The sequence below is a fragment of the Emydura macquarii genome, unplaced genomic scaffold, assembly GCF_026122565.2.
Source record: "Emydura macquarii macquarii isolate MOO-44397 ecotype Brisbane River unplaced genomic scaffold, CSIRO-AGI_Emac_v2 contig_1483, whole genome shotgun sequence".
NCBI classification, from domain to species: Eukaryota; Metazoa; Chordata; order Testudines; family Chelidae; genus Emydura; species Emydura macquarii.
In genome coordinates, this window is record NW_027131620.1 from 1,899,759 (window position 1) to 2,025,226 (window position 125,468).

The following is a 125,468-nucleotide window of genomic DNA, read 5'->3' on the forward strand; positions in this document are numbered from 1 at the left end:
TGGAAGCACTGTCATTCGTGGCCTTTTCCACGGATGGGCACAAAACACAAGCACAGTTAACACAGATAGAAAATCCTGCATTGTCTAGATCGGGATGTGTGCTAACGGGAATTTATCTCTGCTTTTAACGTTTCTGTGAAAGCGAGTCTACTCCGGCCATCAACTCTGGTCTCCTGTCACACCACTCCTTCTCTTCCACCAGCATCTCCCTCCCTCTGTGTTCTCTGCTTTGGGCATTCTTCCAAATCCCTCCCTCAAAATAAATTGCTACCATGCAACCTACCTGGGCTAATCCGCCACCCAGAGCTGTCATATTTACCCCAGGCCCATCGTCACAATATCCAAACACCTCACAGTGATGTTTCTCAGTCATATACAAAAGAAACGCTCCGCAATGGATTTATTGCTTTTTGTTCATTTTATTAGCCTACGAAGATTCTCCTGGCAGAGGTGCTGTGGACAGCACAATCTCTGTAGCACTGAGTGCAGAGTCTGAACTCAACTAATTATAATGATAGTAGGAGCCCAGCAGTTTTTCAGAAATCAGATGAACTAGGAAAAATGAGAAGAAAACTACTTCTGATTTCTGAGATCCCTCCCCACTCCCACAAATGGAATTACTTAGAGCAAAGGTACAGAAAGAGCAGCTTGGAAGGCTAAATGTGGCCTGCAGAGTCCCGAATCTAGCCCCCCGTCACTCTCCCCTTGTAAGAGAAGGATGAAAACAAAACTGATCACCAGTGGAATTTTAATACCAGTGACTTCAAACACGCAGCAATTGCTGGTGATCTTCCAAACGTTAGGATATGAGCATGTGAATGTAGTTCTCATTTTAAAACGTCTGCAGATTTCAATACACATCCTGTATGATGTTCTCAAGCTCCTGGCAAGTTACAAGTGTGTCCATAGGTGCAATCTGACTTGCTAAATTTGTTGCCACTAACTCACTGACTGTCTGCAGCCAGGCAGGTTTTGCCATGAATGAAGCCCGGTTCCTATCCCAGGGCAGATCACTGAATCTTTCATTAATGCAGGTTCTGTATTATTGGAAGGCACTGCCTTGTTTCACAGATAGCTCTCCTTCCCCTAGGGAACTGTCAGGAGCGGATAACGGACGGAGCTCTGAAAGAGCAGCCGAGCTGCAGTGAATGAAATTTGATCTCATGGACTGGGCTCTTCTAATGCTGTCTTTATTACGCATTGTTAAAAAAATAAAAACCAGCCCAGCCTCTGCTATTAATGAGCCCATCTGCCTGACACGAGTGCATTGTTAGAAAGCAGCAAGAATAAGCAAACCCCAGTGCGCACTGCTCAGGAGGTGGGGAGAAAGGGGGATTATTTATGACAAAGCATAAATTATTTACAGATGCAGAGACATGTGGAGAAGCAATCAGCTTTCATCTAAAAAGTTACGCTGGGTGTGTGAGCACAAGCACAAACTGGGGCCTGATGTGTGGGGAAGCAGGGGCAACTCATGATCATGGATCAGTCCCTCCTCTTCATGTCCGCGTGCATCAGTCATAAATGACCAGTGACTGCTGTGTGTAGCCACTGATAATGGCTCTGTGGCAGAGGTGATGGTGCAACAGATCGGTCCAGCTCTGGACAGAATATTCTGTCCTTCTGCTCAACTGTAAGCTCCTAGTCTTGGCTGTGCATGTTTGCACAGTGAATCTGAAAGCTGTGGGAGCAAGGTCTTCTTTCTAAGGTCCCAGTGAGAGCTTCACCGTGTTCAAAATGATGGATCAAATTTACACCCACCCATGAGGTAGGTGGAGGTGCCCGGGTATACATGAGGGCAGGTTTCTGCCGATACTACAGAGGATTTCACTGAGACGATTGTTCTGCCACACAAAGCTATGTTTCCATAGGATGCTAGAACGTCCGTCTTAGCGTGTGCTCTTGTCTCGAGGAAGCAAGCTGCACCCATCATTTTTTTGTTCTAAATACACAAGTTGTTCTTGCTGATAAATATTTCCATCCATTGACTAGTCACAGACATTCCATCTCACTAACTTCAGTGGTGTACTCCTTCCTAGATTACAGTCCCCTGCCCTTGGCTTCCCCTCTCTTACTCAAATAGTTTGTCCCACCATCCTGTCTCATTATTTCAGATCTGTAGCCTCCATTGGGGGGGGGGGGGGGTCTTATTCCCAAAAATAAAGAGCAAAATTCAGTTTTGATGTAAACATGCACAAGCCCATTGACTTCGGTTGCGTTAGATTCACTTACCCAGCTCTGGTTTTGGAAAGTCTGAAGCGACACTGTACGGGCCACTAGCTCTGCCCCAAGACAAGGGTCTGAATCTGCAAATCCTGTTTTACAGGACTAGGCCTTACCCACGTGAGCAGCGGCATTGCCTTCAATAGGATTACTTACCTGAGTAGTTGCTTGCAGGACTGGGCTCTTACACTGGCTGCTCATTCTGCCCTCAATGTCTCTGATTCCCGTTTAATTTCAGCATCGGCACAGCTGCACCCTGCATTCTGGATGGGAACATGAACAAGCCCGAAATGCTCCCTCCTCACCCTGCTCTGTGAACTCTGCCATCAAGGATTCATTTCCTTCACCTTTTACCCTAAAACATTGTCTGAACGAGGCAGCTTTCCTTCCTTCATCATCATCTCTTTTGCTACCATGGATTTACTCTTACTTTTGCTCTGAAGTCTCTCCCAACCTCCTCCTCCACCTGTTGTTTTAGACCTTGAGGGAACTTCTCTCTTGCTTTTGATTACTTTCTGTACTTCCTTGTTCATTCCCTTTGGCCTTTTTCTGCTCCTGGTGTATGTATTGAGCTGCGTGGTGCATGGAGAACACTTGGGGATACAGTAATTTACCTTCAGACTCTTTCCATTTCCTCTTTCTGTCCTTTTCCTCCATTGCTTTTTCTTCTCAATTTTGCCCAAATCTTCCTGGAGTCTCTCAGAATTTCTCCTACTGAAACTAAAACACAGTTACTCGCCTGTCTTTGGCATTCATTTCATACTTCACTGCCAGTCTAGCTAGGTTCTTGTCTTTCTGAGACAGATTATGCTCCGTTACAATGGTGCTGATCTGAACTAAATGCACTGACTTCTGTCAAGTTACTCCGCATTTACCCCAGCGTGACCAACAGCAGAATCTGGCCAGTGAGTGCTACTCTATACAGCAGATGCTCTCCCACTTGTACATGTCCAATCATTTCAGCTCTGTTACTGAGAGCCCAGTCAAAAATTGCTTCCTCTAGGGTTCCCTCCTCTCCAAAATGTGCATGGAAGCCATTCTCTTGCAAGAGATGTGAGACTCCGTTCATTCATTCTGTTTAGCCAGACTCAGTCTGTGATGGATTTGTTGAAATCCTCCAAGGAAATTAGTTTAGTCTTTCCACAACTGTCACTAGGTGTAACTCACTGTCACTTCTTGCTGCAAGGAGTTCTGTAGGTTGATTGCACAATGAGTTAAGAAGAAAAATCCCCTTCATTTTAGATTCACTGCCTTTCAACTTTGAGCACCATCGTGTTTTCACAGCCCGTGTTCAGTGTGAAAATGAGTGTCTGAAACCAGAAGGATACCAATAGACCCTTTGCTATGTCGTACATCTCAATTACGTTCTCCCTTTATCTGAATTAAAGAGAGGGAGAAATGAGTAAATGTCATGTGCCACCGTGATGCCCAAACGCCAATTTTACTCCTTTTGAAGAGTCTCACGATGCTTGATAATTGTTAATAATCTACGTAAGTTTCAGTCATCAGAAAATATCACTTCACATTTCCCACCTTCCACCAAATCCTTCATACACAGTAAGGCTAATTCCAGCAGTGATCACTATAGTTTAAGCATTTTCCCTCTATGAAATGCAGCCGTTAATTATGACACTATTTCCTATCACTTAGCGACTTTTTAAATCCCTTCAGGATTTTGCCCCCTTATTTATTTCTTTAACTGCATCTTGTGAAAGATCTTGGCAAATGCTTTTGAAAATCCAAGTACATTATATCTGCCCAATTCCCCTTCCTCCACTATTTTAATAGTTCTACCAAAGATTTCTAGCAGCGCAGAGCAGCAATATTTACCCTTGCAAAACCTGTGCTGGTTTGACCATATTCATTTACGTTTTTCTACATGGTGCCTTATTTGGAATTACACCTAGTGAGTTTTCCCAGAGCCAACATGAGGCTTGTTGGTCTGTAATTCTCACTGTCGCCCATGGCTGCTTTGGAAGAAGGTAACCACACTGCTGAATTTCCATTCTTCAGAGTCATTAGCATGGTTAGGGATCTGTCACAGATCCTTGTCCATAGTATGGCAGCCTCACGATTGAGTCCCCTGAGAACTCTTGTATGAATGCCATCTGGTCCTACGAACTCCCTGCACTCAAGTTACTTGTGTTGTTCCGTAATCTCTTCCTCAGAGACTTCTTGCTCTCTTCATGTCATCCTATGATTTCCTGTAAGGAATGCCCTTGAGACAGGAATTTCCTCCTCATCTGCTTTAGTGAAGGCTGCTGCAAGGAATTCATTTACCTTCTCTTCAACTGCTTCATCCCCTTTAATTATCCTACCAACTCCTTGGTGTGCTAGAGGGCTCATAGACACACAGGTACCACGGTTTATCGGCTTTGTGTCCTTTCACCACCCTCACAGACACTTGTCACTACAAGAGTGGATCTTAATATTGTCAGTGATTTCTAAGCACAGCAAAAAAACTCTTTTTATGCAAATCGATCATTAATATTAGTTTACATCTAAATTCTGTCAGGTTTCCTTCTGCATTTCCTTGGCAAAACCTTTTCAATTATGCAATCCAGAACCGGGCTCCCAATTTCCATGAAGCTGCATTATTCCAAGGACTTCAGCTGCAGCTGAAGTGGTTCTTCATGCCAAGAAGAGCGCCTTCAATATCTTAATGACAGCTGCTCAGTGATTTGGCAAGGACCCGTCTTGGAGAAGCCCTGATCCCTCACTTTTACTGCGTTTGTGCATTAAACAGACGCTTCTCATGAATTGAGTGCCCCTGTTTAATTACATTAATGTAATTTACTCCATCACACGGCAGAGTTGCTGCTTCATCAAAAGCCGTGCTGACTCATTTCCACAGAAACATCCCCTGAGTTGCTAAATATTCAACTGTCATTTCTGCAGCAAAGACGTCCATTATAGGGCATTCTGGCAACAAAGGGGCTGTCCAGGCAATGACCAAGCAGAAGAGGCATGGAGGGGGATGCTGCCAAGTTCCTACCCAAGTATTTGACAGCGAGCTTTGCTCTGACACCTTTTCCCTTTTGCACATTTATTTCAAACTCAGAGGCTGTTTATCTAACCCACCCTCTCTTACATGTTCGAGAATTCCCAGCCTGTCTGTTCAATCTCAAGGGATTCTTGCCATATGACGACCGCTTCCCCTCGAGCGAAGATTTTTCCTCTCTCGCTCCCAGGCACAAACACCCTCTACAAACGTAGAGTGTCTCCATTCCGCACCAGACACACTCGGGTCTTGTAACAAGGACAAAATGCAAAGAAGTCAGTCCACTCTCTCAGCCGAAAGCTGAAGTTACCCCTGATTCTGCTGCATTCAGAATTAGAGGAGGAAAGAATTATGCAACTGCCTAGCACCAATCCTCTACATAGCCATGGTGTCTGTTTAACGGGGTGCACCACCGGGATGTCGGAGTGTGACTGAGGGAGCAGGAAATCAGTAGCCAGAGCTGACTTGGGGATCATCAGCAATGTCATGGCATGGTTCAGTTTTGCCCGGTTAACCCCCATGTCCCGGAGAAGTTACAATGGGGGTAACTCTATTGCACCCACCTGGACTGGCGGGGCAGGCCCGACATGCCACAGGGTTGGTGGCCAGTGCCTGCCCTCAGCTGTTGTGCAGGGTGACTGGCCGCTCTGACACACCGGCCACGCCCCACCCCAGAGGCAGCTGCATTGCAGCGCGGGGCGAAGGGGTCCGGCTGGCTCGGGGTGTGTGGGGCGATGGGATGAAGGGCGGGGAGGAGGAGGAGGAGGAGGAAGATCTCCCCGCAGCAGCAGAGGCCGGGGACGCTCAGGACAGGGCCAGGCGGCGCGGGGCGCGGCGGGTTCGAGGCCCGGCCCAGCCCCGGGGCCCGGCGCGCTCCAGCGGGGCCATGGCGCGGCTCTAGCCCGGCCCCTTAGCGGCGGGGCGGCGGTTCCCGGCCGGCCGGGTTTGCGGGCGGACAGGCCGGGCCGCCATGGCGCGGGAGCCCGAGTTCGTGCTGCGCTACCTGGCCGAGGTGGAGGAGCTGGCGGAGGAGGTGCTGGCGGGCCGGCAGCAGGTACCGCCCGGCGGCGGGCGGGGGCAGGCCGCGGGCGGAGCCGGGGAGGCCCGGGTGACTCCCAGCGAGCCAGGCTCGGCGGCCCCGGGGCCCGCCCCTTGCGGAGCCGAGCTAGGCCGGCGTCGGGGCCCAGCGGAAAGAGGAGCGATGGGGCCGGGCCGGGGGTTACAGCCGGGCCTGGAGCCGGGCCGGCCCCGCGCAGGGGGAACCAGCCGCGGCTGCCCCAGCCTCTAGCCCCGGCCCGGCCCCCAGAGCTCGCCCCGCTCGTCGCCGGGGTGACTTCAGCCGTGTGAAGACATGGTCACCCGCAGCTGTGAGACATGGGGGCGGAGGGCGGGTAACAGGCGCCTGTGTAAGAACAAGCCCCACTTACCAGGACTGCCCCCGTAACACGGGGACATCTGGTCACCCTGGAGTTCACCCTAGGCTGGAGCGATCTGAAGGTCGGCGTTTCTTTTCCAGATGGTGGATTTGGATCTGAAGCGGAATCAGAACCGGGAGGCTCTCAGGGCTTTGCAGAAGGACCTGGACCCTTCTGGTGAGGGATCCCTCATTCTCCAGTGCTAACGCTGCTCTTCGCCTCTGAGACATTTTCAGCTTCTCTGACACGAAGTTGCGGTGTTGTCTTTCTGATTGACACACCTGCCCGCAAAGGGGCTGAGGTCCACATTTCCAAAACCGGCAGGTACAGATTAAGCACACAGGTGCACCTGCATTTCTGTGGATGTGACTCTGTAACTTTGTGCCCCAGAGTCTGAGTGGAAGCAGAATTGGTGAAAGGTCAATTATGGTGCTTAACCTAATAGACAATTACAGCTCGTTTATACTGTGAAAAGTGAATGTACAAAAATTGTACCTTTATTTCTCAGCTGATCTGCACCTCCTCGGTACTCAGTCATGTTTGCCTACTTTGTGGATTGACGTACATTTTAGTTAGAATAAACATTATAATTTATAAATTGAGCAGATTGGATTAGGAAATTACAGTCAATAAACATGGAACAATGAATGCCATGTTTAAAGTCACTTCTCAGAGTAGAACTGCATTTTAAAACAGCTATCTTTACCTGATCTCTGTAGTAAGTATTGTATTGTTTCAGAGTGTTGAAACTAAATAAGGGTGTTTGGAAATCAAATGTGTATCTTTCTACTCTGAACTGAATGGGTAGAATGTTTGTGGTGACTAACTCATTCTTGCACAGGTCCCATGAGACTGAATCCCACTTAATTGCTCTTAGACACATACCTAAATGATTCTGCAGACTGTTGTGTAGCACAGAGGGGTCCAGAAAAGCTAGCCTGCTGGTTAGATTTTGCATTTATTTTACCCAGCAGGATGCAGAGGAGCAGATTTCACTATGAAAATTATCTACACAGGCTGTCTTTCTGTTTTCAGATAAAACAATGGTTTGCTTTGGAAACATGTTTATTCAGCTTCCAAAATCAAAGACTAAGGAAATGATTCAAAAAGGTAAGACAGAAACCAGATTTCTAAAACCTACTTGTAAACTCTCTTGCACCCTTCGGTATTGGACAAGTTTTTTGCAAACTCTTGGACACACACACAGGTGTATTGTGTCAGAAGTATGGTACTTGCACTGAGCCAGTCTGTCTTTACTGACTTAGTGCTTTTACATACAGAACTTTTATTCTTGCCACTGTCTGGAGTTTTAGTTCCTAGATAGCACTTCTCATCCCTAGGCCTCAGAGTGCTTTACAGAGAAGGTTAAGTACCAGTACCCATGTTTTACAGATGGGGAAACTGAGGCACAGAGAAGGGGAGAAGATCGCCACACACAAGTCAGTGGCAGAGCAAGGAGTAGAATTCAAATTTACTGACACCCAGGTCAGTGCTTTAACCCCTGGACCAATCTGCTTTGTGAGCCATGTACCCGCCTTTACTTTTCAAAGTGCAGCACAGCTTTTCTTCAGTGCAATTCAGTAGAAGAGGCACTTTAACGGGGCTGTGAAGTGAGGTGGCCTCTGTCCAGGTTGTGCACATAACTGAGACTTCAGTATTTTCTGACCTGAGTGTTTAACAGTGCAACATTTACACTCTTTTCTAAGGAATTAGGAGATTAAATGCAAAAAGCTACATTAATATTTGACTACCTGGGTATAAACTGTACAGGAACAAATTAGGTGAAAGAGTTGGGAGAGCAGTGCTGGTGAGGAACTTCAGAGGGACCCAGCCACCCTAGTAAATGGGCAGTACAATGGCAGATTGAATTCAACAGTGACAAATGCACATTAGAGGGAATAATTTAAACCCATCATACATTTTACTGGGATGTACATTACATGTCACTGCTGAGGAAGAAGACCTGGACATCACTGGGTACTGGTCTACAAATCCTTTGCAGCGTGCGCAGCAGATGTGAGAGAGACAAACAATGTTGGGATGGATAAAGGAACGGGCTGGGGAACAAGACAGAAAAATCTGAATGCTATTCTCTATCAATGGGGCACCCTCCCTTGGATACTGTCTGCAATATTGGCCACCCCATCTCAAAGAGGATACAGCAGAATTAGAGAGGCTTCAGAGATGAGTGACAAGGAAATCTCTGCTATGAAAGGAGGTTGGGTTAGTTCCCCGCATTGGTAAAGAGGGGATGACAGAAGTATACAAAAATAGAAGGGTGAATGAAGGTAGATTGGGAACTTGTATTCAACTTGTCTCTAGAACATGAGGAACAAAGGGGCATTTAATGATTGAAAGGGGGCATGTTTTAAAACTGGACTCGATACAGGAGTAACTGGATGAAATTCTCTGATCTGCACTATGCAGGTCAGTCTGGGAAATCATGATGGTCCCTTAAAATCTGTGAAAGAGGGTGGGTTTAGAAGTATGAACTGTTTGTATCATCGTAGTGTCCAGAGGCCCTGATCATTAGTTACTGTGCACTCCCCTGCACCTCTCCCCTCGCCCCCCCAAGACAGTACCTGCCCTAGACAGCTTACTGTTACTTTTAAGAATCACCTGTCGGCTCCCAGTACCGACATGGCATATCTGTTAGCAGGTTGTAATGCAGTTACGGGTGAGCCTGTTTGGACTCCACAACCTTGTTTCTCTTATCTTTCAATTCATTATAATTAGCTGGAAGGGAACATCTGGCAGGAGCGTATTCTGTAGAAAGAGAACTGTCTACCTAGGTTTTTTTCTATATGACAAAACAAATGCAGCAAGTTTAATGGGAGCAAGAATCCAAGGAATAGGCAGCAAGGAAGAGTTCCCCTTCACTCGTGGTTAAAATCTGAACACAACATAAGGAGTAGCTGAGAGCTGGCTGTTTGTGTTGGATGTTGCCTTAACTCGCTGCGCTCTAGGATGTTTCATTACCACCATCCTCACTGTCTTCTCAGATCAGGAGCACTTGGATGAGGAAATAAACCAACTTCGGAAAGAGCTGAAAGTGAAGGTCAACCGTCTCTTTGAAGCTCAAGGTACTTGTGAAAGGTTCAGGAAACGAACAAGGGGAGGGGAAGAAGAAAGGGGTCCAGAAATCCATGACATATATTCCGAGAACCACTCCTCTCCATTCTCTTTACAGCAAAAGCCCCACATTGTCCAGTTTTGTGGGCATGTGCCTGGGACTGTTCTGTCACAGACCCCTCTGCCCACCCCTGATAACTTGTCAGTTGTTTCCAGTGGAGGGTAGTTCAGTCAGTGATGACCATGGGAACAGTTCTGTGAGTTGATACAGCCATGTCTTCTCCAGACTAGTTGAAAGAGTTCTCTAAATAACTGCCGGTACAACAGGCGCCAGTTAGCATGCTTTTCACCACTATCTTTATTTCTGGCTTGTTCTCCCCTCAGGCAAACCTGAGCTGAAAGGATTTAACCTGAGCCCCTTGACCCCTGAGGAAATGAGAGTAATCAATCAGATACTGGAAGGACGAAACTAGAGCTTCATCATGAGAACTTCAACGTTGCTGATAAAGGTGCATTCAGACTGTCACACCCAGTGCAAAATCTGTGGACAATCTCCAGGTTTCGTGGGAGGATATATTTACTCCTGGAATCTCTCTCGAGTGGTATATTTCCTCAGCAGTGTGAAGCATTTGACTTCTGAAATCTTTCCACGGTTGGAATCATTAGGGTCTAGTGTTGACCATGGATTGGACACTGCAGTTTTGTAGAGACAAGCGCTAGAACACTGGCCCTTTTAGTTATTTGACAGCCTGCCATCATTGGGGTAGGAGTGGGATTATAATAATCAGAGGAACAGGACATTCCTAGCTGCATCTTTTTTATGTAAGAACGTCTGTAATTTAGCTCCGTAGCTAGCTCATTCTATTGGCAGGAAAGGGAGTAGGAGGAAAAGAACTCTGAATCCATAGTGTCTTCAAAGAATAAATAAAGAAGCTTTGAGTTGTATAAGCCTGTGGTGGTGGGAGAATTGTTCAACTAAATTAAACTGTACACTTAGGAAAATTCCTGCATTTTTTTTTAAGTGTTCTTCTGAAGGGGCATACTCATGAGTTAGGAACCTGGGCCTACATTTGTAAGACGAGATTTGGGAAAAGCGGAGTTGTTTACGTTCGGGAAGGGGACATAAGTATATAAACCAATGAATGGTCGAGAGAAGAAAGATTAGGTATCTCTACTTATGCTGTCTTGATACAAGAAGAAGGGGCTAGTCAATGAAATTGGTAAGTGCTTAATTCAAAACTGAAACAAGGAGGAAATATTTTCTTCACACAATTAGCCCATGGAACTCATTGGTACAACATACCCTTGAGGTTAACAGCAGAATTCAAAAAAGGATTAAACATGGTAGATAACCAGGCTCACCAGAGCTACAGTAAGTTGTATTTGAAAAATTACACCCTCGTGCTTCAGGGTTTCAGACAAATTCTAACTATTTGGAGTGGAGATGGAGGAGTGTGTATATCACCTGGGGGGAAGATTATCCCATAACTGCCTACAGCAGGTTTTCTTGAACCTTCCTCTGAAGCAGATGGAAGCAGCTGCGGCTGGCAACAGGATGCCGGACTAGATAAATCCCATGTCTGGTAATTCCTGTGATCCTAACTGCTCTAATGAAATGGTAAATATGACTGCTTATGTTTGCGCAGGCATGGGGGAGAGGAATGTACAGTGACAAGAAAAGTCTGCTGTCCTCTCGCTCTAGAAATGAGGGTTTTCTTCCCCACACTATCTCAGGCAACGTTTAGTAAATATTAAGCATTATAAATATTAATATTCTCTTCAAAATACACATCTTTTCAGTTAATGCAAAAATGAAAGGAAAAGAATTAAGGTGTTTCCACCATGAGCAGCACTCCTTCATATTTCATCTCTTCAGTATTGGATAGTGTAGATAATGGTTTGTCTGTTATGTCATCTTATTGCTATTTGATTTGGAAAAAGTCAGAGATAAGGTTGAAACTTGATTTCCTCTGTATACAGCAAAGGGAGTTTGTGGCCTAGCAGAATCACTTTCACTCTTTTTTATCTTCAGTGTTTGCATTGCTTGAAAGTATGCACTAAATTAGTGAAATGGTTTTAGGTGGGGAATTTTAGTTTAAACATTGGCTTAAATTTGAGGGTTGGGGAGTGGGCATAGCCAGCAAGCCAGTGAAACAACTGCATCTGCTTTTGTAGCCTTTTGTACACTCAGCACAGAGTACTGTAGCTGATCCTTCATCTTTGCCTAGCACTCAACTTCCTGCTGGATTGGGTGAACAGCTTTGAGCACTAGCCGCTTACACTTTAAAAAGAACAACTGTAACCGTTAGCTCCTCAGCCAGTCTCCCCCGCCACTTCGAAATGCTAGGCAGGCATATACACCACCCTCTACTGCCCTGTCCAGTTTTGCACAAGTGTAAAATGTAAGGAAGGGCAGGAGCAGTGGGTTTGCATCAGAATAGGCCTCTTCCACTCTCCTTAAGCCAGCGATTGTTTCGATAGCTCAATCAGCTTTCCTTGATTGCTTTTTTAAAAGTTAGCTGCATTTAATTAGCTAATGCAAAAGCTTGTTCAGAGCTATGACCACCAACTTCCAACTGCTAAAAGAAGAACTGTCCACATAGGCTTACATTCCAGATTTAGACGTTAAAAATAATTCTCACTAGTGAACAGCCTTACCTGTCGCTTTATAGAAAATGACCTCTCTTCTGCAAGAAAAGTGGTAACATGTTACTTTTCCTGTCTCAAAAGGTACTAAATCCCTTTGTTATAACTGCCCTCTTAACAGAACCAGAATAGTGGAGTCACTCTCACTGCCTTCCTAATATATAAGGGTAAGGATATTGTTACAGTATCATGGTAACAGGTCTTATGATCTGACCTGTTTCTGTAGGAGTAGGAGGCTCAAATATCCACCTTTCTTAAAAGGTTCCATTTTACTGAGCAGAGTCAGTATAGCTCCTTTTATAGCTTGCACTTTAAAGGAAAACTAGTCATGTCAATAACCTCAGCTTGAGCACCAGTGAAGCAGCACTTCTTCTGGATTTCTAACAGCACTGAGGCAGTAAATATTTTATTCATACCCATTGCAATGTATACAGAGTCAAAGTGATGGATAGGAGTGCATTTTGTCTGCAATGTGGAGTGTACAGCTGATCTATAGCCCTATTTAGTAGCCAGAAAATGATGTTCCCTTCATGCTAGCCTGCCAGTTGACAGCCTGCACAGTGGAACAAAACAGATTAATTCTTTACTGAAAAACTGGTCGATCACAACAGAACATAAGCAAAATACCTGACTACATCATGTCAAAGTTAAGCCAACCCACTCCTATTGTTGCTCTGGCTTATGAACAGAATTAATTTGCTGTTTAATCAAGATTCCCAGGCAGGGGAAACTAAGGAACTAAGAAATGGCCAGCAGACCTCTGCTGAGGCAGCAAAACTGTCCAGAGACAAATGAGAACTGCAGCTCTCCAATATGAGGAAGAGGGAGTGAAAGAGCTCGATCTTCAGTGACTTCTCTTGCCTGATGCTCTGGATCAGATTAAACTTTCTGCTGTGTATGAAGAGGTTTGAAAAGCTGCTTCAGCTGCTTTTTCCTGTCATTGTTGTAGCCTGAAATGAAAGCATTAACAAAGCCACATATGACTTAGTCCCTCCAAAGGGTGATGAGCAGAGACAAAGCCATGCTTCCATTAGTTAGCATGAAGCTACATACTGAAGGCATATTTAACTCCTTAGTGCTATGTGAAAACCTGCAAAAGGTGCTTTCTGCCTGATTGAATTGGGGGTTTAAGAGTCTCATTACTATTTGCTATCAAACAAGAATATGCAACCAACATTAGAAATTTGCATAATACAGTTGTTACCATTTTTATGGACTTTTGGGAACGGTTTTTAAAAGGAACTGACAGGTATGGAATGCCTTTGTGGCTCAAATGAGGTAAGAAGTATTTGCAAAAATCTAACTACTGTCTCCGCCTCAGCTTTTGTCAAAACTCCTATTGTTTGATCACTTACATTTGGAAAATGTTCACCCCCTCACATGGTTACTACATCCTTCTAGCACTACCGCCTGTGTTATAATTCACACCTGGTCCATTTGCTCTTGAGGGAAAAGTGTGTGTTGCACACTTGCTGATATATAAACAGTTAAAGGCTTTGAGTGAGATGCCCTACCATCTGCGTATGAGTGAAGTACCTAAACATGTGTTTGCCGTGAAGCTTCCATTTACTGGTGTATCCACATTTCCCTCTGCTCTAATGACCGGACCATCATTCCACATCAGGTCAAAGCCCCCGACACGCTTCTCCTTCCCTGTCAGCCTGCAATATCAAATACAAGGTGTTAGAGTACATGAGTAATGGTGACAGGTAGCTGACTGATTCACTGTCTGCACATTGACTGGAAACCTGTGCATATAAGGGAAAAAACCAAACAGCTGAGAGCTGCAGTGGACAGATATTTACTATTAATATCTTGGTTTAGCACCATTGCACGTTCAATTTGTACAATGATGCAAAGCAAGCTTCTTGGGACAGAAGCCTGATTACGTAAGGCATGATAGGAAGGAAAGTTAAAGGACAGAAATGTGGTCTGAGCAATAGATTGGGAGCCAGGAATTCCAGTTCAAGACCCAGCTCTGACACGAGTTTCATCTGTGGCCCTGAGAAAAGGCCACTGGCAGCGCGTTCTCAGTGGTTCGATTTCCTGATATGTAAAACTGAAATTTTATTAGCCTGTTTTGCAAACGGTGGGTCCTGACCCACCAGTGGATCACAGGAAGGTCTACATAAGTCACATGGCCTTATTAGCCATGGGTGAGAGTCAGATGAATGCCACTATGACAAGCCTACAGCCCTAATTATGATCTTTTGCCTACAGAGGACCAGAGCAGATACATTTCACACACTTTGGTAAGACTCCTGCAGAGCAGTAACTTTGCTTTTTCACTCACCTGCCCTCCATGTCCACAATATGCAATGTGTCTTTGAGAAGGCGACATTTGAGCTCATAGTCCTCCTGACTACTGGCAGTGAGTGAGGGGGACGCGTTAACCTCAAGAAGCCAGCTGTAGAGAGAAGAGCAATGAATGAGAGGGAAGCAGACAGCTAACCGATCTGTCCACCTAACAGAAATATCTATCTATGGAAACCTCCCTCCACTGCTGGCGGGCAGGAAGGGTAGAGTGAAGTGATAGGAAATTGAGCCCCAACCCTCATTCCCGTACATAGAGCCAAAGACCGTTCGTAGCTCAATTGTAATAAAGAGAAAACCCCTCGAGCAGCCTAAAAAGTATATGAGTAAAACTAAAGGTTAGATGAAACAACTTCCTTCTCCCACACCCAGGTAAATCACAGGATACATTTTAACCCTTTCTTCAGTGCAGGGATGTGGATGTATCTTGGCAGTAGTTTCCTAACAAACTGCCCAATATGACTGCGTGGATCTGTAAGTACCCACATAAGCTGCTCAGATGACAGCAGCAAACTGCAGTATTATAGTTACACCACCGTGATTCATTCCAGTTCACCTCAACTCAGTTTGTTTCTTGATCAATGGAAGCTACACAAGCTCTTTCTGTGCAGACTGTCACTGCAGAAGCAGTAGTTTGGTTTGAGGCTATGACTGCAGCGGACTAGATTGTACAAATTTGGGTTACCCGAGGCCACAGCTGAGCAGCGTTTATTAGCTCACTTTAAATAAAGCTATCCCTAGAGGCACTGCAGAGACGTCAGACTGATGCTGACAAGCCATTGAGGGTTGTAACTGGAACACCGGCTACTACACATTGGGAGAGGAAGGAAGGAGAGGACGCTTAAAGGGGTACTGTCAACTTAAACCATGTTACACAGATTTCCTTATCAGTGTTACTAATAGCACTTTGTGATGAAAACTGAAAATCATAATCTAATCTTGTTGCTTTTGCTGCTCTTTGTTTACTTTTGCAGTGAAAGCCTTTTCCACTTTCACATTCCCACTGTTGCAATATTTGGGTTTATATGTTTAAAAGCACATTTTAATAGATGTATATTTTAAAAACTATTTAAATGTTTCTAGTCAGTTGTGTGAAAGTTTGTTTTTATAAAAATCTAAGTTGAACCAAATTTGAATATAAAATTTCTTGTTACACTCTCTTAGATTCCTGGGGAGGCTGTTTCCCATAGTCATCAACAGGAGAAGTAGCCCACGTAGGTCTAAAACTCTGTAATGCAGGGCTGCCTCTTAGCTAACCCTTCACATAATTACTCTTGAGGTCATGGCAAGTGTACTAAATATCGAGTCCTATCAGTCTAATAGTGGTGCTTGGATGAATCTCAGTGTTCATGGGAGTGCTACTGTAATACAGAGTTACTGGAGTTGTTAGTAGCAAGAGGGTTCCGGTGAGCCTCCTTTCACTGGCCATTGCTAAGCTGTTTAGGCAGCCTTCCTGTCCACAGGTAAAGCAGCCTTCCATGCACTCTATGCCACCTGCATGCTCCCTAACATCCTTACGGCTTGAGATCCTGGTCAATCAGGATATCGTATCCATACAATTCAAAGCAGTGCTTGTCGCTGATGATCACTTTCTGAACACTCTGTAAGCTCTTGATGAAAATGTTGTCCATTTCTGCAAAGAGAGTCTCCACCACTTCTGCCCCATGCTTGGCAGTCAGGTACTGTCGGAACCGCTGAATCATCCACTTGCAGCCCTAACAACACAAAGACAACTGTAACGAGCTGTTCCTACATACGTGGCTATGCATTTCCTTGCCTACCTGAAACAAATCACTCAATATTCTCTACAGCCAAAAGAAGATTCTGGATAGAAGCCAAACATCCAGAAGGAGATGTTACTCTCCTCTCAGTGCATCTTGGAAAGGAATAATTGAACCTTAGCCTAGAGAGAGACTGCAGTCCCTGCTTGGAAAGTGGTGTGAAACCAACGATTAGTCTCAGAATTGGGAGTGGTATTTTAATAGTGATCACCATCCCACCTTCTCTTTCCATCAGAGTTGCACAGGAGATACATCTAGGAATTCCCTTTCCAAAGGACCAAGAAATATTAGGCTAGAGACTTAGAGGAGGAAAAGCATATGAAATGGGAAGTTCAATGCAAACCTTCATGTCTATAAAATTTTAACCGTATCAGATTCACAAAGAATGTTTAAATCTGAGATCTCATTTGTTTAAGAGTTTTTCTTTGTTCCAACTGCAGGTGCCCCAGAAAATAGTGGTTAGCAGTGACAGATGACCACTAAATATGCTATGCTAATCTTATAACTGTGGTCATAGCAGTGAATGCTAAGCAGCTATCGGTCTGGGTCTCTGACAAGCACTGTCCAAAAATGAATTATTTGTTGAGTCAGAATGCTAAACACCACAGAGTAGTGCACAGTTGTAATGGGACAGTTAGAGCAGAGCTTTCACTCACTGGGTCTCCTGAAACATCCATCAATGACACATTCATCAGGTATCCTAGGACAGTCAAGGCAGAGCATCCATACAGCACATCCTCAGGGAATATCAACTACCATACCAACTGCACAGTAGCTGGAACAACCAGGCCAGAGCAGGTGCTTGCTTGCACTCCCCTGAACTACCCAGCATAGTGTGTGCATCTGGACACAGGCTGGGTCAACTGAAATAGCAAAATGAGTTTACACTCACCTTCTCTGGATCGTAGTCAGGCGCAGTCTTCTGCACTGCTACATTGGTGAGGTGCACATCTGGCATGAGGTGGAGGTAAGGATCACAGAGACTGAAAATGACACTCTAAACAATTAGAAATTGAATTTTGGTCCTAAACCAGCCTCCTTTGCCCCCTGCTGCCAATGAATCTATCCTCCCTCCTCTAATCGTGGTGCTTCAGCCACCTGGCCTTTTCCCCACCGCCGCAGGAAGACCTCTTGGTGACAAATTAAGAGAAAATAAAGATAAAAATGGAAATTATAAACAACTAAGTAACAAAGCCCAGAGCACGTATTAGCCCTCATGGACTCTTGTGATGGACTCACATGGAAGCACTTCTCCTGGAAATGCTATCTAACCTCTGTGCAGAGCACCAGTGCCCAAGAATCTTGGATGTAGGTCTGCTCTGGGTTGCCTCGTTAAAGCAACCCATCTTTTGATCACACTGAGAAAGAATGAGCAAGTTATTAAACTTTTTACCAAGGAAAGTGGTGGATTCTCTCTCTTGAGGTCTTCAAGTCAAGACTGGGTGCCTTTCTGAAAGAATACGCTTTAGCCAAACACAAATATGCTTAAGTTAAACATAAGTTATTGGGCTTAATAGCGGGATAAATGGGAGAAATTTAATGGCCAGTGATATACAGAAGGCCAGACTAGATGATCCCTTCTGGCCTTAAACTCCATGAATCCATAAAAAAAAGCAGGCTACAGTAAGTGCACCTGTAATAATAAAGTGGGACTGATCTCCCAGGGCCCTAGCTGACTGACGTCTCTGGAGATCCACTGACACCGGTATGCCAATGACAGAGGGGGAGAGCGAAACAAGGTAACAGCAGAACAGCCAGTGAGAAACAATAGCGGAGGATGAGAATTCTGTAAGTATCCAGAAGTCAGGAGACAAGAGACAAAGGTACTTGTTCTTTTGGATCCCTTTCCCTCCCCCGCCCCCAGAAATACTAAAATGGTACATTCCGTTCCTTAGCAGCTGTCCTGTAACACACAAGGACAGGTCAGGATACAATGATCATCTATGCTACTCAGAGTGAAGCGTGTGTTGGAGAAGCGAGCAAAGCCGTCTCGGTATAACCAGGCCTTCAGTGGGATGTACTGAGAGAAGGGAGAGAGAGAAACTGAGGGTGAATAGCAAGAAAATCCAACCTAGTCACTGCAATAAAAATACAATGGACTTCTGCACTTACAGACATCACTAGAACATAAACTCTCAAGTCAAACTTTCGACCTGTGAATATAAGAGAAATATATAGCAATATAACATAGAGAAGTTTGTGCTATTCATACCTAGCATTACAAACACCCAAATTAGAATTTGTCTACACAAAGCCATGCACCAAAATAACTAAATGGGTCTTAAGTCACACCTTTTGCTATTTTGGTACAAACCTGTGTGAGACATGAATTTTGGATTAAGAGTGTCCTGCTGACAATTTAAATCAGTAGGATGCTCTTGAGCCAAAATAAGTGGCCACACACAGACTTGCACCAAAATAACAAAAGTTTTGCACTAAAACCCATTCAGTTATTTTGGTGCCTGGCTGTATGAAGACAACTCTTAGAGAGGAAGCTGCTACCATATGAGAGTGGGCCTGGACTTATCTTTAAATATGTTGGCATGTGTGAGATCTAATTTTTGTTCATAGGATTACCTCGGTATTCTCAAAATCCTTTTTGAGTAGGACCACTAAACTACCACACCAGCAGCACTGATCCAGTGCAGCATTCTAAGCCTCACAATTAAATCTATCAGCAAGAACTGACCATATCAAGTCTTAACCTTCGTTAGACAGAACTATCTGGGGGAATCTCCCTGCCTATGTGACAGGAATATCATACGTGGAGTGTCTCTCTCCATATGTCAGGCAGATACAGCCTGAAACAAGCATCTTACCTCCTATTAAATATGGGTTTTCAATATAGCACTGAGCTACATAATTCTCTACTTGAGTTTCATCTTTCTGATCATCTGTGCGGACCCCGTCCTGTAAAATAAAACAAGTTATTTCTTCTCCATGGACAAGATTGAATGAGGAGAAAAATAAAATCACAAGTGCACACAGGATTCTCCAGTCAGTCCGCCCCAGTTTTAGATTTCAGATCAAAGACAAAACATCCCAGCTTTTGGTTTCTTGGACAGTGAGAAAATCGGTTGTAACCCTGGTGGATGGTGATGCGTGTTACATGTGAGAGCTGCAGATGGGGACAGTGAGCGACTAGCAAAGGTACTAAGATAAAATTACAGTTGGAAGACCAAAGCTTTAGGTGGACCTTCCCCCAAAAAATCTGGTGGTGCGAGAAGAGAAAGTACGTATCTCACCTTCCTCCACTCAATGACATCTTTGAGTTTTCGGAACAGAAAAATGCCTCTCCCTTGTGACCTGGCAACCTGCAGCACAAAGGAGACAGGACGTGTTACTTGCGTTGTTCTTCACTCACCTCCAGCTGGGAACAAGTGGTTACTGAAAGAAATCTTAATTCTGTAGCACTATGGCAGCTAATTGAAGATTCAGGTTCCTGCCCATTTTACAATTGTTGGCAACTCTCAAACACAGCAATCAGCATTCCCTTCAGGAACATATGCTGTTCTCTAAAAGGTGATTATGGAAGCATCCATTGCACACCCTGATTCATCACCCATTTGGCATTCGGGATGCTGTTCAAAAAGTTAAAACAGGAGACTCGGCAGGAGGCATTGGTCAGTAACACCATACTGCGGCACTGGTACAGCATTTACTATTAGTTATTTGTATTACCTTAGCACCTAGGAGCCCTAGTCCTGGACCTATTTGAGGGGCTGTCTTGTGGGTAAGAGACAAAACCCAGGTGCTGGCCATTTAGCATCATTTAAAATCTGTTATCATAAGAGTGTCAACCCCAGTCCTTGCCAAATTCCTCCTCAGGTAATTACATTCTGCTTCCCTAAGTTCTCCCTGCAGTTTCACACTGGTTACTATATTCTATTTCACTTGCTGTCCTGAACTGTTGTGTTGTGCTGCTTGGTCCTCATCCTGAGAGATGCTGAGCACTTAACTCCTCGTGAGGTCAAGGATATCAGAATCAGGACTTTCAGGGCTGCCATTTCAGAGGTGGGTGAACTGGTCCATATATTTATGCAGCAGATTGTGAGGCTTACAGTTTTGTAAAGCACTTTGAGCTCCTTGGATGAAAGGCGCTATCATATTAATATTAATTATATAAAAAGTCAGCCCAAAACCCACACAATTCCAGTACAGAAGATTATGTCAGTGCTTTCCCCTGCTGTGTTTGAAAAGACTGAAGATGCTATAGCATGTAGAGCTATAAAAGCAAGTACTTGATGGTGTGTGGTGATATAAGGTTTTATTGGGATGGTGACATACTCAGGAGTGGGGGTGCCACGAGTGAGTTATACAAGTCATTCCAAAGAAGAGGCAATAAAACCTTTACATCACCACACACCATCCTGGGTTTTGGTTATTCCACATTTTAGATAATGGTTACCTTAGATTTTGTAAGTAGTTTAAAAAGATTTTATTGGGACTGTTTTTCACATCCTTCTTTGTGTAAAGCCAAGTTGCCTTACTTACTACCTACAGGCCTTGGAGTGACAGTAAAGCTAAATTTTAAAAACCTCTAAAAATGAAGCTATTTTCAATAAATCCACTGGGACATGATTTTAAGATCCAATCCTTCATGACCACAGGAAGATAGGGCAAGAATAGAAACAAGCCACTTTACACCACTGGAAATCTTGGAATCCCAGTTCTCCAATGTGATAAAACAAGTGTTTCTAGCTTTAAACTGCCACTGAGCTAGGACAGTATATCATCTCTCTACGTTTAAGTTCCCATTTTTCCTGCTGTACATTTGTGGAAAAAGAAGCAAAGTGGCAATCTTTTCCCCATCTTTTCTTTTCATAGTGGCTGGCGGAAAGTAGCTCACATGTATAGACATAGGCCTGGTCTACACTTACCTGGCGATTCAGTGGCAGGCGACAGGAGTTATGCAAGTTACGCAGAGTAGCTTGCGTAACTCTCGTCGACTGCTGTGCTTCCCTTCTGCGTGTCGTCTTCACTGCGCTGCGCTGACGGGAACCATGTTCCCGTTGACGCAGCGCTACACCACTTGAGGGGGTGGATTAACAGTGTCGACTTCTGGATCAATTGAGCAGGTCTTCACCGACCTCTCAATTGATCCAGATAGGTCGATCTGATGGCAACAGCTTTGCCGCCATCAGAATAGACATACCCATAGTCCACATCCATGGCTTAGTGGGCAGAATGCAGTGAGGCTGTCCCATGGGACCAAATAAGAGAAGTAAATCACATGGTTGCAGAAATAAAGTAATACAACATATGTTTGTGATTAAGCGATATTTGGGCTCTGGAGGTGTCACAGTGGCATTTAAGCAGAAAGGAGATAAAGCAACAGTCGGTCAGGAGAGGTGCTAGAGAACTACAATAAGCAGCAGGAGAGAGAATGAGCTTGAAGACTACCGCATTTGCATTGGACATTAAAAGTGGTCAGATGCTGGCTCTGATGGACCACCCGAGGAAGGAAATTCCATGGACCACCCACTGAGAAAGTTCTACTATCGGCCTCAGATGAGCTCAATCCTAGGGACCAGAATTGCATACACACCTTTCAAACACAATTACCGGTACCACACACACAGAGGCTATCTGAAATGGCAAGATCTAGGGCCATTCAAAAGCACAGAGCGGCATAAGGAGTAACACGAAGTTTATTTTTGCTTGCAAGTTTTGAGCTCAGCCACAAACTATTGCATTCCAGTTGTTGGTATAATTTCTGTGATCGCAATCTTTGAATATATTCTCATTTATTGTATTCTGGTTATTTCCAATGATAATTGAGGTTGTGGGCACAAAATGTAAGCTTAATATAAGGTTCCTTGTTGCTGATTAACCCAAATTAACATTTGTAGACTTGGATAATCACTAGCTGTTATCCTCATGGCTGTAATTCAATTGTTAGTTTGCATAATTGCCTCTCTTTCACTACTCAAAAACCCACTTTTACTGATAGGCCTGATCTGCAGAGTGAAACAAACTATCTTGTCCCCTCCTGCCAGACCTGCTGTGTAGAGCAAAGTGACTGTCTTGTTAAGAACACAAGAGTGGCCATACTGGGTCAGACCAATGGTCCATCTAGCCCAATATTCTGTCTTCAACAGTGGCCAATGCCAGATGCTTCAAAGAATGATCAGAACAGGGCAATTTATTGAGTGATCCATCTCCTGTCATCCAGTCCCAGCTTCTGGCAGTGAGAGGTTTAGGGACACCGGGAGCACGGGTGGCATCCCTGACCATCTAGGTCAGGGATGCCATTGATGGACCTATCCTCCATGAACATATCTAATTCTTTTTAACCCAGTTATACTTTTGGCTTTCACAACATCCCCTGGCAACGAGTTCCACAGGTTGACTGTGTTATGTGAAGAAGTACTACTTTATGTTTGTTTTTAAATCTGCTGCCTATTAATTACATTGGATGACCTCTGGTTCTTGTGTTATGTGACAGGGTAAATAACACTTCTTTATTCACTGTCTCCACACCATGCATGATTTTATAGACCTCGATTATATCCCTCCTTAGTTGCCTCTTTTCTAAAATGAATAGTCCCAGTCTTTTTAATCTCTCTTTGTATGGAAGCTGTTCCATACCCCTGATCATTTTTTTTTTGTCCTTCTCTGTACTTTTTCCAATTCTAATACATCTTATTTTTGAGACAGGGTGACTGGATCTGCACGCAGTATTCAAGGTGTGGATGTACCATAGATTTATAGAGTGGCATTATGACAGTTTCTGTCTTACTATCTATCCCTTTCCTCATGGCTCCTAACATTCTGTTAGCTTTTTTGACTCCTGCTGCATGAGTGGATATTTTCAGAGAACTATCCACAGTGACACCACGATCTCTTTCTTGAGTGGTAACAGCTAACTTAGACCCCATCAGTTTATATGTATAGTTGGGATTATGTTTTCCAATGAGCATTACTTTGCATTTATCAACACTGAATTTCATTTGCCATTTTTTTGCCCAGTCATAGAATCATAGAAATGTAGGGATGGAAGGGACCTCAATAGGTCATCTATTCTAGTCCCCTGCACTGAGGCAGGACTAAGTATTATCTAGACTATCCCTGACAGATGTTTGTCTAACTTGCTCTTAAAAACCTTCAATGATGGAGATTCCACAACCTCCCTAGGTAATTTGTTCCAGTGCTTAACTATCCTTACAGTAAGGAAGTTTTTCCGAATGTCTAACCTAAACCTCTCTTGCTGCAATTCTAGCCCATTATTTCTTGTCCTATCCTCAGTGGTTAAGGAGAACAATTTATCACCTTCCTCTTTATAACAACATTTTATGTACTTGAAAACTTTTATCATGTGCTCCCTCAGTCTTCTCTCCCCAAACCAAACAAACCTAATTTTTCCAACCTTTAATCATTTTTGTTGCTCTCCTCTGGACTTTCTCCAATTTGTCCACATCTTTCCCAAAGTGTGGTGCACAGCACTGGATGCACTACTTCAGTTGAGGCCTTATCAGTGCTGAGTAGAGAAGAAGAATTACTTCTCATGTCTTGCTCACAACACTTCTGCTAATACATCCCAGAATGATGTTCACTTTTTTTGCAACTGTATTACATTGTTGACTCATTTAGTTTGTGATCCATTATAACCCCCGTTTCTTTTCTGCAGTACTCCATCCTAGGCAGTCGTTTCCCATTTTGTATTTGTGCAATGAATTATTCTTTCCTAAGTGTAGTACTTAGTATTTGTTCTTACTGAATTTCATCCTATTTAATTAAGATCATTTATCTGGTTTGTCATTTTGAATTCTAATCCTGTTCTCCAAAGCCCTTGCAACCCCTCCCAGCTTGGTATCGTCTGCAAACTTTAAGTGTACTATGTATGCCATTATCCAAATCATTTATGAAGATATTGAATAAAAGCAGACTCAGGACAGATCCCTGCGTGACCCCACAAGATATGCCCTTCCAGCTTGACTGTGAATCATTGATAACTATTCTCTGAGTATGGTTTTTCAACCAGTTGTGCACCCGCTTTCTGAAAGTCCAAGTACACTAAATCCACTGGATCACTCTTGTCCACCTGTTTGTTGACATCCTCAAGAATGTTGATAGTGGGGTCACTGGACAATCAAGGCGCTAAAGGACCACTCATGGACCAGATCTTGTGCACCACTTAGGACTAAATCAAGAATTGCCTCTCCCCTTGGGGGATCCAGCACTAGCTGCTCCAAGAAGCAGTTTTTAATGGTGTCTAGCAATTTTATCTCTGCATCCCATCCTGAGGCGACATGTACCCAGTCAACATGGGATAGTTGAAATGTCCCATTTTTATTGGGTTTTCTACTTTTGTAGCCTCTCTATTTTCCCTGAACATGTGTGTTATCAACCTGGTTAGGTGGTCAGTAGTACATTCTTAAGCTATACTCCTATTAGTCAAGCATGGAATTTCTATCCATACAGATTCTATGATACTGTTTGATTCATTTAAGATTTTTTTATATGTCCCTTTATGCTTTCTTTCACATGGAGTGCCACTCCCCCATCAGCCCAACCAGATCTGTCATTCCTATATATTTTGCACCCTGATATTACCATGTCCCATTAATTATCATTGTTCCACCAAATTTCTGTCGTGCCTATTATATCAATATCCATGTTGTGAGTCTCACAGATGGGTGTAGATTTAATTATGCACTATGGTGAAATATTCATGATGTTAAATGTCTTGAATCATCTAGCAGCAGGATAGTATTTTTAGGTTCCATTCACTCTCTTGGCAATTTCTAAAAGAAGCACATTTTTTCTTGGTCCTAAGGATATGCATCCAGGTGGAATTTACTGCATACTGCACAACTCCATTTATCTATAGGTCTCAGGGGACAAATGGGGTTTCAGAAGGCAGGAGGAGCCAGCCGCTGGATTCAGAAAAGGCTCTTGCTCCTCAACCCTAAAGCGCAATGAGGAAGAAATGCCAGCCAGATTCAGACCAGCTGGCTTCACTAAGGAGTGAACAGGATGCTCTCTAGGTCTCTCATCCCACAATGCAGTGAGAAGAATGCAAATCAGCTTTTTAGGCTGACTGGATTTAAAAGGGTTACATCAGGTGCAGTGTATCTCTTGTAAAGCTGCTGGCATTCCCCTCCAGTATTACCTCAGGGATCACAATAGACTTGGTTAACACAAAGGCCCTCTCTTTCCCCCCCAATGCACAGACAAGGTATAACTGACTGATTTCAGAGGAGTTCCTCTAGGGATGAATTTGGCCATACTCTGCCCAATGAGAGCCCCTGGGGAGTTCCCCATTGCTTCAGCAAATCAGCATAATCTGAATCTCAACATAGCAACTTCTTACTTCCACAGAATCTCCCCACCAAAATCCTCAGACTACGTTTCCACAGCTGAGTTACTTTGGCTCTGTGAATAAATGGGGTTATTTTTCAGTTTTTGAAATAAGTTATTACAAAAGAAGAAACATCAACCAGAGGATTGGACAAAAGTGCTCCCTCTTCTATGCCCACCTGGCTCAGAGCAATGCCTGCTGTGGATCTGTGTGCATACTCTTCTCTCCCCACAGAGCACCCAAGTGAACAACATCTCTTCTGTATTGCCCCTTGGACAGGACCATACTTACTGGTTTCATAATCCAGGTGATGCCAGGATTCTTACGAAATTCTTCCACAAACAAGTGGTACTCTGAGGGCATCTCAAAGGTTTTGGGGAAAAAGTCACATTTTGTTGCCTCCAGCTTTCCTGCTTCCCTCTCTATCTGCTTCCGAAACCTCTTCAGGTTCTTCACTATGTAGTTCTTCCGAGTCAGCTGAGTGGAAAGAGGAACACAAGTGCAGGCTCAGCAAATGCTAACACAAATTAATCATCACTCTTCTCTCACTTGAATTGCCCAGAAGATGAGATGTTTCTGGGGACATTTGGTAATGGATCTCAGCAGTGATGTCACAGGAGGTTAACTAACACAGAAAAACAATGGGTAAAGTTAGAGATTCTTTCCTTCTTTCTGGAGGAGTCTGCATGATTGGTGTATGGATGGTTTTTGCTGGGTTTTTTGTTTTTTGGTTTTTTTTACATTCTCAGGAGCAAGGGAAAGCTGTAGCAATCCACCATGCATTATTTCTGGTCTAAAGCCTTTAGGTATAGCCACTGTGCTGATTTCCAGGGCAGACAAGTATTACGGCCTGTCTATACTGAAAATACAACCATCTCAGATGACCTGGTTGCAATGTTATTGTCCTCAGATACATTTAAAACATAGTTCCATTTTGTAGTGCACATGAGATCTTAAGTGTGTTTCTGCTTCTACTAAAGTCTTGGACATGCTTAAGGTCCTGCCTGCACTACATTCTGGAACGGTGCTATAACTGTACCAAGGAAGAACTGAGCTACCACACAACTGTCCTTGTAGTGTATAGGGGTCCTGGACTCCTGAGACAGTCCAGCTCAGTCTTCATGAGATTTCTCAGATGTGGACTACTATAAACGTAGTGTAACATTGCTGGACAAAGCCACTCTTCTGTTTCCTGGAATGGCAGAGGTCGATAGATACTGAAGAGGGGTTAGCACAGCAGTCAGGAGGGGATTCGTTTTCACGACATAAAACATTACAAGGTGTTTTCATCCACAGGCTTTCCCCACGGAAGTTTACTGACAATTTAAAACTGTTTCCCCAAACAATCCTGACCCGTATATTTCACCCCACCTCATTGTGGTTTCTTACCTCGTAGTGGTTGCGAAAGTGGCAGATGCGAACATGTTCATCCATGTAGGTATGGTCAAAATTCTCCCGAAGCCAGCTGACATCACACCAGTAAAAATCCCACTCACTCTCCCTATAAAGAGAGGCAGAGACACAGCCTGTAAGGCAAACGCCAGGTTCTAAATCATCACTACACCGACCCATCGTGACAGCCACCAACTGTCATCATCACCACTGCTTCCTTCTGTCCTGGCAGTTTTTACAGACTAATAAAAAGTTTTGGCACACAGGATCAATCAATGTTTTGTTTGTTTATTTTGTTTTTTAAAAGTTTAGGTTGTTAATTTTAATTGTTCCCATTGTAGCCAGGTCTGTTTTGGTCTGAATATAGCAATGTATTAGGTATGCACGAAATAGTCATCATATTGATTTTTGCCTACCAGAAGTTCAGCTGAAACCATCCAATTAGTTAGACGAGCAGAAGCTGAACTCGGAATGGAGTCACAAAGATCTGAGTCTCCTTCGTAGTTCCAATGTCCAAAGATTGTTATTCTTGGAAACAGATCCCCAAGGATCTACATTTGAAATTCGGATACTGATTACATCTCCTTCCGAGTTGTGTTTGCACGTTACATGCCAAATTCTGCTCTCATCTACAACCACTGAAGTTAGTTCCCTCAAATTCAATGTATGGCCGTCTTCCCCTGAGCCAGTACTACATTGTTTAATTGTATTTATAAAATCTTGCTTAAGGGATGACAGATCAATAGCAACAGAACTAAAACTGAAAACCTGCAGTTAGCAGCCCCTAGTTTTCAAACACAACAAATCAGTGAAAAAAAGAAAACGCTAGAGACAGGATAAATTACTGCAATATTAAATTAGAGCAGGAATGAGAGAGACTGGCAGAGAAAAGTGTGCTGTAATTTTCAGCCACATTTAATAATAGTGTCAAACTTGGCTTCTTCTTCCCCCACTGAAGCAGCATTGAGATCAATTGTTCTGTTGATGTGGACAGTGCCAGTCATCTTCAACAAACCAGTCAACCAGCCTTCATTCTAAAAAGGGTTGACCACACCTGGTCTACAGCAGCGATACAACAGAGTTCAGCACAAACTGACAAGGAGTCATGTTGGACACACATTTGCAAACATGGTTGAAAATTCTGGTGTAGACACAGTTGACCATGGCAAAAGAATAGGGAAGACAAAACCAGCTGCAAAGAGAAAGAATCTGGAGCTTACTCTTTTACTTCAACCCATCCTGGCCTCTGACGGAGGATGTCTAAAATGGTGTTTGTCAGCGCACATTTGAATCGGATGCAAGCTCTTGGTTCTCTGAGGGAAAAAATAAATAAATAAATAAAAGACACCATACACTGAAGTCCAAGAGCACACCTGCCACAAATGCAGATCGGATTCTGTGCCTAGTTCTGCCAGACTCCCTGTATGACTTTAGGACACTCACTTAATAATCCCTTGTGCCTCAGGCTCCTAATCTGTATAACAATGATAATAATACTTCCCTATCTCATAGAAGCGTTGTGAGGATAAATTCACTAATATAGACAAGGCATTTATATACTATGGTGAGAAGCAAGGATCCTAGAAATCAGTTTGGCACAGAAAAATGCAGAATTGGTGTTTTCACAGAGAATCTTTAGTTTTTACTTTTTGTGAAAAAATAAAGACATATACAGTAGAACCCTGTTTATCCGAGACTCCATTACCCAGCTCTCCATATTAACCAAAGCCGAGCCACCTGGGGCTCAGGCTGCCAACCTTAGTTCGGTTAATAGGGAAAGCCGGATAATGGAGGCTTGGATAAACGAGGTCCCACTATATATTAATAAAGCATTGTGTTCAACTAATACCTATATATATTGTGGCTACGGAAACTAAAGTTCAGCCATTCATTTTAATCTCGGAAAATCGCAGATGTTTGGGTTTTTTAATCGGAGAATTTTGGGGGGGTTTTACCATGGAAAACTAGGATCCTTGGTGATAAGCATAATAGAAAAGCCTGTAAAGAAAACAAATTTTAAAATGAACTGTGCTGAGACAACCCAAATCATTTTCATGTATGCCTTAACTAGTACATGTAAATACAATGTAATCTCCTGAAGTGCAAAGCATCTCACTCCTCTTTTTACTCTCATAGTTCAGGCCTTCTAGTTATTCTCTAATCAATAAGGTAACCTACAGAACAAATAAAATTACTTTTCAGCCATGCCACCTTGTACTGTGATCACATCCAACCCTGCAAATAAAGCCAAAGGTTGGTCAGTGCAGGCAGTACAGGGATGTGAGCTTCCAAAAAACACCTTTGTGCTGCCAGAAGTGGTTCTACTGACTCTTTCCTCCAAGTCTGTAAGTAACCAGTGCCTCTAATTGTGTTATGAAGTGCTGTGATGCTGGAGGTACTATTTTTCAGATAAGATATAAAATCAAGGTACTGACCACTTGTGGTCATTAAAAACACCATGAAACTGTTTGAGTTAATTCCAGTGTCCTGATCAAGTTCCATCTCAAGGAATTATTTTGCCTATCTAGAATTCCCCTTGCTGATTCAGCTGGATACAGTCTATTTCTTGTGCTAAATTGTTATGCAGTGTTGCCAAGCACTGTTAACCATTTGCTGCACTTCACCCCAGAAGTGGCTGCATTTTAGTGACATGTGAAGTGATTCCCTACACATAGTCTGAATATCAGTTTATTAAATTTGGGATTCTTTGGGATAAAAAAACCAGTATATAATTGTAAGATCATTGTTAGTGGTGGGCAGAGAAACCATTTCATGGGGAATTTTGAAATTTATTTCATTCCAATTTAGAACAAAACGCCAACATTTTGAAATTTTTGAGCCTTGGCTCCAGGACAGTCTGCTTGGAATGGCACACCCTGGAACCCCGAAGTCTCTGACTCTGCAGTAATCCTTTTATAGGGCTATCCCAGAGCCATGGACTCTGGAAACCCATCCTCCCCTAGAGCCTGCCAAGGAGCTGGGCAGGCAAGCTGACAAGAAACCAGGCAAGATTCTGATGGAAACATTTTGCGACCTGCCTCGCTGCCAAAGGAACTTTGTCAAAATCACACTGCTTCCACAAAACGTTTAAATTCCAACCAAAAACATAATTAATCGGCATTTTCCCAACCAAGTTGAATCATTATCACAAAGATATCTTAGTAAGGAATATGCAAGCCCAGGGATCTATGGCTGAAGCATCAATACCAATTCACATTTGAAAAGAAGCGTGAGCATCAAAGGCAGGCAAAACCCAGTCTATGAAAATACAGTAGTTGTGGAGGGAGTAGTGATTGCACAAAGGGCCGCTGACCAATTCTCTCAATGAGAAACCAATGGGAAGTGATATGCAGTGTATATACATACCTATATATATACCCACCCTCCTCACGTCCATGTGCAAACGTTTCATTTCAATCTACTTTCAGGAAAAGAATCACTCACCGTTCTTTCAGCTTCTGGTAGCCGTAGGGCCCTTTATGGCCTGCGTTCTGCAGCGAGACAAGTCGAGAAATAATTGATGACGGTTAAAGGGGGAGAATAAGCCTGGTGCAGAGTAAGTTGTGGGCAGCCCATTGGAGGGCACTGTGCCCTGTGCCGTTTCGCTGGTCTCTTGACCGGTTTCTCGAGGACGCCGGCATACCCAGCCCCAGCCAGGCAGCGCCGAAGGGGACCCAAATGTTTCAGGGCCTGGTCTGTTTTCATGCCATGGCCCGTGTGGTGCCGGGCGCAGCACAGCTGGCGTTTAAATAACAGTAACAGCAGCGCCGAGCACATTATAAATCAGCCCCTCCCCCCAAAAAACCACCCAACCTCAGGAGATTAACCAGGATACAAGTGGGGTCCCTGGGATGGGCTCCCCCTTGTCAGGCGGGTAGAGACCGTCTTTAATGCCCTGCCTCCAGGAGCGGGGGCTTCCAGCTCCCCCCCCCCCCCCGCTAGGGCCGGAGCAGGCGACCCGGCCACCGGGGGCCCTTCGCTGGGGGCTCGCCAGGCTGGGGTCTGCCGAGCCCTGCCCGTGACGGGGGCCCAGCCCGCTTCCCCAGCCCGCGCCGAGCAGCGCCCGGCCGCAGGGGGGGGGAGAAGCAGAGGCGGGCCGGGGACCGGCCATAGGGCCCGCGGACCGCGCTGCCCCCACCTTATTCTTCGCCATGGCGCCGCCTGCCGGCCGGGGGGTCACCCCAGCGCCGCCGCCATCTTGCGCGTCCCGTCCCCATGGTAACCAACCCCTCCCCCCGCCTGCCGCGCTGGGGGCGGGGCCGGGGGCGGGGCCTCCCTGCCCGTGGGCAACGGGGGTGTCAGCAGAGCCCTCCGTGCCCCCCAATACAGGACAGGCACCAGCTCTGAGCATGCCCCCCCTGACTAGGGCACCCCTGCCCCTCACACTCCTGCATGGGCCGTGCTGCTCTCCCGGGGAAACTGAGGCACAGAGCTAGTCGAACCAGCACAGCCTCCGACCCCGGCCAGCGCCCAGCCAGACCCAAGCTCCTGTCCAGCTCCGGGGCGGTTGGCCAGGCCTGGCCGGCGTGCCGCTCAGTGCTGACCCAGCCCTCGTGGGTGCTGCTGGCTTGCCCGGGGGCGTGGGGCGGCTGGGGGACACAGGCGTAGACTGGGAGCGTGCTCACCCAGACCGTATGTGTGCATGGTCTCAGGCACCACATCCATGGAGGGTTCCTGGTCCCCACTTTCTCTCTGTGCTCCCGGGACCTCGCGCACCACTCTGCGGAGGCTGCAGGGTCGCACCCGGCAGCACGAGGCAAGCTGGTACGCTGGGGAAGGGAAGTCGCGCCTGTGTGAGAGTGATACCAAGAGCTGGAGTTGATGCCAGGCTGCGAGATTCTCTTGAGAGGCAGGAGTCCTGGTCCCAGGGGGCACAGGCAGGAGTGGGCATCCCTTTGAGCATCCAGCTGGGTGGCTTAACAAGCCTTCTTTGGAAGCCAGCAAGGGGGACAAAGGGTTTTGTTATTTCTCCAACACTGAGGCTTTGTCCAGGTTTGCTTGGAAAGCAGCCGCACTAAGTCAGCAGACGGCATGGCCTTAGCACGCCCACATGAGTGCTGATGGGTGGGGTTTCTCCTCCGTTGTCTCTGCCCTGGCCAAGAGAACAACTGGTACAAGGCACATTAGAAGCAGCTCTGCCATGGGGGAGGGAGGCGGGTCCCCAGAGAAGGGCTTCTGAAGGGGCAGGCCGTGGAAATCTGTGAAAGCTTATTCTGTTCCCTGAGATGTACAACCGCTGCAAGGAGATCAGTCTTGGTGCTTATGAAGAGAAAAAACAAGCAAGCCGCCGCCACCTCTACTACAAAAATAAACAAACCCCCACAAAAGCCCGTGACTGGATGTGTACATCTCTTTGTGACCAAAACTGACATCCTATCACTGAACATTTCGGAGAGGCAGCTAAGATTTCAACTGGGGAAACAGAGTGCCACACACCATCAGGAGACACCTGCTCCCCCTTGCCTTCCACGGTAATTGCTTTGGACCATGGGAAATGGCATGAACAAGGTAAAGATAAACACTCTGAGACACTAGTTTTGTGGATCTCTGTTCTCTCTCTCTCTCTGATAGGCTTTTCATAGGTTTTAGGGGGTGAGGTCTCTTTATTGGACTCCGTTCACTTGCAAAGCAAGAGACACATGCCACTTCATGTAGGTTTCAGGGCACCCATGTGTATGCTTAATTTTATAGAGTGAAATCTACTTTAAGGGACCAGCAAAAACCAGATCCTCCACTAGAAGTGATTCTTTAACTATAGGTTGAGCAAAGTTGGACAGGAACCCACATGGGGATTTTTTAGAGGTCATGCAAGACAGGGGGCCGAGATCCTTAGTACAGGTTGGGAGTGCCAGTCAGGGCTCTAATTAGCTGCACTATTACCCTAGGACGATAGCAATAAGTAGATATCAAAGATGATTAATGGTGACCCTTGGATTCCTCCCCAGGAGATTAGAGTACTGTACCAGTGAGGCCAGGAAGTCAGTGCATGACCCAGGACATTATCCCGTGAAGATGAAAGGAAAGTTTTACACCATGTTAGAGGACTAGAAGAGAGAAGCACATGATGACATGAGATCTGAGGTGTGGATTTTGTCCTGCCCCCTCTTAGCTACTCAACATTCCCAGTAGCAGCTGCTCTAACACCACAAGCTTTCCTGTATAGGATATCCAGGACATAGTTTAATGGAGAGGGCAGTCACTACTTCCCCTTCAACGAACTTCTCAGGTTACAAGGAAAGTGACTTCATTTGCCCATGTAAGAGCCTCCACTCTTACCCCTTAAGCTTTCTCCCTCTCTCTGCTACCCCTGCACAGCAAAGAGTTTTGTGATATTTTGGATGAAGGATGCCAAATATCAAAGCCATTGCATTTCACTGAGGGGTAGAACTGGATGAGACGTTATTCTGTCATAAGGGCCTGCTTAGATACATAGCTACTGCAGTTTCCCCTTTAGACATGTCCTTGCAGTACAGCAATCCCACAGCATCTAAGTACGAACTATTGTTAAATGATTCATGATTATTCAAAAAGCCACAGTTTGCCAGAGTCACTCTCTTTCCAAGCTCTGACAGTCTCAAAGGAGCCTCCAACTTGTTGTCTAAGCCTAAGCTGCATTTACTTCCATGTTGTGATTCTAAATGGGATTCCATTGGACAGGAGTCACTAGGCTTGCACAGATTTAAGTGAGGGCAAAGTTTATCCAATAGTATCTTTGGGGCCAGTAAGCAGGCAAGGAGGAGGGGGGAGTTGTCGTTTTTTAAGTGACAAGTTAGAGATCTAAGACAGACTATAGGGAACAGAGATTTTTCTCCCTGCTATTTCCAGGGCTTGTTGACATGATGCCTTGTTCTTATTGGAGCTAGTCCTGCCAGGCGTTGAGGAGCCCATTCTCTGGGAGTCACGTTATGGCATTCTTTAGTTGTGAGGTATGCATAGGCACACACCCTGCTCCAACCGCAAGGACGGTATGGGCTGCGTGCTAGTCCTCCTCACACAGGAGACCCATCTCACTGGAGTACATGGATGCAGCCAGTGTCAAGGCAGGACCGTCCCAGTATTTGAGTCACCAAGTGAACTCATCACAGGAAGAGCCTTAGCAACTTAGCGGCAGAGGAGTTGGCAGTGGTCCAGTAAGTGGGGGGGCTGATGGTGCGGAGTGGTGGTTTCCTACGTCTGTTTTGGTTCTTCTTGGCTTCTTCTGAGAGGCAAGCATGCTATATGCTTCCACTCTGTCTGCATGCTGGCTCCGGGGACGGGGGATGCAACACAACAGGAGTCGCTGCTCTGGGGCTGAATCTTCTCTTTTGTGTCCTGCAGGTTCTCCCTGGACTTTACCTTGGAAGCATCACAGGTAAGCAGCACTGCTGAGAGTAGCTGGAGAACTGCATGAGCTGGGAAGTTACAGACAGACTGTAGTCCTCTGCTCCACTGTCCCCAGTTAGGAGGGAACCTCATTCTTGCCAGGCCCTGACAATGCTAGGTGTGCTTATTTACACCAGAAATACTGATATTAGAGTGTTTAGTGTCTGAGAGTGACGTCCGCAGGAGCTGGGGATGCTCCACTACACAACTTGACCCACAGAAGTCGGGGGTGTTCAGGGATGGTTCCATGCTGCATGGACGGGAGAGAGAGAGATTTCTCCCTGCTTTCTTCATGATTAAAAAGCGTGGTCATGTCTCATTAAGCTCTCTCTCTACTCCTGTGTCACTCTGTCATAGTCATTGTCACCATCATGGCAGTCAGAGAGGTGTCAGCACTCCCTGCAGGAACCCCTTCCTCTGACTCCCCGCATTTAACTCAAGCGCCACATCCTCACCTCACCTGCAGGGCCCTGCCTGCTCTCTCCTACCTACCTCTCTGCTCTCCTTTCCCCTATTCCCAGCTTTGCTACGTCTGTCACCCTGTCCCTTGGTGCCTAGGAGATGCTCTCCCCCGTCCATCCGTTCAAGGTCCTCTCTGGTCACACTGGGGAATAAAGCAAGTGAGGCGTTTTCTCAGCCTGGTGCTGGGGTGGGATAGGAAATTGTGGTGCCCAGAGGGGAGTAAAAAGCTAGACTGGTAGGAGGGACTCCCATTCAATTCTGGGGATGTGAACTACAGCTGTGAGGAAGACACAGCTAATGATGATTTTTGGGGAGCAAAGCGACCTAGTCAAGACAAGCAAGGTAAGGGTTAAAGAACGCCATACCGGCTCAGGGCATCATGAAGTAATGTCACCCATGTGTGACTCCCAGCACAACGACTCTGCCTCTCCCACTCTGATACCAGATATAAACATCCCAGCACTGGGATGCTCTGTCACGGGGTGGCAATTCTTCTGCCCAACGGACAACTAGCAGTAGACAGGGAAACCTGTTAGCTCACGCAGTGTACCAACGGTCACCTGCTTCCCCTCTGGCGAAACCCAGCTGGCCACTTGCTGCAAAACGTCACTTGTGTGTGGTTGGCAGGCATTGGGTTTCTCTATGACGAGAATGGCACATGAGCAGCAGAGTCTAACCATTTCCACGACCTCAAAGCGGAAGAGTTGGGAAGAGAAAACAAGACAGTTCTGCCTCTTGTTCCCCTTTAATGGCCTCAGTAACCCATAGGATCTCAGGATTTACAGGTGGAAGAGGCCTATTCAATGAGTGAGGCCATGCCCCTGCCAGGAGAGGATACAGTCCCTTCAAAAGAGGATGCATCTGAGAGAACACACAGTTGTCTCAAGAAGGCCAGTGACTTTGTTTCTGTGCATTAAGGCAGACAGTTTGTTGGCTGAAAAGCCTTCTCTGTCGCCTTTGTCCAAAGCACAGGGGATCAGAGAGTAGTTTGGACCAAAACTCCAAAAGGCAGTGAGAACATAGATTCCTGGCCATGGGGGGGTTGCAATTGGAAAGCACAGATTCATAGATTTTAAGATGAGAAAGGGACCATTATGATTATCTAGTCTGACCTCCCATTTATCACAGGCTAGAGAATTTCACCCAGTTCCCTTGTCCTGAGCCCAATATCTACAGCAGACGGCATTCAGAATATTCAGACTCCAGGTTAACCAGAAAGATGAGAGTAAGTCCAAGGCCTGCTCCATTCAGTCTTGGACTGGTGCCGCAAAAGCACTACTCACCCAAGAGATTGTGTGGGTCATGATATAGATTTAAGGTTCAGTAGCTCGTGAACTGCCAGAGCTAGAGACGTGCTTTCCAGCTGAAAGCATCCTCGATCCCTGGTAGGTCATAAAACACTGGACATTAAAATCATGTCAGTCTGAGTACCATCATTCCGATTGCCAGCAGACACCCACACCAAGGTGATACACACAGCAGTGATTCTCAACCTATTTACCATTGTGGGCTGCATATGCAGTTTGCTATGTGTTATGTGGGCCGCATCCACACAACACACACACACACAACCTGTATGGCCTTGAGGTTGTCACATAGGCTGCAGCTGTGTGCTGACTGGGCTGCAAGCAGTCTGTGGACCGCAGGTTGAGAACCACTGAGATAAAGGGATAGGTAGATCTCGCTCTTCACGCTACAGCCCTTCAATTCTGACCTGGAGCTGCTCTCTCAGACTCTCTATTTTATTAAATATGTATACAGTGCCATTAGCACACCGTGCTTTAGAACTACAGGCCAATGCTTTATACGCTTGAACATTTAGAATCTCAAAGCCTCGAGATGGGAAAAAGCAGTGTCTAACTCTAGCAGCTTGCAGGCTAACAGTTGCTAAAATCATAAGAGGAAAATCTGCTGTCAAGATGCTTAGTTGGCCAGCCCAGCATAGCCACCTTCCAGAAGAGTAACCCTAAGTCCTGGACCAGTGACTACAACCACAAAATATTGAGACCTGTTAGAGAAGCGAGGTCACTGTTCTTTAGGAAAGGGGAGGACATCTAGGGATCCTCATTCAGGTAGGTACAATTCAAAAGATGACAAATGCAACAAAGTTAGTTGAGCACATGTCAGAGAGAAGAACTGGGGCACAATCGTCCGCTGAGGAAAGTTCAAACATTAAAGAGCTCAGGCAGTATAGACATGTTGTGCTGCAGTTAATGGCTGGGGTACATTGCACAGGCAGCAATACGAGCAGCTAGTATTTATGATATGTTTGCATGTGGGGGAAGAGTCTGTTCCTTCATGTGGGAGCATTTGGATGTGTGTATGTTGCAAGCAGGTATGTGACTATCTGCATGAGTGTTTGCACACATTTTCCCAAGCATGTGTTCATTATGCTTTGGCATGTTGTGTGTGTGTATTTATTCAGATGTGAGCAGGCGAAGTATGTGTTCATTTAGGGAGGTGTCCATTGGTGTAGGTGTGCACGCACACACAGTTGTAGGTTGTGCTTTCTCCTGTGGCAGTATTTTCTCACCTGCAGTATGTATGGACACCTGAGTGTGTGTGTGTGTGTGTGTGTGTGTGTGTGTGTATAATGCAGCTTTGTGTTTGTATACAGCAAGATGTGTGCATGCTTATTTGTCTGCAGGGGTGTGGCAGGCATGCTCCTGGGACCTTTAAGAACTAAGCACATACTGGAATCTCATTGTATTTTCCCTTCTTTCAGATGCAAAAGATTTGGAGCAACTGAGCGGGAATAAGATCACCCACATCATTTCAGTCCATGAATTTCCCCAGCCATTACTGCAGGTAAGTACCTAAGCCCCTAACATCACCCCTCTGCCTTCTGCTCATCCACTAGCCCTTAACATCCTCCTTCTTCTTCAAGGATAAAAGCCACAGTGATAGCTACCTCTCTTCAACAGTCTCAGAGGAACTGGATTGCTCCTTCAGCCTGAAAAATGGGCCTTCCTGTGAATAGAGCCCCTGAATCCAAGAGTCCCAAAGATATGCCCAGAAGGCAAAATGATCAGGGACTGTCTACCCTTTGGCATTAGTTAGAGATCACTGTGTCCATCTCATAGCTCGCTGAAGTCACCGATTTCCTTCATTCCTTGCTCTGCATTCCCAGGTGGCTAGTGGACGTTTCTCCTTGGACTCTGGAAGCGTTTTCAGGAGCAGAGGGAGGTGGTACTGCTTTACTGTAGCAGGAAAGCTGGGGTTGGGGGAGGGAAGGAGTAACGAAAACACTAAGGGGAGGTGTCTTTGTAGAGTTGAGACAGGCCTTTGGGAAAGTCAGACCTCACATCTTTCCAGTGTCCTAACTTTCTCCTGTACATTTTGTGCATTTCAGGAAATTACTTATCTTTGCATTCCTCTGCCAGATACACCCGAGGCCAACATGTAAGTGCCGCGCTGAGGCTGCTCCAGAATCAGAGTCAGAGGGAACCCTGGCGCTTGCAGGACAGATTGGGGGATAGGCACTGACTGCCCGGCTGAGACCTCAAACCAGCTGTCTGAAGTGGGCACTCAGGATGGCACCTTGCAAGAGACGTCCTGTAGGATGAAGCAATCATACCATACTGCTGGGCGGTGCTTCGGGACGTTGTGGAATTTGTACGCTGTGTCATAGTCACCATGCAACCTCCAGTCTCAGCTTAGTTTGTCACAAGCTAGTTACAGGCTCCCTAAAATCAGGATGGGCGGCAGCCTGGTTATGGCACCACTAGAGAACCCAGTGGCCACATACCGCTGGGGGGGGAGGTAACATGCTTAGCTGAATAAGAGGGGAGGTGGGGGAAGAGGGTCACACTTTGGAGGCATGAAGAATAGAGCAGGCTGTCTGGTTATGTGTAATGCACCCAGCACTCTGGTATGTGAGCACTAACAGAGGCCTCAAGTCGACCAGCTGCCTGAGGCCAGAGATTGGCTCATTTTTATTAACTGAGGTCACTCCTAGAAAGTGCTCCTCGGTCCCCGGCTGTGCCTACAGAGCCATCAGGACAGCAGAGGTGCCCTCCTGAGGCTTGGCAGCTCTGCTTTGGAGTCCTCTGCTGCAGGGTGAGCCGAGTAGCCTGAAGCATCAGCCCCCTGGCATGGCTACTTCCAATGCCTCATGCTGTGAAATCAGCAGCTGTGAACGGGGCCCAGGAAAGAAGCAGCGATCACTGTTTTACTGTGCTCGCCTTCCCCTGCGCACCATGGAGACACCTGCGGCCCGTGTTAAAATCCGATTTCACAGCCTGGAGTCTTCATTCTATTTATTTTTCCTGCTAGCAAGAAGCACTTTAAAGAATGCATCAGTTTTATCCACTGCTGTCGCCTGCATGGAGGGAACTGCCTCATTCACTGGTAATGCTCTCTTCCAATGACCTAGGACACCCTTCTCCCAAGTGGGAAACGGGGCTGGGCAGCAGAGTCCCCAGAAGGCCCAGGCCTTGCAGAAAAAAGACCCCACACGCTGGGCGGCAGCTTGCTAACCAAAGCAAGTGTGTGCCGACCGGCTCTGCTTGTGGGTGAACCTGGCTCGGCACTGGGATGGTGCCTGGAGTCAGGAATAATGCGAGGGTCTCCCCAGCCCAGCTTGAGTTAAGGATGCCTTTGGGTGCTGCTAGGGGACTGTTTGTCCAGCAGCTAGGGCAGTGCTAGCTTCCGTTGTAATGGGGGGAAAGAGGAACTGATTTGGGGGCAGGGCTCCAGGAAGTGGCTCGTGTTTTCACTTCTTCTAGGGGCTATAATGTATTTATAGATCTGACTGAGGTGATGGCAGAAGTGCCTGGTCTCCAGGAGAAGACGACATTATCTAAGGAGGAACTGAAATACCCATGAAGAAAGGAGGAGTGCAGGGGTTGGGGGAGGGACACCCAGGCTCCAAGGAGGATGTCTGTGAGCGGGGGGAGGTCGGGGGGAAGTCAAGGAAGAAGACAGCAGGAAGGAGGGCCTCATCTTTCTCCCTTCTGACTCCAGCCTTGCGGGGATTTCCCGGAGCACCACCATTGTCATCGCCTACGTCATGGCAGTGACAGAGCTGAGCTGGCAAGAGATACTGCAGGCGCTAAGAGCAGTGCGACCGATTGCCAATCCCAACCCTGGCTTCAAGCAGCAGCTGGAGGAGTTTGGCCACGGTGCTGCATGGAAGGTGAGAGCAGAAGGCTGCGTCCAGCCGTGGGAAGTGCTATATAGGGACTGAGCACACTCACCAGGTACTGCACGTGCAGAAAAGAGCCATGAGAATGATTCAAGGATTAGAAAACATGCCTTAGAGTGATAGACTCAAGGAGCTCACTTTATTTAGCTTAAGAAAGAGAAGGTTAAGGGGTGGCTTGACTACAGTCTACAAGTACCTACCTGGGGAACAAATCTCAGTGGCGTACTGAGGGAGGGGACGGGGGGCCATGCCCCGGGCACTGGCCTGGCAGGGGGTGCTGGCCAGGCCCTCCTCAGAGCAGCTGCCCCCTGCTGTCACAGGCGGCCAGAGGCCCCCGGGCTTTAACATCCCTGGCAGCCGTGCCAACCCCAGTTCAGGCCGGCTGCTAGCAGAGGACTTCCGCTGTAGGGGAGCAAACATCCTCCCAGCCACTCTGCCTTCCTGCTGGGAACAAGGAGGAAGCCACAGGGACTTGGGCCATGCAGGGGCCAGGAGCCAAAGGCGGGACTCCAGGGCAAAGCCTGTCAAGCCCCCTCCCCTCTTGCCACCAGGTAGGCCAGGGGCATCTGCCACTGTCACTCACACTCCCCGCCCCCCACAGCAGGGGGGGGAGTGAGAGAGTGGGAAATGGGCCCACAACCCCCCCCAACCCCTGCGGGGCACTGCTGCCGCTACCACTGCCACCGACCAGGGGTTGGGCACTAGAGACTCATGGTACTCCACTGACAAACATTTGCCAATGCTCTCTACAGCATGGCAAAGAAAAGTCTGACATGATCCAATGGCTGGAAGTGGAAGCTAGACAAATTCAGACTGGAAATAAGGTGTAAATTGGACAGTGAGGATAATTAACTATTGGAACAATTTACCAAGGGTCGTGGTGGATTCTCCATCTCTGACCATTATAAAATCACAATTGGATGTTTTTCGAAAAGATCTGCTCTAGGAATTATTTTGGGGATTTTTTTATGCAGGAGATCAGATAGCTGATCAAAATGGGCCCTTCTAGCCTTACAATCTGTGAACCTACGAACATCGGGGCGCTCCCCTGAGCGGCATGCAGCTCCCTGCTCTCTGTGGAAGGCAGGAAGATCAGGAAGCTCCAATACTTGGACTGACTCAGGCAGAGGTGGGGCCAGCAGGGACATGTGGTGCTCCCACATCACCGGCATCTTGGAGAGGGTCAGTTTCAGAGAGGGCAAGTAATCAGCTCCCCCCCTCCTCCAATACCTGCCAAATCGCCTCCCAGCCGCCTTTGTGTCAAATTTCACAGGATCACCAGTGCCCAGGACCTTGGATTTCTGTCCATTTGAATTGTGGCATCTGCAGCAGCCCTGCGCTGGGTTATTGGTTTGCTCCTGACTCCAAAGGAAGAGCACCACCTACCGAGCCATCAACACCTGTTATCCCTCAGTACATCTTGTAGGTCTCCCATCAAAGTCCTGAGCCAACTCATTTCCATTGATTGGGGCCAGTTCCTCAGGTGGTGCAAATCAGTTTCACTATTGACTTCCATTGAGCTACCCAGATTTATACCAGATGAGGCTCTGGCCCCTCATATGTAGCTCAGGGCAAGAGAGAGACAGGAGAGGGGTCTAGGCGCCCCAGCCGGAGAATAGGCCATAATATATTACCGCACATGTTCAGCCTCAGGAGTTCTGCACCTTGTGACACAGCCAAACAGGGTCATCACAGACCTCTCCTTGCACCCCGCAGATTCACAGGCACCTGGAGCAGAGATATGGAGCCAACCCTTTCAACGACGAGGAGGAGATAAGAATCCTGCTTCCAGCAGAGAGCGAAGGCACATCCCGGCCAGAGGGAGCCCTGCAGGGAATGGTATCAAGGAGCAGAGACATCAAGAATGCAGTCCCCTTTCTGCTGCGGGTGAAGCAGATGTTCTCCTGCATCCCCACCTGTTCAAAGTGAGTCCAGTTGAGGTGAAGTATTCTGGGAAAGTGCATAGCCTAACATATCAGACTGGCAAACGCCATGGCCTGGAAAGGGACGTCCCTGCTACTGTATGTCAGGGGAGAGGTACAATCCAGTGGAGCAAGCACTGGCCTGGAAGCCAGGAACTCCTGGGTTCTCACCCAAGCTCTGTTAGCTTTCTCTGTGGTCTTGGGTCACCTAAGTTCTGCCTCAGTTTCCCCATCTAAAATGGGGGGATTAATTCTTGTGTCTCTATCTCTCCGGCTGCTGCGAGGTTGGTTAGTACATGTACATAGGGCACTGGGAGAGTTAGCTGTGCTGATTGTCATAATGAGTGAACAGAAGGACCTGAGCACAGAGCAGTGTGTCTCAGCTTACTGAGTGCTACAAATCAGAACAGCAGTGCTGGAGGGGACTTTCCTGCTGCTAAGAGGCTGTGTTGGAAAGTATCAGCTGCAGATGGACTTTGGCAGCAAATTGTCACTTCAATAAATGCTGCACCAAACCCATACAAAAAATCAAAGAAAGCACGGGGGGAATGTCTCTTTATAGAAGAGACTTTTTCATCAGCAAGTGGTTTCGACCGTCCGGGAGGATTGTATAAGAAGGGTGTGTGGGTTTTCCATTAAACCCAGTACACCAGCCAGGAGACAGCTCTCATGTAGGCAAAGGTCCAACTGTAGACAACAGGCTGAGAGCAGAAATCAAGAGTGAGTGGTGGTGTGTTAACAGGGTCACACTACATTTCCTCTGAGCCTGGTGTGATCCCATAGGTGGCAAATAATATTTAACACAGGGCCAGATATTTCTAGAGCTGACTACTAAGCCATTTTCTTCAATGACTTTTTACTACCTTATTTCTTAATAAACTTCCTTTCAGTGCAGATCTTGGGGGGCAGGTTTTACGTACATTTCAGCACAGGGCACCCTTAGATCTGAGAAGGGGGGGGGATGTTCTGAATGCTGGGCGCAAACAAAGCTTGATAGAGCTGAAAAGACAGCCTTTGGGAATATGTAATGTTCCGGCCCCAGACGCTCCCTACTGTTTGGCTGCAGCAGAGTGGACTAGGACGTTAATTATTCATGCTTATTGCTAATTGATGTATACAGGGCCTAATGTGCACCAGGTGCTTTAGAGGCGAGAGCTCTGCCCTGAAGAGCTTAGAACCCAAGGCCCCAGTCCTGCGGGGAGCTTCAGCCAGGAGAACCTCTGCACCACGGACATGGTGCAGCCACGGAGACCTGTCTGCACAGAGCTCATGTTTGGGATCAGGGCCAGACCTCGTTCTAACTGCTCTGGACATTAAAGTTAATAAATTAGTGTAAAATCAACTCCGTTTAGGAATGTCACCCTTCACGCTCTGTCCTGACCGCTAGCACTGCTGCCGTGGGAGGTGCAATGTCCCACCCTCTCAGTCCTAGCTGACCAGAACCTTGGATAGTCACTTTTTAAAATCAATACCTGCCCCTCACAGGGGTGTAGCAAGGCTTCGTTTCTGTTTGGAGGGCCCTTGGAGACCCGTGTGTGTGAAAGTGCAATTATATTAGAAGAATGGAATAAAGAATTCTTATGGTCGTGTCCCTGGGCGAGTGCAAACTGCCACAGCAATTGGATATACCTAGCAAGCGCCCCAGGAGTCTTGGTAATAAAGGGACGTGGACGTAACCCCTGCCACGCTGGAGATAAATACCAAACAAACCTGCACCTTTTGGCCCCATAGTCCTGCTCTGAACGACCAATAAAATCAGCTGAGAGAACATCATCATAATGGCTGCCGCTGGACACGCGAGAGATTCCCTCTGCAAATAGTTCTTGGGAAGTTGCCAGCGGCTGCGTCCACACTGTGAACTAGGAGTGAGACTCCCCTGCTTGCGTACACATGCTAGTGCGAGGCAGTGTAGCCACAGTAGCAGCAGCAGAGGCATGGCTGAGCAGACCAAGTACAAGCCACCTGAAACCCGTGGAGAGGTATTTACTGCCGCCCCGTGTGACTGTGTCTACACGGCTCTAAGAGAGCCAGGCCAAGTGTGTGCGCACGAGCAGGGGAACTCACAAGCCGAGCTCAGACTGCAGGCACAGCCACAGTTTGAGGCGCTGGCTTGGCCGCACTGCGCCTGTGGTCAGAGCTAGGCAGAGGCCGCAGAGCTGCTCAGAGCCTGCCGGAGGTGGTGTTACAGTCTGAAAACCAGACGTGCCTGTCACTCAGCCTCCCTTTGTTGGACAGTCCCCAAGCTACAGTGTTCAGGTGCCACTGCAGTGGGCTCGTCTGCTTGTGTGTCCCTTGATCTGCGTAGGCTGCAGCATTCAGTGTCCCTGGCCTCAAACTGTTCCCCCTTCACAGAGAGGAGACCCCACAGCCCAGCTGTTCCAGGTCCTGTGCTGACCCTCCAGTCATTTAAGCCCTGCCCATCCTCTCCCAGGGCTTCAGCCATGTGGACAGGCTGGGTTTAGCATTCACCTCTTTTGGGACATGCTCTGGTGAAAGCAAAATAGTAACTGCACCCCCCCCCCAACACACCCCCCCACACCCCTCCTCCCGCACACAGCACCTTCGCCAAGTCACTGAGTCGCTCTTCCCCTCCTGTGTGCAGTTTCCTTCTTCCGTAGCAGATTGTGCAGCTAAGCAGGACCCCTCTGCTTCAACATGCCCCTCTGTTCCTCTGCCCTACCCACTAACCGAAGCTTCCTGTGTCTCTACAGGTTCCTCTGAGTTCCCCTCTTCAACTCCTCAGCCTTTGGGTTTTTAAATGGTTGGGCCAACACCTGGTTTTTTGGTTCCCTTTCTGGAGAAATTCCACCACTTTAAACTCCAGCCCTGCAGACAAATGTGGTGCGACTGGTTTCTCCGATGTCAGCCATCCCACTGTCCTGAAGCGCTCCCTCTGGAATGGGAGCTGTCCAGGTTTAACGATCTTCCGTTGTCCCTAGATTGGGCGATAGTGCGGTGCAGCCCTGGCAGCACATGGAGGATTCCACGTGCATAGATGCATCCACTGTTACATCCATTTCATAGCATCGACCAGAATTCATAACTTGTACAGAGAGATTCCTCCATGCCTGGGGTTGTGTGCTCCTCCTGCCAGGGTCCCACCTTCTCTCCTCCCATGCAAGCAACTTGCATGTTCCCCAGCCAGAAAGAAAAGAAATAGTAATGGGAGATCAGTCATTCAGGGTGTTGACATGCTAAACCCTGTCGGGATGATGGGCAGAGCTGCAATTCATAACGTATAAGGCCAGAAGGGATCACTCTAATCATCCAGTCTAACCTGCTGTATAACACAGGCCATAGGACTTCCCTGAATTAACTTCTGTTTGGACGACAGTATAACGAGAGCCGGTGGGCCTCGTGCTGGAGGGTATGAATGCTGCCGTCTCTGATCTGTAGTCCATTACAAACCGTTGGGTGCGCTAACCTGATGCAATGGGTGCAGCGTGTCCACCATTTTCACTAAAAGCAGTAGGATTCTGCCCACGGATGCCTAGGACAGTCCCTGGAATGTCGGACTGGATTGGATGCAGCGTTCAGAAGTTCTCACGTTATAGAGGCAGACGTGCTGCTGAGGTGGGCGTAGAACTTGCTTCATTTGGCCAGGTGCAGAGTTTTGGGCCCTGGTTTTCAGCCAGCGAAGGCACAGAGTTGCATATGCAAGTCCACACCTAACTTGTGCCTAATGCAACTTCACATCGGTATCTGCACACAGGAATCAGGTAACATAACCAAGCAGATGTATTTGCATCTGAAATGTCCCAGTTTGCATGCACAAGTGTCACATGCAGTCGCCAGTTAGGCACACATTTTGTGCAGGCGGGATTCCCTTAAACTCTTAAAATCAGCCCTTGAAGGCAAAGCAGAAATGTATTTATATTTGTGGATGTGGTTTTGTGTATTTGAAATGCAGCTGAGGGCAGGGTTAATTGTGGGTTAATAGCGAACTGCATTTTTGCAGCACTAGCCCATCAGCATATGAAGTATAAGTGTTATTAAGCCACTTCACTTTTCTTGTGCAATGAATAGGGTAATGTTATGAACGCTGCCTCAGAATCCAGACCTGCTTCTGTTGGGGTAATTAGATCTCTCCTGCTCAGTACGTCACTGTCTCAGCTATTAGAAGAACACATGAAATCCCTGGCTGATAAGTACAGTATGAAACTCTCCCCAATTTATATGTGGACGGATGACAAGTTAATGGGCTCAGATTATCCCCTGGACTCTGGATTTGATGTATGGAGGCTACTGGAATGAGGTATTAAATGCCTTCCTGGGGACTTCACAGGACATTTCACCAGGAGGGGAGGAGACAGAAATGCTTCTTCAGGGAAATAGACATGCTGAATTCACTGACTCCCTTTTGATGGAATGAAGTAGTCTGAATTGCCCTTGTCAAGGCGATAGTGTGTCACGCCAGTTTCCTGGGTAAAATGTTACCGTGCCGGGGAGTCTAAAGCCACGCTTGCCCACCGCCCATGCAGATCGCCATCGCTTTCCTCTTAGCCGATCTGCACAAGGGTGACAGATCTCCTGCCTATTCTTTCTTTCTTGGAAATGGGCCAGGACGCTGGCTACCAGCCTGAGTCAAACTGAGATTTCTTGGCGTCAGAGAGATCAGCCCGATGGAATTCCCCTGCACAGCGAGCACAGTAGCAAGAGTGATTTCCTGTGCTGCTCGAGTTCCCCCTCCCAACTGCCTAGAAACCAGTTCATGCAAGCGAAAGCTTCACGGTGCTCCGTCTGACACAGAGCGAGAGTGAATGCAGGATGCAAGCTCAGCCCGCGAACATTTTCTCTCCCTGACAGTCGATTGATCCCAACCCTTATTGGTGCCTTTATTCTTTCACTCGCCGTTGTTCAGAGTCTGTGCAGCGGCACAGGCGTGCTAGGCATGTCACGGCATCCAGCCAAGACCCTGCCCCAAGCAGCTTGCAATCTACATACACAACCACCGAGATGCCAGACCAAGGAGGGAGGGATTCCACATTAGTAGCTTTTCCTGTTGCCCTATTTCTGTGAATTATAAGAGTTTTGACCCATTCTGGCCTGGGCTATTTGCAGCGCAGCTGCCTTGTGGCTGGGCAAACCCTTCAGTAAATCCTTCAGGCTCAGTTCTGCCCCCAGGTTCACCGGCAGTCTTGAGCCTGCTCCCATTCCCATTGAAACCAACGGCAAAGCTCCCCGGGCACTGCTGAACGGGGTGCCGGAGCCGGCGCTGGCAGGGAGGCTGCAGCCAGCTCTCGGTGGGATTGACTCAGGCTCAGCTGTGTCCCTTGTACAATGCAGAGCGGAAACACTCCAGCTCGTCAGACAGGTTGCAAGCGCTCCAGAAGAACATCCCGTGTGTCCTAGGGCACGCCTGCGTCGTCGTGCAGGCGCCCCCTGCCTCGGTATTCCCCTCCAAGGTGGCTCCCTTTAGCCCTGCCCACGCAGGCTGGATTTGGTGCCATCCAGCCTTGTCACTAACTAAAACTTAACCCCTTCCACGTAACGAAGAGTCCAAAGCAACACCAAGTTCTTCCCCCTGCAAGGGCCGGCTCCCATCCCGGCTCCCGGGAAGTCTCTGTTCTGGCACAGGGCACTGCCTCCCAGCTGCCATCCCTCTCACAGGAGAGAAACTTGCTCTCTTGGGGTCCCGCCCCCACCACACTGAGTTCTTATCAGGCTGTCACATGACCCTGGAGAAGGCTCCCTCCCTTAGGCTGGGAGGCAGCTAACCATGGCCCAGGCAGGGCGAGCCCTTGGCCCCTTGGCACTTAAAGGGGCAAGCCGGCCTGTTACAGAGTTACAGCTGTTTCAAAGAGGCACCAAAGCCCTGATCCGAAGCCCACTGAAGTCAGGGGCGGGTCTCGCTTTGTGCACAGTCCTTGTCCCTTCACACTGCAGGGGGGCAGGCTCAGTCCTGCCCCTATAACAAATGGTTTGCTGACCCAGTCAACCAGCGTGGGAGGCCCATTGCTAACCCAAGCCCAATTAGCACATGTAGCTATGTAAAGGGGTCCCCAGAGAGCAGGCCGGGCAGGTCTCAGTGTCTCCAGAACCCCACGGTCTCTATCACACCCCCAGAGCAAGGCAAAGAGAGCCCTAGAGGCTGTGTCACATGGGGACAGATGGGGAACACAAGAGTCAGTCAGCCTGGGTGTGCCAGGGCTTATTCATTTCAGTGATTTCCATTGCAACGAGCTGGCTGGTTTCAGGAGACCCACACCTTCCCTCAGCCTACTTTCTCTTACTCAAAGCTAAAACCAGCCGAGCTAGGCACAGGCAGAGATGAGTGATGGCATTTCCCCACTGGGCGATAATGGGATAACAAGGGAACCTTTGCCTCTCGGCTGCTGGTGGTGCCCGAAACGTGCCAGGCCGGGGGCTGGAGCAGGGCTCCCTGGAGCAGCAGCAACTGGCTCCCCACTAAGGACAGAACGAAAACCCCAAGGAAAAGGACAACCCCGGGCCCTGAGTCAGTGCAACCGGCCACCCCAGCAGGCTCCTTCCAGCCTCTCTGACAAACAGAACCCGAGACCGAGCCGCTTACCTGCAGCCTCTCCAGGGGGAGTCCAGTCCTTGGGCAGTCTGGGTCCCCAGCTTTGTTCCTCCCTAGGCTGGGAGCAGGGGGAGGAAGAAGCCAGTCCCTTCCCCACTAAGCAAACGCTTCCCCCACTTCCAGCCTCTTCCTGGTTAAATGCTCACCTCCCCGGGGCCCAGCTGAAAGCTCTCTCACCCAACAGCGGGAACAGGTTCCAGGCCAGGCCCTGCTGGAATTAAGCCCTTGTTTCCCTGCTGCAGCATGGGGCTGGTACACCCTATCCCTGGCTGTGCCCAATGCCCGGGGTGGGCTCAGACAAATGTCTGTGGGACCGTGTCCACCGCATGCAAAGCACCGGGGGCACCAGCACGGAGTGGCAGTGGCGCTGCTCGAGGACTGAATGGGCCATAGCGTCTCAAGGAGAAGGCTGAAGGTTGTGAAGCGCTGGGACGGACAGACAGACAGACAGACATCCCTGGACCAGAACTTGGGCTGCTCTGTCCTAAGGATCAGGGGTTTTTACCCCTGCCCTGCTCCCACCCGCACAGGCAGGACCAGTCTGAGGCGGTGGGACGCTGTACCACAGGCCCTGACCCGCGGGTTTTGCTTGTCCCAGCCCCATGCTGACGGGGGTAGAACAAGGGAGGGCGGTCCCTGTTCCATGGCCCCGGCAAAGCCGGGCGCTGGAGGCCCGGGGGCGGCCCGGTTCCCTGGGCAGTGGGGCTGGCGCCCGGCCCTTTCTCCCTTTTCCGCAAAACTGAAACCAGCCGCCGCGGCAGAGGGAAAGTGAAAACGCCGCGGCGGCCGCTCTTTCGCTTTCCTTTCTCCCGGCCCTGCCCCAGCACGGTCCGGGGCGCAGGTGCTGCCCGCGCCTCGGGGACGCTGCACCCCGCGCCCGGCCGGCTCCGCTCCTCGCTGCGCGCCCGCAGAGGGCTTGAGCCAGCGGGCAGGGCCGGACCGGGCCGGGCCGGGCCGAGCCGAGCGACCCAGGGGGGTCCGGCTGGCGGGGAGATCCGGGGAGGCTCGAAGGTGAAGTTCCCAGGCCGGGGGCTTTAGGGAGCCGCGCGGGGCGCAGCGGGCGCGCAGCGGGGCGCAGGGGCCCGGGCCAGGCGCGCTCGGGACACCGCGAGTCCAGGGGGAGGCGCTGGGGCGTCCCGGGGCAGCGCACATGGCCGAGCCGGGGGCCCACATGCGGCTGAAGGAATGGATCATCGCCCAGATCGACAGCGGCCGGTACCCGGGGCTGCGCTGGGAGAACCGCGAGAAAACCCTCTTCCGCATCCCCTGGAAACACGCCGCCAAGCAGGACTACCGGCAGCAGGAGGACGCGGCGCTCTTCAAGGTACTGAGCGCACCGGGGGGGGCCCGCGGGGCAGGACCCAGCCAAGCGGAGCCGGACTCTGCCCTGGGCCCGGGGGCTCGCTGCGGATCCAGCCCTTCGAACTCCTCCCGCTGGGGAGAGACCGGAGCCCGGCGAGCCCCCAGCTCCTGGGGCTGGGCCGGGCTCAATCTCAGCCTGAGACATTTCTGCAGCCAGCTCCCGTTCTCCTTCCCGTCCCGACCCGTCCCTTCCAGCACACCCACCCTGCTCCCCTCTGCCCCTTCCTCCCGGCCGCCGCTGCCCTCCGCCCTCACCCCTGTCTCTGGCCAGCCGCACCTTGATCTACAGCATCACCAGCAGCCGCCCAGGCCTGAGCCATACCAGGTGCGGGTGCCCGTCTCTCTAAGCCTGTGTCTGCCTGCCAGTAGCCACCTGGGCTAAACTAGGCACGTGCTGAGCTGTGGCCTGCTGGCCATTGTCCTTCCCAGAGGACTCTCGAGAGAGCTTTCCCTGGGGCAGCGCCGCATGTGTCCAGGGGCCAAGTGCTGGGCAGCTGTTGCCTGTTTCCTTGCTGTTGCAGGCCTGGGCTGTCTACAAAGGGAAGTACCAGGAAGGAACGGACAAGGCAGACCCCTCCACCTGGAAAACACGCCTCCGGTGCGCCTTAAACAAAAGCACCGACTTCCAGGAGGTCCCTGAAAGAAGCCAGCTGGACATCTCAGAGCCTTACAAAGTGTACCAGATCGTGTCGGAGGGAGCCAGAGACCACGGTATGGAGTGCCTGGCACTTCCGCAGGGAGTTCTGTAGGTGGAGCCTCAGTTGGTTGTTCCTTTACGGGAAGCGTTTCCCAATCCTCCTATTTCACAAACATCGCCCAGCCTAGAGCCGCTCTTCCCTGTGCTGGTGCTTGCCAAATCACCCTCCTCGGTCGGCCCAGCCTGCCCTAGGGGAATTCGTAAGTACAGTCTGACCAGGACTGGACTCTGTGACCTGCTTTGCAGAGAGCTCCCAAGTCTGGGTCGGAGGGAGAGGAAGTGTTAAACTCCAAATGCCGTTATCCCAGCACCACACAGGAGTTAGGCAGGGCCCCCGCATGCCAGGCTGGGGCAGGGCCATGTTTGAAGGAAACAACCTCCGGCAGCAAACGCTCCCCATCACCGTGTGGGTGGGTGGGTGAGGTTGGCAGAGGAAACGTGTCCCGATTATAAAGCCCGGCTCTTCCCGGAGCTCCGCAGCGCTGAAGCTGGCTTTGGGAAGACGGAGCGGGTCAAGGCTAGAAGGGAAAGCACACCCAGCAATGCCAAGCCCTTAGCAGACAAAGTATGTTCACACTGAAGGCAGCTTCCTCTCTCAGCTTTTTGGGGCTCAGTGGAGGTGGATTGGAATGGGGGAAGGGCTGGGCTTAATTTCCTTCCCAAACAGTGGTGCTGCAATTTTCTGGGCAAAGATCCAGCGAGAGCGGCTATTCTCACAGCAGCTGGAGGGGCTGGATCTGCTCTGTTGCTCTCCGGAGAGTAACAGGTTTTTACCTTGTCCCTGCAGAGAAGGAAGGCAGCCTGGAGTCCTCTGTCCCTGAAGAACAGCAGTTGAGCCAGCTCCAAGCCCCCGTGCCCACGGAGATGGGCCCCGTTAACTGCAAGCCAGACAAGGTGGGAGTGGATTGAGGTTATCATGGGCATGGACCTTCCAGTCCTCTTTCCTCCTCCTGACTGGCCTGCCCCAGTTGTGTGCGCGCCTCCTTGGCCTTTGTTACTGGTTTTGGTCCTGTTCACTGGTCAGCCCCATCTTCTCCCTCTTTATCCAGTCCTGTTCTGTTCAGTCTTGTCTCATCTGCTTCTGTCCTGATTCCCCTGATCTTATGCTGCCTGATTCTATCCCAGTTCAATCCGATCCAATTCTAGTCTATGCTATTCATTCCTATCCTACTGGGACCCGTTTCACCCATCCATGTCTCCGCTAGCGTTATCCTAGCGTCCACAGGAACAAAGGACTGGGTAGAAGTTCCAGGTGCATGGCTCCTATTGTACCTGGCGAGACGCACGTCAGCGATTAATGCTTCTCAGACTCAGAGCATCCCCTCAAGAACGGTTCGGCTCAGGTTTTCCAGCAGTCTTTCTTCAGTATTGTCCACGTGCCCCAGGGATCTTGGGTTGCAGGTTTGATAACAAGACTTGCCATTTTGCAGGTGTCCCACTCAGGTCTCTGGCTACTTTTGTTCCATGATACGTTGTACCTTCCTAGTGCCCTTTATCCAAGGATCTCAAAGAGCTTTACAAACACCCAGCTGCCTCAGCCCTGCAGCACCGCTCTGAGCTAGGCAAGGACTGTACTGATTTTATGCATGGGAAACTGAGGCACAGAGAGCAGGGAAGTGATTTGTCCAGAGAGCAAGTCAGTGTCCGAGCTGGAAATGGAATTCAGGTGACTTGGTTCCCAGGTCTTTGCTCTGCTCCTCCCTTCTTCCTCTTCTCATGGCTTCTGTTCTCTTCCTCCCAGGCCAGCGTGTCCTCGGGTTTGGAAGAGGATGGGAAGAAGGAGCTGATGGAGACCTGCCAGACTGCTCCAGTCCCTCTGGTCTCCCACTTGCCAAGCCATCCGGCAGAGCGGGGTAAGGAGGGGCCCGTCCATGCCCAGCCTCTGAGCTCCTTACCGTTACCCAAAAGAGCAGCTGCTCAAGACCTCATTTTTCATTTCTTTACGATTAGTTTCACCCGTTTCGTGTTCAGCCCCTCGTTGCTTCCGATCACTGATGGGTCCTGAGCCTCAAAGCAGGGGCTGGACCCAAACTCCCCCAGGCTTTGGGGTGGCTGTTCTGATGCCATCACGATGATCACAGGAATCCCCTGCTCTTTCTCTGCGTTCCCTTTAATTGCGTGAGTCCCGTAACCAGCCCCTGAGATCCAAATACCCTGAACTTTGGATCCGGGTCTGAAACCGCTGTCGCTCTGCCCATCGCTGGTAACTAGATTGCAGCCAGGACTCAGGCTACGCTGACAAATGATGCCCCAGCTCCGCGCTAACTCGGCTCACTTTACTCAATACCTCCTGTCAGCAGCCTGGGAAAGAATCATGCACTCCTTCCCTGCACTGACGGGTGATTAGTTACGGCCCATTCTGGGGAATGCTTTGCCAAAGCCCGGGCCCCGGGCTGCGCTGCATGATTTAGGCGGTGTATGCAGGGCATAGCTCACTGCCATAAGCTGGCCTAGGACCAGGCTGCTCTGCAGTGGATAGCCGCAGAATCACGATGCATTAAGCAGCATCTTTGTCAGACCCTGGAAACCTGCTTCTGATCATTTTACTTCCCAGGGTTTTAAAGAGTTTGCTGAGCAGCTGGCAAAGGTCTGTCCGCCTGGCTGGGTCTAGGGCTGCCTTTCAGGACACTGCTGGGGGAGTGTAGCGTTCAATAGCACCAACCGGACCCCTGGGTTCTTTTCCCCACCTCTGCCACTAACTCACTGTTTGACTGTGGCCAAGTTACTTAGCCTCTTGGTGCCTCATTCCGCTCCTCCCTATGATGAGTGCAACGATACATACCAACGGGGCACTTGGGGCCCTGATCCGTCCCTGTTTGGCACGTGCTTTGAGCTCCCGGGATGAAGGGCACAACATTTTCTATTGTTATTCTCCTTCAGCTGCCTGTGGGAGCCATCATTATCCTCTCCACTGCAGGCAGATGTTCCAGGTGTATCCAGACAGACCCTCCCTGATGCACGTTACGCTGTGTAGATCTCAGGGGAACATACGTAGCTGAAGAAAGTGCAGAAGGGGTGGAAGAAATGTGCCATGAGTCTATGGAAACATGGGCCATTCTGACCACTGGCTTCTGTGCCGCTTCCCAGACGGCTGTTCCTATAGGGCACCCACACTGCCAGAGGGGAGCTCTCCCGCTCACTCTGCCCCCGTCCCTGGGGAAAGGTTAGCCTGGGCAGCTAGACACATGAGAAAATCCCCATCTCTCGCGAGCTGAAGGAGGCACTTGGACGGTGAGCGCCCGGACGTGTTTCTGACAGTGGGTAACTCCGGATGACTTTGCAAGCTCTCGTTCTGCTTTGTTCCCAGGGTATCAGGTGAAAGGGGTTTTCTGTGGCTGGAGCTCAACACCAACTCGCTTTCTTCAGAGCCCGCCGCCGCGGGACCCCAGCCCCAGTGACGTCCACACTGAGGAATACAACTCAGGTAGAGGAATGGAAGGCGTACCCCCCCTCAGGGGGGAGCAGCCCAGGATTGCCCCCTCGCCCACCCAGGGCACTGGCAGCTCTCTTGCACGGCGGCAGAGAGACCAGGCCCCTATTGGCGTCATTGGGATTTTTGACATCGACTTCAGTGAGGCCGGAATGTCACCTGCCGGGGGGGTTTTGGTGCCAGGGTCTCCAGGCCGCCGGTGCCTGAAGGTCCCTCCTGCAGTTTGGGGGCTGAGGTTCTGCTGGGATCTGCCAGTGTGACCCCGGGACTGGCTGCGGAGATGCGCAGCACCTCCCAGGGCTCCGGCATGGACATGAGACCAAGGGCTGACCCCTGGCGTCCTCTCCCTTCCGAGGGAATTAGGGGTTTGCCCTTCGTTTTCACCCCCCACACACACACACAACCACTGAGCACCAGTGGCGCTGCTCTACCTTACAAAATGGCCCCCCCCAGCAGGCCAGAATCTGCCGGAAGGGGGCGTAAATCCTACGCTGCCTGCCTTTGCCTTCAGTGTGGCACCTCACTGGGGCGTTCTGATCCGGGACGAGCTGGGCCTGGCCTGGTTTCCTGCCAAGGGACTTCCCCCTCACAATGCCAGGTGCTCGCCGTTCCAGCTACTGGTGCCCGAGCTCCCGGGCCTGGCCCACGTCTGGGAAGGGCTGGCCCCGGCGCTGACATCCCTCCTCCTCACCACGCCACACGGCCTCACGCTAGGGAGCTGGCCGGCGCTTCCCAGGCTCAACCCTCCACTGCCGCAAACTGCCCTCCAGGAGCGACACCCAGCTCAGATGAGCGCCTGGCCCCGGCTCTTCATAACATGAACTGCCTCTCCTCGTGGGGGCTCCAGGCCGAGCTGCTCCAGGATGCCACCATTTCAGGTGGCCAGAAACTTTCTCTCTGCATCCGTCCTGACATGTACCCCGTCGACATGGGGATAGTTGAAATCCTTTAATTTGCTTAGCCTCTCTCATGTCCCTGAGCATTTCACAGTCACTCTCACCAGCCTGGGCAGGTGGGCGGGAGTAAATCCCTCCCCTCCTGCTATATCCGTATTAGTCAAGCATGAGTTTCTGTCCAGAGAGATTCTATGGCACAGTTTGATTCTTGTAAGACTTTTCCTTCGTTTGACTCTACGCTTCCTTTCACGTATAGGGCCACTCCCCCAGCAGTACAACCTATGCTGTCCTTCCGATAGATTTTGTACCCTGGTATTACTGCGTCCCATTGATTAGCCTCACTCCATCAAGTGTCTGTGATGCCTGTTATATCGATATCTTCATTTAATACGAGGCACTCACGTTGACCCATCTTAGTATTTAGACGTCTAGCGTTTGTATAGAAGCACTTTAAAAAATGGTCACTTTTTAGCTGGCTGCCGTTATGTGACGTAATTGACTGGGAGTCGTTTGCATTTGACTGTTTCTCGTCAGATCCTGCCCATCCTCTCCTCACTAGGATATAGAGAAACTCCATGAATAGATCCTCCCCTAAGAGTGACTCTGTCCGAACCACGTGCTCCTGTCGGCTTTCCCCCAGCTCTTCGTTTACAAACTGCTCTACAAACTTTTTAATGTTACGTGCCAGCAATCCGGTTCCATTTGAGAGCCCATCCTTCCTGTACAGGCTCCCCCTTTCCCAAAAGGTTCCCCAGTTCCTCATCAGTCTAAATCCCTTCTCCCTGAACCATTGTCTCAGCCACACATTGAGCCCCTGCAGTTCTGCCTGTCTAACTGGCCCTGTGCGTGGAACCGGAAGCATTTCAGAGAATGCTACCATGGAGGTCCAGGACTTCAATCTCTTACCTAGCACCCTAACTTAGGACCTCTCTCCTACCTTCCCTATGTCATTGGTACCTACATATACCACAATCACTGGCTCCTCCCCAGCATTACACATAAGTCTGTCTAGATATCTTAAGAGATCTGCAACCTTTGCACCCGGCAGGCAAGTCACCATGTGGCTCTCCCGGTCATCACAAACCCAGCTATCTCTGTTTCTAATGATCGAGTCCCCCGTTACTGTTACCTGTCTCTTCCGAATAACTGGAGTTCCCTCCCCTGGCGAGATATTCTCAGTGGGAGAGGAGACCAGGACATCACCTGGAAGGAGGGTTCCAACTAGGGGGTTCAAAAAAGGGTTAAAAAAAGAACTAGGTAAGTTCATGGAGGATATTAGCCAGGATGGGCAGCGATGCAAAACCATGCTCTGAAGTGTGCCTAGCCTCTGTTTGCCAGAAGCTGGGAATGGGCCGGGGGATGGCTCACTTGATGATGACCTGTTCTGTTCATCCTCTCCGAAGCACTTGGCATTGGCCACTGTCAGCAGACAGGACGCTGGGCTAGGTGGACCATTGGTCTGACCCAGCCTGGCCGTTCTTAAGTTCTTCACACAACACGCTGGGCTGGTGAAGTTCATTCCTGCAGGCGGCACTGGAGCAGGGGGATAACTAGCCGCTAGAGCCCGACAGCGCTGGGCCGCCTTCCAGCTGCATCCAGGTGGTTCCCTAGGAGAGCTGGGGGGAGGTGGCTGGGCTCTGTCTGGCCGTGATTGAGCATCTGTGACCCACCAACCCCCAGATTTCATCCATTGTCCCTGACTCAATTTCCCAGCGAGCTGGGAGCTTCTCCACTTCCTGACCCCTCTTCCCTCTCCTGCCCAGACTGCTGGCTGCACGTCCGCCTCTACTACTGCGACGTGCTGGTGAAGGAGTTCACCACCCACACCGCCGAGGGCTGCCGCATCACCTACCGCCTGGTGCCAGCTGACAACGAGCGGCTCTACGGCCCGTCCTCCATGGAGCAGATCCAGTTCCCCTCCCCGCGCGCGCTGACCGGCGACAGCAGGGTGACGGACGTCTTGGAACGGCTTCTCCCCCACCTGGACCGGGGCGTCCTCCTCTGGGTGGCCCCCGAAGGGGTCTTCATGAAGCGCCAGTGCCAGGGCAGGGTGTACTGGAACGGGCCCATGGCGCCTCACAACGACCGGCCCAACAAGCTGGAGAGGGAGAAAACCTACAAGCTCCTGGACACCCAGGAGTTTCTGCAGCGTAAGTGCCCGTTCAGCCTGCCCCAGGGGCCAGCTCGGTGTCGGTGGAGGCTTGGGGCGGCCGGGACACGGGGCAAAGGGAGGAGAGCAGCACACAGCCAGCGTCCTGCCTTAGCCCCTGGGCACATGCTCTTTGCCCCAGCGACCAGGGCCGCGGAGTCCCTCGTGCCCGAGTGCGTTACTGAGCAAAGAAGACTATGGGAATGAACCGGCTGGAGTGTCTGTGCCCTGCTCCCCTCAATCAGAACCGCTCAGCTGTGCGCTATAGGCCCTGTACTGCTAGCGGCTAGCGGAGATTCTCCTGGGGCTCCAGCGCTAAGAGCCTGTGTTTTAGGAGCAGGCGTGCGCTCTCTGTGCTGGGCCCGTGGCGTGCTGCGTGGCCTTACCACGCACTGTAGTGACAGCCACGTCACCCTGGGAGGTCAAACCAGTATGAACCAGTAAGACCCATGGGCTTCTTTCAGCCGAGACCCCCACTTGGGAGCTGTAAGGAGACCCCTGGCTCCACTGCCCAGGGGGAGGCATGGCACGAGTGCCACCCACACTGCTCTCTTCCTCCCTCCAAGAGATTCAGACCCTCCCCGCACGGACTGTGCACGGCCCAGTGAAATCTCGCTGCGCCCCAGGATCCCCGTGGCCCTGCAGGGTCCTCCCCGGTGGAGACCCTTTAGATTGTCGTGTCTCCAGCAGCCCTCTGGGCAGGGTCTGTCCAGCCCCGGCTGTGTGTGTCAGTCTCTTGAGAGCGCTCCCAGTCACGGCTGGCCATGCTCGTGGGTTTCAGAACTCCGGAGCTACCTGAGCCGTGGGGAGCCCGCGCCCCAGTACCAGATCCGCCTGTGCTTCGGAGAGGAGTATCCCCCCACCCCAGCCCAGAACTTTCAGAAGCTCATCATGGCCCACGTGAGTATCCGGGGGCAGGCAGAGGGGGCTCTGCTGGACCTGGCCAGCTGTTAGTCCAGGGTCTGTCACGCGGCCCCTGTGAACTCAGGGCTGGGGAGGAACATGGGCTGCCAGTTCGCCTTTCCTTCCGGCTCCCTCTCTCTTCCCTCTTTTCGGTTCATTACTGACAAAGTCTCCCTGGCTGTCTCCCAAGCGGCCTGTGCCGAGCGGGTTGTAAACCGTGCTGCTGAGCCCCGGAACAAAGCAGGGCCTGGCAGCAGGCGCACGGCAGCGCTGACGGGGGCTGCCGCAGGCGTGTTGGCCCGTCGGAGAGGAAGGCTGAGCCCCAGCCGCTCCGCGGTTTCCTAGACCCTGGCACACCTTCTGCTGCGCACCCAGGAGCTGATGGAGGGTGCTAGAGAGAGACAGGCCCGGGCAGTGCCGGGGCGTGAGAGAGGTGACCCAGGATGCTCTGTTGCATTGCAGGTTGAGCCAGTGTTCGCGCGGGAGCTCTTCCTCCATGCCCAGCGCATGGGGCCGCAGTCGCAGCGCAGCTCCTCGCAGCCGTACGCCGCTGATGCTTCCTGCCACATCACCCAGATCCTGAAACAGCTGTGCCAGCCCTGAGCGCCCCGGAGAGCAAGCCGGAGCCAGCGAGCTGCCTTGAACCCACTCCCATGTGAGCGTGTCTAGCATGGAAAAGAATGTGCCCACCCTGAACACACACAGCTAGCGTCTTCTGAGTTAGCCCTGCCTCTAATGGAATCCCTGTAACCCTGGAGTATGCGTGCGTAACACACCGTGGAGGGACCCAGCCAGCCACTGCACGTAAGGAACAGAGCTTGGGATGGATCTGCAGGGATAATCCCGGAATCGGCTCTGTAGAACTCGTTGAATCAGCCACTCTGTAGAGGGCAGCGTGATCTTTATACGGAGATGAAGGCCTGGGGATGTCATCCCAGACTGACAGGTGGCAGGAGAGATGTGACGTTGCTGTACTGGACTATGACCCGGGATTTGGGGCAGGGGTGGGTACATTTATACAGGAGACGGGGTTAAAAAACGTTGATTGTTTTCCACCCTGGCAGCTGTGGTTTTATTTCTCTGGCTGCAGCAGGGTGACGGTTGTTTCTGGGAGCCGAGAAACCTGCCCTTCAGAACCGGGCCCGTGGCAGTAGCACAGAGCTCAGCGCGTGACAGTGGGTTCAGAGCAGTGGCGGATATTAAAGACGTATCGGTAACGGGGGCAGTGAAACGTCTCTCCCTTCCCCCTCGCCTGCGCCCGGCTGTTGGTGCGGAGGGGAAGGTGAGTTCAGCCCAGAGCGGCTGTGGAGCACCGGGGAGTTGGCGCTGGCCGCTCGGCTGGCCTCTAGAAATGTGGGTTCCCTGCGCCGCAGCTGCCATCTAGCGGAGAGCAGGCAGGTGTGGCTGTGGAGAGGGTAAAGCAAAGGATCAGTCCCCTGGGGATTCACAGGTCTGGCTCTCCCGGCTGGGAGCTGAGCCCGCTCTCTGTCCTGCCTCTGCCAGGCTCCTGGGATAAAGGCCGGGGCGGCCCAGGGCTCTGCTTGGGGACACGCCTGAAGAAATTAGCTGAGCTGTCTGGTGCCCGGTTGGGTGCTCTGCAGTGCCCAGCTCCTCTGATGGCCCCGTCCTCCGTGGCGAGAGGCTGGCAGGAGGTGGCGTGGGCTATGGATTGCGCCTGGGAGCATGAATTCCTGAGATCTAACCCCAGTTCTGGCAGTGACTGCCTCAGTTTCTCCATCTGTAACGTGGGGCAGGAATGCCTCCCCAGTCACCGGGCTGATGGGACACGGTTTGCAGCGTGCTTTGAAAATGGGAGCAGTCTCGTTCCCGGGCCGAGCCAGCTGCACCGACTCCTCTGCCCAGGAAAGGGCAGGCCCTGCAGAGAGCAGGGAGCGTCTCCGAGGCGCTGCTGCAGTCCCCAGACATGCCAGCGGCGCTGCCTCCCCCCAGCGTATTTCAGCTTTGTTCTTGGCCTGGCCGAGAGGGGCGCAGAGGGGGGCCCAGAGCTCCAGGCCGGGAGCGCATCTCTGGCCCGTGTGCAGCGTGGGAGGCATGCTTGGCTTCGCCTCAGCAGATGCCTGTGGCTTGCGGCGGCCAGCGTGTGAATCGGAGAGCGGAGGGTCACGGAGAAGGGGCCGCCCTCCTCCTCCCTGCCGAGGGCCTTGAGAAACTTTCTGGTGGGGGGGGAGGAGCGGCCCCCCCTCCTGTCCCAGCTCTGTCCTGCCCTCCTCCTGTCCAGAGTGAGCCGCGCTCCGTGGGAGGGTCTGCGGGCGCCTGGCTCTGGCTGGGAGTGCTCGTGCCCTTCAGGGGAGCTGCGACTCGCCCGGGTTAGCGAAGGCGCCTTTGCCCCGGCCCTGCCGCACGATCCGGACGCAGGGCAGTGGCTCGCCGGGCTCGCTGCGTTCCAGGCCAAGTCTCAACACGCCGCCTCGTCCCCGGCCTGCAAACCGGGGCCACCCACTGCCTCCCGGCGCCCGTTGGCCTTCCCTTCGGCTCACCTGCTCTCCCACGCCCGGGGCTGCCACGGCACCTGCCCGCACCCTCGCCGTTCTCCCACCCCCACCTTCTCCAGCCGACCCACGAGCGCGGCCCCGTCCCTTCTCCCCTGGCTGCCCCGGCCCCGGCCTCCGAGCTGGGTGATGAGCTGGGGCCGGGAGCTGGGGAGGCAGGGCTGACTGCAGGGAAATGCTGGAAAAGGCCAGAGTCCGTGGCCACCAGAGCGAGCCCTGAGATCCGCTCCCTGGCAGAGGCGGGGGGCGAGGCTGTCGCTGACTCCTGCCACGGCAGTGCCCGGGGCTGGGCCCCGCTGGGCCTGCCGGGCTGAGACTGTCGGAGGGGTGCTGACTGCTGAGAGGCAGAGGAGGGTGGGGAGGCAGGGGGCTGGGAGGCAGAGTGGCTCAGTGGGTCTAGCACAGGCTGGGGACTCAGGCGACTGCGGGTCTGGTCCTGGCTTTGCCGCTGGCTGCCTGCGGGCAAGTCACTGCACCACCTGGTGCCTCAGTTTCCCCACCCCATCTGTAAACTGGGGGTGATGCTGCTGCTCTGGTAATAATCCTTCGTCAAGCCGGGGACGTGCCCGGTGTTCGTATTATCTTCCTAAGTCTCCGCTAGAGGGAGCCAGGAGCCTAAAGGAATTTATCCTGCCAGGACAAAGTGGCTCCTTAGGGTACCAGCCGTCCCAGCAGCCCTGTGCATGGTGACACGCTGCCTACCCCACACCCGCAGCCTCCCCCTCCCCTGCCCTGCCTTGCCTCTAGGGATGCCACCCCGAGGCACCGAAAACCAGGCCATCGCCCTCAGCCTGACCTTCCGCCCCCACTCACGTGCTTCTCCAGACGCCTGCCCTGGGCTTCCCCCACCCACCGCCACTGGAAGCCCAGCCCTGGGCAATGGGTCTGCCCCCCCCAAGACACTGTGGCCCCAGCGAGGGGCTGGCGTCGTGCAGAGCTGGACCTGGGGGTGCCCCCACCGCGATGCACATGGCGCCCGCCACATGGCCTGTGTGTGCAGTAAAAAGCCAGGCACACCACGTCCCCCTGCAAGGGCTCAGAAAGACCGGCCAGGTGACTGCCAGCTCTGCATCCCCGCCCACCTCCCCCTAGGGGACACCCTGAAAAGGCCCACAGTCTCCCCCCACCTTCCTCTTCCCTCCCCCAGGCTCCCTCGCTGGGGGGAGAGTTACTGACCCTTAAACATGTTCAAACAAAGCCCGTGCGCAGAGCTGGGGAGGGCACACAGGTGAGCAGACCCCCGGGAGAGTTGGGGGGAAAAGACATGAGACCCCCCCCAGAAAAGATGGGGCGAGGGGAGTGAAAGAGCCTTAAAATCCCACGAAAGAGGGAGCGTGAACTGGGATGCCAGAGAGCCCGTGGGCGCACAACCCGGCCGCCGTGCCCCGGGCCTCCCCAGAGGACAGAAATCCTGGCACCGAGCTCCCACCCCGCCCGTGCGTCCGGGACCAGCAGTGCTGAGTGCGCTGGCTCGGCCAGCCTGCTGGAGCTCCCTCCCCAGATGCCTGGGTCCTGCCCCGGGGGCTCAGGAACCTCTGCGAGGGAGCAGGAGATGGATGATCTGCTCCTGCTGCCCTTGGCTCCGCCCTAGGCGGCCCCCTCGCTGCTCTGGGCAAGAGGAGGGACTTTTCCGCCCCCTTTTGCCTTTTGCAGAGGCGGGAGGCTGGGCTGCAGCCGAGTTTTAACGGAGTTGGGAGACGCTTTCCAGAGGAGTCGGAGCCGGGCGTTTGCAGGGGCCGGGACAGGAGGGATCCCCGTCCGGGCAGGATGCAATTGGAGTATGCCATGTCTGCCTCCGCTCTGCGCATCCTGCCTCCCGCCTGCGACCAGGGAGGCTGCGACAGCCTGGGGCCCTCGTACTCCAGCTCCGAGCCGCCCCAGGGCAGCGGTGCCGCCTCCCAGCTGGGCGAGGCCACCAAGCCCCCCTACAGTTACATCGCCCTGATCACTATGGCCATCCAGAGCAGCCCGGAGAAGAGGCTCACCCTGAACGGGATCTACCGCTACATCATGGGCCGCTTCGCCTTCTACCGGGACAACAAGCAGGGCTGGCAGAACAGCATCCGCCACAACCTCTCGCTCAACGAGTGCTTCGTCAAGGTGCCGCGGGACGACAAGAAGCCCGGCAAGGGCAACTACTGGACCCTGGACCCCGACTGCTACAACATGTTCGAGAACGGCAGCTTCCTGCGCCGCCGGCGCCGCTTCACCAGGAAGCGGGGCCTGCGGGAGGCGCCGGAGGGCGAGGCGGAGGGGGCCCGGAAGAAGCCGCCCAGGCAGCGGGCCCGGCAGAACCCCCGGCCCGTGGCCCTCTTGTCCGAGGAGATCAAGACGGAGAGCGGCCATCCCTCGCCCGCGCCCGCCGGCCAGCGGCTCAGCTCAGGTGGGGGGCAGGCGGGAGCTGGGCAGGCTCTGAGCTTGGAGGGTACCAAGGAGTGCGCCCCGGGCAGCAAGGAGCCCCTCCTCCATTGCCCGGAGCAGCCCGGCCAGGCCAGCCTGCTTAACCCCCGGAAGTATCTGCAGAAGCCCCGGCAGGCGTGTCTGTACCCCCAGGAGATGCTGGAGCCCAGAATGCAGCTCTTCGAGAAGCAGCCCTGCTACGCTGTCCTCGAGGGGCGCCTGCTGGAGTCCCAGGGCCAGGAGATCCCCCAGCTGAAGGAGACCGTCTTTGGGGGGCATCAGCCCCCCATTCAGATACCTCGGCCCCAGTACACGGCCCCGGGGGAGCGAGTGACCCAGCCGCATCCCCAGCTGAGCAGGGACATCAAGGAACCGCTTCAAGACACGCCAGCACCTGCCGTGTCTCCGGACAGCGTGCTGGAGGGGAAGGAGTCTGCGCCGCCCGCCATGGGGCTGGGTCAGCCCTTCAGCCAGGCGAGCGGGGCCCCAGTCTTCCCAGCCCTGCTGGGGCCCAGCAAGCCCTCGCTGGCCTGCGGCAGGCAGCCCTCGCCAGCCTGCTTCCCTGCCTTCGAGGGCGAAGGCTACATCAAGCCGACCCTGCCCGTCTTCAGCTCCTTCGGCTGCTCAGGCTCGGACACCTTGAGCGGGAACTACCAGTGCCGGGTGCAAGCGCTGAGCTTCTGCATGAACGAGCGGGCGTGCAACTCGGCCCTGGAGCACATCCTGACCTCGTCGCAGACGGCAGCTCCCGTGACCCCCATCCAGCCTCCCCCCTTCAGACCCGCCGTCCAGCTGCAGGGGGAGCAGAAGGAGTCTTGGGCCGGGAGCCCGTTCTCCCTGCAAGGAGGGAACAGTTACCAGCTGGGGCTCCCCCACTGTCTCTACAGGACACCAGGCATGTTCTTCTTTGAGTGAGAGGCCCTGCCCAGGACAGACTCGCTGGCCCCAGAGCTCCCCCGGCCCATGGCTCAGCCATTCCCCCTGCCCTTCAGAGAGCTGACTCCGAGGAAGGAACGCCCCCTGTAAGTTATTCCCTCCTGCTGCTTCCTGCCCACTGGTGACGGAGCCAAAAGGGACCAGGGTCCCAGGAGAAATCGCCTTGGGAACCACCCACTGCCAGGGCTTTTAGCCCACGAGACTAGCACTAATGCGTGGGAGACAGGGTCTGAACAGAGCGGTGTCCTGGCTAGTGGAATAAAACGCATCCCCCACTGCTTCCTGCCTCCGTGTCTCTGCCTCAGGGTCCCGGGAGCATCGTGCCCAGGGCCAGGGGGGACCGGAGAGGCAGGGGGAGGAGGTACTGCTGGGCCCTGATTCTCCCATGCCCTGCACCTTGCCTGGTCACTTACCCCTGTGCCAGCGTTCTCCGCTCTGCACTGGTGCCAGGGGCCGGTGCAGGCAGCCCCTTGGTCTCTGATATCCTCCCTAAATCGAAATATCAGCGGGCCCCCCCCGGTTTGTACTGTAAGCAGGTTTGTGCACTTCGCTGCCAACCCGGGGCAGACGCCCCCACCGTCACCCTGGGCTCCTCAGAAGGGTTTTCCTAAGGAGCGAGAGTCGAACAGGCAGGGCGCTCCCGGGGGTGAAGTCTGAGGCCACGAGCTGCTGGATTCAAATCCCAGCTCACCAGGGGCTTGCTCTGGGCAAGTCACTACGGCGCGTGGCCAAGATTTTCTGGCGTGACGAGGTGACATCGGGTGCCGACCCTGAGCTGCCACACAGAGGCCGAGTTTTCAGAGCGTGGAGGGCGCTCGGCTGCTCCTGGAACCCAGGCTCCTACAAGGTGGCTCAAGTTGGGCACCCGAAATCATTAGTCACTTGGAAAAATCTTGGCCAACATTTCCAGAAGTGGCCACTGAATTTGGGTGCCTCAGGTTTCGGCTGCCCGGCGTGGCGCTCCAGGGACCTGGCTTTCAGAGGGCCGAGGGCCTACTTGTCTCAAGCTGGGCACCCAAAGATTAAGGAATGCAAAATCCCTGGGCTCCTGCCCATCAGTGCACGGCTGAGAGACGCCCCCCCCTGGAAAACAGCAACCCGGACGCTTGTGTCCCAGGTGCCGGCAAGGCCCAGCCCGCGCTTTGCTGTCCCCTCCCAGAGACCGGCAGAGCAGGCTGGTCTTTGTGACGTGCTCACCAGGCCCAGGAATTCAGTCACCTGCCGGGGGAAGCACCTGCACCTGCTGCTCGCCAGTCCCAGGGCTTCACCGCTTCATGCAGTAGGAAGGTGCCCATCTCGCAGGGCAGCGCCAGGGAGTGCAGGGGGCGGGGGAGGAAGAGAAACGCTAACCAGGATTTGGGATCAAACAGTGAACTCAGCCATGAAGGGCTGATCTCTGCAGCCACTCACCTGGCCGTGCCCCTGAGGCACCAGTGCTTCTGGGGCAGCACGCTGCTTCCTCTGCACCTGCAGCGGGTCCTGCTTCCTGGAGCTGCTTCCACTTTTCAGCTGGCAGGAGCCACGTCGGCCTGCTGCCCCTGCTTCCCAGGCAGGAGCGCCGGCTGGGGTAGGAAGGGCCCCGCCCACCTCTGCCACCTGTCCCGAAACTGCCTCTCCCTTGCAAACTTGCATCCCGAGCTGAGCTCCAGTTGTCAGGACAACGGGGTGGGGCGGCAGGAGAGAGACTGCGCCCCAGTTCCCAGATGCATTTCCAGCAGCCTCCTGCGCTGAGCCAGCTGGAGGAAGCCTGGCCCACAGGATAGGCTGCTCGGCTGGGACTTGGGAGATTCTGCTGCAGCTTCCCTGGCCTTTAGTCTCATGGTGTGTCCGTGCCCCGGAGAACAGCCCTGCCTGCCCCACAGGGGTGGGATTGTGCAGTGGGGGGGCCAGAGGAGCACCTTAGGCAGGACACGGCTGGACCTCATCTTCCGCCGTGGGAGCAGCGGGAGGTTTAATCGTCTCCCTGCCTCAGGGCCGGGCTCCAAGTCCGTGTTCCGATTTGTTCAGTCCCTTTGATGCAAGCAGGATCCGCTGCGTGTTCCCAGCAGCTGTGTCAGCCTGCCGGGAACACGGGCACGTCCGTCCCACCAACGGAGCCCCAGAGCAACAGCCAGCGCTTAGTGTGGGGAACGTGGGTGCCAGAACGCAGGGCTCCTGGGACTCCAGCAGGCAGAGTTGTTCCCAGGAGGTGGGGGTGGGGGTTGCATCGTGTTTGTGGGGCCCCCCCCAGGCAGGGAGAGACCACCTCAGATATCTAGTGTGCTGGGCTAGGCCCTGCGCATCCATCTCGAAAAGGCCTAGATCTCACCCACAGCGCTTCCAGGCGCGGAGTTAGCGAGGATGCCAGGAGGCACGGCAGCGAAGCAGCCCCTGGCCTGGCTCAGCCGCATGAGCAGGGGAAAGTGATTGTGGCTTTGCGGGATTCTTCCAGCTTTACTCATCCAGGATGTTACTGGTGAGGATACACAGATCTGAGTCACGGCTCAGCGGCACGGCTTTGGCACGGCGTGACTCCACCGGAGATGATGTACGCTGCCCAGCAGGATTTGGGCAGGGCTTTTCAGCGGGTGTCCCACATAGCAGGGCAGGAGCTGGGCAGGGATACAGCATCTGAGGGGTTCTGGGGGGGTGGCTGAGGCCTAATACCAGAGTTGCCAGCTGAGTCAGGGAAAAAGGAAGTTGTTCCAGCCTCAGCTAAAACCTGGGGCTTCTGGGGGACAAGGGAGCCCCCAGTCCTCCAGGGGCTGGAGAATTGTTTGCTGGGGGCTAATCCCCCTGCATCTCATTTCCTCCCCCCCCCCTCCACTGCTCCCCAGACTGGGCCTTTCTGGGGCTGCTGCTGAGACAGGGATCCCGGCTGGTGGTGCGAGCAGCTCAGAGCTGATCCTGCTTCCTGGCCATGCCTAGCTGGGCTGATGTCTCGACAGCGCCGCTACACCCCAGGGCGGCGGCACAGCACCGCGCGCTTTCCCAGCCTCTGCCCGGCTTTTCTTTGCAGCTCTGTCCTGAGGCCCCAGGTCAGACGGGCCCCGTGCAGCTGCCAGCCACGCATGGAGGGCGAGGGCCTGGGGACACGGGCCTGCACTGAGGGAGAGTCCATGCCAAGGCTGAGCCGTCATCCTACCCCCCCACTCGCTAACGCCAGTGCTGCCCCGCGCAAGCCGAGCGGGGATGAGACGCCTCAGTGGAGCAGCCCCCCCGGCTCAAGGATTTCCGGGTGGGATGAGGTGGGCAAGAGAGACGTTGAACAGCTCGGGCCCTAGGGACTGGCGCGCAGGGCGTGAGGTTATCCAGGGCACCCCCCGCGTGGACGCCAGGCGGGAACCTCTGCTCCCCAGGGCTGAGACTGGTCCCTCGCCTCCCAAGCAGGGAAATGCTGACACTGCTGCGAACCAGGCAGGGGAGCTGGCATCAGCCCAGTGGCCAGGGGAGTGGGGTCTCCGAGCCAACCCCGCCCCGCAGGCAGTGGCTGGGAAAGAGCAGCCCGAGTGCCTTTCCGGGGCAGGAGGGGACGAGCCTCTAACACTCCTGGGCCTGAATGCAAACGGGGCTAAGCGTTCAGACCTCTCCCTTGCGGGGACACCACACCACAGAGCACGGGCTGAGCCCCCCACCTGCAGGGCAGGGGCAGATGGTGGGACAATTCCTTTGTCCTTCACTGCTACTGTGCCAACCGCCCCGGGAGAGCCGCCCAGCCTGGTGCCACAGCCCCACCGGACATGCCAGGCGAACGCAGCACCGCTTGCAAAGATGCATGTGCTGAAAGGGCCACCCACTCCGCTGGCTTATGTAGTCTGGGGCCAGGCAAAGCCCCAGACAGGGGCCAGGCTACCGCGAGCAGGTGGTCTCCTATTCAGCTGGAGTGCCGTATCCTCATACCCCCCAGGCGCTCATAAGCCAGGAGCCAGGCCCAACAGAAGCAGAGGTTCACTGAAAACTCAAGAGATTTTATACAATAGCAATAGACAATACAATACAGCTGGGGGGGGGGTCTTTGCCTTCTAGGGGTTGAGTCTTTAGGGTGTACATTTTCTCCAGAAGCACGAGGGCTAGAAATTTACTCTTTTAAAACGAAAGCTGAGAGACTCTTGTAATAACCTGACTCCAGGAGCTGGGGCGTTGAGAAAAACCACAGCACATTGCACGACTGTCAATAAAATTATGAACATTGGCACCACTGGCTAGTGTCTCCTGTCTTACTAAATAGCCCCTGTGCACGTGTTTGAATCAGAGCCTCGCCAAACACAAGGTGTCTCCAGCCGGCAAGTTACTGCGTGGCCAGCAAGGGCGGGAATCTGCAGCAAACTAGCTTGCCTCACCGGACTACCATGTGTGGCCAGTGTGACAATGCGGTAAAGTCCCAGAGGGCAGCTTTTTAAGCAGAGTCCACTCAGGATGTTACTGCGTGGCAAGCTGGTGTGCTCTACATTCACACCCTGCTTTGCCGCCCAGTAACTTGCCATGCAGTCATCTACAAAGCCATGGTAGGCCCACATCTTGAATCCTGCGTGCAGATCTGGTCACCCCATCGCAAAAAAAGAGCGATTGCAATTGGAAAAAGTACAGAAAAGGGCAACAAAAATGATCAGGGGGTCTGGAAAAGCTTTCATATGAGGAGAGCTTAATACGACTGGGCCTTTTCAGCTTGGAACAGAGCCAACGAAGTGGGGATATAGCGGTCAATAAAATCATGACTGGTGTGGAGAAAGTAAATAAGGACGTGTTATTTACACCTGCTCATAACCCAAGATCTACGGGTCACCCAATGAACTTAACAGGCAGCAGGTTTAAAACAAACAAAAGGGAAATGTGTTGTCACACCACGCACAGTCAATCTGTGGAACTCCTTGCCAGAGGATGTTGTGAAGGCCAAGACTATAACAGGGTTCAGAAAAGAACTAGCTAAGTTCCTGGAGGATAGGTCCATCAATGGCTATTAGCCAGGACGGGCAGGGTTGCAAAACCGTGCTCTGAAGTGTCCCCAGCCTCCGTTTGCGAGAAGCTGGGAGCGGTGGATCACTTGATGATGACCTGGTCTGTTCATTCCCTCTGAAGCACCTGGAGTAGCTGGCAGTGAAGTTACCAGGAGTGTGGAGCAGCTGCTTGGAAACCCTGCATCAAAATGTACCTGCCCAGGCAAAACCAATGATTCCCTTTCCCATGACCGTGGGAGACAATGAAATCGTTCATTAGCGTGTCCTCACCCAGAATCGTCACCAGCTGCTTCACACGCCTGTCCGAGCGACACAGCCAGGACCTTTCCAGCTAGCCGGGCAGGCTGGGGACTGTCCCCACATCCAGCGTCTGCTCTGACACTAGCTTCTGGCAGCAGGTGCCCCAGATGAGATGCTGAACACAGCATCAGTTCCCCTGACCTGGCTATGTCTGTGGAGGCAAGCAGGACAGACAGACACAGGGGGATGGGAAGCCCAAGAAGCCTTATTTTCTAAGCCGCACAGACGTGCAGAGGAGAGAAAGGCTGGTTCCCCCTATTGTCCTAACTCCAGCCATGTCAGGGCCCGGGACCTCCCTAAACGCCCCATAAGCCATTCACGGGGGCAGGGCAGAAATGCCTGGGGAGACGAGGAGAGAGCGTCACTGGCCAGGGGAGAAAGGAAGCGTAAGAAGAGACGGGGGCAGAGAGGCAGCATGGGGAGTGAGTGGGGGAGTGAGGGGTGACAGATGATGGGCCGGGGGGGGGGGGGGCTGAGGCACACACAGAGAACCAGCGTGGGGGGATTGGGGGGAGTCTAGGAGACCCAACGCTGAGTGAGTCCAGTGGCAGCCCCAGGCCAGGGCTGCTGGCAGTGTCAGAGCTTCAGGAAAAGCAGAGGAGGAGGCCAGGGAGCCAAACGTCCCGCGTCCATACAGGCCGCGCTGGGTCCTGTGTCCCAGCGATGCCCATGGCTGGCTCTGCCAGGCTGGGACTCGGCGCTGGCCGGCACGTTGACCCATGTGTCAAACGCTAGGAAGTGGGTGTGTTTGGGGCAGGGTGCGGGGCTCCCTCTTAACCCGCTTCACCCTCGCCTTGGCCCCAGCTCCCCGCCCTGCGGCTCCTTGCTCGTGCGGTAAAGGAAACGGAACCAGGGGAAACAAGCCAAGCGCCGTGGGCCCGTTGGGCCGCCTCGGAGAATAAATAGTGAGGAACCGAGCGAGGTTTCTCTGCGTTTGGCCCCGGCCCCTCTGGTCCTCAGATTCTCACCAAGACGAGCCGAAATCGGCGCGAACGTGCGCTCGGCCCCGTGGGGACGGGACAGGGCTGGCGTCACTCAGAGACCAGATGCATGCTGAGCTGCGTCACCCTTTGTTAACAAGTCCAGCCACCACCACCCAGCCTGTGACTGCGCCCAGGGGCACAGGCAGCGAGGGGCGCGATTCGCCAGCAGCCGAGCGGGACGGGACTCGGGTCCAGGTTTTATTTTCTCCCTTGTAGTTTTTTGGGTTTGGTTTTTTTTTTTTGGTTTTTTTTTTCCCAGTGAAAAACAATATTTTAGGCCATAGATCACGTTGGCGTCTGAGAAGCTGCCTGTGAAGGGAACGTCTGACCTCAGCTCCCTCCTTCTCACAGTCCCCGGGGGCCCGGGAGGAAGCAAGCCCTGCTGAGTCGTGCCCAGGGGCCGTCTGGTTCCCACAGACCCAGGCCAGGCCTTTCCCCCCAGCCGAGGGGTTCCAGCTCCGCGGCTGGGAACGTGCAGCTGCCGTGCTCGCCCACCCTCCGCCCCAGCAGCTTTCCTCCCTAGGCCCAAATCTCGCGCAGCGCAAGATAAGCGAGGCCCCAGCGCGGCTGGGGCTGCAGGTCTGTGGGGGCGGAAGAGCGAGTTTGCAGAGGAACCCCCAAAAGCTGAGGCGGACCGGCCGGGCCCTGGGCTTTGTCTGCCTGTGTGTGGTACGGGCTGGGTGTGCTGCTTATCTGATTGGTACGGATCCCATGGTGGGCCGGGGCTTTGCGCATCAGCTTGGAGCTGTTCCCTGTGTGTGTCTCATTCCTGCCGGGGAACTTCTGACCTCCAGTTCCTGTAATATCACACAGCTGAGGAGAACCGCCGCGAAACCCAAGCAGCGCAGCCAGCAGGGCTGGGGCAGAGACAGGCTGCCAACCTCCTGCGGGCAGGCCGGGCCGGAGCAAAGCCTGCGTCTCCTGTGGGCGCTCCCAGCGTCCCCCAGAGAATAGGGGCAGAGATGGTGCCCGCTCCCCCGCGGGCGAGCCAGGCTGGGGCAGAGATTCAGAGCGAGCGTTGCCCTGGGCGTTGGAACGCACTTGACTGAGCACAGGAACCTGGCCTGCGATGTCAGGGTTCGCCCCAGACCTTGCCCTCCTCTCCCTGCAGTCCGGCACCAGCGTCTCCGGTGCTTTGAGGGGGATCACCCTTCTTCACCCGGGCGTGGGAGCAGCACCAGCCCTTTGCCTTCCTCAAGCCCCCCAGCCGGGAGGAGGCAGCCGGGCTTGCTCTGCCTGAATGACAGCACGTCTCAGAGGATCTGTTATGTCTCTGTAGCCAAGGACGTCATCAGCCCTCACCCCCGTTCTCCTGTGGCCAGCCACCTCCTCCCCTTCCAGCCAGAGATCTCCTCCTCCTTCTTTGGGCAACAGTTTCTGCTCAGGCCCCTCTCCATGCAGCCCGTGGTCTTTCTCCTGACTCCCCTCGCCTCAGGATTCAGCTGCTGCCTGGCTCCGTCTCTCTGCTGAGGGACGAGTCTCAGTGCCCGGCGGGTAAAGCCAAGGGCTGCTCCAGGCTTGGGGGTTCTTGGCATTGGGAGCAGCCCCCCACCTGCATTTTGCAAGCTTCCGTGCCCGTGACGGGACAGGAGGAGCCAGCAATGGCAGGGTCTAACGGAGGGGCTGGTCGCCCCGTTTGTCTCTGAGGCGGGGCGGGGGAGCGGTAGGAAGGGAAGGTGGCTGGCAGGAGACGCTTGCAGGACCAGGCTTAGTCCCAGGTTCAGTGCTTGGAAGCTACTGGCGCAGCCCTAGTGTGCTATTCGCTGGTGCGCTGGCCAATCTGGTTTGAAAGCGAGAGTGGGGACGCAGACGCTGGGGTGCCCCTGCCACTTGCTACTGGCTTCAAACCCTTGAAAGATCCATCAAGGCCGAGCGGGAAGGAAAACATCCTGCCAGATCCTCCAGCGCCTCCGCGGGCAGGGCCACTTCCCATGCAGCTCAAACACGGGGGAGCCGGCTCGTCATCTGGGTGGACCCTACTTACCTCACCCAGACAGAATGTCCTCTCTTGGGTTGGGTTTCTGGGCATGTGTGTTCTCCTCCTGGTATTACAGCAAAACTCGGGGGATCCTGCCCGCCTGGACAGAGCTGTGTTATCGCTAGGCCTCCGTCGCGTTGCAGTAGGGGCCCAGAAACCTGCACCAGGCCAGCACACCTGCCACCTCTGTCCACTAACAGCAGGGCACCAACACCCCTTGGTCCTCGGCCAGCAGCATGGCTGCGGCACTGCCCCAGAGCATCCACGCCGGGCCACGCCCGCACTGCTGCTGCCTTACCGCCCGGCTGCGAGTGGCGTAACGCCAGGGCCTCCCTAGAACGGCGTGAGGGTTGTCCTTCAACCACCCTAGGGAGACCCTCCGGCCCCGAGCCAGCAAAGGTGCACAATGGCGGGTTGTTTAACAGCAGCCTGGGGACTAGATACAGACCTTGTCCCGTAAGGAGAACAGGGCAGCAGGAAGCGGCTTCTGGTGCTCCTCTGCCAGCGCATGCTGCCGAAGCTCTGGGCACCAGCTCACACCTGGCCTGGGGCGGCCAGTCTCTCTCTGCTCTGCTCTCTCTCGGCTTTGCCGGCTTTGAGCTGGGGGGGGCTGCTCCCTGCTGGGGGGAGAGGACATTCATTTTCCACGTTCGCTCATGCCTAGGGTCCCCACAGGGTGTGAGCCACCACGGGGGGTGCAGCACGGCGTTTCCTGTCCTCTTCCGAGCAGCCGCGCTCCCAGGAGCGGAGGGCTGGGAGTTGAATGCTTGGAGCCCAGCTGTTGCTGGCGGAGTTCCGGGTTCAAACACCTGCCGCTTGTGCCAGGCTCTCTCTTCTCCCGGACCAGCCAGCGCTCAGCCCCGAGCTGCTCCTCCTCCCACCCGTGCCATGCTACTTCCGGCTGAGGCAAGAACCATCCTGGGAGCTGGGGCTGCACCGGAGAAGGCAGGCGTCCGTCCAGCCCACCCACCGAGAGCCGCACAGCAGGCGAGGAGGAGGAAGAGAAGGAAGGAGTGGGAGGGCGCGGCGCGGCAGGCAGCATGTTGGAGAGATGCTAGGCGCTGCTGGGTTTGCTGGGCTTGGAGAGGGGCTGGCGTGACTCAGCGTGAACGGGCGTGTGATGGAGTCACGGTCCAGCGCGAAGGGCAGGTCCTGGGAGCCCCGGCTGAGCCCTCGCCCGACTTGGCCCTGGCTCGAACCTCTCCTGCCTTTCTGGGTGGGCAAAGCTCCGGGCCAGAGCTCGGGCTGGTGTAAGGTGGCGTAGCCCCATTGGAGTCGCGGGAGGGTCAGCGCAGGATCCTGCTCCCCTCTCCTGGGGAGGATCAACTCTCCAGGGAAGCACACCTGCCGCCCCGCCCGTTCTCGCTCAGGGCCCAGGATGGGAGGGGCCGGCCCCATCCCTGCGGCGCGGGCCTGCTCTCGGCTCCCCCTCGGGCATCCCCAGGAGGCTGCGGCAGAGGCACCCTGCTCCTCGGCCCCCGACGCTGCTGCTGAGCGGAGGCCAAGGCCACACTTAAACCTGCTCGCACAAGCTTCACGCCCCTCGGTACCACGGCTGGGACGACCTGGCCTAGGACAGCCCGGAGCTGAGCCACGACACGTGGGCTCTGGTCCCCTCCCCGCAGCGCTGGCCGGGCCAGGCAGATGCTGGGAAAAGCCCATCGCTGAGGAGCGGGGTGGGGGCGAGGGAGGAGAGCCCCCGCTCAGCTCTCTGGCCGAAGACTGGTTACCCCCAGCTCCCAGGCCCTGAGCGAAGAGCCATGGGGATGTTTTCACCCCAGGGAGCGGGTGCCCCAAGGGGTACGGGGGGCAGCTGCGGAAGTGAGCGAGCGAGCAGCAACCAGAGGCCGGGCAGGAGCTACACGGGCCGGCTGCTTCGGGAGCTCCTCGGACGCCAGCGGACAAGCCCTACCTGCTGCCCCACGCTCACTGCGCCTGCCTTACCCGTCCTCTCCTCTTCCTCCCACGCCTCCTGCAAGGCCCCAGCCAGCCATTTCCTGCCCCCCAGGCTAGGCACTGGAGGATTATTTGCACAAATTCCTCGCATTGCTGTGCTCCTCCCCGTGGAGATGGCAGACCCTGCCGCCCGCGGGGGCCCTGTCACCTTGTGAGCTGTGGGCAGAGGGGGACGGCAAGCCGCTGGGGTAGAGGTGAGGAATGGAGACGTCCAGCCCAGGCGCCGGATCTGGCATTGTCAGCCGGAGGCTGCAGCCCTGCCCCTGCTAAGCCAGTTCTAGACCCTGCTGGGAGCTGGATAAATTCCTGGGAGCGTGGACTGTCCTCCAGGGTTCGCAGAGTCCCTAGCACCCAGTGCCCGACGCTGCAGGGACAACGCGGGCAGTGGTGACAGGAACGCTGGCGGGAGGGAGCCAGAGCCCACCTCCCCCTCGCCCGCTGCAGGGTTTCAGCGGGGGGCTCGAATCCACAGGGAAAGAGGCCGCGTAGCGATTCTGATAGTGCAGTACAGGAGTGGCCCGGGGGAGGCGAAGGGGGGCGTTAGCTCAACCTGCTTTGACACAAGCGCTCCTCGGCCTTGTTTACACTCTCAGCTTAACGTGGACTAAGGCCGGGTGTGAATTTAACGTGAAACAGGTGTCCCGGCTTGTCCACACCTGGCCCACCTGGGTGAAGCTAATCAGGAGCCCGGCTCTCTTCTTCCAGAAGCTGGCCCCAGCTGCCATTAATCAGGCCCAGCTCCGTGTTTAGACAAGCCCTCCGTGCCGCATAAGAGCACCCAGGTGAGGGCTCCGCCCAGCAGCCATGGCGCTTGGCGCTCGCACCCGGCCTTCTCTGGCACAAGCCGCCCCAGGGAGACCAGCCCTGATAGTCGCTTGTGGCGCCAGGGGAGAGAAGAGGGGCCAGCGCGTTTGCTTTGCTCGTGGGGCCCTGCTGCTGCCTGAGTCGGGGTGAGCGCTGGATTCAGGAGGCCGGGGGGAGACGAGATGGGTGTGCTAAGCTGGTGTCTAGGGGTCCCTGCCACACACTGGCAGGGTTAGCGTGAGTCTCCCGTGAGCGGCACCGTCTTACCCCCCGGCCCCTAGACAGGCCGGGGCTGCTCTGGGGCTAGAGCCGGCTCGAGCTGCCAGCACCTCTCAGCAGTGCTAAATCAACCGAAGTCCAAACACAGCCAAAGCCCCCGTGCCGCGCCCCGGCTGAGAGCACCAGCCCCGGAACCACGGCCCACTGCGTCCACGGTGCGGCCCAGGGGCGTTGAGCCCATGCCGCTGTGGCATGCTGCTCCTCACAGGCTCAGCTGGGCAGGACCCGCCCAGGCCCCTCACCCCACGCCCCTCAACTCTCAGCCTCCACGGCCCAGCCTCGGGCCGGCAGCGTGAAAACCAATCCCAGGCGAGAGGGAGTGCTGGGAGCACAGGAGACTCCACGCACCCCCCTGCCCCGCTGAACTTCACTGCTGGGTCCTCTCGGGTTAAGCCCAGCCCCAGCCCCACACTGCCCTGACTGCAGGGAAGTTCGGACTCCGGCCCAGACTGCACCACTCGGGTACCCAGCCCGTGCGTGCTCCCGGCTCCGGGCTCCCCCCTTCCTCTCTGGGCCTAGAGAGCGAGTCCCCGCCAAGGCGAGGGCTGGGCTCAGCCCCTCTGTGCGTCTCGGCCTGGCTCGGGGACCCGTCTGGTTTAGTCTGGAGCCGAGCAGGGGGTGCGGCTGGGGTTACTCCACATCAGAGGCGGGGAATCAATACCCAAAAGCCACTTGCTGGCCTGGGAACGTCCCCCGGGGAAGCTGGGGCCTGAAAGGCTCAGGAAAGCAGCCCCACACTGTGCTCCGGCTGCAGCGCTGCTGGAAAATAACGAACACAGGCTCGTCTGTCTGGCTGTCTGGGTATCCAGCCATCTGGCTGCCGGCGTCCCTGCCCTATTGTGTTTGTGGCAGTTTGTCCATCTGTCCGGGTCGCAGGCTGCCAGGGTAAAGCTTTATCATCCTTCCCCCTCCCCCCCCAGCCCCAAGGTGGCCGATAGAATCCCAGGCAGGAAAGAGACGTCACCAGCCCCGAGTAACTCAAACCAGATGGGGCCGCTCTGTGTTCCAGGACCACAGGGTGGTCACCGACAGGAACTGGTCAAAGGCGGTCAGCAGGAAATGGTCTGGGAGGAAACTCCCTGGGCCGGAGGGGAGCTGGAATTAGTTCACGGGCAGCGTTAACCACTTCAGTGCCGCTCGTGCGTACCCCACTGCTAGACCCGGCTCCGGGCAGCCCCCCCACTCAGGGGCCATCTCCATCCTGCCCTCCCCTCCCCGGTAGTCGGCTCCCGCCCCGTGGGAGGAAGGGGTGTGGAAACGAAGCGGGACAGGCGGCCTAGACGGTTTTGGCCGCGCACGCGGGAGCTTTGGCGGGTGGGTGCAGCCAGCCTTGCACCCGGGGCAGGTAGAAGGTGGGATGTGGTTCGGCCCAATCCTGGCTCAGGCGAGCCCGGAGATCCCCCCACCTGAGACGCATCAGCCCCCCGCGGGAAGCTCACAGCTGTGGCGTGCACAGCCTAGTCCCGCTGGCTCCACCGACTCCGAGCCAGGCCCCTCTGCAGCTCGCTGTCAGTGGGGCTGCAGGGAGCTGCAGGCTGAGAAGGGGAGGAGAGCCGCGCCGGAAGGGCTGGCTGCCGGCTGGCCTCACAGGGGCCTGGGCGATGGTGGGGAATGAGGGAGGGACCCAGGACTGGAGCAGTGGGACACAGAGCTTCAGGGGAAGGAGGATCGCGCGCTCAGGGCCATGCGATAAGAATAAAATGCCAGGGTCAGTCTCTAGGGACACAGTGACGGTGGCAGATTCGTCGCCATCAGATCGAGCGAGGGGTCAGTAAACAGGCGTTCAGTGGATCCGGAAATCGATGCACTAAAACCACCCCCGCAGGCGGCATAGCGCTGTGGGGCCAGGACCGCATTTCCCGGGGGCGCAGCGCAGCACAGACACCACGCACAACACACATTGTCGGGAGTTGTGCAGGCTACGGTGCGGTGCTTGCGTAACTCCTGTCAACTGCTGCCGAATTCTCAGGTATTTTGAATTCTCTGGCCTTTGATATAATTCAACACCCGGCTTCTCTCCCCCACCGCCCGGACCCCCTGCGGCCAGCAGCCAGAGCGACTGAATCCCAACCTCGCCCATCCTCGGCCTTTACAGAGAGCCGGGGTTCAAGCCCCAGTTCTCCTGGCAGCAGCACGGAAAGGTCCAGGACCCAGGCCGGGACAGCAGCTGTCTGGTAGCCGGGAAGTAGTTTTCAATCGAAGGCAGCCCAGGAGATAGGTCAGATCCACCCCCCCACGCCGGGGGCCGGCAGATGTAGTGCAGAAGTGTTAGTTGAAGGCCCAGCTCGGCTGAGAATCGTCTGCTCCGTTCACGGCGGCAGGAAGGAAATGCTGAGGGAGATTAGGGAGGGGAGAACATTTAACCCCCTCCCTGATGCCAGGGCAGGGGCTGCTCCTGCAGGGGATTTGGACAAGCCAGCCCCTCCCGCCTCGCACAAGACAGCCCCCGACAAGAGCGTGGCATCAGACTGTACATTTATTTACATTAAGCCGAGAGCAGGGGCACCTCTCCCGAGTTCTGCACTACGCGGGGCAGCCGCTAGGGACGGGCACACGCACATGGGGGCTGGAGAGCTGGAGTCCTCCGTCACTGGGTGGGGGCTCTGCTTAGGGGACAAAAGTCCCGCGGCCACAGGGCAGAGGGAGAAGGGTTTCACCGAAGATACAGACCGCAGCCACTGCACCCTGCGCAGATCCGGAGGTACCCCGCTGAGCGTGGGGCTCAGGTCACACGCTCTATGGCTGGCGCCCTTGTCTGTGCCCAGCAGATACGGGCTGCCCCGTAACTAACACACTGGCTTGGTCGTAACAAAATCGCCCGGGGTAACACACAGGCCGGGAAGGGGCATGGCCGCACACCCCCTCCAAAGAGAGGGTCATAAGCCCCCAGGCTTCATGGAGGATCCCCCCAGCCCGATCCCTAGCTCAGACCTCAGTGCAGCAGGCCACACAGGAACTCTTCCATCACCCCTCAATCACTGGGGGGGGAGGGGGGCAACCGCCACCACCGCGCCCCACCCTAGCGGGGCCTAGATCCCCCCGTGCTGCTCGGCCAGCAGCGGCAGGGCCCCAGCCAGCGGGAGAGGCAGGGGGCTGCAGTCAGACAAAGCCCTGCCAGTCGTGGAGTACGAGGGGGCAGGCTCAGGAGCGAACCCAGAAGAAGCTGCAGAACCCGACCGAGCTCCCAAACTCTCCTCCCATCGGGGGGGGCCCTGGGCTCCGCCATGAACTCCAGCGAGCGCCCGGCAGTTCCTGTGTGTTGGTGGTCAGCGCTGAAGCAATGCGCGAGGGGGAGAGGCGAGCCCAGCTGGACTGCATTAGGATGCTCTTGCCTTTATCTTCTGGGGGACGTGTGAAGGGAAGGTCGTGTTTTTCCTCCCCCCTGGCAGCTCAGAAGGGCAGTGAGGTTAGGAACTAGCACAAAGCCTCGTTCTTTCTTCCCTGGCCTCCATCTGGGGACGCGCCTGGAATCTGGGCTCTGCACTTCCTCCTTTCCTGTGCGCGGAGCCCTCCCGGCCCTAACAGGAACTCGGCCCTGCACGCTGCCTTGTAGGATCCCGGACCATGGGGAGAGGCGGTTTTCTGCTCAAGCAGCAGCCTTGCATGCTAGTCCAGCGGTGCACGGATCCAGAAGCTGGCAGCAGCCATCCTGCCTGCGGGCCGGGGTGTACATTCTGCACTCAGAGGGCTCGGGTGCAAATCCTGACACTAGCCCCCAGTTATGTTACTCCTACTGCACGCAGACGCCAGGAGCCCAGATTCAGACAGCAGCACCCAGATCTCATTGCCTGCAGAGGCTGGGACCGGCACTCCTGGTAACACAGCCTGGATGCACAGGGTCCAGGACAGGAGCAGCAGAGCGAGGAGGGGACCCCGAGTAGCAATCCAGCAGCACCATGGGATGCAGAAGAGACCTGGGCTGGTCACTGCACAGTTGGTTACAGTCAGGATGCTAGGGGATGCACATGGCAGTTGGCTCAGAGGGATACAGGGTGTGAAGATGGCAATAGCACACGTCTGTGAGTGCCAGACCAGTCACCTCGGCACGACGGGATCGAAGGCGGAGGATGTCCTAGTGGTGCAGGGTCCGGGAACCTTGTAACAGATGTCGCAGCCAACAAGAATTCCCGGGTGGGGGTTTTGCACCAGTAGGAGACCCACAAAAGCAGTTCTGCAGCAGTGTGGAGCCCAGAGCAGGAGCCTCGCACAGGTCACAGGACCAAGAGGCGTCGTCTCACAGCGGCTCAGGATCCAGAGCCGCATTCTCCGGGTGGCCCGGATCCTAGGGCAGTCACAGCACAGCAGTGGGGGATGGAATCCAGAGCGGGACCCTCACAGCAGGAAGGGCAGGAATTTCACGTATGGACAGGATTGGGATATCTCAATTCATTTCTGCAGTGGTGAACGCCTGGTGTTTGGGAAGCGGATCGATGCCGAACCAGAGGGGGGATCTTACTGCCATCCAGGAGCAGGTACTACATGCCGCTGTCCTGTCCAGGCCCCAGGGGACCCGGTTTGCCAATGCACAGTTCCTATTTCAGGGTATTGCCCATTGGCTGGACTCACATGTCACTCAATTTCCACCCAGTTCAGGCCCGCGCTCAGACACCCAGCGCCGTCAGGGATCCCGAGCTGCTGATCTTCTTGAATCGGTTGGCAGCACACACACCAATGAAGTTTTTCTGTTAGGGGAACAAGAAGAAAGTTATTCCCCATTTTCAGGCTGGACAACTGCCATTAAAGAGGCCTTTCTTAAGGCAGCTGCTGCCGGGGTTGTGAGTTCAGATGCTCCTGTCCCAAACTCTCCCAGCAGGGGACACCGCAGGGAATGGTGCAGGCACGTTCGGAAGTGGAAGACAGCAATGATTCTCAAACCAAAGGATCACCGGGGATCCACAGATCTCTTCCCACCAGGCCAAGGAGCTGCTTCTCCTGACCATCTGCCAGTCTTCGAGCCGTGACTCTGCCAGCTCCCCGCCTCCCACACTCAGACGCCTGGAAGGTTCTCACAAACGTCTTAGACCAAATAAATTGGACCAGAGACAGAAGCAAAGTGCCCTAAAGAGATAAAGCCCAGGCCCCCGAGAGAGGAAGCCAACAGCACAGATCTAGGCTAGGGGGGAGGCCAAAGGCAGAGGGAGTGGCCCCTGCAGCTGCTCCCAGTGCAGGCGGTCTGTCCTGACATCCATCCCTCCTGTGGCCAAGCCCTGCAGCTGCCAGAGTGGGGGGCAGGGTCAGAATCGGGGAGCAGAGACCATAGAGGATTGCATGCTTAAGGAGCATTCCCTGCTGCGGGGACCTGCACCCCGGTCCCGTGCGATCACAGGGGGATGGAAATCAGGGAAGAACCACATGAGGATTAAAGGACATTTTAGGGAAACACGGTTCCCCTTCGCGTAGCATGGGTTCCCCTCTGCAGGGAACGTTTCCACGGCCCTCAGCTATGCCGTGCCAGCATCATGCGCGTCAATTTCAGGATTAAAAAAGGGTCCCTGTCCTCATTTTAAAATCAGGGACCGGTGGGGGGGAGGCAGCAGCTCCCCCGGCCTCAGATGCTCTCAGGCTCCCTCTCCGCGCTGCCCCATACTGTTGCCCTGCCCCATCTTCCTCTCCCTCAGGAGTCCGACCCTGGCCCTGCTTCCTGCTCCGTGCACTCAAGTAGGGGGCAGGGCGCTTGCTTGGGGCGCACGCGCATCCCCCATTCCCTCCCGGGAGCCAGCGCCCCCGCCAGCTCTTCCCCCACACTTCCATGGCCTGACCCCGCGTGGTGACCCCCTCCCAACACAGGGAGCTCACCCCCCCCATGGACCCTCCCTATGGCTCCCAGCCATCGAGGGAGGAGCCTTCTTCGTACCTTCCAGCGCCTCCGCATGACGTACTTCCGGAGCAGCAGCTGGGATTTCAGGCGCCGGTTGCAGCGCTTGGCCTTCTCGGCCAGGCCGTTCAGCCAGGGGTGCTGGAGGCACTTGGCCGCGCTCAGCCGGCCGCTGTGTGGGGAGAGGAATGCAGAGGACTCCTGTCTCCTAAAGGGGTTTTGTGAGACCCAAGGAGACCCCCCCACCTTGCTCCTGCTTTCTCACAGCCCCAGGGATGCTGCCCCCTGCCTCCTAGCTAGGCCCCGGTCTGGCTTATGAACCCCCAGATGACACTGGGGGCTGTGCAGGCAGAGAACCCAGGTGCCTGCACGTTCCCGCACAGGCCCCGAGGCTGCCACCACCTCCTCCGAGCCCAGTCTGGGCCTTCGAATGCCCTCCCTCTGACCCGGAGACCCCTCCAGAGGCAGGGGCCAGGCCCCAGAGCCTGTCCTCTCCTCCTCAGAAAGGACTCCGCTCCCCTCCCTCCTTCCAAGAGCCCTGGTTCCGAGAATCCTCCCAAGGGCCACGAAGCTGCTGAGCAGCCGACGCTGCCCGGACGCTGCCGTTACCCTGGGGTGCGGGCCGGGGATTGGCTGGCCGGGGTGTTCATCAGCGCTGGGGCCGCCTGAACCTGCACCCCAGCCAGTTTGGCAAGGCAAGGCCATCGCACCAGGCCAGGCTGGGAGCACGGGGAAGGGGCAGCGCTCCCACTGGCAAGAGCCACGTTGGTTCGCCCCGAGGGCTGGAGGGGACTTGGCTGCACGGCGGGCGTCTTGCTAGCGCAGGCGGGGTCCTGCCAGCACAGCTGGCCTCAAACGCTCTGGGCCGCCCTCGGCGAGACTCAAACCTTTTCTGCTTGATAATCAGATTCGAGACAAAGTCCTTGGCTTCCTCCGAGATGCCCTCAAAGGCCTCCTCGTCGAAGTACCAGCTCGCCGCCAGGACGTTGTTCAGGGTTTCAGTGTCAGTGTCTCCCAAGAAAGGAGAAAGGCCACTCAGCCTGGGCAGAGAGAGGAGGGAGGCGGGGAGGGAGCCGTTGCTGGTCGCAAGCTGTGCTCTGAGCTCCTTGCAGGAAGGGACCAGATGCAGCCCCGTTTCCTCAGCAAGTTCCCAATTCCTTCTGGACAAAACAACTCGCTCGCACCCCCTCCCTCCGCCCGGGAGCCAGCGCTCCTCAGAAAGGAACCAGTGTGTTCCCAGCTGGCATCGTGCTGCGTTCCCATCCTGTCTCGCAGCAGGGAGAGGTGAGCCATTTCCTGGCCATGCAGACAGCCCCCGGCCCAGCCCTCCCAGCTCCTTCCAGCCACCCAGCTCCGAGCGCTGGCAAGAAATGCCGACTGGCAGGTCAGCCCCGAAGGCTGGTGCCCTCTATCCACAGAGCCTCGGGTCCCTCGAGGAAGGCAGGCCCGGCCTCATTTTACAGCTGGAGAAACTGAGGCACAGGAGGTTCGGAGACCGGCCCAAGGTCACCAGAGCTGGGAATGGAACCAAGGAGCTCTCTCGCCAACCCTCACGCTCCTCTCCTGCGTCCACACAGCTGCGCTGCCAGCCCAGCCCATGGTTACAGCCCCGGGGGTTCTCCCCCTACCCCAGCCCGTGCCCGCGCTTACAACATGTAGGTGATGACGCCCAGACTCCACATGTCCGTCGAATAGGAGACTTGGTCGTAGTTCACCACCTCCGGGGCCAGGAACTCGGGGGTTCCAAAGTTCACTTTCAGCTTCTCCCGGGGGTTGTATCTGCGGGCGGGAGGAGCCAGGCCACTGAGCTACTGGCGCTGGCCCCACTCGTCCACATTCACCACCTCGGCCCACGCGTCTACCCTGCTCCCATCCAGAGAAGAAACATCCTGACGTGACCCCAGAGCCCAGCCGGTGATTAGAACGGCCCCAAACCGCTCTCCTGGGGAGGCACAGCTGACTCGGCAGAGCCGTCGCCAACCCAGCCCCAGACTGCAGACTCCAGCACTCCCCACCCCACCGGGGTTCCTCCCTCCTGCTTTCCCCAGGGCCCGCTCGTCACCAGGGTCAGGCGTAAGGCAGAGCCTGGGACACAGGAGTGCAGCCTCTGCCCGGCTCCCGGGGATGTGGGCAGGGAGACGGAGCAAGCCAGGCCTGGCGGGAGGGGAGTTACCTTCGCGCCAGCCCAAAGTCGATGATCTTCACCATGTGCCCCGTGGAGGTGACACACAGGATGTTCTCGGGCTGCAGGGAGGAATTTCCTGCCGGTTAGAATCCAGCTCCCGGCCACGTGCCTGCCCACCCCAGCCCGCAGGGCGTTACAGCCCGCCCGCAAAGGAGTGTGAGAGGCTGGCCCGCCGGCAGGCTAGCGCAGGTGTTCCCTCTGCCCCTCGGACGTGTCAGGGACGGGGAGCCCACAGGGTTCTCGGATGACGCGCATCACAAGCTCTTGCGCCTCAGCGGGAGGGGCAGAGCAGGGGGCATCGGGTCTGTAACCAAGACATCCTTCCCCCAACCGGCCTTTGGAGTTAAACAGAGGTTTAGAGCCCTGCCCTTCTCCAAGGCTCTCCTGCCCAGGCCACTGCTTTCCTAGCCCTCACTGCCAGCAGCTCCCAGGGCCACTCTGTGAGGGGAGGGTGTCGGCGAGAGCTCTCTCTCTCCTGGCCCTCTCTGGGCAGATCCTGCCAGCCCGACAGCAGAGTGCAAGAGCGGACGCATGGATTGCGGTTTGTGCGCCCACGGTCACCCGTCCGCACCCTGCTCCTGCAGCCAGCCAGCCCCAGCAATTCATTCACTCAGGGCTTTCCCCGGCCCCCAGAACCAGCCCGGCTCCCGGCCCGCACACGAGATCTGCCGTCTGAATAGCCCGGAGCCCGGTTCCGAATGGAGCCCCAGCTTCTACCTTCCTACAGCTGCTTCTGCCCAGCTTCAGCTCTCTGGGAACGTTTCCCCTCTGGCCCCACGACCCCTCAGCTACCACAGCCCCTCCGGCCCAGGCACCGTAGCCTTCTGTCCCCCCCTCCTCCACGCCGCGGGCGGCAGTCGCACGGTACCTTGAGGTCCAAGTGCAGGACGCGCATCTGATGCATGAAGGTGATGCCGTCACAGATCTGCCGCACGAACACCATGCAGTCCACTTCCGTCAGGTGGTAATCCTCGTCGATGATGCGCTCAAAGAGCTCCCCGCCCTCCACGCTGCGCACAGACCGAGCACAGCTTCACCGGACTGTGCGGAGCAGACCCCAGGCCGGGCCAATTACAGCAGAGCCTCCCTGCCCAGCGGACAGGCAGAGGGGGGGCCTGCGTAGAGACAGTCCCCTACAGCAGGTCCCGGGGCACGGTTCCCTGGTCCACCCCCTGGCCTGGGCACAGGCAGAGCGGGGAGCTGGTTACGAGGCACGGGGATACATAGAGGGGGTCAGGGAGGGTAGGTGAGTGAAGAGACTCTCCTAGCCAAGGCACGGGCAGAGTGACGGGAAGGTTAGCGAGATTGCCTTGATTCCAGGGCTGGGGGCAAGACCGGCCCTTCCAGACCAAGTAGCCAGGGACTGGGCTGCAGGCAGAGCCGGGCACTAGCTGGGCAGCGAATCCCCTAGGCAGGGGACAGGCGACGGGGGGGAGGAGGAGGCGCCGGTGCTGGGGCGGATCACTGCACTAGAACTCATGACGGGGGACGCAGTGTCTCAGGAGCTGCTCTCCGGGCGAGACTGGCCGGAGGGAAGGAGGCCGTGCCAAGCTGCCAAGGACGCTGCCCAGCCCCCCCCGGGCCAGGCCGGCCCAGCCCGCGGGCATGACTCACAACTCCACGAAGAGGACGATTTCCCGCGGCGTCTCGATGGCGTCGTAGAGCTGGATCAGGTTCTGGTGGTTCAGCTCGTTCATCACCTCGATTTCAACCAGGGCCATCTCCTGCGGGACACGCGCCGGGTCAGAGCGCAGAGGGCGGCAGGGCCCGGGCGTGGCCGCCCCAGCCCTCGGCGCCAACACACCGCAGGCACGGGTCAGCCGGCACTCCCGCCAACACAGCCACAGGTAGGTTCACAAACACACGGAGCGACAGACGGATACACAAACTGGGGCGCACAGAGGGAAGCGCGTCTCCATCCAGGCGGAGGCACGTGCACGGGCAGACTCAGGAGAACACTCAGGACGCACCTTGTCCTTCAAGCTCTGTTTCTTAATGATTTTGGCTGCCAGTTTGAGCCCCGTCCCTTTCTCCGTGCACGTGCGAACTTCACCGAACTTCCCCCTAGGGCAAAAGAAAAGCAGATCGCAGAGGCCGCAATTTTCCTTCCCAAGGCATGATCTGGTCACAGGCCGTGATGTTTGGGACAGAGGCAAGAGTGCAGGCTCAGACACTAGCGGTAAAGGGGCCAAAATCAGCAGGGGCATGAATGGTTACAACGCCCGCTCACTGGTCTCACCAGCCAAAGCAGCGGGCAGTTCCTGGGTTACCAGCGCTCAGCGTGACTGCCCAGTCACACGCACGGACGCGCCGTCACTGGATTCTTTCAGGCACGGAGCAGGGGCGTTTCCTAAAGTGCCTCCCACCTTCAAAGCTCAGTTTTAGCCCCAGAAGGTCCTGGGCAAAGCTCCCTTTGGAGCCGTTCAGGGCGGTTCCTTCCTCAAAGAGGGCCTTGACGCCCAAGCAGCAGCACTTTCATTCCTGGGAGCACGGGGCACGAGTCCGCAGAACCAAGCCAGCTCTCAGACAGGGCCGGGCAGGGCGCTAGACAGTGGGCTAATGAGCTTGTTCTCCTTCTGTGCTCAGGATGAAAGGGGCATCCTGGCAGCACACGGATCGGCACTGATGGGGAGCAGAGAGGGGAGACGACCGTGCTGAACTAGGACGAAGCTTCAGCCGAACACCTGGTGTCTCCAGGCTGCCAGGTGAGGGGCACCTTGTCCTGTGCGGTGCCAAAGGAAGAACATCTGCCCCCTTAGTGCCTTCTGCTGGCAGGTTTACCAGGCAGCCAGAGCACCAGTCTGCCTCGTGGACGGAGCCAGCAACACTGCTACCACACAGGGCAGGATCATCTCCGCTCTGGGGCCACGCACGGAGGGTGGGGAGAAGTGACCGCACCAGCCCGTGCAGAACGGGGTAGTGCCACCCTGTTCTCCTGCACCACGAGGGGACCCCTGGGGGCACCACGCCCATCGCATTGCATGCTTGGCACTCGCTGCTGAGCTTCTCTGACTTTCTCACCCTTGTTTGGCCCAGACTTTCACCTTGCGCACAGGGCATTTGCACCCCGAGCAGCATTTGTGATCCCCCTGGGGCAGAGGTGGAGAGGGGGAGCAGCGGCAAGCCAGCAGCAGAGCCAGGGCCAGCCCGGGAGCGGCGCGGGCGGAAATGTTCCCGGGAGATGGTGGGACCAGGCCAGGGTGTTCGGAAAGACCCAGCACTCGGGACAAAGTTGGGAATTTTATGAAAAGGAAAAACACCAACGGCTGGAAAGCGTCTAAGTGGCCCGGCGACGTTTCGAGCTTGTTTCGAAATGGCGTTTTGAAATGGGAAAAAAACCCATGTTTTTGGAAGGTTCCCAAAAGGACGTCAGAGCAGAACAATGGCCTTCACCTGTCGCAATCGGCCCCCGGGTGCTCCGGGGAGTTTTATGCTGCAGGAAGTGTCACAGCCTGGGGCTTCCCCTCCCTGCTCCCAAACGGAGCAATTTTCAAAATCACCAAGTTTCCTGCAGACCCGAGAACACAGCACGGGCCCAGCTGCATGGGCCCAGCCCGTCCCCCAGCCCCGGGGGCCTCCCTGCAGGGCTTGTTCTTACCCCCCCAGCGTCTCCTTGGCGTTGATGCAGAACGTGCTGCTGATGTTGCCGGATCTCAGGGAGACGATGCGATGGGTGAAGGGGGCTGGCGGCGGCGGGGTGTCATCTGCGGAGACAAGACACATCGGCCCACCCAGCTGCTTCCATCTTTCCCAGCCACGCTCCACTGCGGCCCAGCCTAAGGGGCCGGGGAGATCCCCGGGAAGCAGCCCCCCTCTCCCTCCTGGCAGATGGAGCCAAGAGTTTCTCCAGCTTACGGGCAGAGGCCGGCACCTAGTGGCAAAGCGCTGGTACAGCCTGCAGCCAGCACCTCCTCGCCTCCCACTCCTGTCCCTTCCCTGCGAGTCACAGCCCGTGGCCCCCTCTTTATACATCGCGAGGGACGCCGCAGACCCCCGGGAGCCTGACAATACAGCACGAGGTTACTGAGTCCATCAGCAGCTCCAGTTTAGTGCCATGACCCTGGTAGACCCATTTGGGGTCTATCTCCTCGACAGCCCTTGACAGGTCCCTCTCAGCCCCCTCCACATTCAGACCCCCGATTCCATGCCGACAGCCACAGTCTGCGTTCTCCTGGCCCTCTGCACGCCCCACATTTCCAGCCCTGCAGTGCCCCCTCCCTCCCTCTCTGCAGATCCTGGGCCCCCAGGCCAGCCCCAGTGCATTTCCATGCTGTGCTCCCCATGCTAGCCCTCTGCTCCGTGCCCTCCGCACCCCACGGTCTGATCCTGCATTCCCCACCACACGGAGCCAGCGCCCCAACCTGCCTTCCCTGGACACCACTGGGCCGCCTGCTCTCTCAGTCCACAGCGCTCCGGGACACGCTGTCCCAGGCGGCACAGACGGGGCAGAGCTCTGAGCAACACGGAGCTCTCGGACGCCTGCCCTGCTCTTCAGCTATCACAGGGAGAGGCTCTCGCTGGGCCTCGCTCTGCGTGTCAAACGGGAGCACCGAGAACCTGCGCTGGACGCCGAGCGGGCGCAAGGCCGGGTCCTGGCTTGGGGACGGGTCAGCCCTGTGTCCAGGGAACCAGTAGCAGGAGAGACACTGGTGGGCACCCCCTGCTCTGCCTGGATGGAGGCCGGCCAGCCAAGAGACAGCCCCGCCTTACCCAGGATCTGGAAAGGATCCTCCTTCCCGAAGTCAGGCGTTAGGTAGGGGCTGGGCGGAGGCTCCAGCTCCTCCTCCGGGGAAGGCGGCTGTTCTTCATCCAGAGGGCCCGTTTCCTCGGCAGTTCCAGTGCTGTCCAGGGTGGGGTGAGGCTGCTCCGCCGAGCTGGGGGGCTCGTCGGGGGTCGCGTCTGAAGCCGGGTGGAGTAGCCCCACTGAGCTGGGGAGCTCCGGCAATGTCCTGTCCCCACCGCTGCTCTCCGGGCAGGGCCGCTCGCTCGGGGCGGGTGTCTCTGAACAGCTCTGGTCTCCAGTGGCTTCTGCAGCCAGGTCAGGCACCTCCGCTAGGCTGGGCTCTCCTGGCACCGCGCTGACTCCTGCCTTCGCTGCCCAGGGCTTCTCCTCTGCCCTGGAAGTGAGACGTGGCAGCACCAGCCTGGCACGCCCGACCCCACCCGATCCGCCATGGAGGGAGCCGGGCCGCCTGCCCCAGCCTGCCCCAGCCTGCCCCTCGCCGCGGGTGAGGAAACACCCCCCCACGCCCATGCCGGCAAGGTCTGGTGCACCTGGGGCAGAGGGAAGGCCCCCCCCCAGAAGGCCGAGCCCGTGAGTGGAGGGGGATCCCATCTTGGGTCACGTCCGGGGAGTTCCGCGGGCAGGAGGAAGCTGCCGGGTGGGGCCCAAGGAAAGATGCTCCTGGGATCTCAGGAGAGAATCCAACGCCGGCGCACAGGCCGCGCCTCCCCGTGCGGAGGGGTCTCTGCCCCGCCAGGTGACATCCCTTCGGCCTGGGGCTCTCCAGGGAGCCCATCCGGGCGCAAACATGGCAAACCAAGCCCATGTGGCAGAGCGGGCCGGGGGGGGGGGGGGGCAGCATGGGGAGGAAGGTCCCTGAGAGAGGGGGGGACCCCAGAATTAGGAGACCAGCTCCTGGCTCCCCGCTGCACCTGGCCGGCAGGGCCAGACGCCCGAGCTGCCTGCGGCAGCAGAGTCCTAGCAAGAGAAGCGGGAGGTTACCTCTGGCTGGTGGCTGGGCAGCTCTGGCTCCGCTGGGGAGCCGGGCGCGCCTGCTGGGAGCCCGTAGGCTGGCTCTGGCTTTCCGCTTCCGTCTCACTGGCCTTCGTCTCCACCCCAGCCACGGGGGCTCCCTTCTCTCCAGGCTCTGCCGTCTCTCCTGTCCCTGTTGGCTGCGAGGTTGCTGGGGCAGACTGGGCGTCATTGCTCTCTGCTCCGCCAGGGCCTGGGCCCTCCCCCGGGCCGGCCTCATGAGCGCTGCACGGCCTGGCGTCCTGGTCCAGCGGTGCCCCCTCCGGAGCAGCTGTGGCTGGCTGCTCTGCAGTGCCCTCCGCACCCTGGGGCATCGCTGCCGGCTTTGGCAAGGCTTCTGCGCAAGAGACGATGAAGTCAGTAGCTCCCAGCTCCGGCTGATACCCCGGAGAGACCGGATCCAGCCCCAGTGCAGAGACCCACAGACCCAGATCCCAACTCTCCTTCGTTACGAAGGCAGGTTCCTCAATTCAGACCCTAAATGTGCCTCCAGCCTCGACGGCCAGAGTCCCTCCTGCTTTCCTTCCAACTCCCCGGGCGCCCACGCCTGTCCCCGGGCTCTGAACAGTCTCACGTGGCTTCCTCATGCCCTTAGGATGGGTTTGTCCTGCAACGAGGGATTGATGGCACCTTGGCAGGGCGAGAGGGACCCCCCCCGGTCGCTCACATGGGGTGGGGCCCTTGGTGCTCGTAGCTAGGCAGAGCCCGGGATGCTGGCTGAAGGCCAGAGCCGCTGCCTCCCAGGCAGCCGGAGGTAAGATCCACACAGCTCTGTAGGAGGTGGGCTGTGTCTCCAGGGTTCCTCTCCCGACCCGAAGCTCAGCCTCCAGTGGAGAACTGGCCCTGGAAAGCCTCAAGCCTGAGACTGCTGGGCATGTGGGGTGACCCCTCCCTCCCCCAGTAAATTCAGAGGGGGCTCGAAGGCCATCGCCTGGGCTACTCTCTGCTCACCAGCGCTAGCGCCGGCCCCAGGGGTTTGGCTCTCAAGCCTCCTGCTGACCAGAAGCGGGGCAGCCCTGGCTGCTCACAGATGGTCCCCGGAGTGGGAACCCTGCATTTCCTAGGGCGCAGGGGGCGTTCCCAGCACAAGTGCACAGACCCGAAAACAGCCAGCCATGGGGCACAACTGCCCTCACTGCAGAGGGGTGGGGAGGGGAAGCAAATGAAGCTGAACAGCTGCTGAGATCTCCAGTGGGGCAGTTTCCGAGGCCCCCAGGCTGCTGGTGGTGTCGGAGGTCGGCCAGAGGCTCCAGCGCCAGCAGGGGCCCAGGCAGGACTGAGCGCTCGTGTGGAGCAAACAGGAGCAAGTGCTGCACCAAGCTGCACAGTGAGATTCCCCCTGCCTCTGCAGCGCCCTGCCAAGGAAACGCAGCAGCGCAGGCAACACCTGCTGTGACAGATCTCCGGGGAGAGAACTAGCCACCCTCCCGTCCCGGCCCAGCCCGCGGGGCGCCCGTACCTGCTTCCGTGCTCTGCAGAGCGTGCTCAGGGCTCCCTTCTGCCGCAGCCATCAGGAACGCGAGTCCTAGTGCTCCCCCTCCATGCCCTAGAGAGAGGGGCAGGAATGGCACCTGCCCAATGCCACCAGGGTGCCCCTGAAACACCCCCCACGCAGCCCAGCCCCGGAACCCAGACACCCGCCTTTGCTTTCCGCAGCCTTGCTGGGGTGACGGAGCTCATGGCTGAGAGCAGGTCCTGCAATCCAGCCAGGGAGAGGGTCTGCCCAGGACCGCATTAGCGCCGAGAGGCAGAGCAAGCCAGCACGGGCAATGCCTTTCCCCAGGCCAGCAGCTGCAGCCAGCCTTTCCTTGCAGAGAGCAAACCCTTCCCTCCTGGGTCTGGGTTCCCATGGGACAAATCATGCATTGCCATCCGGAGAGGAGTGGACAACGGCAGGCACAGCCGGACCGGGTCAACCCCAAAGCAAAGCCCCTTTGGGAGGGGAGGGGATGGGAGAGGGCCCGCTTACCTGGGGTCCCCGCTGCAGCGGGCGGTCAGACCTGGGGTTCCAGCAGCATCCGAGCTGTGCCAATGCTGGGACGGAGCCGTCCCCTTCTATACTCAGTGGAACGGAGCCGGATTAGTGTGGGGAGAGACGTATCCTTTACCCCAGAGCGAGCGTGCTGCGCGTCGCCTTTCAGGCCACCTGTCGCTGCTGGAGCGCGTTCAAAGGACACTCCATTCTTCTCACTGTCTCCCCTGCTCGGAGGAGCCGGGAATTCAAACAAACAGAGCAGATGACAGAGCTTCCCCTCCCGCGCCCTGGGCCCCCCAGCCCCAGCCCGGCCTGAGGGGTCCCCAGACAACCCCCCAACGTCAGGAAATGATCGTTTACCGAGCCGGGGTGAGGTGCTGAAGGGCAGGAGACCCCCCAGCACCGCCCTGAGTGGGAGCGCTGGGGGTACACGTGTGGGGGGCGGGGGGACCACTTCAGGCTGTGCTTCTTGCCCTACAGCTCACACGGGACAGTGCACGACTAGCGAGGTGCTTCAGAGGCAACCGAGGAGCCCATCTTCGTGAACCAGGCCCTGGCCACCGAGAGGAAGCCCTGGCCTGCATGGACCCGCTGCCCGAGCTGCTCCAGCAATGCTCTCACCCAATGCTAAGGGAGAGCGGGCCCCAGGCAGCCTGACGAAACGGCAGCACGGCAGAGTATTCTCAGCTCAGCTCCTGCCCGCCCTTTGCAGACCTGGCTCCCCTGAACCATTCTGAGCCACCCCCAGTGCCGGGGAGCACCGACATAAAGCAGCAGGCACCGTGCAAGAGCCACCATAACCCCCCAGGGGAGGTTCCAGCCTCCACCCAGCACTCCCATCAAACCGGGAGTGAAACCAGTTTCACCTGGGAACCCACAGCAGGAGACACGGCCCAGCCCAGCAAGCCTTAAAAAATTCAGAGCTGGGAGCGACTAACCCCCCCTGCTGGGTTTTACCTGTGGGGAGGCAGCCCCCCCGCCCACACCATCCCCTTCCAGGATGGAAGGCAAAGGGAAGAGAAACGCTCTCCAGGGCGCATCAGGCGGGCAGTGGGCTGTAGTGGTCACAGACTGCCAGGCGAGTCACGCCGTGCCTCAGTTTTCCTACCTGTAAAATGGAGGGGACACCATTCACTCACGCGCCTTGCTGGGGGCATGGAGAGGTTCCCCCAGTGCGTGGAGACAGTCACTGGCAGGGGCAGCTGTCGGGATTAGGACAGTGGCTGTGGTGGGGGGGGAGCACTCTCTGTGGGGACACTCAGACAAGTGGCCAGAGGCCCCCAGGCCGGAAGCGCGGTTACTCACTTCACTGGAATTGCACCTTCCTAGTCGGCTGTTTCAGGGCTGGCGAGGTTCCCAGGGGAGGCTGGACGTCAGAGCTGTGGGATCGCCTCAGGCTTCCCCACCCCGTGGCCTTTGCCCGTGCCCAGCCGCCGTCTCCCTCTGATGGGTCTCCATCCTCCTGCTGCTTGGCGTTCATAAGCTTTGAGTCATCGCTGCTAACGCTCCCCAGCCCATTGCCTGCCCTCCCCGCCCCACAAAGCGCTGGAGACTCACGACATCGGTGCTGCGCAGCACAGCGCCTGCTTCCGCGCCGCCGGCACGACGGACTCCCGGCCGTGTAGCACCTCGTCCCCTCGTGCACGCAACTTCTCTTCCAGCACTAAGGCGGCAGCCACTTCTGGGGTGGAACTTACCGGTTAAGTAGCACACACCGCTGAGGGCAGGAAGAGGTGGATTCCGTATCCAGCAGAAGCTGCAGCAGGTGGCGTAGGCAGGGCCCCTACATGGGGGGAAGGGTACACTTTACTAGGGTCCGGAAGCCCTGGGGGGGTCCAGCCCAGGCTGCAACCCCTATTATCATAAGGAAAAAACGTTTCACGGCTCATGAGATTGTACATGCCTGGGATGAGGGACTGGGGTGTGTGTGTGGGGCAGGGGGCCCGTGGTACAAGTTTGTACTGGGCCCGCAATCATCATGCTTGGGCCCTGGGCGTAGGTTGTTCTCCCAGCTCTAGCAGGATCAAGTTGAAACAGCCTCCCCCCTCCCTCCATGCCACTCCTTCCTTAGAGCACCTTTGCCACAGCCCCTTTGGTCGTCCCCTCCCCAGAGCCAGCCCCCAGAATGGGGCATGCACCGGGCTGGACTGGAGACCCAGAGGTAGGCGTTGTCCGCTCCTAGATTGGAAGCGTGGCAGGACAGCGCCTTCCTTTCTGTTTCAAGGGTAGTAAGCCCCCCCCCTGCCCATCAGCACTGCCACAATGCTCTGGGCCTCTAGTGCCCTCCAGCAACCTGCCGACGGCTGGACCCCATGGGATCGGTCGTGGGCCTTTGGAGGTGTTCGGATCTTAAGTGGGGCCCCTTAGGACCCTGCCGCGCCCCGCTGCAGCCTTCTCTAGGGTTGTTCCCGGAGGAAGAGAGTGAAGATGGTCCAGTAGTTAGGGGCTGGCCTCGACTAGGAGACCTGGATTCTGTTCCCTGCTCAGCCATCTAGTCCCACTGGGATCTAGGGTGAGTCATGTGGGGGAACTGAGGCCCAGGCTATATACCCCAGGTATTATCACACTGCCCTGCCTGCCAGGGAGGGGGCGTGAGATGTACAAACAGCACCTGGGGCTGCAGGAAGCATCAGATCACAGCTCTGAGCCGCCAGCGCCAGCCACGCACCCGGCAGCAGACGAGCAGTTAAAGGCTGCTCGGGAAGACGCCCATTTGCAGTGTCACTCCTGCTGCTGGCATGAAGCTCAGCTGCCAGAACGGGCCTGGAAACAAACCCAGCCAGGAGAGGTGGCCACGCCAAGCGGGGCCTTTAAAAGGAACTGCTTGGGAGAGGTGCAGCCCGGGGTCACCCTCTTCCCTGATCAGCTGCACTGGAAAACCGGAGGCCGTGGTGCAATGACCTTTTCGGTTCCAAGGCAACCAGCCCCCCCCCCAGTGCCTAATATAGGAGAGGCCGGGTTTGCAGCCAGGCCCTACGCACGGCCAGTAAACATGGGCCCTCACAAGAGCGTTTCTCTCTCCCACGGGGGTCCAACCCAGCCGAGAGCATCGTCGCTCCCGTTGCCCGGGCTAGCATTTGGTGCCAGGCTCCCTGCACCCCCACAGCCAACAACTGAGGGCCCGAGACCTGGTAGCAGAGCCCCAGTGACCCCGCCGTGAGCTCGAGGCTGCTAACCAGGCAGCAGGTCCCCACCGTCTTCTGCTGGGAGTCAGCTTTCACCCCCTGATTGAGCCAGGCTGCAGGTATAACTGCAGCGAGCTGAGAGCACTGCTTAGCGGCATCCGTCTCCATTTCTGTGCCAGCCTTCCCTTGCAGGCTAGGGCTCCAGCAGATCTAGGGGGTCTCTCTGCGATGCCTCATCTTTAGGATGGGGGGTGGGGGAACCGCAGTAGAGAAGGAGGGTCTATAACCGGAGTGCGACGTCTCTGGCGGCTTGTGCAAGGAAAGCCTCCCTGGCTCTGGCTAACGTATCCAACAGACTGCTGCCGTCGCCCTGGCTGCTAGCCAGAGACAGCACTAGCAGAGGGCTGGCCGAGCCACAAGGCAAGTTAAAATCAGCCCTGCTTCATTTAAAAAGCTGGGCTGGAAGGAAGCCAGTTCTGGGGTTGCTGGCAGCAGATTCTGCAGAGGCTTCCTCTGCTGAACAGGGCGTACGCCACTCGGGGGCCTTTCCCCGCAAGGCGCCTGGGCAAGCAGTCACAGGCCCCAGGCCTGAGTGGGGCTACACCCAGACAACCCTAGTTTAGCTAAACCACATTAGTTAGGCCTTAGCCAGGGGAGCGACAGGACACGTGTTTCACACTGAACAGGGAGCCAGTGCCTTTGCTCACGTCAACCCATTTGGACGGTTTTGATTCTAAAACCACAGCCTTGACGCCAGCTCTTTTGGTGTCGGGCTGCAACTTCAGTTCACAGCCCGAGTTATTTCGGTGCAAGTCTGCGTGGAAACCAGCCCCGTGCTTCTACCCAAACCTTAAGGCAAGTCAAGAAATACCCCCACTTGCGTCTCTCCCCCCCTCATTTCTGTTGCTTTTCCTACTCTTCGGCTCCTGCCCAGAACAACTGGGTTCCCATGGGGAGAGCTGCTGGGACCAGAATGTCTTTGACCGCAGTTTATCATCTTTGTAACCTTTAGGTGAATAAAACATCAGTTTTTAGAAGGAAAAGGCAACAAACGCCACCAGCAGCAGCTTGGTACAGGACCCTCCCCACAACCACTTCAGTGTTCGGTTTAGCTTTGTTCAAACCACTTCACCCAACCCTAATTCGGGTAGAGGGGATCCCTCATTTATGGGGCTGAGGCAGCCAGAGCCCCTCCTGTAGAGCACCTGCCCCTGGAGACTCCTGCAGCTGTCACTTTCAGGGGCCCACCCAGCCCAAGCCGCCTGCTTGCCTTTCCCCTCTCTACAGTTAGGGAGAGGCTAAGCTCACGGACAGCCTGCAGTGAGTGCGTCAAGGTCCCACTCTCACAGCAGGGGGAATTTACCCCCTTGGTTTCAAAGTCCCTTTCCACAACTGAAGTTTTGGCTGCCGTGGCACACGTAGCACCAAGGTCACAGCAAGGTGTCCCACGCAGAGCCCCCGTCCTGCCACCGCTGGTCTGTGCATGGGACTCCACGGGGGGCTGAAGCCAGCCCTAGGGATACTGCTAAAAAGGGAAACAAATTCCAGTAACTGGGGATGGAGGCATGCACACATCTAGAATGGAAATGAGATGAGCGAGCACTCAAAGAAGAACAGAAATTATAGGAGACAGTCAAAGCTGTTCCCACTTACTGAGCAGCTTGGTTTAAAGCTCCTGAATGGACAGCACTTGCCAGTTGTAGGTTACTGGGCGTGGTAATTCAATTATGCATTAGGCAGAAGCTTAGTTTTCATCAATGGATTCCACTGCAAGACATGGACTGTGGAGTTACATTTGTATTAGACTAGGAAGGGTTGTTTGCTGTCAAATGACCAGAAGTCCAGTTCAGTCATAGCCCACAGTACACAACAGAGGCCAGTAGAGAGAGGCATGACTTTACTGGCTTCAGACAAGCCAGCAGGAAAACTTGCTAAGGGGACGGGCTAGCTATGGTGGACATCTAAGCCAGCTATAGCCTCTTACCAATATGCAGTTAGAAATTCTCTCCTTGCCTTGGTGCAGCAGCCAGAATAGCTAGACGCAACCTCCCAACTCATTCCAGCCACATACCGCTGCATCTTCTTCCAATTTTCTGCTCTCCCCCTGCACCAAACCCCCGTTAGAGTAGTGAGGTCATTTGCTTTTTATGGCGCAGCACCACCCAGCCCAGCCTATTCTGTTCAACTCTTCATCCCCATTTGAGCTATTTCTATTTAACAGCTAATGACAGACTTGTGAGATGGTCTAACTAGATTCAGGGAAAACAAACACTGGGAGAGCCAGGAATACAGGCAACAGGCTGTGCACTTGTAGCTTTCATCTTTCAGTGCCAGTCGCAAAGACGTACAGGGAGGCAGGATTAGCGTTAGCGGATGGAGCCTTTGAACGGGGCTAGAAAGTAAAGCCGTGGGGAAGGGCAAGTCGTCTTTACTGCTACCAACGGCTGGATGGTTCTCTAGATCACTTACCTGGAGTGAGAAGTGAAAGGGGTTCTCTTTAGGGTGGCCCAGACTTTTGGGAGTTAAAGGAACTCCTTCCCCCCCTGCACCTTGCCCCCACTTAATATATTTTAACAAAAAAAAGTTTTACTGCAGGGGAGGAGTAAGACAAAGTCAGGGCCAAGTGTTTTATTCCCCCTACCCCAGCCCTGACTCCGCTCACGAGCGAGTGTGGCGATATTACAAGGGGGAAATGCTTGCTGGATTCTGTTCTGGAAACAGATTCCTCAGGCTCCTGGGCCTGTTGTCACTGAGAGAGAGTCCAAGCCGAAGAATGAAAAGCCACATCTCAAATGACTTTATAACCATGCTCCAGGTCGCTCTTGAGAGCAGGAAGCAAAACAAGAAAGTGCCAAGTGTTTTTCCACTCAGGAACCCGAGCCAGCATCCACATTGGCTCGGGTTGGAAAACAGAGTGTCCTGGGATCCTTGGCACAGCGTCAAGCATGCCAGTTCCCTAGCTACACAGGCGTCACAGCTCTGAGCACCACACACTTTAACCTTTATGCTCTTGCAATAGGCTTGAGAAACTCCACACAGCCAGACCTTGTCTGTTCTCCAGGAAACTTTATACCTGGTCTAAATTGAGTGTGGCAGCAGGCTGCAAGGCAGATGGTGTCAAGATTCAGAATGAGAACAGCGTCCCTACCTGAATCCTAGCCCCTGCACTGTAACTTAAGATAGCCTGCCTGACTTGGCTGAGAAAAACCCAGCCATAGAGTCAACAGCCTCTTAACTGCTTCTATCAGCACTAAGGATTTCCCCAGACAAGCTATGAACATATTGTGACAGATACTGTTAAGGGAATGGGGAAAGGAGAGAGGAAAAAGTCCAGGCATTGTGGAAATATGATCACCCAGAGCTGTGCAATGCTACTAGGCAATAGCGAGTGTTGATCTGAAGTTATTAGGAAGGTAGAATTATGAGGAAGGTGTCCTAAGTGCTCTCAACATTCAATAGCCAAGATTTAACTGACTGCCAGTAAGAGAGAGGTAGCAAGACTTCTCCCAGAGTGACTCCTGTCTGACTTCAGCCCACGTTAGTTCCACAGCACGAGCTAGTCAATGTGTGCAGAACTAGGAGAGTCTGGAGGGATGCAAACAGACACTGGACAGCCTGATTAGCAGCAGGCTGACACTAGCTCTTTTAGCAACAGAAAAGACGGGTACTCACCTTGTAACTGTTGCTCTTCGAGATGTGTTGCTCATGTCCGTTCCATTCTAGGTGTGTGCGCGCCTCCGTGCACAGTTACCAGATTTTCCCCCCCTTCAGCAGTACCTGTAGGGCCAACCCCGGTGCCCCGTGGAGTCCCGCACACTTGCTGTGGTATGAGGCTTCCCGCCGGCCCTACGCCCTCAGTTCCTTCTTGCAGTCAACTCCAACAGCAGGTACGGGGGAGGCAGCTCATGGAATGGACTGAGCAATACGCCTTGAACAGTTACAAGTTGAGTAACCGTCTTTCCTTCAAGTCCTTGCTCATGTCGATTCCATTCCAGGTGACACACAAGCAATATCTTGGAGGTGGGCCCAGAGTTGCAGAGGGGCGGTTGGCAGCATCGCTCTGCTGAAGCTGGTATCATCCAGTGCCTACTGGACAATGGCATAGTGGGATGTGAAGGTGTGCACCGATAACCAGGTGGCAGTTCTACAGAGGTCTTGCACCAGCACCTGCACCAGAAAGGCGGCTGAGGAAGCTTGTGCTCCGGCGGAGTGGGCTGTGACAACCCCCAGTAGAGGCACCTTCGCCTGCTCTTAACAAAGTTGATGCAGGAAGTTACCCAGAAGGAAATGCGCTGAGCGGAGACAGGTAAACCCTTCACCCTATCTGCCACTGCAACAAGAACTGCATAGTTTTCTGGAATGACTTATTGCGTTCGATGTAGAACGCACAAACGCTCGCCTACTGTCAAGTGTGTGCCACCTCCATTCTTCCTCTGAGCCGTGCGGCTTGGGAAAGAATACTGGAAGAAATCTCTCTGCTACAATAAAATTGAGATTCCACCTTGGGTAAGAAAGCGGGATGAGGCCGCAACTGGACCTTGTCCTTATAAAAGGTTGTATATGGCAGCTCAGAGGTAAGCGCCCTAGTCTCAGAGACTCATTTTGCTGAGGCAATCACTACCAGGAAGGATACCTTTCAGGAGAGCAATAGCAATGGACAGATAAGCTCGAAGAGGGGGACCCGTGAGCCAAGACAGAACTAGGTTCAAGTCCCAAGGAGGCACTGGATCTCGAACCTGAGGGCAGCGGGGAGATCAATTTCCCATCTAGCAAAGGGTGAAAGGCCAAGAGGGCCGCCAGGTGAACCTTCAACGAAGCCATAGCCAGGCCTTGCAGCTTAAGGTGCAATATGTACTCCAGGACAGCCTGGATGGACTGTTCAGGCGGAATGCCATAGGACACTGCCCAGCAGGTGAACTGCTTCCACTTGGCCAAGTATGCAGCCCAAGTGGAAAGCTTTCTGCTACCCAGCAGGATTTGCGACAAACATGCTCGTTCCTCCAGGTTCAGCCATGGAGCCTCCTTGCCGTGAGATGCAGAGACTCCAGATCTGGGTGCAGTAAGTGGCCTTGGTCCTGGGAGAGGAGATCATGCCACCGAGGCAACTCCACCGTGGGGGTAGGGGTGGGGGGTGGCGATTGACAGATCCAGCAGTGTGGAAAAGCTGGAAAAGCTTGCACAGCTCAGCACCTCCCGCCCTCATCACTAGCCTTATCGCAGCCAGCAGACTACCGAGGACCTACAAGACACAGCCCATATAAATAAAATGCATCTCCTAGAAGTGGACAGGGCTGTGGCTCAATGACCTGAGACTCTTACACTCCTGAGAAGTCAGCTGAAGCAGAAATCAAAGTGGGGGGAAGAGGTGTGTGCACACCCCCATACCCCACTATGACATATTCCCAAGCCCACTCACAGAACTACAGCAGGCAGTCTCATAGTAGATTGTGTGGATCATCATGATGTGATACTCCCACTTATTACTTTGCTAACTGTTTCACTGACCATCAGTGTTAACTATTACTAGTTTAGTCCTTCAGCATCTGACGGAGCACCCATTGAAATAAACGGAGCAGTTCATACCTCAGCTATGGGCTCACGGTCTACAGACCAAGGCATTCTGAAATTACACTATTCACATTGAGGCTCACATCTGAAGACTTGTTTTCCAGAATCCAAGCTTGTTTTAAAACAAGGTGGCAGCTTGAAGAGGTGGCTAATACCTGACTGACGTGTACCAACTGAATCCAACATTTGAGCCACTTCCACAAAAAGGGAATTGAGATCAGAAGCCAGAGAAATTGACTAGCTGTAGAACACCTTTTATTTTGTTAAAGTATGCAAAGTAGTTAATTCGTGTACACTATCAAAACCTAGCTCAGTCTTTAAGATTAATATCGCTACATGTTGAGTGAAGCCACATCGTCACTGGAGATCACCATCCAGGCACAGCACATCTCAGATATTTGCCTCAGTGAAATTGGTAAAGCTACTCAATATAAAAATAAAATAATGGAGGCGGGGATTAATTTAAGATGAGTCCCAAGTTAAAGAGAAAAAACTCCCTCTACACCAAGAGGCTGGGAAAGGATGGCTTCTACACAGATCTACACGTTGGTGCACATCAACATCGGAATCTGTCTGAAAAGTTGGGAGACTTTGGCATGGTTAGGGGCTGGTCACTTGGCTTCACCTCTAGACTGTGGTACTTGCGAACTGGATTTGCCTTGTGTACCTACAAAAACAAAAAGGACAGGAAAAGGTCAGTTACCATGGCTTTATTACACTCCTTCTGACTCCACCATTGTCTAGAGCAGCAGCCACCACCAGGATGCAGTCAGGGATCGGTGTTTAGGCACAAAAGAGTAATGACTATGCTGCCAGTGGCCTGGTACTACGCCCTATGCAACATGACATGCATTTGTAGGAGCATGCTGTGTGTTCGTGCTGGTCAGTTCAAGCAGAATACATGTACCCATAAGGGCCTGAAGTGCTGACCACCAGGCTACTTTCTTAATTTGGCACAAGCATCAATAATATCTTTAGAGTGACTGACTTTTAGACCAAACAGTAAATTTAGGAGACTGGGCCTAGGCAGTTCACTACAGCAATAGACTCAGGACTGCCCTTTGATGCTGCATGCCCATGACAGACAAGTTAATAAGCACAGTCAATTTGTGTTCCAGCCCTTGACCAGGAATAGCCTGCTCATTTACCAGTTCTTCTCTCAGTCTGGCAAGCTCTTCCTTCTCCCGCTCTGCCTCCTGCTGTCTGGCCTCTTCTTGAAGCCTCTCTTTTTTAGTTTCCAACTCAGCTAGTCGCTTTTCAAACTCTTGACGCGCTTTAGCCCTCTTCTCTGTTGCCAGCTCAAAGCTTTCGGGAACTATGGAACCAGAAAGGCTCTCTAAGTTTAGAAATAGAGGGAACAATATTGGCGCAACAGTCAGCCAAAGCATAGCTATGTTAGTGTTAGATGGAAGTCTCCTCCTTTAGAGGTCCATGCTTCAAATGTATTAGTGGAGGCTGTTGGGATTTTGGGAGAGGGAGGAGAAGCTTCTGTGCATCTAGGATGTTCTGCTACAGAGAGCGTCATTGCTCAATGAATGTAGGTGCTGGTCAGTCTAGGGCAGAGGCTCCCAAACTCTTATTGCGTACTCCCTTCCAGATCTACCAGTTGTCCGCATATCTCTGCGCTTCTCGTCACTGATAATTTGTGTTCTTCTTAACACTACCTGTCTTTAGCCATCTGTCCATATTTCACTGTTACGTACAGACAGTTGTAGTGCAATGTATGCAAGTGGAAAAAAAAAATCTTGACTAAGTTCAGAGTTCAGTTAGACTGGACAGTTGCTGGGCAACTGAACTCGCGACGTACGGTGATTGGAGGTGAGAGCTCTATACATCTGCACCTCTGTGTTCTCACTGGTACATCATGACAAATTAACGATCGTATTTTATATAACAAATTCCAACAGTGTTTTAAAGCTTCAGCTAAGTAGCCTACTATGACAATGCAATAAATAATAAAATCCATCATTAAACTATTTCTCCTGTGTAAACCCCTGAGACATCTTATACCCCGGGGTATCCATGCCAGTTTGGGACCCCCTGGTCTAGGGCACTTTTTGGAAGAGTTCTTTACAAACAGGCTTTTTAAAAGGAAGATTGTTGTAGAATAGAGACCAGACAAAAAAAACTCCCAGTTCCAACAGCCCAAGCCTTGCCCCTCTTCGGAAAGGGAAAGGAAAGACTGGCAGCTGCTGCAGAAGTGTCAGCTGTCTCTACAGGGAGCTCCTTGCATGCTCTGTATACTTATCCCAAGCTAGTAACTACAAAGCGGTTATACACGGCTGCCATGTTAGAGCAGAGGAAGGGGCAAAGAGGAAACCATCTCCCCATCCCCCAAAACCTCTAGGGACTCAATCAACAAATCTTTTAACAGCCTAAGTATTGCACAAGTGCCACTAGCTATGTGGATACTAAAGAGGCATCAGTAATGTTTTCCCAGTGCATAAGTGTTGAACTGCATCAGCCCTGGATTGCCAGCAAGCGAGTGCAATGAGGGCATGTAACTCCACCTGATATTGGCTTGCTATCCTTCTTGGGCACAAAAGGCTCCTGGTGCACCACAGCGCTTGGATTAGCTTTGAAACAGGCTGCCTCTTTCTGCCGTTTCAGGTCGTCTTTGATCTGCATGGGGAAGAGAGAGCCTGTCAAGAGCTCACTCGAGTAACAACCGCACCCACTCACTGCTGCAGAGAACAAGTCTATACTTCAGACAATTCAGTAATTGAAAATGGAGAGAATTTAAACCCAGAAGAAAAACAGCCAAGCCGCTCATCTGCTTGGTCTTTGTACAGTGAACTGCCTGGAGAGCAGCTAATGGGTCAGTTTTATTGCAGCACAAATTCCAACATCAAACGTACTACAGGAGAGCTGCAGCTGTGCAGAGCTGCTCTTGGCAATAGCAAGTAACAGTTCAGGGGTGCTTCTCAGTACTAATGGTGTAATGCGACTCGCATCCAAGGCAGGATAACTTGCTACATGAGCCATTGCCAATATACCACTATGACTAAAATTGATTTTAGATGCCAACGAGTCCCATTTCTGCTTAATCAGTACTTGATAGAGAAGCCAGACTCGTCAGGGCTGGGTCTGAAGAGTTGCTGTGGTCCAAAGCTCCACAGAATTGTTGTCCCTTTAGTCCTACCTGTTGCTGCCAATTCTGCAACTTGGTAGCACCCCGTTCATCTGTTTGCAAATGGAAGGGCTCTGGTTGTGTTGGGTTCTTCACCTTCTTTTGTGGCAGGCTGATATGGTCAAACTGAGGCAGGGGAAGTGCTTTGAACTTTGGTATCTGCAAGAAATAATGGTAAAAGACCTGTTTGGTAAGATGTGCTGCTTGGATTAAGATCACCCCTTACTTTTCAGGTGGCAAATTTGAAACTGATTAAGGGAAACACTTGATATTCCCCCATCCCAGGTAGTACATTGGCACAAGAGATACCCAAGGTAGGGTTTTCAAAGAAACAAAGGGAGTTAGGTGTCCAAACTCTTATTGAATTTCAAATGGGATTTGGGCACTTAAGCGTCTTAGGTACTTCTGAAAACCCTATAGAATGTAGCTGACTCAAAAGGAATGAACATTTACATGGATAAGGTTATCCAGCTATGTAGTATTAGTGATCAAAAGAGAACCAAAGGTTTAGGAAGGAACACAAGGTCTTCCTGTTTCAGGTGGGCAGGGGGCATGCACGCACACACAAAACGGTAGGGAATATCTTCCCAAGTGAAGATATTCCAAGAGATCCATTTACTCTGGTTAAGGGAACTGAAAACCCTCCATTGATTCTGTAGCACTCGAGATCTTGCACATCTGGTCAGCCTACATGGGCAGTTTTGCTTGAACATGAAACCCCACGAGCATTGCTACCAGCAGCAGGAGACAGGGTTTTGGGGAACAGAATAAACCAAGACATTTCCCCAGCACCCACCTCCTCTTTCTGTAGCTCTTCTATTTTTTTCTCCTTTTGCATCCACCTCTCCCGGTCACGAGAGTCAAACGAAAAGGGGCACACTTCCACGTGCCTCTGCTCAGGGGCTTTAGGTTTGAAGGGCACTCCGTAGTGTGGCATGGGGTTAGCTTTGATCACCGGTACCACCTCCTCTTCCTAAAGAGAGATCAGCATTAGGAGCCAGGCTGAGAAGTACAAGAGACACACACTGATCCCCTGACCAATGATGGCAGGTTTAGGACTTTTGGTGAATGGAGATTCTTAGTTTTGCTAAAAATGAAGGGCTAAAAGATAAGCAAGTTGTCCTTTCCTACTCACAGGCACAGTACAGTGAAACACACTGCGACGAGACTAAACACAAGTATTAGTCTTGAGGCTTCTTGGGCCACAAGCAAGATTTTGCTTTGTTCATAGTACTATCAAGTTTTACGACTCACTAAGACTGAATTGTAGTTTCTCCACCCACCCTCAAGGGCCCTGGGTCTCCCCAGGAGGGTTCTGGTAGCACCAGGGTTTTCAGGCCAGAGAGGCCTTCACACTTCTTATGAAGAAGAAGTTCCCCTTGCCCCTAGAGTAACTATAGGGAAAATACAAATCTTGAACACCCACTTTTCTTCCCAGCAGATGAACATCAGGGGCAGAGCCCTGACTCCCCAAGAAGCCATGTAGTTTTCCCCAGGAAGACTTTTAGCAGCAAAAGGCATACCTTCAGTACCTCATGAGCTCTAGCAACGTCCCTTACATTTAATTGGGAGTAGACGTTTTGTCAAGAGGATTTGATTTCTCTGCAAGGTAGATAAGTGATTCCCTTTGGGAGGTAATAGCCACGAGAAAGAGGGCTAACTGTGGGGAAGGGTAGTCATTTTCCTTGTCTGAAGGCAAGAAGTTGCTTAAAGAGAAACCTCATTACTGCTTGTGAACTCGCTGCCATCTCCAACGCATGCTGGTCGGCTATGGGAAGGATAGGGTCCCGACTGTCTCATGCTAGAGCCCAGAAGCCCTCCCAAATTAGTTACCTTTTCTTCCTCTCTAATAGGCATTCGGACTCTGTTCTTCAGTGCAAAGGCTGGGGATTTGGCAACTGTAAGAGGAAGGAGTTTCTTTTCTGGAACACCCTGTCAGGAGCAGATAGTAAGAAGTGAGAATTTAGTCCTGACTGGAGCCTGGTCTACACTTACCTTCAAATTCGGTGGCAGTTGACAGGACTTATGCAAGCTACTCTGCGCGTAGCATGCATAACTCCTCTTCTACAGGGCGTCTTCACTGCACTGCGCCGATGGAAACGCAGTTCCCATCGATGCAGCGTTACGCCTTTTGAGGGGATGGTTTTAACGCATCGACTTCCGGATCGATCGAGTGGGTATTCACTGACTGCTCAATCGATCTGGATCAATCGATCTGACGGCGGTGAATTTGCCGCCGTCAGTGAAGACGTACCCTCTGCAACATTTCCCAGGAGCAGCCTGGCATAATGCACCCGCTGTAGCGCTTTCCTGAGATGAAATAGTCAGAGGTCTTTGATAGACACCAACTGCAGTACAGCAGTATAGACCAACAGGAAAGTATGCTCTGAAATGGAAGCTTGCTACTTAGATGTTCTTGTTTCTTGAGCAGAGCTTGTGTTGCAAGAGTTCTTACCACAACATCCTCCAAGATTTTAGCTGGACACGGCCTGGAATGAAATTCAAAGTGCTCTTCTTCCGGCTGCTTCTTGCTCTCTCGCTCCTGAATCCTTTTTTCAATTTCCAAGTCAAATCCAATAGGCTGTGTGGGCTCTTTCACAGGAGGTTTCTTGGGCAAGATTGGCCCACCCTCTATGATCCTTGGATTAAGCTCCTGAGCTTTGAATTTGTATCTGCATGAAGAATGAGGGGACAATCGTCTACACAGAGAACAAGGCTGAAAACAGTCACATGTAATTAGTCCCTTGCCACAACAGCGGAAATCAGCAAGTGACCAACAGTTGTGCCTTGCATACCTTGCTTACCTTGTGCTCACCTCCACTTCTTACTAGTAGTTGATCCTTGCTGACTCCACCACTCCCCACATTTGGGGCATGGAGTTTCTCAGGCCCACCCTCATCCACTGTATTAATTGACAACAACATGTTTTTATTTTAGAATCCCATTGCCTAAAAGAAAAGCCAACAAGTTTGGTTGTAGGAGAGTTTTATATTGCATGCAGTGATTGCACTTGCTTACTAAGGGAATGTTACTAACAGCAACTCTTGGCCAAGAGCTAGAGTCCTTTCTTTTCAGGAGACTTTCCTTTTATGAACTGGATCATTTTCAATCACTTACATTAAGTGATCGATCTCATTCTTTTGGTTTAAATCTAGATACAGCAAGCACATTTGCACAATTGTTTATCCCCGAGGAACACAGTCTTGTGTAAAGAAGTGGTAGTTTAGCACATGGAGGCTTTTGGGTTGGTTAAAAGTTGCTCTTTGGACACTAGGATATTTCAGTGTCCAAAACAATTATTCTACTTACTGTTGGAGCCTTTCTATTTCCTCTGCTTCCAACTCAGCCGCACTCTTGCAAGTTACAGGTCTCCAACGCTGTTTTGTTTGAAGCAGTGGAGTTTTGGGTTGGGTAAGCCTGGTCTTCAGTGGCTTTACTGGAATTGGACCTACAAATCCAAACCACAGAAACTAGCAATTAATAGCTGGATCTGAAACAGAATTTTAATTAGAGCAGATGGGAAGGCTCAGAGACACCTCACTCCAAGTAGGCAGAAGTTACTGTTCCCCGCTCCCCTATTACCTTGGTGCACAAGTTACCAGCCAGCCCACTTTGCTAAGGCTTACTTTCATCAGTTCTCCGGCTCCTCAAATGGTAACGGGAGGGAGTGCGTTTCTGGAAGCTTTCAATCTGCTGAGCAAGAGGGACATACTCCGCTGTCGTTTCTTCAAACTTCCTTTTCTTACCACAGGAGAGATTGAAAGGTTTGGGGACAGTGGGCCCCTTCAGCACTCGTGCCTAGAAAGAGAAGTTGCTGGTCATTATAGCAATCTAAACAAGGCTTCCCACCAAAGCTTCACTCCTACAGCAGTGAAAAATGTCCATCTTCCCGCTAGTAAGAGAAAGCGTCAATGCTTAACATGTGATGAACAAGAGGGGAGCATTGTACAATTGTTCATTTAATCCTCTCTGCCAGTTGATAAGGACATATTGAAGGAAATTAGTATGCTTTAGTCTGACACCTCAGAGAAGTCATATCTTATACACTAGTTACCCATCTTCAACTTGTATTAATGAACCTCCTCAAGTTCTCTTCTCCCAAAGCTACCTTGACAACAGCAAGAAGAGAATCCATGCAGAGGTGAGAGCACGTACAGCTCCCATCGATTTGAACAGTTGTGCATGTTCAGCACCACTGAGGATAGACCTTACACTGCACTGATACTCAGAGGTAGCTAAATAAGCAGACTCCAGCTTGGAAACAGAATCCTTGGTATGTTACTAGGGAACTTGAAATAGCTTTGCTGATAAGGAATCACTTGTAAGGGAAGAATACTTCGTTCCTACCCTGGAGAGCTGAAAAGCAGGTGTACAGGGAAAAGCAAACTACTCTATTTTTGGAGGATCCTCTTTTTGGAGCCTGATGGGAATTTAATCTGTTTAAGTGGAATATGGAATCCATCTATTACTCAAACCACTTGTGAGCTGACTGGACATACTACAAGCTCTGGAATGGGCCAGATTGGAAACGCTGCAGAGATGCTGACAACCAACATGATGATGCTCAATAAGACTACAGCACCGCTATTAGTCTGCCCCAGCCCACATTTTACAGCTAATGTGATCTCCTACATTCACACCCAGTGAATTACTGCCAGCAAATCCCACCTTAGCAAAACAGAAGAACAGGAAGATTGTTCTAAGTCAGGTAGCACCTAGTTGCCCTATCCTCTCACCGGAGATGCAGGGTGCTTTCTCAGTGCTGCTATAAAATCTAGCTCCTTGTATTCATTCACAGGCTTGCTTTCTGTGTGCTGTTTAATCCTCTCATCTGTGCAGAAATGGATGTCAACTGGCTTTGTTACCAGACCAGTAGTTTTCTTCACAGGTTGTCCTAAAAAAGTAGAGAAAACCCCATGAGACCGATATTGAGGAGGAGCAGTCAATGCTCGTCCAACACCTGTGTTTTCTCTGGAGTTCGGGGCATTATAACAGGCCTGCAAAGCCATCTTTATATTTCACGAAATAGTTAACCTTTGTTTCCAGGTAGATTTGTGGCCCAATACACTTTAGACATGCCATTTAACATCGGTTCAGAAACATACTGCTAAAAATGTGAAAAATCTGTTTTTGTGGATACGTCTACCTCCGTCTAGTCGATTACGGTCATGCTGTCTGCTACATAGTGCAGAGATCGGACTCAGGTAGGAGTTACATCTGCAAGAAGGCAGACGATGGTTGTAAACAGCCCATCCCAAATACTTTAAATATTTAAAGTACTGGGAAATGGTTAAAACCTCAGTCCTGAAGCTATGGGGAAAGGGGAGGGTCTGGAGACTAAGGCTTTGTCTAGAATGAAATTAATGCAGATTAAGGTAGGGTGTGAATTTAAAGCAGAGTAGCTATTCCTCATTAACTCCCTGAGTGAGTACTCTTATCTTGGATTAACCCAAACTTTATCCTGGATTCACTTCCAAAGTGGCTTATACTAATCTGGAATAAGAGCTTTATTCCAGAAATAAGAGCATCCACATAGGTTACCCTGTGCAAACAAGCCTTGAGAAGCAATTGTAATCAGGCTATGTCTGCATTGCCCCACCGTTTGGGCTACAGACATGCAAATATCAGCAAACATCAGAATACTGTGCTCTAACTCCCCATGTGTGGGCCTTATGGGTGCAAACTAAAAAGTGCACAGGGCCCACACACGGGGAGTTAGAACACAATACTCTGGTGTGTGCTGATAGTCACACCCCTGTAATCCAAACTGTGGGGTACTGCAGACAAGCCAACAGTCTTCAAACCAGGGCGAAGTCAGGCCTAACCATTTGTCTACAGATGCACACAGGAAAAATCAATCCAAATTAACTAAAAGGTGTGAATTTAAAACACAGATTAGTTAAACTACATGAAAACCCTGTGTGGCTGCTCTTGTTCAGAATTAAAGTGACCTTAATTTGGTTTAGCTTAATCCACTTGTGTCAAATTAAAGGTCACTTTAACTCTGAACAAGAGCAATCACACATGGTTTTCCTGCAGTTTGACGGTGTGGGTTAGTTAGTTAATTTGGATTAATTTTCCTGAGCGTCCCCATGTAGACAAGCCTCAAGTCTTCAGGGAAGTGATAAACATAGGTAAGGAGATATGCATGTAGACCTTTGTTATTTTAACCCTTTTGTTTTGGCGAAAACTACCTGGAGTCACTGCATTTGCTTCTCACCCACCCAGAGAGAGGGTGAGAAGCAAACAGCTAGAAATGCTCAAACTGCATTCCATGTTCTTGGAAATCTCCAGAAAGGGGAAATGGCCATTTGTTGACATTTCCCGTCAGAAGACACTATCCCATAGCCACACCCTCACGGGTCACTAGGTGGGCATGGGACACTCAACTTTCAGATTTAGCTAGAGCCCACCTGATCCAGCAATAGCTGCTTTCAGGGATGCTTCATTCTTTTTGCGCAGCTCCATCGTCTCCTGCTGCAATTGCTTCATCTTTTCCAGCTCCTGCTCCTCTGTGCTCTTTTGCTTGCCAGAAAGATTCTTCCTCCTGAAAAAAGAGTGAAGTATGTCAGAATGGCAGAGAGAGGAATGAAATTCTACAAGTTTACAGATTTACCTGCTCTTCTTCAACAGCCTGAGGAGATACTAACTCCTTACCCAACCTATATTATCGAAAGCGGATAGCAACAAGCATAGCTTCCCGTTTCTGTTTGATATTACATTCCCACCTCAGACACAGCAAGTGAAGATCTGCAGAGCTGAGTTGTAACTTTCAGTGCAGAAGTTTGTAACTCAAGTTCCAGAGACACTGTTCAACAGGGTAAAGGCTACATTTTTATCTAACTACAGTCTTTGATTTTGTATCACCACGGGTACACATACAGCTAGTTGTGCACCTAAAGGCTACCTTCTCATTTACACTTGTGACTTATTGCATGCATGCTCCGAACACTTGCAGACACACTGCCTCTCCCAGCTCCCAATATAAATAGCAAGAATTGAGACAAGCTCTCTTTAAACGGCCACCTTTTGAATTACAGCTACTAGCACAAGAGAGATTGTTCCCGTTCACAAGAAAGCGACGTACTTCAGCATTGTTGGTGTAGTGGGCATAGTCAGCTTGCCTTTGGATCTTGCTGGGGAGAGTTGAGTGTTCTGGGAGCGATCTCTGGTCATCGATACTTCAGTCAACTTCTCTCTACTGCTAGAGCTACAGTGACAAATAGATAACGATCAGCACAAGGCTGGGCAAGCCATTCTTAGATGCCTGTTTTCAGTGTGGTACTGGTTCTAGCTCTCACCAACGTGCACCGACATCCCAAACACCTAGTGAGTTCACCAGTGGTCTGAAGATAACCCAAGATCCTTACCGAGCCATATGGCGTGGCAGAGGTGGTCTAGTTTTCCCTGGTACTCGGTTAAAGCTGCAGAAGGGAAGACTAAATTACTGAATTCTCAGAATGTAGCTTCTCCTTCCTGGGTGGGCTTTGGTGTATGTACTGTCCCCTCTGTTAGGTGAAGCGAGTAAGTAGTCCCTTCCTATTTCTGAGGTGTACATCCCATCCTGTGACAACTGCACTACTCTGCTGTTTTCTTGGTCCAAAGTTTCCTAGCATATAGTGGAGTCATATTTAAGCTGAATTTGAGAAACGGTCTCCTTTCCTAGTCTAGTACTCCATCCTCACTGGTAGCCTGAACCAAGTTTAAAGACAAATCACAGAAGCACTGGGCCTAGAGTGATAGGGTCTAAGAAACTTGAAGCTGTATTGCTTACTATCTCCCTCCCCATCCCCCATAGCATTCCTCCTCAAACGGGGGGGGGGGGGGGGAGGAGGAAGAAAGGGGAGAGAAGGAGGAGGAGAGGGAGGAATCATTTCACTGGATTCATGTGTTATGGAATTAGTATCATGAACCAGGTCTCCATCATCTCTACCTAAACCTCCAAGTCCACCTCATGCCTATCAGAAGCATGGTCTCTACATAATTCAAGATAAATAGCAGCACTCCCACCACCCAGTCCCAGGACTCTGGTGATGTACATTTTCTGTTTTTTGGTGGGTGGATCATCTTCTTTTTTGGTGGAGGTGACAGTGCATCTCTCTGCTTTGACTCTGGCCTGACGTTTGCGTTGCTGGGCATTCTTCTGTTGTGCTGACAGTCTTCTGGATACCCTACTGCAGGAAAGAACACTGTCAAGTCTCCCATGTGGTCTTTGGGAATGACCGTCAGTCCCACATAATCTATTTCAATATCTGCTGGAAAAAGTCACTGAAATCCAGACAGCACTACATGCAGATATGCCTCAGAGACCAACAGCAGCTAATTGTTACACTAATAGGTGGAAACCTAAATCATGCCTGTTTGCACTATGGTACAAAGCCCCCTTGTGCATCTAGGTTGCAAGTCTGAACTCAGCCTTAGTCAGCAGCATCAGCAAAATTATTACCATCAGCAAAGGGGCTCTTACAGCCTCACTAATTCCAGATATCCACATCCCAGAAGCCACCGGCACAACTGACAATCTCAGCCAACAGGCCTAACAGGTATGAAACTAAAACTACCTTCTTACCCACATAGCTAGGGCCTCTGGGTTAGGGAACTGGCACATGGACAAGATAGCACAGACAAGCTGTCACAGCTGCTGTACGTGGTGGGTTAAGCAGATGTCAGTCTCCAGTTCTATAAATATGGGACCATTCATGAAGAGCAGAGACTGCTATGTCATCACTGCTCACCTAGCCCAGGATGCAGCTTGGGCACCCTGCTCACGACGATCACCACTAGGCCTCACATGGAGCTTGGGTAAGCTAACAAACAAACATTCTTACCTTTGAGAAACTCCTGAAGAAGCAGAAGCTGAAGCATCATTTGAGGGGACTCTCCAGGCTGCCAGAGAACCAACAATATTCTGGGGGATCAACACTGGCTGCACCATTTCTCTCTCCTCTGTATCATGGCTTTCCCCTAATTGGGTGAAACAGGGACGTTAACCTCTCCTTAAGCAGAGACTAAGGCTAGGGCTACACTAGAGCAAACGGGAGAGAATGCTCCTGTCAACTTAATTAATCCAACAAGTGGCGGTAGCTATGTTGGTGGGAGAAGCTCTCCTACTGACAGTGCTGTCTACACCAGTGCTTAGGTCGGTATAACTTATGTCGCTCAGGGGGATAGCTTAGTCACACCCGTGACTGATGCAAATTATACCAACATGTGTGATAGCCTAGAAGACAGTGGTAGAAAATACCACATAAAAGCTTGCTAGATGGTAACAGACTAAGAAGGTCCTGTACAGAACAGGCTGAAGTGCCCTTCCCCTCTCCCCCCTTTTAGAGGCTGAGCCTCAGGAAATGTTGTATGCAACTATGGAGACAATTTATAAAGCTACGGGCTTATGTTTCTAGATATTATAGCAAACCATCAGGAAATGTAGACATGCCCCTCCCTTACCCCAGGAAAAGAGAGGGTGCAGGGACTGATTGGGGAGCAGGGGGAAAGGAAATCAGACCTGAGTTTGATCTCTGGAATATGTAAGTTTTTATTTCTTTTTCCTGCAGCTTGATCCCAAGAGTATGGGCCCTTCCAATAAAGTGTGCTGCAAGTGGCTCAGGCAGGTAACTCTTACAGAGAAAATGCAGAGATCTAAGAACTGGATACAGAGGTGGAGGTAAATATATTGATGGGATTTCCCCATCAGCAAGGGAGTAACATTAATCTAGGGACGTGTGTGCATAAGGTGATGAGCAGGTGTAATGTTCTTTATAGAAAGTTCACCAGGTTTAGAGTTGATGCCATCCCTTTCAGTTAGGTCCTATGGCTAGACTGGGTAAACAAATAAAAAGGAAAATAAAAAAAAAAAAAAAAAAAAAAAGAGGATTTGAGATACATCTGTAAACTGAACAGTAGAGGCATGACTGAATCTGAAGCCTGGTCAGAAGACAGAACTAACAAGGCAGGAAGAAATTTCACAGAAGTGTCTCCAGAGTGCGTTTCTAAACTTTGCTCATGAATGAGTAAGTCTGCCAATGTCCTAAGACATGTCTGTCACATCTTTCCAAGAAGGCCATAACCAAGCTCACAGAACCATGCTGTTCTAAACCATTATACCACTCCACACCAATGCCTCTCAGCTTCTGGTGGATGATGGAGGTTTTATTTTTCCAGAATTATGCTAACTTACTGGGTTTCACCATTGGTGAAACAATAGCTTGGGGAAGATTAGCCTTTGAAAAGGCAGGCTTGTGCTGCCGGATAGTTGCCACATTCTCTGCAGGAGGAACATTCTCCGAACTGGCTTTCAGATCTGTGAAAGAGTAAACAATTTCAAATGTGTATTTTGTATTAAGAATTTGTAACAATACCACATAATATACAAGTAATTAGGTTAGTTGAGCCTGTAATCAATTCACTAGTTCTTGATCAGGGATAGCTTTTACGGTACTTGGGTTTTAGACATGTCATTTACAGCATAAGTCAGCATAACCTACTTGCTATGTAAATCAGGCCTAACAGGACAGCCTCCCAGGGTGGGGACATTTTCCCTTCCCAAAGCCTCAGCTCAGCAGAAAGCAGACACCATAGTCTCCCAGCTGTAATATACTTACCAAACCAGGAATCAACACTCTGCATGTCATCATCATTCAGAGTCCTGAAGTTGATGTAGGTAGTTTCCGCATCATACGAATAGGAAGTTTGTGGATGAGACATTTTCACTGTAGTCTTTTCCCCAGAAGTAGGTCACATGTACCACCACAATCCGATTTAGATCAACCACTGAGGGGAAAGTTTTAATTGACGTTATTTATTCTAAATGACAAGAGGACTTGTTACTGGCTCTACACAATGGTGGAAGTGTTCTACCCTGAAAGCCTCCAATATCCAGCATCTCTAAAGACTGGAGGATAAAATGCATCAGACAAGACTCCTAACTGAGCTCAGAAGCACTAGGTATTATTGCGACTGCACAGGCTAAAAGCTTATTTTGAATGGAAAGTTTAAGTTCTGGAAGATGTGATGGGTGTGCTGTGTGTCCTCCTCATCCCCCCGCCCCCCATTTCCCCCCACTCATTGCTGGCAAAACACACATTTTTCACATTGTGGTCCTTAGTCTGGAGCAGGGAAACCCACATTTTAGTGTGGCCCTCAGACAAGCTCGGAGTTCTGCTACCATCTTGTTATGTTAGCATCTCTCTTTAAAAGACTCTCAGCAACACTAGTCACTCAGTACAATCACACCCTTGTACAATGAATGTTTAATGGCAATACTAGAGAAATAGACATAAATGTACTAAAGCAACAATACTACAATGCCTCTTTACTTAAGCATACATACAGGAGGGCAACGTAAACCCTTGGAGAATGCCACACCACTGCCCATTCCCCCCCCCGTTTGTCCATGTATGTGAATGTCAAAAGCAGACCTTATGGTTAATCAAAGTAGAACTGATCAACAGCAAGAGTGGTCCCAGTTTTAATTACAATAGAAGTTGGAGGCATGGTACAACACTTCATGTTTAAGTGGCAATATTAGAGACTCACAGATACAAGAGTAAGCCAATGAAGTTACAATCCCTTACATTGCAACAGTAACATTTCGCAAATAAGATGCTTGTTGCTTTCATCACAGCTCATGTAGTATGGAGCAATGCAAAGTTTTAGACAATAGGCTGCAAGAGAAATTCTGGAAAAAAAGAAACTTATTCAGCCATTTGCTGTATATGACCACAACCACTTCTGAGGCAGGCAATATTCTTGATCACCAGAGGCGTAAGAGGATAGTTAGCTGCTTCAACAAGCCAGACACGTTTCAGTCCAGAGCAGTGTATATATGCCTAAAAAAGGTTGGCTCCCTTCAGCAGGAAGGTTTGTCTGGGTATAAATCAGAGTACTATTAGCAGGTGCCATTGTAATTTACAACTCATGGACCCTTCCTTCCAAAATTTGCTGCATACTTGAGAAACCTCCAGTTTCCCCACATAGAAGTGCTGTAGCTAGGGAGAAAGTTGTTATTAAGAGTCACTTACGATTGTGGAAATGTCAGAGCAAGAGTTTAAAAAACTGATAAGAGGCAAGCAGAAGAGAGTCACGGCCAAAACCAACTGTAACAGAGCTCAAGACATGGCCGGAATCGGATGCTTTCCTACCCCTCTTAATCAGGATCAGGTTTCTGTCAACACTACTAACTTTTTTTTTTTTTAAATCAAATGCGTCATCTGCATTTTTCCCCCACCCCTCCAAACAAGCCAATCTGCCAAGCTGGAGCACCAGGCATCACATTTCACAAATATTTGTATCCACTGCAAGATTCTAGTGCCAGATTGCTGTAAAGTTATAACAGCTTACTGTGAAGCCAAGTTACTTCTGTTTATACTGCAAGAAATCTAGAGAATATTCCCTGATAGCTGGTAATTAGCCTTTAATGAGTCTGAGAGATGCCATTTGCTTATCTAACAGTTTGTTCAGACTGACCTTTATAAGTCTCTTTTACTACTCCCCCCCACTGTATCCATTCTCCAACCAAGTCAGATTTCTAGAAGAATAGTAGTTTAGTAGAATGGCATCTCAGACTTGTGCACATCAATCAGAGCTCTGGACTCTGCCATTTGAGTCTAGGCAGGTTAGGGAGTTTAAGATAACTTGACAACCCCTTAGAAATCTTCAGCCTAGTATTTGTAACCAAGATAAGTTTAGTCAGTTTGTGTTTTATGTATGCTGCTCACCCCTCAAAGACAAGGTGCAGCAGATATGCATTTTGAAATCCCAGGTACACTGATTACTACTAGCCTCTGGTCAGACACTTTGGTAAAGGCTGGCCTCTCACTTCACTTTTTCCTGTAAGACATTGTTAAACATTAGAATAGGACAATTTCTTCTCCTATCATCTGCACTGGGAAACTGATATGTTGACACCTTTTTGTTTGATATTGATGACTCTTCCCTCACCCATTCTCCAAATGCAGAGCTTTGCACCACATTGCCCAGCTGTAAGATTCCCCTCCTGGACATTCAGGTTTGATATTATCTTTTGTTTCCAATTCTACAAATCCCTCCCGCCCGTGAACAAGCTGGAGCAGAGCCAGAGTGCCATCCTACACTAGCAACATGACTAACTGCAGCTACAAATAGAACAGGTAGGCCACAGGTCTTGCATGACTTCCCTCCCATCCCAAACTCCCAGACAGATACCATGAATATTTCTGCAAATGTAGACTTCAACTCAACAGGCCTATAAAGGTATCATGGATTCAAGATTCTTTTTTATTGGGCAAGGAGGAATGGGACAACTGTAGGCTTTCAATTGAAACATTATGAGAGATTTTATCTTTTAGCTTCTAATGAACTTATAGCCACTGAAATGACACTCACCCCAGCTGCTCAAGATGGACCTAAATAAGTTAAAAAAACCTAAATTTGATTTTTATTTATTTATTTATTTTTTTAAGTTTCTCTTTTTCCTTTCCACCTACTTTCCTTCCTTGGCTCATAAGCAGCAAAATCCCCTCTGGTTGAACAGTACAGATGCTCAATTTAGTCTCAATTCTATATCCAAGAGTCTACACAACAAACTCATTTGACATTATGAGACCCATATAGCATTTGAGAAGTAACCAGTTGGCAACTCTGGGTATACACAGGCGCCAACAGATTAGCAGAATCTATTGGCCTCATCATGAGACATCTGAAGTTAAGAGGGGGACCGAGGAACAAGGGAGGTGCTACAGCCATGGCTACATTTCCCACAATTTTCCTGTGCCCCTAGTAATAGATACTCAAGTCTGTCTCCCCCTCCCAACAAATTAAAAATAAGACAGCCCTGGCATCGCATGCTCTGTAAATCAGATCTCACAAGCTCTGTTACATCTTCATGCCTCTGTTCTAAGAAAAGATACTATTCCTCCTCCCCCACAATGACAAAGTCTAACCTAAACCTTTATTAGTCTCCAACAGTAAAACTCACGGATTTTCAAGAAATTCAGTGGCCAACAACCTCAGAACTATTTTGGGGTATATCTGCGTACTTTAACCAGGGAAGTGAGATCAGATTAGAGCATAAGAAAAAAAAACAAAAATCACTGTGCTCGGTTTTCATAATACCCAGATACGTATCTTTTCAGATTATAGAGAAAGGCATATCAAGCAGCAACAGGAGTCTAATATTGGATAGACAGTTAAGATTGAATAAATTGTCAAACTCTTTATGATGAGCCAGAACTGTTTTTTGTTCCAGACTTTGTAACCAGAATGTTTCTGAATTTCAAGACTCATCAACATCAAACACGCAGTCTCCTGAGGACGATGGTACCAACCAGAGTGGCCACAGATGATGGCATTGCACCAGGCGTCATGCAGTGAAGTTTCCAGATGTGGCTCAATCCTGCAAATGCATGAATCTCTGGGGCTGCCCTGAAGGCAGCACCAGGTAGGATCAGGACATACACCGCTTTGCACGTCAATGGAGAGTTTGAAAGCAGTGTAATGGGGTGTTTTGTCCATCCTGGCAACATGGCCAAACAGTATCCAAAACTGCTTTTGAATATGAGTGACTGAAGGAAGACCAAATCTTTTATTTAAAAACCTGTGTCTGACAGGCACCTTGTGTTAGTAACTTGTTACATTGCTGTCACATCATGGTGCCTTTCAATAGATAATGGAATAAGCCTTAAAATCCCTACAAGATCTTATTCCATTTTACAGATAGGAAGACCAGACTAGGTAAGTAACCTGCTCAATTGTGACACTTTCTCAGGGCACCGAGGATTGTGGCTCACCTTGTTACCTTCTGCCTCCCTCATGCTAGAGGCAATCTTGGGGCAGCTGGGTAGCAGCTCTTGAACACCACCAGCCTTTCAAACGCTCTCCTCAGGACTCTGCCAGTCCTATTTTACTTTGCAAGTTAACATTAGGTGTACCCCCTATCCCTGAAGGGCATGACCCCATAGCATCCAGCCCATGACTGGACACTCTCAGAACTTATCAGATAAGCTTCCTCCCAGAGACAGTATACATACAGCCAGAAGGTTACACCTCAAATTTCACACTTTGTTGAATGCCACAGCACTGAGATGTATTTATCATAAAACAATAATAAAGTTTGACAAAGATAGAAATTTAAGTGATACAAAGAAAGAATAATGGAAACAGAACTGGCTACAAATAAAACAGAAGTAGAACATGGTTTATAGACTACAAAGAAGTGTAGGCTACAATCATTGTTCAAAGCAGTTTCTCACTCAAACTCCTTCTGCAGAACTTGCTGGTTTTCAGTTAAACCAGGATCGATTTCTTCACAAAAATCACCTCTCTCTGTCAGGGAAACTGATCACGGGGGGTTGTCTTTGCATTACACTACAATCCAGTGCACCTCTCTTAAAGGCATGCCTGCTGGTTTTTTTTTTTTTCCTCCAGTGTGTTAGCACCATGTTGCTTTCTCATTCCCATGAGAATTTGTTTTTCCCTGTTTACTTCACCTGCAAAGGCAGCTCCCATTGCATTTGGCTCAGAATGCTTAATTTACATGTGACAGAGATAAGTACCTTCCCTCTGGCCGGGAAGAAACCAGTTTCTCACTTTGATGGATTAAAACTTTTAAGACTTTAAAGCATAATATTGTAGGTATAGATCATTCCTCTTAGTGTTGATAGCATCATTGTGAAGTGTACGTAATGATCAGTGTCACCGGTTTTCACTGATACCTGTAAAAAATGTTGTGAGGTAAATACTTGTACAGCAATGTGTTCGGTATAGTGAATTTGGCAAGCCTGATGGAAGTTGCTGATAGAAAAGTGAACCCTTTGCCAATTGGCACTGAGGGGTTCTTAGGATCACACCAATGCCATTCAGGGAATTCCATGGCAGAGTTGCTAGTACTGCAGTTCCACTAGACCTTTCTTTGCAAGTCCTAGCCAAAAGAGAATGCCAAGTGTTCTATAACCACCAACTAAACACTGTTTTAGAATCCTGTGGTGTCCCAAGACATCAACACTGATGTACAGAAAAGACAGGTCCAACCATCACAGACAGACTAGCTAGAGAACACCATCAACATTAAATCTAGGAGATTTCTACTAGTGAGTTATAAATCACTTCAGATATTACACAAGTCCCTGGGCCAATTGATGTTTGGTTTCTGAGTTGTTTTTAAAAAAGACATTCCTATTTTTAAAAACTATTTCCCCCTTTTGTGTGAAAACCGTAATAAATGTAGAGTGCTCTCATGTACAAAGTAAGACCAGAAAAGAAATATTCCCCTAGTTTTATGTATTGCTTGTAACACTGGTTTACAAAAAAAACACACCCACCCCCAACAATTTTTGGACAGAAATTGTTGTTAAGTTTATTTTAAGTTACCATTTAAAGGAGCTTAAAAATACTGTAGTCTAACTCATGAGTACAGCTGGCTGAAAGTTTTCCAAAAGAATATTTTTCCACTGGAAAAATGGAAATTTGTTTAAACAGAAATATCCCATTCTACAGGAATGTGTTGATTTGATTAAATTATTTCTAAAATGACTGTTTTGAAATTAATTCTCTTTTTAAGTGTGCCTAGGTTGTAATAACCAAAATTACAAAATAGCATGATAAAAAGATAGAAAAAGTGTTTGTTCTTAATCACTAAAGGAATCCAGCTGTCCGATGCCAAATTTGAGGCTCCAATTACTTTGGAATGTCTTGCACTAGTGCATTCTCCAATATACTCTTTCCCTAATGTAATATATGCCATAATGTGCCAGAATGCCCCTCCGCCATGGACATTGGCCAAACCAGACTGTCACTACACAAAAGAATAAATGGACACAAATCAGACATAAAAAATGGTAACCTCCATAAGCCAGTCGGAGAGCACTTCAATCTCCCAGGACACTCTGTAGCTGACTTGAAAGTTGCCATACTTCTACAAAAAAAAAAAAAAAAACTTCAAACACAGACTTCAGCAAGAAACTGCTGAGCTGGAAAACTCATCTGCAAACTTGACACAATCAGACTGGGTCTGAACAGGGACTTGGAATGGTTCTCTCATTACAAGAAGTAATTGTCACTGTTCACACATTCTCACCTCCGAATCAACAGTTGTGAATAGGCCTCAACTACTCTAACTGAACTGACTTTGTTAGCACTTGCCCTCCCCATTGTTAAGTTTCTTACCCTTGGATGGATGGACACACACACACACACACCCCCCTCTTATCTGTGATTTCCACTCCATGCATCTGATGAAGTGGGTTGCAGCCCAGGAAAGCTTATGCCTGCAGAAATGTATTAGTCTTTAAGGTGCTACAGGACTCTCGTTCTTCTTGCTGTATACAGACTAACTCAGCCACCCCTCTGAATCTTTCCCCAGTGTTAAAGGTCTGTGTGTATGTTTAGTGTGTAGTGACACCCGAGTGTCTGAAAGTTTGGGACTCACACCTTAGCGCACTTAAAATCACCTTCAGCAAAGAAGGACATTCCACTAGACAAGTATTAGAGTGCACCATGGAATGGGCCACCATGATCTTCAATACAGCAACAACGAGAACCCCACCGCCCACACAGCTCATGCACCCCACCACCCACACAGCTCCCCAGCAGCCAAGAAAGCTTCCCCCGAACCCCTCTTCTGGCAGCCTCCGCCCATCCCCCAACCTCGCCAGAAGCAAGCGCCTCAGGGACCAGGACACAGCAACTCAAGATAGCCCCCCCCCCCCCCCAGCACAGAGACAAGCCCCGCGGTCACATCGCCCCTGCTGTGACCACCAGAATCTCCCCTCCCCCACACACCCACCCCTCCCCCCATTTTGATCTGGTCAGAGCTTTGGCACACCTGACAGCCGAGTCCGGGCAGGGGCACACCCCCACACCGCGACAGGCCCCCAGGGAAGGAGTCGGCCTCGGCCCCCCGCGCAGCCCGGGACGGGCGGGAGAAACCCGAGCCCTCGGTGGGGAGCGGGATCAAAGGGGCCCCGCTGCTCAGGACGAGCGGGCCCCACTTACCGCCACCGTCGAACCCAGCCCGGCCTCGTCACGCTCAACGCACAGCGCCGTGACTCGAGCCGCACCGCCTGCGCCGCCGTTAACGATTTTGAACAGCGAGCCCTAGTCCAAACTCACCAATCACGGCGGGCTGTCCTCCCCCTCGACCGTGCGGATTGGACAAGCCGCGGGAGGAGGCGGGAGGAAGCCGGGTACCCGGATGAAAACAAGCCCGCCCCGCTCTCCCCTGAAGCCAACTGCCGTCTCGGAGGCTCCCGGAAGATGTAGTCTCTAGACTGAGGGCGGCTTGCCACACGGGCGAGCGAGGAAACCACATCTCCCAGAATGCACCAGGAGCCGGAGAGCCTGGCCAATCCGAGAAGGAATTTTGAATGTTGGGATGAAGCGACCAATCAGCTTCCAGTACCTGAGGCGCTGTTTGACTACAGCCCAAAGGGCGGGGCAAATGGAAGCTGCGGGAGGGGTGGATTCGATTCTGTTCTGCGCCTAGGGAGCAGGACGCTACCACTTGGGCTCGCCCAATCCCCAACTCCTTCCCCTCCTCCATGGGGTGCCATCACGTCTCCCCTCTCCAAAACCAGGGGGCTGCTGCTTCCAGTTGCCTCTCACTCAGCACTGAGCTTGGGGTTTGCTCTTGTTTTCCTCATCACCTTCCATGCCGGGGGAGGGTCTCCCTAGTCAGGCACCTCCCAGGATGAGACCCAATGCACCTGCCCTGCTTTGCACCAACACACTTCTCAGTAGGTTTATTTGTATTGTGTGAATGTCTTTTTAAAAAAAAAATTTTTTTTTTTGATTTTTGGTTTGGTCAAAACTTTGGCAAACTTGACGAGTTTGCAAATAGTTTGGGGTTGGCCGAAACTGCATTTATCAGCAAACAGTTTATTAGCTGAAAAATTTCACCTACCTCTAGTAATGAAGTATAGCGTTACATGCTCCCTGATGTCATGGCTAGCCCCATGTCTAAAACAGATTTATACTGAAGCTTTTGGGGAGAGATGCACAGCAAACTTCAAAGCAGCCTGGTGTTGTTGCTCAAAAGGATGATTAGGTCTTGCTTGGTCCCAAGAAATGCTTTAAATCATAGAGTTGGAAGGGACCTCAAGAAGTCATCTAGTCCAACCCGCTGCTCAAAGCAGGACTAACCTCAGCTAAATCATCCCAGATTGTTTGTGTTTTTAAAGTGCCTCCTTACTTTTAATTAATACAATTCTTTGGGCTTGATTCTCTCCTGCCCTGCAACTTGCAGAGTTATTTACATGTGCATGAAGCAGGTATAACACTATCAAATCAGAATGGTGATTTGATTACAAGCTGATGTGTGTACATATTTTGAGCATGGACGTATCTAGGTGGTTCAATTATAATAGTATTAATTACTGTGATAATTCATATGGACACAGCAGAGTTAAGACATTAGTACACATTCATCATTGGGAATTTACAGGATCACAGAAGTCAGGGATAGCCAAGAGCGATCATTTAATAATTATTTAATTGATTTCTTCATGTAGACAGATTTGCAGACAAGCGCTAGAACTAAGTGCTTCACAAATTATAAAACAGTATTTCATATAAAATGTAAGTTAAAAATGTTACTCATAGAATTGCCTATTCATTTGTAACCACACAAACCCACCAAACCATAGTAAGAGTTTTGCTGATGGACTGATTCTATGGCTGTATCTGCAGTGGCCTTTTTTTTCTAAAATTTCCCACTGTTGCTAACGGCAATGTCGGACTACAGTGGGATTGTTAGTAGGAATCCTGGTGGACAAAGATCCCCATCCTTGCAGATCATGATCTGGCCTTGGTTATACGTGCTTTTATCATCTGGACTAATGCAATTCAATATACCAGGAAATGAAGCCATCAGCCCCTAGGAAACCTCAACCAGCACAGAACACCACAGTGTGTCTCCTCGGTAACAGGCTATTGCAAGCACATCAAGTGTATCCTTCCCTGTCTATCCTAGCTTCCCATAGAACACTGAGTCAAGTTCAAGGTCTCAGTTCTTACCTCAAGGCCTGACCCCAGCATATCTAACAGATCACCTCAAACTCAGGGATGAAGACTGCAAATGACAACTCCATGCTTTAGGCACAATGAAACTTTCTATCATAGGGCACAACTTGTCCAGGTAAGAGACAGAGCTTCCACAGGGACTGTCACAGAAGAATGAGCCAACCCAGATCCACCTACAGCATAGTCAATTACCTAAGTAACTGGACAGCAGCTAATTAGGTAAAGAACACCTGGGCCTTATAAAGGTTATGAAGGCTCTTACAGGGAGCAGAGAACTGAGAGAGGGGAAGTTCCTAAGGAAAGGGTGTCCTAGGGGAGCTAGTGAGGGAATTTACTAGGAAAGAAAACTGAGAAACAGTACTCCTAGCAAGAATGGAAAGCAAAGACCTGTAAACACCAAGACCTAGCAAAACCTAGTTCCAGCAAGAGGACTTCACCAGGTAGTAGCAGGAACTCCAGATCACAATAGAATTATATACTTTTCTGGAAAAGGGTTGCCATGGCTTGAACTCTTCAGGAACCTTGTCCCCAGATGAGAAACTCTTCCCTACTTGATGACAAGAGACACTGACTCTAGTATAGGGTCCTGGGTTAAGAAGGCCTCACTAGCAAGAAGCCTGGATGGAGACAGTAGATGGACTAAAATTAACTTAGCCCCCTTCCCACGCACAGCGAGGATGCTGGGGTGGAGGTTTGCATATGTAATACATTCTGCCTTTGGATTAAATAAACTAGACACCTGATAGGGCAAAGGTCAATAGATAGTCTCTTGGGATTTAATGAAAGTGCACTTAGACACAGTGACGCAGAGCTGCAATTACATTTCTACACTGGGCTGGCATGGGACACTCCAAGGTTGACTGCCTGCCATTACAGGAACCAACATGAAAATCTGGAAGGAACTCACCCAGGAACAAGCATCACTGCAAACCTTTTGTGGCAAACTCCTGGGTGCCAACCACCAGCCTTGGCCAATAGAGCAGGATTGAACTGGAGCTATCCAGAGCTAAAACTATCAGCTGTTACAACTTGACTACTGCAGCTGGGGACTGTAACAACTCATCTGCTGTAGATTGTCACAGAAGGGAACATAAAACACACACACTCACCATTGCTTATACGATGCATACTTCTTTGACCTGCCTCTGCTAACCCATGCAGAGTAGCATGTATGAAATTAAAAAACCCAAACAAGATATGAGAAGTAATTTTTCCACTTTACTCCATGCTGATAAGGCCTCAACCAGAGTATTGTGTCCAGTTCTGGGTGCTGCATTTCAGGAAAAATGTGGACAAATTAGAGAAATTCCAGAGGAGACTGGATTAAATGATTAAAGGTCTAGAGAACATGCCCTGTGAAGAAAGATAGAAAAAACTGGGTTTGTTTAGTCTGAAGAAAAGATGACAGAGGAGGGACATGGTAAGAGTTTTCGCGTACTGTACATAAAAGGCTGTCACAATGAGAGTGAAAAATTGTTCCTTAACCTCTGAGACAAGAAGCAACGGCCTTACATTGAAGCACGGGAGATTTAGGTTGGACATTAGGAAAAACTGCCTAAGGGTAAGGTGAGAAGCACTGGAACAAAGCGTGGCGTCTCCATCAGTGGAGGGTTTTCAGGCTCAGTCCTGCCTTGAGCCCAGAGCACTGCACCAGAGGAGCTAGTGAGGTCCCTTCCAGTCCTACCTTCGGATTCTACACAAACGCTCCAGTGCACCCCCACTTCTTGGGGGGGGGGGGGTGGGAGGGAGGAACACGACAGACCGCACGTGACGGATGCAGCCTGTGGCTTACTGCGCTGTCAGAGGGTGCTCAGCCAGGCAGCCGCCAGCATCTCATGACCGCTGTGACCTAAGCCCTGGGCACGGAAGCGTCTGCCCGCCAGGGCTGGGGGCAGCGCGGGGCTGTTCTGGGCCCAGCCGCAGAGTGACATCCGGGGTGCAGCCGCGTGGCTACGTGAGTCAGCGCAGGTCTTGCACGGCACAGCACGGGGGGGGGGGGGAGACACGGTCCCTTTAAATCGCCACTTCTCCAGGACGGTCACGCGGGGTCGCCAAAGCCCTCCCTCTGACAGCCGCCCGTTGTGTTTGCGCATGCTCAGGAATCCTGCGCGCGCAGGCTAACCACAACGCATCTCGCGCATGCGTATTAAGCGCGCCCTGTCCAGTTCCGGCTCCGAGCGTGAGACCCACTCGCGCATGCGCACTCGGCATTCCCCCCCTCGGCCCCGCCCACAGCCAGGGGGATGAGGCGGGCGACCGTTGGGGGGGGGGGGGGAGGGACAAGGAGGCCGGTGACCGCTGAAGCGGCTCGGGTCCCGGGGGGCTCCCAGCCATCTCTGCCACGTCGTCCTCCGAGTGTTGAGCGGGCGGGGCCCCGCCGGGAGGGGCGGGGCAGGGGCAGGGGCCTGGGCTCTTCGCTGGCCTCTGCAGCGAGAACGGAGTGGCGGGCGAGCGAGGCGTGGTGTGAGTGACAACGGGGCGGCCAATGGGAAGAAAGGATGTCTGCGGGTTCCGCCCCCTGACCTCTCCCACCTGGGATTGGCCCCGGGAGCAGGCCGGGGCGGGGCAATGGGAAGGGGCAGGGGAGGCTTAACCTCTCCATCTGACTGGGGCGGGCGTCAGCAGTCACGTGTGTTTGCCTCATCGGCTGTTCCCTCCTCCGTGTATGCCCCCTCCACCTCACCTCCTGCTGGCTGGGCTGGCCTGGCCTGGCTTGGCCTGGGGTGCTCCCCCTCTCCCGTCCCCACCAGCCTGGTCCTCCCCACTGGGGATCTCAGGTAGGGGGTGACATGCATCGCCAGGAGCCTCTGCAGGGGCATGTCCTTT

The 125,468-nt window shown here is 52.5% G+C and overlaps 7 protein-coding genes across 14 annotated transcripts; 4 read left to right on the forward strand and 3 right to left on the reverse strand.

Annotated features, from left to right (window-relative positions):
- The first annotated feature begins 5,948 nt into the window (after nucleotides 1-5,948).
- PDRG1 (p53 and DNA damage regulated 1) lies at nucleotides 5,949-10,713 on the forward strand. The gene is made up of 5 exons (XM_067553976.1): nucleotides 5,949-6,278; nucleotides 6,741-6,816; nucleotides 7,675-7,749; nucleotides 9,642-9,722; nucleotides 10,096-10,713. Exons 1-5 carry the CDS (start codon nucleotides 6,195-6,197, stop codon nucleotides 10,182-10,184), a joined length of 405 nt encoding a protein of 134 aa, XP_067410077.1. The 5' UTR covers nucleotides 5,949-6,194; the 3' UTR covers nucleotides 10,185-10,713.
- Nucleotides 10,714-13,023: 2,310 nt separating this feature from the next.
- Nucleotides 13,024-31,365, reverse strand: TTLL9 (tubulin tyrosine ligase like 9). The gene is made up of 14 exons (XM_067553975.1): nucleotides 31,286-31,365; nucleotides 30,592-30,638; nucleotides 28,368-28,460; nucleotides 27,145-27,256; nucleotides 26,047-26,232; nucleotides 19,697-19,765; nucleotides 19,271-19,361; nucleotides 18,564-18,604; nucleotides 18,384-18,471; nucleotides 17,344-17,402; nucleotides 16,189-16,385; nucleotides 14,651-14,764; nucleotides 13,894-14,018; nucleotides 13,024-13,307 (listed from the first exon to the last, which is right to left on the reverse strand). Exons 1-14 carry the CDS (start codon nucleotides 31,298-31,300, stop codon nucleotides 13,237-13,239), a joined length of 1,308 nt encoding a protein of 435 aa, XP_067410076.1. The 5' UTR covers nucleotides 31,301-31,365; the 3' UTR covers nucleotides 13,024-13,236.
- A 1,094-nt stretch (nucleotides 31,366-32,459) lies between these two features.
- DUSP15 (dual specificity phosphatase 15) lies at nucleotides 32,460-43,620 on the forward strand. 2 transcript variants are annotated; one of them, XM_067554570.1, is made up of 8 exons: nucleotides 32,460-32,655; nucleotides 34,465-34,498; nucleotides 37,697-37,779; nucleotides 38,324-38,373; nucleotides 39,247-39,321; nucleotides 39,937-40,108; nucleotides 41,834-42,042; nucleotides 43,160-43,620. In XM_067554570.1, the coding sequence occupies exons 1-8, from the start codon at nucleotides 32,635-32,637 to the stop codon at nucleotides 43,164-43,166; spliced, it is 651 nt and encodes a 216-aa protein (XP_067410671.1). In that variant the 5' UTR covers nucleotides 32,460-32,634; the 3' UTR covers nucleotides 43,167-43,620. The 2 variants fall into 2 exon arrangements, with proteins under 2 accessions (XP_067410671.1, XP_067410672.1); XM_067554571.1 differs by lacking the exon at nucleotides 43,160-43,620 and having other exon boundaries at nucleotides 41,834-42,046.
- Nucleotides 43,621-49,526: 5,906 nt separating this feature from the next.
- On the forward strand, nucleotides 49,527-59,233 carry LOC137157280 (interferon regulatory factor 4-like). The gene is made up of 8 exons (XM_067554572.1): nucleotides 49,527-49,904; nucleotides 50,464-50,653; nucleotides 51,427-51,533; nucleotides 52,381-52,492; nucleotides 53,947-54,063; nucleotides 56,729-57,115; nucleotides 57,896-58,014; nucleotides 58,480-59,233. The coding sequence occupies exons 1-8, from the start codon at nucleotides 49,731-49,733 to the stop codon at nucleotides 58,618-58,620; spliced, it is 1,347 nt and encodes a 448-aa protein (XP_067410673.1). The 5' UTR covers nucleotides 49,527-49,730; the 3' UTR covers nucleotides 58,621-59,233.
- Nucleotides 59,234-62,251: 3,018 nt separating this feature from the next.
- On the forward strand, nucleotides 62,252-64,133 carry FOXS1 (forkhead box S1). Its single transcript, XM_067554573.1, has one exon. It carries the CDS (start codon nucleotides 62,295-62,297, stop codon nucleotides 63,840-63,842), a length of 1,548 nt encoding a protein of 515 aa, XP_067410674.1. The 5' UTR covers nucleotides 62,252-62,294; the 3' UTR covers nucleotides 63,843-64,133.
- A 13,422-nt stretch (nucleotides 64,134-77,555) lies between these two features.
- MYLK2 (myosin light chain kinase 2) lies at nucleotides 77,556-90,913 on the reverse strand. 2 transcript variants are annotated; one of them, XM_067553977.1, is made up of 13 exons: nucleotides 90,822-90,913; nucleotides 90,312-90,398; nucleotides 88,823-89,189; nucleotides 87,808-88,214; nucleotides 86,696-86,801; nucleotides 85,068-85,161; nucleotides 84,712-84,821; nucleotides 83,966-84,107; nucleotides 83,086-83,156; nucleotides 82,563-82,691; nucleotides 81,800-81,952; nucleotides 80,952-81,084; nucleotides 77,556-79,779 (listed from the first exon to the last, which is right to left on the reverse strand). In XM_067553977.1, exons 2-13 carry the CDS (start codon nucleotides 90,361-90,363, stop codon nucleotides 79,699-79,701), a joined length of 1,845 nt encoding a protein of 614 aa, XP_067410078.1. In that variant the 5' UTR covers nucleotides 90,364-90,398; nucleotides 90,822-90,913; the 3' UTR covers nucleotides 77,556-79,698. The 2 variants fall into 2 exon arrangements, with proteins under 2 accessions (XP_067410078.1, XP_067410079.1); XM_067553978.1 differs by lacking the exon at nucleotides 90,822-90,913 and having other exon boundaries at nucleotides 90,312-90,529.
- Nucleotides 90,914-99,758: 8,845 nt separating this feature from the next.
- TPX2 (TPX2 microtubule nucleation factor) lies at nucleotides 99,759-120,736 on the reverse strand. Of its 6 annotated transcripts, none has more exons than XM_067553980.1 (18): nucleotides 120,618-120,736; nucleotides 113,252-113,420; nucleotides 112,828-112,950; nucleotides 111,479-111,614; nucleotides 110,690-110,821; nucleotides 110,021-110,074; nucleotides 109,738-109,860; nucleotides 109,064-109,197; nucleotides 107,387-107,544; nucleotides 106,277-106,448; nucleotides 105,960-106,098; nucleotides 105,106-105,322; nucleotides 104,484-104,582; nucleotides 103,447-103,623; nucleotides 102,663-102,809; nucleotides 102,031-102,142; nucleotides 100,669-100,856; nucleotides 99,759-100,187 (listed from the first exon to the last, which is right to left on the reverse strand). In XM_067553980.1, the coding sequence occupies exons 2-18, from the start codon at nucleotides 113,352-113,354 to the stop codon at nucleotides 100,077-100,079; spliced, it is 2,325 nt and encodes a 774-aa protein (XP_067410081.1). In that variant the 5' UTR covers nucleotides 113,355-113,420; nucleotides 120,618-120,736; the 3' UTR covers nucleotides 99,759-100,076. The 6 variants fall into 6 exon arrangements, with proteins under 6 accessions (XP_067410081.1, XP_067410082.1, XP_067410080.1 ...); XM_067553981.1 differs by having other exon boundaries at nucleotides 100,669-100,835; nucleotides 110,690-110,824; XM_067553979.1 differs by having other exon boundaries at nucleotides 110,690-110,824.
- Nucleotides 120,737-125,468: the final 4,732 nt, after the last annotated feature.

What these genes read in the sequence shown, in the direction of transcription:
- LOC137157280 (XM_067554572.1), top strand. Translation starts at nt 49,731, where the DNA reads ATGGCCGAGCCGGGGGCCCACATGCGGCTGAAGGAATGGATCATCGCC. An exon ending in TTAACTGCAAGCCAGACAAG is followed by an intron (nt 51,534 to 52,380) that starts GTGGGAGTGGAT and finishes TCTTCCTCCCAG; the next exon opens with GCCAGCGTGTCCTCGGGTTT. An exon ending in AGAAGCTCATCATGGCCCAC is followed by an intron (nt 58,015 to 58,479) that starts GTGAGTATCCGG and finishes GTTGCATTGCAG; the next exon opens with GTTGAGCCAGTGTTCGCGCG.
- FOXS1 (XM_067554573.1), top strand. Translation starts at nt 62,295, where the DNA reads ATGCAATTGGAGTATGCCATGTCTGCCTCCGCTCTGCGCATCCTGCCT.
- DUSP15 (XM_067554570.1), top strand. Translation starts at nt 32,635, where the DNA reads ATGGGAAATGGCATGAACAAG. An exon ending in GGGAACTGCCTCATTCACTG is followed by an intron (nt 39,322 to 39,936) that starts GTAATGCTCTCT and finishes TTCTGACTCCAG; the next exon opens with CCTTGCGGGGATTTCCCGGA. An exon ending in GCCACGGTGCTGCATGGAAG is followed by an intron (nt 40,109 to 41,833) that starts GTGAGAGCAGAA and finishes TGCACCCCGCAG; the next exon opens with ATTCACAGGCACCTGGAGCA.
- MYLK2 (XM_067553977.1), bottom strand. Translation starts at nt 90,363, where the DNA reads ATGGCTGCGGCAGAAGGGAGCCCTGAGCACGCTCTGCAGAGCACGGAA. An exon ending in TCTGCAGAGCACGGAAGCAG is followed by an intron (nt 89,190 to 90,311) that starts GTACGGGCGCCC and finishes TCTCTTGCGCAG; the next exon opens with AAGCCTTGCCAAAGCCGGCA. An exon ending in GGATCCTTTCCAGATCCTGG is followed by an intron (nt 86,802 to 87,807) that starts GTAAGGCGGGGC and finishes TTGTCTCCGCAG; the next exon opens with ATGACACCCCGCCGCCGCCA.
- PDRG1 (XM_067553976.1), top strand. Translation starts at nt 6,195, where the DNA reads ATGGCGCGGGAGCCCGAGTTCGTGCTGCGCTACCTGGCCGAGGTGGAG. An exon ending in GAAGGACCTGGACCCTTCTG is followed by an intron (nt 6,817 to 7,674) that starts GTGAGGGATCCC and finishes TTCTGTTTTCAG; the next exon opens with ATAAAACAATGGTTTGCTTT. An exon ending in CCGTCTCTTTGAAGCTCAAG is followed by an intron (nt 9,723 to 10,095) that starts GTACTTGTGAAA and finishes TTCTCCCCTCAG; the next exon opens with GCAAACCTGAGCTGAAAGGA.
- TPX2 (XM_067553979.1), bottom strand. Translation starts at nt 113,354, where the DNA reads ATGTCTCATCCACAAACTTCCTATTCGTATGATGCGGAAACTACCTAC. An exon ending in CCCACCAAAAAACAGAAAAT is followed by an intron (nt 110,075 to 110,689) that starts GTACATCACCAG and finishes TCCCTTCTGCAG; the next exon opens with CTTTAACCGAGTACCAGGGA. An exon ending in CTATTAGAGAGGAAGAAAAG is followed by an intron (nt 103,624 to 104,483) that starts GTAACTAATTTG and finishes ATCTCTCTTTAG; the next exon opens with GAAGAGGAGGTGGTACCGGT.
- TTLL9 (XM_067553975.1), bottom strand. An exon ending in AAACCCATATTTAATAGGAG is followed by an intron (nt 18,605 to 19,270) that starts GTAAGATGCTTG and finishes TTATATTCACAG; the next exon opens with GTCGAAAGTTTGACTTGAGA. An exon ending in ATTGTGGACATGGAGGGCAG is followed by an intron (nt 14,019 to 14,650) that starts GTGAGTGAAAAA and finishes TTGATATTGCAG; the next exon opens with GCTGACAGGGAAGGAGAAGC.